Here is a 144,179-nt window from a genome sequence, read left to right on the forward strand (position 1 = left end):
TTGTTGCTGTAGCTGCGACGCTTCCAACACTTTTCCTTTCACTTTTTTCCCCATTATGTAGATAGGGGCAAAATTGTTTGGTGACTTGGAACGCGCGGGGTTAAAATTTTGCCTCACAATATAGCCTATGATGCTCTTGGGGTCCAGACGTGTGACTGTGCAAAATTTTGTGGCTGTAGCTGCGACGGTGCAGATGCCAATCCCGGACATACACACACACATACACACACACACACACATTCAGCTTTATATAGTAGACTAGCTGAAGAGCCCGGCGTTGCCTGGGCATAGTAAATATCTGTGGTTAGTTATAGCACCTCACTTCTCTTATTTTCCCAGCACGCCTCTCATTTTCCCAATCACATCTTTCATTTTCCCCCTCACATCTCTCATTTTCTCCCTCACTCCTCTCATTCCCCCCTAACACTTGTCATTTCAACCTCACATCTGTCACTTTCTGATCACTCCACTATTTTTCCTCACTCCTCTCATTTTGCACTCACACCTTTTCATTTTCACCTCACACCTCTCATTTTCACCTCAGTATATACATGTTTGTCATCTCCCTTATATATAGTATACACCTGTATGTCATCTCCTGTATATAGTATATACCTGTATGTCATCTCCCCTGTATATAGTATATACCTGCTGTGTCATCTCCCCTGTATATAGTATATACCTGTATGTCATCTCCTCCTGTATATAGTAAATACCTGTATGTCATCTCCTCCTATATATAGTATATACCTGTATGTCCTCTCCTCCTATATATAGTATATACCTGTATGTCATCTCCTTCTATATATAGTATATACCTGTATGTCATCTCCTCCTGTATATAGTATATACCTGTGTGTCATTTCCCCTGTATATAGTATATATCTGTGTATCATCTCCTCCTGTATATAGTATATACCTGTATGTCATCTTCTATATATAGCATATACCTGTATGTCATCTTCTCCTGTATATAGTATATACCTGTAGGTAATCTGCTCCTGTATATAGTATATACCTGTGTGTCATCTCCTCCTGTATATAGTATATACCTGTATGTCATCTCCTCCTGTATATAGTATGTACCTGTATGTCATCTCCTCCTCTATATAGTATATACCTGTGTGTCATCTCCCCTGCATATAGTATATACCTGTGTGATCTCCTGTATTAGACCTCGTTAACACGTTATTTGCTCAGTATTTTTACCTCAGTATTTGTAAGATAAATTGGCAGCCTGATAAATCCCCAGCCAACAGGAAGCCCTTCCCCTGGCAGTATATATTAGCTCAGACATACACATAATAGACAGGTCATGTGACTGACAGCTGCTGTATTTCCTATATGGTACATTTGTTGCTCTTGTAGTTTGTCTGCTTATTAATCAGATTTTTATTTTTGAAGGCTAATACCAGACTTGTGTGTGTTTTAGGGTGAGTTTCGTCTGTCAAGTTGTGTGTGTTGAGTTGTGTGTGGCGACATGCATGTAGCGACTTTTGTGAGATGAGTTTTGTGTGGCAACATGCGTGTAGCAACTTTTTGTGTGTCGAGTTGCATGTGACAGGTTAGTGTAGCAAGTTGTGTGCAGCAAGTTTTGCGCATGGCGAGTTTTGCACGTGGTGAGTTTTATGTCTGGTGCCTTTTGAGTATGTGCAAGTTTTGTGTGAGGCAACTTTTGCATGTGTTGCACATATTGTGCATGTGGCAATTTTTCCGCGTGTGCAAGTTTTGCGTGTGGCGAGTTTTCCATGAGGTGAGTTTTGCACTTGTGGCGAGTTTTGCGTGAGCCTAGTTTTTGCATGTGGCGAGTTTTGCGCGTGGTGAGTTTTGAGCAGAGACTTTTGTGTTTCGACTTTTATGTGGCGAGGTTGGTGTATGTGTGGTGAAATGTCTGCTGAGGGTGGTATATGTGTTCAAGCACGTGGTAGTGTGTGGCGCATTTTGTGTGTGTGTTCATATCCCCATGTGTGGTGAGTATCTCATGTCGGGGCCCCACCTTAGCAACTGATCGGTATATACTCTTTGGCGCCATCACTCTCATTCTTTAAGTCCCTCTTGTTCACATCTGGCAGCTGTCAATTTGCCTCCAACACTTTTCCTTTCACTTTTCCCCTTTATGTAGATAGGGGAAAAATAGTTTGGTGAATTGGAAAGCGCGGGGTTAAAATTTCACCTCACAACGTAGCCTATGACGCTCTCAGGGTCCAGACGTGTGACTGTGCAAAATTTTGTTTCTGTAGCTGCGACGCCTCCAACACTTTTCCTTTCACTTTTTTCCCCATTATGTAGATAGGGGCAAAATTGTTTGGTGAATTGGAAAGTGCGGGGTTAAAATTTCACCTCACAACGTAGCCTATGACGCTCTCGGGGTCCAGACGTGTGGCTGTGCAAAATTTTGTGGCTGTAGCTTCGACGCCTCCAACACTTTTCCTTTCACCTTTTTCCCCATTATGTAGATAGGGGCAAAATTGTTTGGTGAATTGGAAAGCGCGGGGTTAAAATTTCACCTCACAACGTAGCCTATGACGCTCTCAGGGTCCAGACGTGTGACTGTGCAAAATTTTGTTGCTGTAGCTGCGACGCCTCCAACACTTTTCCTTTCACTTTTTTCCCCATTATGTAGATAGGGGCAAAATTGTTTGGTGAATTGGAACGCGCGGGGTTAAAATTTCGCCTCACAACGTAGCCTATGACGCTCTCAGGGTCCAGACGTGTGACTGTGCAAAATTTTGTGGCTGTAGCTGCGACGGTGCAGATGCCAATCCCGGACATACACACACACACACACATACACACATTCAGCTTTATATAGTAGATAATGGGATTTTTTTTATAGGATTCGAAATAGTCATCCAGATTATGATGGTGCAGTTCATCAAGACTGGTATTGAAGGTTACTATAGATTTAATGCCCCCAATGTTTAATAATATACTTTTTCAAAGCAGTCCTAAAAGACTGTGGTAGATCGGATCACTCGGATGTACACGGAGGTAGACACGGGAACACTGCCTCTTTAAGAACTTTAAGAACTTCCTTTGGTTTATTATAGGCAGCATAAACCAAGGTGTAGTAAAACAAATACAGCCCTCTGGGCAAAACAGGAAAACAAAACAAAATGGTTCCTCTCCAGACACTGAAGTCCTACTGCATCTGGTGGCCAGCCACGTAAGCCCAAGACCACACTCTGGGGTGGAGATAAGGTGGACATCCTCCCACCCACTTTATGGAAGTCCACATAAAACTCATCCCCGTATACAAATTAGGTGCTAACCCCTCACCGCACTTAGTGTGTTGGAGGAAAGTCTCTGGGTTTTATTTCACTGACGCCATTAAGCGCAGTGATACATATCTCCCCTTCAGCACTTTACCAGTGACTTTGACACAGGACCATTATACCTAGCACATGAATGACAGTCCGTACAGGCACAATGGATAGGGAATCGGTATATATACATACAATGCCTTTGAGAAACTAAATGGGCCTAGGATGGTGTAAATAAAGTAAAAATACTCACCTACTGGTCCTCCATAGCACACATTATGGCTGCTGGTGTTCCCCACTTGCTTCATTTTCTGCCAGATGAACACTGCAGCCAATCAGTGGCAGTCAATTGGCTGCAGCGGTAACTTGATGCCCCACACTGAAAAAGGAAGTCAGGAGACCAATGGGGATCACAGGTACCTGTATGAAAAAGAGGCGAGGGTTCAGTAGGTGAGTGTTTTTTTTCTTTTATGTCACCCAGGGCCCCTTAATAACCAGTCTCAAAGAAGTGGACATCCCCTCTAAGGCACATTTATATGGGCTGTCGGTCAGCCAAGTGAACGCTCATAGGAAGCTGTCTAAGCCAGTGAGACAGCACTTTCCACCAGCCAAAGTAATGGTATCCATGAGGGGAACAGTAAGGAAAAGCCTGGCAAAAAATGACTCTGTAGGAAGATGTCGAGGCTTTGCCGACTTTGAGAGGGAGGCAGACAGGGAGAATCTGCCCCACGAGCAATGGGCATCTAGATATCTTAGCGCCATACCTTACTAGTTATGTCAAGCTGCAGAAAACAGGCTGTTTTTGGTGTTAAATTGCTTGGAGTTTTAGAAAAGTAATAAAACTTCACATTTGGGCCAAACCACATTGCTTGTGTGAACGCTGCCGAATGCCTACCTACACTATACATGAGAAATCGGACCCAATGTTGGCTCACTAGTGACTGATCAACTAAAGTCTGTGATAAACCCAGTTGTCACTGTGAGCATCCATCCGAACATTTCATACATAATCTTGGCACTTAATAGTGGAGCAGATGGAATAGTGACCCATCTGGTACTCTGTAGATAGCATTGTATAGCTAAGCACTGATTTTGGGTGAGCCATAGGAAAGCTTAGATCTACAGACAAGTTGGTTTCATGGTATGTTATGATTTTTAATAATTATATATTTAATACTTTAATTTGAAGCGTCTTCAACCAAGAGGGTGATACAAATATGACCTGCTACTAGGGTTTATAAAAGTTAAACTGGTCTCCTGTCATGGACATTTATGGCATATCTACACCATAAATAATGAATATGTTACTTACCTATCCCAGCTCCAGCCTCGGCTTTTCATCCTTTCTTTGCCTCTGCTCCCGTGCGAGTCATGTTACTATGGTTAAACTGGACAAACTGTAAGGCCAGATTCTGGTGGTGGTATTGTGTGTCCACGCCACTACTAAAGATTGTAAACCACTCAATTCTGCTTCTCCAAGGTGCCTTTTGGCATACTTAGCTCTGCTACGTATCCGAACATATAATATAGGTGAATCCCTTTAGGTTTCGTAATCACTAATTGGCTTAAAAAAATTAAGCTTCTCCAATTTGGAGTCAATTTCAGCAAGGGAAATTTTGAACGTTTTTATGCTTTGGGTATATGAAGATTTAAAGGTGTTATCTGGGACTTTGCTAATTTTTCCTTATGGGGGTAAGAATTTACAGTGAGGTACCTGCCTGTTCTGCCCGGTGCCGATCTCTGGTGGCTCTGTCGGACCTCTCCTGTGGCTTCCAGTGACTTCACGTTGACAGAAAAGATTCTTTTTTACCCACGCTGTTGAAGGAGCATCTCTGCCGATATTATGATGATTGATAGCCGGCTCCCCGCTGTCAAACTGCGGGGAGCTGGCTGTCAATCAGCATGACGATGGCAGGGACTCCCTGTTGACCACACAGCCTGGAAGAAGAACAGCTACTCTGTTGACATGAGGTCAAATGAAGCAGCACAATCGCCAGCAGGAGTGGTCCGTAACCATTCTGAGCTGGCAGAGATTGGCGCTGGGCAGATTGTTTGCAGCTACCTGCCTGTAAGATCTTAGCACCATAGCAAAAAAATAAGCAATCTCCCTGAAATCCCCTTGAAGGGGGTTCTAAAATAATTTTTTTACTACGTACCTACTGAATCCCTCACCACTTCAGCACAGTTATAATGAGTGTCCTCCTGATCCTGCAGAGACCACAGGCCAAGGCCACTAGAGATTGTGCAAAACGATTTGCAGGACCCAGTCCAGTGGCAGAGTCGTTGACAAGCTCAGTGAACCGCCTCCTACCTGCCAACATCCGCGGCTCTTCTTTTGATTATCAGGTATGGCACAATGAACGTCACATGTTCTTCCCACCAGTTGCACCAGGCCGGTGGAGCTGAGGAAGCCATCAGGTGAGAGGTGCTTCTCGTGGCCCCCATCTAACGTGGCTGCTGAACCTGGTCCTGTAAATCAATTGGCACCAACTGTACAGATCACACATGATTTAGTGACTGATGAACTGGAAGTCCTCACTGCAGGACTGGTGGTGGGGTATTGTAATTTTCTTGCTACGATACCTATGATCAATGTGCGTCCAAGCTCTCGGACCCCTTCCAATTATAATAATAAGGGGAGGGGGGTCCTAGTTCAGCTCATACAGATGCACCGGGAGCTTTCCTGGTGCATAAATTAAGCATTTATTACCAATGGAATGTAAAATAAACCTTACTTTGGTAGAAAAAAACACTTTAAACGATGATTAATTAGGAAAATGAACTTTAATATTATTAGCTTCACATCATCACAGTGAGCACAGTAACCACATCGAACATGGAAATCTCTATCAGTGCAAATCAGATGCAGTTTCATAGTTTTCGACGAAACAATCAGAATTCCGAATAACCCTGGTCTCCAAGCAACAATTTCATGATGAAGCGTGAGTGTGAAAGCTGTGGGGTTTACAATAAGAGAATGTGCGGACCCCGAGAAGAACCTGCAGGGCATGCTAATGTAGCGGCACAACTCAATGCACTTTACTATCCATGGACTCCGGATAAAGCACACAAAGAAGGATCATGGCTGCTATAATGTAGAGGAACCTTGTAATGAACCTTACATGACATATTCACTGTATAAATACATACAGTGTATATGTAGACTGTATGTATGGGTATTAAACGTCAAGGTCAGGTAATGGGCACAGCGAAATCTTTGTTGCCCCTGAAGAATCCAACATCTTGTGTTGCTCCTTCCCTGCATCCAACTGCCCCAGAGATAGATCTAAGAAATGCCATGAATAATTCCGAACAACTTGACAGAAGAGGACAACTGAAGGACCTGCCCTTACCAGTGGCTTTTGTTTTTTTTGGAGGACGTGCTGAAAGTCCTGAATGCTCTGAATCATCTTCTTATCCATGTTTTATACCAATTTTCATTTCTTGATTACATTTTCCCGATTCCGGTAAAATACTTGTATGTCATCTTATATTAAGCAAGGAGAAAGGCTTTGTTCGCTCACCACTATAATGTCTCTCCCACCATAAGTCCAGCCAGCTCGTCAGCCAGGGTAGACACACAAAGTCCAATTTGCAGAGAGAAAACTGGCGTTTTTGGCAAAAGTCTTTTACCGGAGAGGCCAGTTTTTTTGTCTGTAAATTGGACTTGTATGTCATTGTTTATCGTTGCACACTTTTATGGCATTTTAATCACAGCGGTCCAACAGAACACATTTAGGTAACACGCTTCCAACTGCAGAAGTGCATAATTAAAGGAGTTTTCCACTACAGGACAACCCCTTATTAATAGTCTACGGGTGCTGCATAAATGGAAAGCAACCGATACTTACCTCCAGGACTGGCACCTCTCCCCCACACGTCTGGGTCCTTCGTCGTTCTACCGAAATAAACAGCATCACATAACATCTAATGCATTGAAGCAGAAGAGAGCTTTAAGTAGTTGTCATAAGTACTAATGAGGACATTGATTCACAGTAGCTTGGTGCAGCAGCCAAGTCAGTAGTCCAAAGCCACTGGGCAAAAGCCCTGCCACCAACTGTCTACCTGCAGAAGATATTAGAACAGGCTGCCACGAGAGGTGGTGAGTTCTCCTTCAATGGAAGTCTTCAAACAGAGGCTGCACAGACATCTGTCTGAGATGGTTTAGTGACTCCTGTATTGAGCTGGGGGTTGGATACGATGACCCTGGAGGTCTCTTCCAACTCTACCATTCTATGATTCCCGTCCTGGGCCTCCAAATAAGAAAAGGTGCAAAGTATTCCGGCAAGTAGAAGGAAGGCTCCTATCTGACAATTACAGACTACTGACCTGGCTGCTGGACCAGAGTCTTGAGAACTATTTCATTCATCTCTAGTCATAACCGAAAACAAGAAGCCCCACCAAATGACACTGCATTCTGAATGAGTGCGGATATATGCTGAGACAGTACCCATGATGATTAACAGTTTGAGAGCAGAATAAAAGGCTTTCTACATTACACTTACATAGCCTAGTATAAATGCTATCTGCAACATTATGCATACAAGTAGAAAAAGGATCCCCACTACACTAGGTGTGAATAACAGGAGAATAAATAATACCACTATACAACTGCTACTACATAATGGCACAATACCACTTACTACCACTACCACTGTTACTGAAAAAAATACTGTATAAAGACTGACATTACCAACGTGCACTGATCAAATAGTACATACTAGTATTTCAGACCATATAGATGATTATAGTACAGCTAAGTACAGTCACTTACAGATGGAATTCACATTTTCCATCTTTTTCTTCTGGCCCAGACCACCATGAAGACTTCTCCCAGGCCTGGCTTGTGTATGCAGAGTTTACAACACAGACATATTCAACCTTTAATAAACTTGCACAAACTCCTTGTTCTAATCAAAATTTTGTTCCTTATGCTTTGGAAATTATGATATCATACCTATAATTATCCCCCAAAATAGTGCCACACAGAAAGTGCCTCTGAACATAATAGTTCCGAATAGATAGTGCCCCCCAAAATAAGAGTGCCTGATATTGTGACCCAGATGGTAATGGTCCTCCAGAGTAATAGTGATTTTTACAGTGCCCCCAAACAGTGAAGTGCTCCTCTTAGTGCGCGAACAGTAATTTTTTTTCCTCCTTTATGTCCTTTTTGTCTTTCTAGACCAGGGGTCGGGAACCTCAGACCCATGGCCTCAATGACCTTTTATCCCAGATTCCCAGGGACTGCAGTACTTGGGCTGCCCGCTGTATTTTCATGACCGCCGGCCCATTAATTACTTTTTGCTCTGTGAGCGTGCATGCAATATTCACTAATGTACCCTCAAACATTACGTCCTGAGACCAGTGTCAGCGTCATGAAGTACTTTGTGGGAGGAGTTAGCGCACAATATGTACGGCCCCCGAAGGGTGGTGTAATAATCCAAATAGCCCCTGGCAGAAAAAAAGATTCCCCACGCCTGCTGTAGACAATAATTCCCCCTTTCTCATACAGAGAGTAATGCGAGAACAATAATGACTCCGTGAATTATCCCCCAAAAAGTAATAATGCCTACTGCTTGCCCCCATAAAAAGTAATAAAGCCACCTGAGTGTCCAAGACACAATACAAATTGGCACCTTTGTGCCCCGGAGAAAAAAACAACATACACTCATCGAACCTCAATACTCCAGAAAATTTTCTAACACACACAATTGGAGGAAAATCACAAACGTTGATGCAGTGACGTGTTTGATTGAAGTCTGGTCTTGTGATGCCATCTCAAGGTTGAGGAACACATTCCTTCATTGATGTACAACAACATAAATCTATTTATTTATTTTACTCACCACCATTAACCCTGCTGTTGTCTTCGGTCAAAAACGAGCGACCTTGAACTTCAATATTCTTTAAAATATTCAAGATGCGGCTCTGAAACCCGTGGCCGACCGACCCATCCTCACTTAAGTCAATCAACCACAAGTTTCAGAACCGCATCTTGAACACCCCCAAAAATACCAAAGTTCAAAATCGGTCTCCCCAGACCAAAGACAACAGCGGGGTTAATTCCACAGCGCTTTATATACATTATCATCACTGTCCCCATTGGGGCTCACAGCCCAGATTCCTTATCTGTCTTTGTAGTGTGGGAGGAAACCGGAGAACTCGGAGGAAACCAACCCAAACATGGGGAGAGCATACAAACTCCTTGCAGATGTTGTCTTCGGTGGGATTTGAACCCAAGACCCCAGTACTGCAAGACTGCAGTGCTATCCACTGAGCAACGTGACACATTCATTCCTGCTCTTTGTGGTCATGTTTGTACCATAAGTCTGAAGAAGAGACCTGAGTGGTCTCGAAAGTTCTATGTGTTATCATGTTTTCACTTAGGCATTAAAGGGATGACTCATTTATAATTATTTTTTTTCTACTAGCTAACAATGTACAAAGATATATTTTTTGTGTAATTAATTGATATTCACAACTGATTCTTGCGATGTGCCCAGGGGAGCCAAACAAAATGCTTGATGTGCAGTCTAAAAAGTATGGAGAGACCTTAATATTGAAAAGTGGAAAAATGTATGTAACCCGCAAAATGAAGGAATGAAGCCTGTAGCATCAAAGTATGATCTTGTAAAAAAGTCATCTGGCAGAGATTGTTCGATAAAATCCTATTTTACCATATTTTCATACAGAATCTTCTAACAACAGCTCAATAATAGACCTCCTCCAGAAAAAGAGAAGATCCATGTCCACTGCTTCCATATTTATTAGCATTTGTCTGCTAAAAAAATTCCTGGAAACATCTATTGGGAGTATTGTAGGCGCTAAAAATACGGTTCCAAATTTCTGAATGTCTTAATTTTTTTTAACTTTGTGGCAGATCATGAGATTAATTGGCCAATAGTTTATTGTTGTACGATCTGTGATGAGCGTCGGGAAAAAAAATATTTTGGCATGTTGGATTTCAATTTGCCAAGAATGTTGTTATTTTGGAAGGTAGGTGCTGAAAAAATAGTCTGGTGGTCCTTGCACTGGGTATCACATAGTGAGACATCATCCCCTTTTCAAACTGGTGGGTGACAACTAGTGATGAGTGAGCGTGCTCCAGTGCTAATAGAGTATCTCCGTACCCGCATGTCTTGCGGCTGTTCAACGGACGCAACACATGCGGGAATTGTCTGTTTGTTAGGAAATCCCTACATGTGTTGTAGCTGTTGAACAGTTGCGAGCTATGCAGCCGCCGGGACTCGAACATAGTTTTTAGAGCACACCGGAGACACTCTATCAGCACTCGAGCATGGATAACGCTCGCTCATCACTAGTGGCAACCTGAAAAACGACTTCCTTTTCCTCAATCGATGTAATGTTAGCAAGCAGGGATTTTGCTAGTGCTACTGATAAAAATAGTTCAAAAGTTAACCCAAAGGGTCTAAAGGACTATAGATGGTGAAAAAGTTTTGCAGGACCCAGATCCAGCAGCTAAGTCGGTGTGACGCTAGTCACTTCTCACAGCCAAGCCGTGAGTCAGAGTGGTCAAGGAGTCCAAGGTCAGAAGCCAGGAGGGTGCGTCATAAACAGAAGGAAGAGACAAAAGCGCAGTGAGGTAACGTTCCCAGGTCAGAGTACTGGGAGAATAACGGATCAGAGCTGAAGGGGTTAAACAGGGGGATGGTCAGAAGAAAGTCCAAGGTCAGGCAACAGATCAAACATACATAACCCAAGGCACAGAGAGCACAGTACAAACCTCACTAGATGCACGTACGTCTGGCAGTGTTCTGGGAAACTCAGCTTGGTTAAGAAGCATGGCAATTAACTGGAATAATGAACACCTGAGATGGCTAACACCACAGTCTCAGATTGGATAATCGAGCTGTCAATCAACACACTGACAGCTCAGCACGCCCCTGTATCAGATTGGATAGCCAAGCTGTCAATCACAGTACTGACAGCTTCAGTACACCCCTATACCAGATTGGACGGCTGAGCTGTCAGTAACTGCATCCCAGACATCCTGAGGGGTGGAACCGTGATAGTCGGAAGTCCATGTCCACCTGACAAGAGTCGGTAGAACCTTCTCTTACTGTACTTGCCGGAATCCAGGCGCCTCTTCTGATTATGGAAACAGGAACACATGGGCTACTTGCACAGTGAACAAGTCTGTATGATCATGTTCACACACCACCAAGAAACCTGAAGACACAAAAGAGAATAGTAAAACCAAAAACACTCAGTTTGAAAAAAATGTTGCAGTAATCCACAAGTGCTAGTAAAAGATGTAAAAAACAGGGTATTTGGTTGATACGTTTTTTGCAAAAAATGTATACTAAGCTGCTCTACCAATCTTCACGGTATACCCTTATCAGAGCAGTCCTAACTAATGTATGCAATCCCTATCTGATGTATTTAAAAACCTGATCATCTGTATATAACCTGTGTGAACAGGGTTCAGAGAGGAAAAATCCATGTGTGCATACAGGGTAGAACAGCTTTTGTGCAGATAGCCCAAGAGGAGTGGTGGAACTCCCCAGTCTTGTAGACACAAGAGAACAATTATGGAAACAGGAACACATGGGCTACTTGCACAGTGAACAAGTCTGTATGATCATGTTCACACACCACCAAGAAACCTGAAGACACAAAAGAGAATAGTAAAACCAAAAACACTCAGTTTGAAAAAATGTTGCAGTAATCCGCAAGTGCTAGTAAAAGATGTAAAAAACAGGGTATTTGGTTGATACGTTTTTTGCAAAAAATGTATACTAAGCTGCTCTACCAATCTTCACGGTATACCCTTATCAGAGCAGTCCTAACTAATGTATGCAATCCCTATCTGATGTATTTAAAAACCTGATCATCTGTATATAACCTGTGTGAACAGGGTTCAGAGAGGAAAAATCCATGTGTGCATACAGGGTAGAACAGCTTTTGTGCAGATAGCCCAAGAGGAGTGGTGGAACTCCCCAGTCTTGTAGACACAAGAGAACAATTATGGAAACAGGAACACATGGGCTACTTGCACAGTGAACAAGTCTGTATGATCATGTTCACACACCACCAAGAAACCTGAAGACACAAAAGAGAATAGTAAAACCAAAAACACTCAGTTTGAAAAAATGTTGCAGTAATCCGCAAGTGCTAGTAAAAGATGTAAAAAACAGGGTATTTGGTTGATACGTTTTTTGCAAAAAATGTATACTAAGCTGCTCTACCAATCTTCACGGTATACCCTTATCAGAGCAGTCCTAACTAATGTATGCAATCCCTATCTGATGTATTTAAAAACCTGATCATCTGTATATAACCTGTGTGAACAGGGTTCAGAGAGGAAAAATCCATGTGTGCATACAGGGTAGAACAGCTTAAGTGCAGATAGCCCAAGAGGAGTGGTGGAACTCCCCAGTCTTGTAGACACAAGAGAACAATTATGGAAACAGGAACACATGGGCTACTTGCACAGTGAACAAGTCTGTATGATCATGTTCACACACCACCAAGAAACCTGAAGACACAAAAGAGAATAGTAAAACCAAAAACACTCAGTTTGAAAAAATGTTGCAGTAATCCGCAAGTGCTAGTAAAAGATGTAAAAAACAGGGTATTTGGTTGATACGTTTTTTGCAAAAAATGTATACTAAGCTGCTCTACCAATCTTCACGGTATACCCTTATCAGAGCAGTCCTAACTAATGTATGCAATCCCTATCTGATGTATTTAAAAACCTGATCATCTGTATATAACCTGTGTGAACAGGGTTCAGAGAGGAAAAATCCATGTGTGCATACTGGGGAGTTCCACCACTCCTCTTGGGCTATCTGCACAAAAGCTGTTCTACCCTGTATGCACACATGGATTTTTCCTCTCTGAACCCTGTTCACACAGGTTATATACAGATGATCAGGTTTTTAAATACATCAGATAGGGATTGCATACATTAGTTAGGACTGCTCTGATATGGGTATACCGTGAAGATTGGTAGAGCAGCTTAGTATACATTTTTTGCAAAAAACGTATCAACCAAATACCCTGTTTTTTACATCTTTTACTAGCACTTGCGGATTACTGCAACATTTTTTCAAACTGAGTGTTTTTGGTTTTACTATTCTCTTTTGTGTCTTCAGGCCTCTTCTGATTAGTAGACTCCAGCGATGAGCCTACAAAATCAAGAGGTGGTGGGGATCACGTCAGGTAGGAGGCAGGACTATTGTCTAGTGGTCACGGACTACAACCAGGGTACTGCAAATATTTTTCATCATATGAAATGGGGACACATGAAAACAAATTTGCTAAGACCAGATGGAATGACAAAAAAACCAAACATCTGACTTCTACTCAAAAGTAGATTTACAAATTTTACACTGCATGCCGCTGACCTTTTTGCTTTCTTAAGTTAATGGGATTTTTTATTTTTCCCCCTTACAAAATCACATTTTCTTGGATCTCGGATTAAGTGTGAATTAATTCCCTTTCTAACAAGGAGTGAACTGTTCTGAGGTCAGTAGAGGTAATTACTCGAAAGAAAACCCTCCTTCATCGTAGGAAACATACCGACATGAAACTTGCCCAAACCAAGAAAAAACAGACAATACAGGCCAGGCTGCCGTTCCCTGTGGATTTACAGCTCTGTGCATCACATTGCCACATTACAAAAAGTGTGAAAACTTGGCTCATTACTGGATAATTCACAGGTTTTTATTAAGTAAAGAAAGTTCTGGTTTGGAGCAGGCACTGTATTATTAGCAATTCTATAACCCAATATCAATATCATTATTATATTTTAATGCTGAACTGTGTCTCAAATAAAAAATATTGTTTTAAAAGCCCGACTATTTTGTGCCGACAGCTCCTCATCAGACCTATGATCCTCCATGATAACAGATTACAGTCCCATGTAACCTAATCCTGTATGATGAAGTGAAAGGATTTTCCAGAAGAGCATTGCACGGCTTATAAGTCTCCTCACTCTGACGTGCCAGGCTTAGTTTGTCACTCTCCACAAGGTGAAACGTTACCCCTTAGACCCCTGTCACAGCCTCTCACCCAGCCAAATCAGATTTCATACTTTGCACTGATGAGGGGCAACACCCCAAAACACCGAGCCTGCACACTGAGATTCAGGTTTGGCTTTTATGCTAAGTAATACTGCCAGGATCGATTATTGACTGTTAGGATTGCTGCTTTTAATAGGTGGCGCTAGAGTTCTAGTCCTCTTCGCCTCTGAAGAGACAATTTGCATATTTCATTTCCCAGAGGAGCATGCATGGCCTATAAGTCTCCTCACACTGAAATGTCAAGCTTGGCTTGTCACTCTCCACAAGGAGAAACGTTATCCTTAGACTTAAAGTTGAGCAGCCCCTGTTTTGCCCTGTCTGAGAATCCATCAGTCAGCCCGCTATGAGGGTCCGATGGAGAGTTTGTAACTCTTTTATCTGTCTTTTTCTGAGCTCTGTTCATGATCTATGATCACAGACCGCATCAAAGTTGAATGTATAGAGAAACCGAGAGCCTGCAAAATTCAAACGGTGCAAAATTTTTAATGAAAGCCAAATGCAAAAATGATTTTCAGCCCCAAATACACGCATTTAGGTAAAATATCAAAAATTGTCCCCCCCAAAGGTGGACAACCCCTCTTGCCTCTTTTCTAATACACAAGGCCTAACTTGTATGTCATTTTTACATTTTTGTCAATATTGGTTGTGGAAATTTTCAGAAATAAATGATCGCTACAGATGGACGACCCCTCATTCCTCTTATCTTTTGTAATACTTTCATGGAGTTTTCCTAATTTTTAGGCCAATATTGGGGGAAACATATATAGAAAAAAATGGAAATACTAGTCTGTTTTTTACATTTTTTTTTACACCAACAAAGAACCAGTAAAATAAATTGTAAATTGTAGTCCCCTTACCAAATATTTAGACTGGCTTTGATGCATTTCTTGAAGATTTATACTATATCTTAATCTCTGATCTATACAGACATATTCCTTATCTTTATTTTTCACACCCCTGAGTGCTTCCTTACCTACCCCTTCCTCTCCCTCCATTTTATTCTTCTTCTATGTATCAGACACTTATTTCTTTTTTTTCTTTTTTTTTTCTTTTAAAAAGTCACTATCATGTTCTCATTAAAATCAATGTCCATAATATATGAAAATGCTAGCTCCTCCAGAAACAGAGGGTCTTTGTAGCTGATCTCTGCCCTGGTTATCAGATGATGGCACAGGGAGTTTTATCTATTTACTCAGAATGTTCTATTATTACAATATGTAAAATTATTTTTTTTTTTAAAAAAGACAGCTTCTTAAAACGATGAGATGACTCTGCTGACTTTGTCCCATTCTACACAGCAAAGGTGATAAGTGAAAATCAGAAATCGGGAACTTTCAGCCTTTAGAAAAAGACTCTGGTACATGTAAATGCACTGAAGATACAAAGCCAAGTTAGATATGGGCTACAAGTTTCTTACGACTCGCAAAAACTTGTCAAGTATGTATAGAAAGGGAGATAGGCTTAAATTCCTGCCAATTCCCTAAATATCCTCTTATTCTCCTGGTTCTTTAAGAAACCATGGCCAAGATTCATTGTTTGTATGTATTTTTAAAGTCCGTTTTATACCTTGTTTTGTGGTAATTGTTGCTTTTTTTTGTGCCAAATTCTTCAAAATGGAGGATGCAATTCAGAAATTTTCACATAGATTTAAGGAAGGCCCAAATAATAAGATGAATATGGTGCAAACGTAAAACCAAAGAAAAAAATTTATAAAAGCAACAAAAAAAGAGGTGTAAATATAATAATAAATCAGGCCCTCTGGTCCAATTCATCGTTGCCTTTTTTTAGTCTAGTTTTGTACGTTTTGCGCCTTTTTTTTATTTGCACCCAATTCAGTATTCTATTTGCACCTTTTTCAAAGTCTATTTTATACGTGCTCGCCTGTTTCATTTGTAAGTTTTTCCACTATAGGAGCGGAGTTTAGCAATTCCAAATGTTTTCAGCTGACTCTTTATGTGCGCCATTTTAAAAAAAACCCTCTAAATTTGGCGCAACTTCACTTTAGTTCCCCTGGTGTGTTTTTGGGTAAGCCACTTTTTTTTTAAAAATATTTTGCAAGACAAGTAATTTTTTTTGCGCATAAATAATTCAAGACAGTAAAAAAAAAGAGACCGTTTTTGACTTTGAAAAATTTGATGCAAAAATGGCAACGAATATCACAAGAGTAAAAAGTTAAGCGACTGAAAAAAAAATGGAAATAATGAATTGGGACCTAGATTTCTATGTTACCGCCATAAATTTACACGGGTAATTCTTAATTTTCTATTTTCCCCAGGAGAGCGCTCAGTGGTAACTGAGGAAGATAACATTATGGTATAATCCACATTCTCTTCCTGTTCTTCATCACGGAACATCTGCTTTATTTTACTGTTGGACGGGTTCCAGAACAGGTTTTTCCAAATGACCTGATTAATGTTCTTGATCTGAAACATTAATTACCAAATTTAAAATAAGTTTCGGGTGTTATGGTCCTTGCGCTGGCATCATTAAGTAAAGATTGAGCAGCAATTAGGGAACTCCCTGTTACTTTAATGTGGTTAAGTAGCTAATTGTTTAGGCATTTAAACAGTGTTCACTGCTGGAGGCATCAGTACGGTATTGATCTTTATGTCAAGGGTTAATAAGAGACACTCAATATTTTCTAATTATGGGAAAAAAGGAGCAGTCAATGCCCACAAGGCCTGTATCCAGAACTGAGATGTATGCGATTAGTAGGCTGTTTTCACATAATATTGGAACATCTAAAGGACGCCACATATATTTATATATAGACCTCTTCTTTCCACCATATAAATTGTGGGCATACAGAAGTACAATAGGGACCCGTACCAGGGTATTAGTATTCTTCTAGTACTTGCAAAAGATGTCTTAAAAGGAATCTGATTCATGCTGCTGGAACCACGGGGAGCATGAATCAGACACCGGCTGCATAATTGCACCTTGCAGTCATGTAGAGAGAACATACCTTGAAAAGCCGGCTTGAGACTATTAGTCTAAGGTGACTAGTCCCAGACAGATTCCCAGCTGATTCTTCCCATCCCGATCACCTAGGCAGGTCTCTCCCTATACACTCACATAAGAGACCTGTCAGTCATGGAGAGCAAATAGGGAAGAAAACGCTGGCGAACCTAATCATCCAAGTGACATAGTCTCAAGACGGCTTAAGAAATCAAGTCTCAATAACCATGGAACTTCCCAGACCGATAATATCAGCTGACAGCTGTCTGCTTTAACTTTGCTGGTTATCAAAAATAGAGCGGACCCCATGTAGTTTTTTGTAGTTCTGAAAAAACGGGGTGACAGGTTCCCTTTAAGCTGCTCCACCAATCGTCAAGGTATACCCATAATAGAGCAGTCCTATCTAATGTATATAATCCCTATCTGATGTATTTAAAAACCTGATCATCTGTATAGTACCTGTATAAGCAGGGTTCAGAGAGAAAATATCCATGAGGACATACTAGATGAAGCAGCTTCAGAGCAAATGGCCCACAGAGGAGTGGTGGACTCCCAGTCTTGTAAAAACAAGAAAACAATCATAGAACCAAAAACACATGGGCTTTTTGCACAGTGAACAAGTCTGTAGGAACCCGTTCACACCACCAAGAAACCTGAAGACACAAAAAGAGCACAGCGAGGTCAAGAAATACTGTGTTGTAAAAAAATCACAGTAAATAAGCAAGTGCTTATTATACATTATTTTAAATACATCAGATAGGGATTATATACATTAGATAGGACTGCTCTATTATGGGTATACCTTGACAATTGGTGGAGCAGCTTAATATAACATTTTTTTGCAAAAAAAAGTATTAACTAAACACCCTGTTTTTTTTTCATTTTTTGACTAGCACTTGCTTATTACTGTGATTTTTTTTTACAACCAATGGAAGTCAATGGGTGCAGAAACGCTGCAGATCCGCAAAAAGAATTGACATGCTGCAGAAAATAAAACGCTGCGATTCTGTGAGTTTTTTTCCGCAGCATGTGCACAGCGTTTTTGTATTTCCTTTTGATTAACATTGTGTGCCCAACGCACTGCGGATGTGAGGCAATTCCGTGCGGCCAGAAACGCTGCGGAAACACATCTAAATCCGCAACGTGTGCACATAGCCTTAAAGTAGATTTACAATTTAGCATTATTTGTAAATAACAGAATCCCAGACAATGAACGTGTATCATACATTTCCGCCATAAAGTATTGAATATGCTAATAACGTCGCCCGAAGCGTCTGTTAAACAAAAGCAGCACATGACCTACTTCAAGCAGCGCATCTCCCTCGCCAGCTGCTAATTTCCATCTAATATTTTCCTCTTTACATTCAGCAGATACGAACCACTGAGCATTACCAGCAACGGTCCGCAACTAGGGCATCGCCTAACACGCCAGCGCAGCCGCAGAAAAACTTGTGATGTCAAATTAACTGACTGCAAGGCGCTGACTCCTGTCCGTAAAAATTGTAAAAAATAAGTCAGAAAAACTTTTAGTTGAGTTCAAACAGAAAACTTTTTCTGTTATAAAATTGGCAATAAATTCTTGAAAATTAAAAGGGAATCTGTCAGCAGTATTTCTTGCTACGTAATCTGAGAGCAGCATGATGTAGGGGCAGAGCCCCTGATTCCAGTTATGTGTCATTTGATAAAATCACTGCTTTCTCTGCTGTAGATGTAGCAATGATCAAACTGCTGAGACATGCAAAGTCCCACCCACAACCCTGATTGGCAGCTTGCAGTGTACACTTTCAGCAATCATTGGTGGGGGTGGAGTTACAATTTAGCTGGACTGGCCTGCACGTGACACCTAGTCGTGCAGTGATAATCTCCTGCTGATAAAACCAATTTTATTGAAACTATAGCACGCAGCTTAGTAAGTGACATATTGCTGGAATCAGGCTCTCTGCCCCTACATTTTGCTGTTCTCGGATACACTGCGGGAAGTTACAGATTCTGGCCTAGAGGGTATGTATGAGTTATACATATTGCTGGCCAGTGGGCGTGGCCTTGCACTCCATACACTTGTAAGGAGCGAGGCTGCGTGCACTGCACGGCCGCATCACTAGATGGGGTGCAGCCTCACTCAAAACTCAAGTGTATGGAGAGCAAGGCTGTACAACTCATACATAACCTCCGGTCCAAAGTCAGAAACCAGCGAATCCCCGCAGCACACAGTGTGCGTACTGGTGGGATTCATGGTAGGGCAGGCTCTCCTTGAGTGACAGCTCTGGTGGGTGGCGATCAGGAAAATTTGTGCATACCTCCCACGCTGCTGTGTATGGAAGAACTGCTCTGGAAGAACCCGATGCTGCAGGATGGCGATATTGCAAATGTTATGGCTGCAGCTTGTCAGGCGCTCAGACGGAGAAAGGTGAGCAGCTAATTGTATAGAAATCAATGGGCTGGAGAGAGGTGGCTGGAATGTTAGGAGTTAACTTCTGTCCTAAAATGTAACTACTGCGCACTTTCGGCCAGGGTCTTGGCAGGCACTAGGGAACGACTTCTGTGGAAACCAGATGTACACTATGAAAGATAAAAGCTCTCATTGCAGGAGTATGACAGAAAAATGGAAAAAGCAAGTCAATTGCAAACTTGCTTATTTTCATGCCCACCAATTAAAACAATTTAATAACTTGAGAATACCACTAAATATATCCCTGAAATAATAATTTAAAGGGAACCACCAAGTCATGCACAATATAGCCAGCGAGAATAGAGCTGTTCCATGATCCGTTGTCTGTGAATAGATCTCTGCCAGAATATGAAAGAAAATCTCATACCCAACTAAGAGTGATTTTATAGCTTTATGTAATCTGAGACTTTCTTTGGTACAAGATATCTTTGTTGGCCATATGTAGCTTCAGGTTTTTTTGGGGGTGGCTGCTCTACTTAAAGGGAATCTGTCACTATTTTGCCACTTTTGCAAACCCATGAGTGCAGCATAATATAGGGGCACAGACCTTGATTCCAGCAATGTATCACTTACTGCGCTGCTTGCTGTCAGTTTTATCTGCTGCAGATCCAGCAGTTCTCCGAATGCTGAGCTCTGTATAACCCCACCCACACCACTGATTGGCAGCTTTCTGTGTACACTGTGCATAGGCAGAAAGCTGCTAATCAGTGGTGGGGTTATACAGAGCTCAGCCATGAATATGGCAGACTACATGGCAGCAGGTTTAATAGTACTCTAGTGATAATCTCTTGCTTATAAAACTGTGATTTTATCAAAATTACAACAATCAGCCCAAGAAGTGACATATCACTGGAATCAGGGTCTCAGTCTCTACACTATGCTGCTCTCAGATTAGTTGGCAAAAAAACAGGCGACAGATTCCCTTTAATAAGTGGATCTTCTTGCACATTGTTTTTAGTCGAGGTGGTGTCCATCTTCACAGTGATGCACAATTTCATGGCAATCATACAGAAGCAGATATTTCAGGTTGCATCATGAAAATGAGATTGGATTGAAGGAAAAATAATCTAAATCTTATTAAAAGGAGGTTTCCACAGCAACTAATGATTGCAGTCCTGGACCTGGAAGTCGCCCATCAATCAATGCTGAAGCTTCAGAGACAGAGTTGCCCCATGTCAGTGTGAATTAGCTCCACGGTGGCATTACGAGGCACGGAAATGTGCTGTACCGTGTCTGTCGGAGGACACGTCATCTATATACAGTACAGACCAAAAGTTTGGACACACCTTCTCATTTAAAGATTTTTCTGTATTTTCATGACTATGAAAATTGCAAATTCACACTGAAGGCATCAAAACTATGAATGAACACATGTGGAATTATATACTTAACAAAAAAGTGTAAAACAACTGAAATTATGTCTTATATTCTAGGTTCTTCAAAGTAGCCACCTTTTGCTTTGATGACGGCTTTGCACACTCTTGGCATTCTCTTGATGAGCTTCAAGAGGTAGTCACCGGGAATGGTCTTCCAACAATCTTGAAGGAGTTCCCAGAGATGCTTAGCACTTGTTGGCCCTTTTGCCTTCTCTCTGCGGTCCAGCTCACCCCAAACCATCTCGATTGGGTTCACGTCTGGTGACTGTGGAGGCCAGGTCATCTGGTGTAGCACCCCATCACTCTCCTTCTTGGTCAAATAGCCCTTGCACAGCCTGGAGGTGTGTTTGGGGTCATTGTCCTGTTGAAAAATAAATGATGGTCCAACTAAACACAAACCGGATGGAATAGCATGCCACTGCAAGATGCTGTGGTGGCCATGCTGGTTCAGTATGCCTTCAATTTTGCCTTCAATTTTGCTGGTGTCACCAGCAAAGCACCCCCACACCATCACACCTCCTCCTCCATGCTTCACGGTGGGAACTGGTCATGTAGAGTCCATCCGTTCACCTTTTCTGCGTCACACAAAGACACGGTGGTTGGAACCAAAGATCTCAAATTTGGACTCCTCAGACCAAAGCACAGATTTCCACTGGTCCAATGTCCATTCCTTGTGTTCTTTAGCCCAAACAAGTCTCTTCTGCTTGTTGCCTGTCCTTAGCAGTGGTTTCCTAGCAGCTATTTTACTATGAAGGCCTGCTGCACAAAGTCTCCTCTTAGCAGTTGTTGTAGAGATGTGTCTGCTGCTAGAACTCCGTGTGGCATTGACCTGGTCTCTAATCTGAGCTGCTGCTAACCTGCGATTTCTGAGGCTGGTGACTCTGATAAACTTATCCTCAGAAGCAGAGGTGACTCTTGGTCTTCCTTTCCTGGGGCGGTCCTCATGTGACCCAGTTTCTTTGTAGCGCTTGATGGTTTTTGCAACTGAACTTGGGGACACTATCAAAGTTTTCCCAATTTTTCGGACTGACTGACCTTCATTTCTTAAAGTAATGATGGCCACTCGTTTTTCTTTACTTAGCTGCTATTTTCTAACAGTCTATTCAGTAGGACTATCAGCTGTGTATCCACCAGACTTCTGCACAACACAACTGATGGTCCCAACCCCATTTATAAGGCAAGAAATCCCACTTATTAAACCTGAGAGGACACAGCTGTGAAGTGAAAACCATTCCCGGTGTCTACCTCTTGAAGCTCATCAAGAGAATGCCAAGAGTGTGCAAAGCAGTCATCAAAGCAAAAGGTGGCTACTTTGAAGAACCTAGAATGTAAGACATAATTTCAGTTGTTTCACACTTTCTTGTTAAGTATATAATTCCACATGTGTTAATTCATAGTTTTGATGCCTTCAGTGTGAATGTACAATTTTCATAGTCATGAAAATACAGAAAAATCTTTAAATGAGGTGTGTCCAAACTTTTGGCCTGTACTGTACATAAAGTTCTATTCGCATGTATGTCTTATGTATGTTCTATCCTTATGTTTGGTCTTATGTATGTTCTATCCTTATGTTTGTCTTATGGATGTTCTATTCTTATGTTTACATAGTTAGTAAGGCCGAAAAAAGACATTTGTCCATCCAGTTCAGCCTATATTCCATCATAATAAATACCCAGATCTACGTCCTTCTACAGAACCTAATAATTGTATGATACAATATTGTTCTGCTCCAGGAAGACATCCAGGCCTCTCTTGAACCCCTCGACTGAGTTCGCCATCACCACCTCCTCAGGCAAGCAATTCCAGATTCTCACTGCCCTAACAGTAAAGAATCCTCTTCTGTGTTGGTGGAAAAACCTTCTCTCCTCCAGACGCAAAGAATGCCCCCTTGTGCCCGTCACCTTCCTTGGTATAAACAGATCCTCAGCGAGATATTTGTATTGTCCCCTTATATACTTATACATGGTTATTAGATCGCCCCTCAGTCGTCTTTTTTCTAGACTAAATAATCCTAATTTCGCTAATCTATCTGGGTATTGTAGTTCTCCCATCCCCTTTATTAATTTTGTTGCCCTCCTTTGTACTCTCTCTAGTTCCATTATATCCTTCCTGAGCACCGGTGCCCAAAACTGGACACAGTACTCCATGTGCGGTCTAACTAGGGATTTGTACAGAGGCAGTATAATGCTCTCATCATGTGTATCCAGACCTCTTTTAATGCACCCCATGATCCTGTTTGCCTTGGCAGCTGCTGCCTGGCACTGGCTGCTCCAGGTAAGTTTATCATTAACTAGGATCCCCAAGTCCTTCTCCCTGTCAGATTTACCCAGTGGTTTCCTGTTCAGTGTGTAATGGTGATATTGATTCCCTCTTCCCATGTGTATAACCTTACATTTATCATTGTTAAACCTCATCTGCCACCTTTCAGCCCAAGTTTCCAACTTATCCAGATCCATCTGTAGCAGAATACTATCTTCTCTTGTATTAACTGCTTTACATAGTTTTGTATCATCTGCAAATATCGATATTTTACTGTGTAAACCTTCTACCAGATCATTAATGAATATGTTGAAGAGAACAGGTCCCAATACTGACCCCTGCGGTACCCCACTGGTCACAGCGACCCAGTTAGAGACTATACCATTTATCACCACCCTCTGCTTTCTATCACTAAGCCAGTTACTAACCCATTTACACACATTTTCCCCCAGACCAAGCATTCTCATTTTGTGTACCAACCTCTTGTGCGGCACGGTATCAAACGCTTTGGAAAAATCGAGATATACCACGTCCAATGACTCACCGTGGTCCAGTCTATAGCTTACCTCTTCATAAAAACTGATTAGATTGGTTTGACAGGAGCGATTTCTCATAAACCCATGCTGATATGGAGTTAAACAGTTATTCTCATTGAGATAATCCAGAATAACATCCCTCAGAAACCCTTCAAATATTTTACCAACAATAGAGGTTAGACTTACTGGCCTATAATTTCCAGGTTCACTTTTAGAGCCCTTTTTGAATATTGGCACCACATTTGCTATGCGATGTTTGATCTTATGGATGTTGTATCCTTATATTTGGTCTTATGCATGTTCTATCCTTATATTTGGTCTTATGGATGTTCTATCCTTGTTTGGTCTTATGATGTTCTATCCTTATGTATGGTCTTATGTATGTTCTATCCTTATGTTTGGTCTTATGGATGTTGTATCCTTATGTTTGGTCTTATGGATGTTCTATCCTTATGTTTGGTCTTCTAGATGTTCTATCCTTATGTTTGGTCTTCTGGATGTTCTATTCTTATGTTTGGTCTTATGTATGCGCCATAATATTGTCTGGTGGCAAAGACTTCACATGCATTATAAAGAAGGTTCTATGAGTACGGAGTCACTAATTAATCAGAAGCTGCACGTTAGGGTACCGTCACACTATACGATTTACCTACGATCACGACCAGCGATATGACCTGGCCGTGATCGTAGGTAAATCGTAGTGTGGTCGCTGGGGAGCTGTCACACAGACAGCTCTCCAGCGACCAACGATGCCGAGGTCCCTGGGTAACCAGGGTAAACATCGGGTAACTAAGCGCAGGACCGCGCTTAGTTACCCGATGTTTACCCTGGTTACAAGCGTAAAACTAAAAAAAAACAAACAGCACATACTTACATTCTGGTGTTCGTCAGGTCCCTTGCCGTCTGCTTCCCGCACTGTGACTGCCGGCCGTAAATTGAAAGTGAAAGCACAGCCGCTGTGCTCTGCTTTCACTTTACGGCCGGCAGTCACAGTGCTGGAAGCAGACGGCAAGGGACCTGACGGACACCAGAATGTAAGTATGTGCTGTTTGTTTTTTTTTAGTTTTACGCTTGTAACCAGGGTAAACATCGGGTAACTAAGTGCGGTCCTGCGCTTAGTTACCCGATGTTTACCCTGGTTACAAGCGAACGCATCGCTGGATCGCATCGCTAGATCGGTGTCACACACACCGATCTAGCGATGACAGCGGAAGATCCAGCGATGAAAGAAAGTTCTAAACGATCTGCTACGACGTACGATTCTCAGCAGGATCCCTGATCGCTGCTGCGTGTCAGACACAGCGATATCGTAACGATATCGCTGGAACGTCACGAATCGTACCGTCGTAGCGATCGAAATGTTATAGTGTGATGGTACCCTTAGTCACATAGACATAATACATTCTTGCAGCATCTACTAGGAATTGAAGGTTAAGATCTGTACCGGGAATATATTAAGGAATTTTCGTCAGTTTTCTAATCTAACAATGTTTTTAAATAAAACATTTCAGAAATCTCGCTTCAATAGAGGGAACAATAGCTCTAGACAAGTGTTATTTTCAAAGATGCGCCAAAATGATCATACATTGGCTACTGTCATAATTCCGCCACTCACTGTGTCCTAAGGATGCCGCAATAGTTCAGCCGCCCTATGGATAGCAGGGGGTATCGGGCTGTCAGTGACAGCTAAGCCGCCCTATGGATCGCCGGGGAGTGTCAGTGTTGGGTTTGTATTTTTTTTCAGGTGTTTTCCTTTCCAGATAATTGCCAAGATATTTAACTGACTGTCCGATCATTGCCAATTACTTAGTGGTGTCCTTACTCTATGCTCTGTATTTTTATATTGTGATCTTTTGTTACCAGACCTTGGATTTGCCTTTTGAATACTTGTTTGTATAACCCCTTTTGCCTTTGATACATTCTGACTTTAGTTACCAGACCCCGGACTTTGCTCCCGACTATCCGTTTATCTTATCCCTCTGTCTTTAATGTACTTAACTGGCTTTTGATCTTGGACCTCTTGACCACTCTGCCTCATGGCTAGACCGTTGTAGTGACTAGCGTCACAACCACACTTTGAAAATTTGGCACAAATAACAGCAGCGGAGTCTCATGTAAAAATTACTGAAAAATACCTGTCATGATATACAGTATACCCCTCAATCACTATACTAGGACTAAAGATAAGTGATTTCTCCTGATCACTACATCAAAATTTCTGTCAGAATCCCCGAAAAACTGTATTTTGTCGGGTTCCCTGATCTAGCTAATCACTGGACATGGCCCCCACAAATCTCTGAGCATCTCAACATCATCAAGTCTGAGATTACATGGAGAGACGGGAGGATTTACCCAAGCAACATCCACAGAAGATATGTGGTTAGTTCTCCAAGATGTTTGGAACAACCTCAATGCCAAGTTCCTTTTCAAAGTGTACCTAGAAGTGATTGTTTTGAAGGCAAAAGGCGGTCACAGGAAATATTGACGCAATTTAGATTTCCCTTTTGTGCATTCATGCTGCACTTTGTTAATTGATAAAAAATAAACTAGTAACACTTCTATTTTTTAAGTATTTTTATTTTGCAATGTTTTTCCACACACTCGCCTAATACTTTTGCACAGTACTGTATACTGTATCAGACCATTGAATTAGAAAGAGCCATGATCAAAAGTTTTAATTGATAAAGGTTTAAATAAGGTCCATGAGGATGAAGCGGAACTAGGTTGTCATCTTGGTCCATCTTACCCCTGGATAGGTTGACAAAAGACACAACAAGCCCAATTTCAAAATGGACCTCCTGGTCTTCTCCAAGTTAAAGGCTGGATCTTCTCTATCATTTTCCACCTTTATGGGCAGACCTTGATGTGTGCCCATTAGCTGGCTTCAAACATATTTCAGAATCAAAACTTTAAGCTGAGTTTGTCTGGTGAGTAGGTTTTCTGAGGTTTGGTGATTCCTCAATAGATTAGACCTTAAAACCCACAACTTCTCAACCTTCTGCAAGTGACCAGACTCTGAAAGCTTTTGAAATCGGCAAATCTCGAACTTGATTAGCTTAAAAGCTTATAATGGGGACATTATAAGGTTATGCGGCCAGGACAAGAACTTCACTGGAATCTCCAGACTTGAGGTCAGCGGTAAAGAAATAATATCCTTCTTATACATCGATCTATCTTCACATCCAGGCAAAGAGAAAAAAAAGCTCAGATTGGACACAAATGGACCTAACCACAAGCCAAATGTCTATTAAGATGCCTCTGGTTGAAGAAAGTAGGAAAGTCCTTTGAAGATGGCACCTGGTTCCCACTAGACTACCTCACCTTTCGAACAGTCTCCAATTGTTGCCAAAAAATGTAGCTGTAAGGAAATGATCAAAACCTAAGATAGAAACAAAATTAATGTATACCCTGATATAAGTAAGTAAAAAGCAAATAATGTAAAGTGTAAAAGAAAGCGTAAAAGCCATCCCACCAGCGCCAAGGTCTACCCAGTCCTAACCTATATTATTAAAACTTTACCATGTGTCGAAAAGGACATAGGGTACTTGGTAAACACTGTTTTTAAAAAAAAAATATAAGTATAAAGGATATATGTTCATTATACTTTTTTGGTTGCCAAAATAGAGATATCCAGTAGCCAGTGTTATGATACGGTGGTCTAGGAGCAACATGGAACGAGCTCTGAAGGAAGTGGTAACTATACTGACCGCAGTCCCTAAGCTCAACACAACACTAGAAGTAGCCGTGGAATGCTCCTAACTCTCCCTAGGCATCTCGTCACAGCCTAAGAGCTAACTACCCCTAAAGACAGAAGCAGGAAAACTATCTTGCCTCAGAGAAAATCCCCAAAGGATAGATTAGCCCCCCACAAATAATGACTGTGAGTGGAGAGGGAAAAGACATACACAGAATGAAACCAGGATGAGCACAGGAGGCCAGTCTAGCTAAATAGATAGGACAGGATGGAATACTGTGCGGTCAGTATAAAACACTACAAAAATCCACGCAGAGTTTACCAAAAAAACTCCACACCTGACTAAAGGTGTGGAGGGCAAATCTGCCTCCCAGAGCTTCCAGCAAGACAGAATAAATTCACACTGATAACGCTGGACAAACATAGAAAGCACAGAATGGATAAGTCCACAATCTATGGACAGAAAAGAGCAAGCAAAAACTTAGCTTAGCTGAACTGGTCAGGATAACAGGGAACTCCAAAGAGATGTGAATCCAACCAGGAACCATTTACAAGTGGCACTGGCTGAAGACAGAGCCAGACCTAAATAGCCGAGCAGAAGAGAAGTGGAGGCAGCTGATGACAGCTAACTCCAAGGAGCAGCCATACCACTAGAAACCACAAGAGGGAGCCCAAGAGCAGAACTCACAAAAGTGCCACTTACAACCACCGGAGGGAGCCCAAGAGCGGAATTCACAACAAGCCAGTGTGTCCCATTTCAAATTCTCACATATGGACATTTAGCCCTGCATAACCAGGAAGGGAAAACGCTTTGTTTGGGTTCATCAGTTCCGGATGTCTTTAGGTTTTCAAAAAGGGGTTGTCCAGGATCATTTAAGTTTTCTTTACTATAGGCCTAAAAACTAACGGAGTTTTTGCTAACCTGCCTGTTCAACAAGATGCCAGGTTAGAGCGGTCAACGACCGCTCTTGTGGCGATTCAGCTGTCACATCAGCAGAGCATCAACATGACGTTACTGCCGACATCATGCTGATTGAGAGCTAGCTAGCTTCCCGCACTTAGGCACTGGGAAGTCAGTTGTCAAGTCAGTATGGCATTCGCAGTCCCGTCCCGTCAACAGAGCAAAAGAGAAGCCGAGCTCTGTTGATATGTCATCAGTGGTAGTCAATAAATCGCCGGCAGGAGTGGTGAGTGATCACTCTCTAGCGGCAGGGATCGGGGCTGGGCACAACAGGCAGGAGGAAAGAAGTTCTAATAAGAAACTAAACACAAGAACAAGAAGGCATGATCCAAAGTGGGAAGAAGATCAGACACTAAGGGTATCGTCACACAGTGCCATTTCGATCGCTACGACGATACGATTCATGACGTTCCAGCGATATCGTTACGATATCGCTGTGTCTGACACGCAGCAGCGATCAGGGATCCTGCTGAGAATCGTACGTCGTAGCAGATCGTATGGAACTTTCTTTCGTCGCTGGATCTCCCGCTGTCATCGCTAGATCGGTGTGTGTGACACCGATCTAGCGATGCGTTCGCTTGTAACCAGGGTAAACATCGGGTTCCTAAGCGCAGGGCCACGCTTAGTAACCCGATGTTTACCCTGGTTACCAGCGTAAATGTAAAAAAAAACAAACAGCACATACTTACATTCCGGTGTCTGTCAGGTCCCTTGCCGTCTGCTTCCCGCACTCACTGACTGCCGGCCGTAAAGTGAAAGCAGAGCACAGCGGTGACGTCACCGCTGTGCTGTGCTTTCACTTTACGGCCGCCAGTCACTGAGTACGGGAAGCAGACGGCAAGGGACAGATACCGGAATGTAAGTATGTAGTGTTTGTTTTTTTTTACGCTGGTAACCAGGGTAAACATCGGGTTACTAAGCGCGGCCCTGCGCTTAGTAACCCGATGTTTACCCTGGTTACCCGGGGACCTCGGCATCGTTGGTCGCTGGAGAGCTGTCTGTGTGACAGCTCTCCAGCGACCACACTACGATTTACCTACGATCACGGCCAGGTCGTATCGCTGATCGTGATCGTAGGTAAATCGTATAGTGTGACGGTACCCTTAGACTTATGAAACACTGAGAATCTGATTCATTGGGTTTTGCCCAAAATAAGGTGTAGAATAAAACAGTTTGAAATATCGTAAAATGTTTGGAATAATAAAAAAAGACTAAATGGGAAGGAATGTGGTCACTCGCGCCCCACAAATTCATCATACCTAATGCCACAAAAAGTGGAGTAAAATAAGACTCCAAATACTGTATACTCCAGTCAATGAGTATCAGATGCTGGTGTGCTGCAGCGGACCACCGGGCCGAATTCATTAAGAGAAGTGTTGAATTCATGGATTTGATGCATCACCTTGGAACTCTGCCAGGCAGGCCATTTTTGCCCACCTTCTTTCTTATGGTGGAGTCATGAACACCTTAACTAAGGCAAGTGTCGGGATCACACTCAGTCGGAGCAGCCTTTGGAAGTGGGGAGTCACCAGAAATAATACACAAGACACGTCTTGTATAGTGTATCACTGGGAAGTCTCTGAAGCTCGCCTGCCTTCAAAGTGCTATCCCTTCTTTATATAGTGGTTTCAGTAGGTTTAGTGGTTATACAAGTTTTGCATGTTTAAACAAAGAGACAAAACAGGAAAGAAAGAAAAGAAAAGAAAACAGTTTCGTGGGCGGCAGTTTCACAACAAACAGTACAAAGGCAATTCCACAGACAAGAAAAACAGGATTTCATACTATAGCTAAAATGTCCTTGAATGGACAGGTCAATATTTATCACAAATTCTTTTTTTTAATTTTTGTTCATTGAGGTAATCATTTTTGTTCTGCTCTTCACAATCCCCCCTTTGACATATTCCATTCAAAACCTTGTCGATCATTTTAGTCATTCTTTTTGTGATATTACAAAAAAAACTTTATATTCTCGCATCCATTACACAAAATTTATTTGTGCATACCGAGATACCCTTGAGTACAACCTTGAATAATACATATATAATTACAATAACCATAACTGTATGTATTAGGCTTTGCATAATCCCGGTAACCCACCCACCGATCCCTCTGAACCAATTGGCCGGGTTAAGAAAAGAAAAGGTATCTGACCACCAGCTATCCTTATTTTGGTCATTGTCTTTGTCATACTGATCCCTGAGTCGTTGTACGTCTTTTAATTTAAATCTCATACTCATAGTACTATTCGGGTCTATATAATGACAGCAGGTGGGTCCGATGATTTGACACATACCCCCTTGTGAGGCAGTTAGGTAATCCAATACCAGGGTATGTTGGTTAGTGACTATTATAAGCTGATTCTGTACAGCTATACTAGTATTTAATATGTCCAATATATCCCAAATCTGATCATCTAGATAATCCGTGGCTCTAACTAATTTATCCCACATCTGTGTTAACATAGGATAAATAAAAATGGTACTAGCAATTTTGTTGGGAATTCCCATTTGTACTATATGCGGCCTCCCCGAGGGACGTGGTGAGTTATCTGCAGCTCTTTTATACAGTGTGTGCTTGGGCACGGCTTGCATATTCACTTGTTTATTTGAAATTATGAAAGTAGCCGGGGTTAGGCGTCCTAATGTACAAGTACCCTTTATACCTACGGGAAGCCATTTATATGCTCCTTCTCCGCATATCCAAAATGTACCCTCAGGCAGATCCCACAAAGCTGAGTGCTGCAATACCAATCTGTGAGCCAAATCCACAAAACTAGATACATTCTGAAGCATACACCAAGAGGGTTTTTGTCCCAAGGGGCTACAGTACCCGGCTGCGGGATTCCCACATACATGCATTCCGTTGACATACTCATTGGATTCATTACAAACCAGGTTCCCCGGCTTACTTGTACAACTGTCTGCATCACCTTGGGGGAACAACTCAGAATGTTCCCATTTTCTATTATGTATGTATCTTTCCAATACTGTAGGTTTGAAAGCATCAGAGGAAGGGGTGGTTGTACTGAAACTGAGCTGTAGATTTTCAGTGGGGACCTGTCCTAAATCAGTTAATCCAGTCTTATTCCTAGGTACCCATTTTCCTCCTTTGAATGCTAAATATTGTAAGTTGTCTATTTTTCCTGTAAGATTGCCCTGCCACCAAGGAAATTCTACCCATCCCACAATTGGTATGGCGATTGTAGTATTCCATAGTCTAGTATTGCCAGGTTGGTTGTTGGCCAGGTTGTCTGAACAATTAGGCCAAGCGAATATTTCTTCAGCTGACACGGGAACTGCTAGAAAAGGTATACTTGTGGCTGATACTGGTGAATGGGTACAGATCCAACAATCTGCCAGGGGTTGCGTATTATTTAACAAGCCATGCACTAATTTTCTATGATGTTGTACGAATCTATTGTTCAAAGGGGCTAGAGAATTCAGTCTTTCCCATGCCTCCGTTGAGGTTAACATTATTAACATCAATATCATGAGTCTTATACTGCTTTTTTGCAATGGCTTGCATGTATCCATGATGCCTTTCCTTCAAGCTTGACTGCTGTTGGAGTTGTTAACAGGACTTGGAAAGGTCCGTCAAATCTCGGTTCCAGAGTCTTTCTGGTGTGTCTTTTCACGTAGACTTGATCACCAGGTTCCAACTTGTGGCCTCCTTCGAGATTTTCTGGATCTGGAAGGGAAGCAAAAACTTGCGAATGCACTTTAGTTAAACGTTTTTGTAATTCTTGTACATAAGCAGTTAAAGTCTCAGTATTCAACATCAGTTGTTGTGGAAAATAACAACCCAAATTTGCTGCTCTACCAAAAAGAATCTCATGTGGTGACAGCTTAGCCTTCCCCCTTGGGGTGTTTCGGATGGAATACAGGGCAAGTGGTAGACACTCGGTCCAAGGCTTTCCTGTTTCTGCCATGGCCTTCTGGATTTTTAATTTTATTGTCCCATTTAATCTTTCCACTTTACCTGAACTCTGTGGATGATATGGAGTGTGAAACTGGTTTTCTACTCCCAACATTTTCATAACATTCTGGAATATTTCCCCAGTAAAATGGGTACCCCTATCTGACTCGATCACCTCAGGCATGCCGTAACGGGGTATCAGTTCATGTGCTATTTTAATGGCAGTAGTTTTTGCTGAGGCTTTACGAACTGGATAAGCCTCTGGCCACCCTGAGAACATGTCCACACACACAAGCACATATTCGTATCCATTGTACCTAGGAAGTTGGATGTAGTCGATCTGGAGTCTTTGAAAGGGATACAGTGGTCTTACATGATGCTTGGTTGGGGTTTTAATGGCCTGACCTGGATTGTGTGCCAGGCATATAGCGCATGCAGCACACATGTTCCGAGCAAAATTACCAAAACCTTGAGCCAACCACCTTTCTTTTACCTTGAGCGTCATACCATTTGCCGACACATGCGTGGGTAGGTGGAGGTCACTTGCCACTGCGGGGTACCAGGCTCTGGGTAAACACAACAAAGTTCCTTTTTTCCATAATCCTTGCTGATCTTCTGCCCCTTTTTTCTGCCACTGCCCTCGTTCTTCGTCGTCTACCTGTTTCTGAGCTTCCTTCAATCTTTCCTCATCATCTTCAGAGCTATCTAGTGTGTGGGCATGATGTAAGGGTTTACGTGCTGCCTGTTTTGCTGCCTTATCGGCTTTATCGTTACCCCTGGCTTCCTCGGTGTCGAGTCTCACATGTGCAGCTACCTTTATCACCGCTATTTCTTTAGTTTCTTGTGCTGCCTCCAGAATCTGTCTAATGAGGGAGGCATGTTTAACAGGTTGGCCTGAAGCAGTCATATAACCTCTGGCTCTCCATATTACGCCAAAATCGAAAATAATGCCATGTGCATATCTAGAATCAGTGTATATGTTTGCTGTCTGATCTTTGGCTATTTTTAGAGCTTCAACTAATGCCGTAAGTTCTGCTTCTTGTGCAGACTGATTAGCAGGGAGAGGTTCTGCTTTCAGCACTTCATGCTGAGTTACTACCGCATAACCTGTATGAAATTGTCCATTCATATCTGCATATCTACTGCCATCTATGAAAAGTTCAAATGTATCATTACAGAGTGGCTTGTCACGTACATTACATAAGCCCTGAGTCTCTTGTTCCATTAATTGTACACAATCATGCATTGACTTTGATGGGTCAAAGGAGTTGGAGAGTGCAGTTTCCTCAGGTATGGTACCCCCCTCAGACTCTAAAGGGAGCAAAGACGCGAGATTAAGAGTCTGAATCCTGGCAAAGGAAATGTTGGGCGGCAGTAGTAGGGAACATTGGAGACGGAGGTGTCTGGCCATTGAAATATGTTTAGGTTGGACCTGGTTAAGAATGCCATGTACATCATGAGTGGTCTGAACTAGAAGTGGGTGATCAAGAACAATCTCAGAAGCTTTATCTAATAACAGTGAAATTGCGGCTACTACTCTTACACAAGAAGGTGCGGCTCTAGCTACAGGGTCCAGATGAGCTGATATGTATGCCACAGGTCTCTGTTTGTTTCCATGTTTTTGTGTGAGCACCCCTGTAGCATGTGAGGATATCTCAGCTGCCATCAATTGAAAAGGTTTAGTGTAGTCTGGGAGTCCCAAAGCCGGAGCTGATACCAGTGCTGTTTTCAAAGAGGAAAATGACTGTTTAGCCTCTTCACTGAGTGAATATGGTGTGTTGGCAATACAGTCATATAAAGGCTGCATGAGTTGACTTGCATGTATGATCCACTGTCTACAGTGTGAAACAATACCTAGGAAAGCACGCAGCTGTTTGTGATTCCTGGGTTCAAGCATGTTACGTATGGCTTCCGTACGTTGAGGTGTGAGGTGTCTGATGCCCTGTGATATGCAGTGACCTAAAAACACGACTGTTTGTTGACAAGCCTGGAGTTTTTGTCTATTTACTTTACAGCCTTCTTGCGCTAGGAAAATTAAGAAATTAACAGTTGAGGTAACTGCCGTCTGCTCATCAGGGCAACAAATAAGTAAGTCATCTACATACTGTAGAATGACTACTCCTGGTTCTGGGATGAAATTTTTTAGCACGGTCTGCATTGCTTCAGAGTACAAAGTTGGTGAGTGTACCATACCTTGTGGCAATCTTGTCCATGCTAATTGTTTACCCTTGAATGTAAAGGCAAACAAATGCCAACAGTTCTTATGTAGTGGCACAGAAAAAAATGCGTTTGATAAGTCAATTACCGTAAAATATGCAGCAGTGCTGGGAATTTGAGACAGTAAGGTATGAGGATTCGGTAGCACAGGGGTGACCGATGCCAAAACCTTATTGATTTCCCGTAAGTCGTGCACCATGCGATATTTCACCATAGTTTCTTTGGAGGACACTTTCTTTTTAACAGGATATAAGGGTGTATTGGCGGGTGACCTGATTTCTACCAAAACACCTTGTAACACATAATCCTGAATTTGTTGAGAAATCGCCTGTTCTTGCTGGGCGCTGATGGGGTATTGCCTAAGCTGAGGTAATATGGTTCCCGGGGCAGTTTCTAACAGTATAGGAGCTACTGATAAAAATCCTACATCAGTGTCTCCTTTTGCCCATAGGCTGTCAGGAACCCGAGACAAGTCAATTTTTGCTTGTTGAGTGTAAATTTCGGGAAAATCCTCCATTGCCTGTATGCTAACATATGGTTCCAGAGTTTCTGCATCTTCAGGGATGGTCAGCATAACTGTGCCATCTTCTCTAAAATGGATGTTTGCATGCATTTTACTTAAGACATCAGTACCCAACAAGCAGGTAGGTGCACCTTTAGCAAATAAAAATTTGGATACAAAAGTTTTAGGGCCAAAGCTCACATTTAAAGGTTTTGTAAAGGGCAACGCCTGAATTTTACCATCATACCCTTCTGCATATGTAACCTTTGAGGATATATTGTCAGGATATGGTAAAAAGTCCTGATTTAAAATGGAGGATGTTGCTCCCGTATCTATCAGAAAAGGTACATTTTTACCCTCAACTTCAACTTGTATTATTGGTCTTCTAGAAGGAAGAGACACCTGCATAACTTTCAGTCATTCTGAGCTGTCTGTTTGATCAGGCACTGGGTTATTTATCCTATTTTTGGGTACAAAGGTTCCTGAATCTATATCTGCTTTTCTCTTCCTACATTCCCTTTGGAAATGTCCTGGCTTCTTACAGAAATGACAAGTAAACTTTTGATTAGCAGAGCCAGTATTAGCCTGTGCAATTCTTACTGGCTTAGAATTTTCTCTTAAGTCCATTTCTATCCCTACAGCTTTCTGTCTAGCCAGGTGTGGGTCTTCCAAGGTTCTCCAATCAGGGGTTGCGGCCTTAAGCTTTTCCTTCACTTTTGGAGACAATCCATCTATAAAGGTTTTTGTAACTAACCTCATCATTCCTGGAGCGGTTAGATCCATGCCTTCATCTCTGAAATTATTTTCTACACTTAGATAATATTCGTCTACTGATTGTCCAGATTTCTGAGCCACCACTCCCGTTGTTCCTCTCTGCCTCTGTCTCTCCCTCATGAAAACCATTAAGTGATCTACAAATTGTGTACCTGATTCTATCGTTTGTAAGGCACCATCTCCTGCTTGGGGCCTATGTACCTGTAGATTTGCTAATAGCTCCTGGAAGAGTCCAGGAGTCATTTTCATTCTACATAATTCTTCTCCATCTGCCCAAACTCCAGCGTGAGTCTGCATAATTTGCTGTATATATTGTGCAAATCTAACTGGACACTGGGTGGGATCTGGTGCGTTATGCAAGAGAGACATGCCTTCAGCGGGGGACCAAGGGAAATATTGTCGAGTTTGGTGATATCTAGTTCCCATTACTCCGTCAGCACCAGGTTCCCTAAAGGGTCTTGGTACTACCCTAACAGGGGCAAGTACAGCGCCATGTCTAGGTGTACCACAGGCTAGGCAATCATTTCTCCAGTCTGGATTTTGTTGTCCACAGTGCGGACATACCCATCCTCCTGGTCCGGCTAAACTTTGAGGTGGTGTTTGGAGAAAAGATGGGGCATGTGGGTTAAGGTATGGGGGTGGGGTATTTTTAGATTCCACATTTTGTTTTTCTCCACAGCCTGTGGGTCTAATACCCCACTTTTTACTCTGTTGATTATATGTCCATCCCTCATTTTCTGCTACCCTAGAGACATCAATCAATGCTTGGATCTGATCTATCCATTTCTTGTCTCTGATTATGCCTTTTTTCCTTTCCTGAATTCCTTCCCATAGTTTTCTACTAAAAGCTTCTGCCCTAGTAACTCCAAACTTACTAAAAATCTTTTTCAGCCCCTTAGTGGCATCTTCACCACTTCTCTCCTTTATGATAGTATAGATATCTAATTCTTCTGGTTCCGACTTTGTTTGCTTATTCCCCATTTTCTTATCCTGAGCTTTCTTGCCCTAGGTGGCGTTTGGGTATGAGAATACCTCGTTACCTTCTTCCTAAGGAGCTAGGATGTCTTTTTCTTGCCCTAGGTGGCGTTTGGGTATGAGAATACCTCGTTACCTTCTTCCTAAGGAGCTAGGATGTTTAAACTGTGTTGATGTAAGAAAATCCTGATTCCTACACCTATAGCAAACAACACAAATGCAACCAGACAGAAAAAGAAAAAGAAAAAGAACAAGAAAAAGAAAAAGTCCCAAGCTAATTTATCTGTCCTGGGCTTATACTATCACATACAACGTATTCTTGTCCCAGGCTAATTTATCTGTCCTGGGCTCATACTATCATACACTTATCCGTCACCAGGTTTTTGTCAAAGACAGGATCAGAGATTGAACATAGGCGCGGAGGTCTCCCCGAAAGGACGCAACCACGTTGCCCAGTGGGACAGTCACTTCTTCTGTTTCAACCCCCTGGGCGGCTTATAGGGCTATTCCCAACTTCCACACACCTTCTATTCACATTCACTCTCATTCAATGCCGTACTCCGTGAGGTGATCAATTCCTAAATAGTTCAAGAACCCGAGCTATAGGTATCCTCCTCTACTAGAACTACCCGCTAAAGAACACGACACAGAAAATCTTACGGACAGTGCAGGGCAGATATAAGAGATCTAACAGTGTCTCTTACCTGGCCAGGTTTTTGTTCATCTGCCGTCCATTATCCCAGATTCTCTTTTCGTTCGTATTCTGCCGGTGTTCTTGAAGGAATACACAGACCTCGGGTCCCTGTTCAGGCGCCAGGAAATGTCGGGATCACACTCAGTCGGAGCAGCCTTTGGAAGTGGGGAGTCACCAGAAATAATACACAAGACACGTCTTGTATAGTGTATCACTGGGAAGTCTCTGAAGCTCGCCTGCCTTCAAAGTGCTATCCCTTCTTTATATAGTGGTTTCAGTAGGTTTAGTGGTTATACAAGTTTTGCATGTTTAAACAAAGAGACAAAACAGGAAAGAAAGAAAAGAAAAGAAAACAGTTTCGTGGGCGGCAGTTTCACAACAAACAGTACAAAGGCAATTCCACAGACAAGAAAAACAGGATTTCATACTATAGCTAAAATGTCCTTGAATGGACAGGTCAATATTTATCACAAATTCTTTTTTTTTTCATTGAGGTAATCATTTTTGTTCTGCTCTTCACACAAGTGAGGCATACAGTTCTTTGGATGTTGTTGTGGGGTCTTTTGTGACCTCTTGGAAGAGTCGTTGCTACACTCTTGGGGTAATTCTGGGTGGACTCCCACTCCTGGGAAGGTTCACCACTGTTCCGTGTTTTGCCATTTGTGGTTAATAGCTCTCACTAGTGTTTGCTAGAGTCCGAAAGCTTTAGAATTAGCATTATAACCTTTTACAGACTGATAGATTACTTTGTTTCTCATTTGTTCCAGAATTTAACCGGCTCACGGCATGATGTCCAGCTTTTGAGGATCTTTTGGTCTACCTCATTTTGTCAGGCAAGTTCTATTTAAGTGATTTCTTGATTGAGAACAGGTGTGGCAATAATCTTGCCTGGGTGTGACTAGGGAAATTGAACTCAGCTTCCCAAAGATGTGATAAACCAAAGTTAGTTTATGTTTTAAGGGGGTGCTATCACTTTTTCAATCGGGGCCCTGTAGGTTTGGATTTATTTTTCCCTTAATAATAAAGACCTTTGTGTAAAAACTGCATTTTTTGTTTACTTGCGTTATCTTTGTCTAATATTTAAATTTGTCTGGTGATCTGAAACATTTAAGTGTGACGGGCATGCAAAAGAATAGGAAATCAGGAAGGGGGCAAAAACTTTTTCACACAAGTCGTGCATACATTACTCCAGGTTGGCAGTTGTGCATATATTACTCCAGGCCAGCAGTCGTGCATACACTACTCCAGGCCAGCAGTCACGATTACATTACTCTAGGCCAGTGTTCCCCAAGTCCGGTCCTCAAGAGCCACCAACAGGTCATGTTTTCAGTATTTCCTTAGTATTGCACAGGTGATAATTGCATCACCTTCAACAGACAATAATTCCGTCACCTGTGCAATACTAAGCAAATCCTGAAAACATGACCTGTTGGTGGCTCTTGAGGACCGGAGTTGGGGAACACTGCTCTAGGTCAACAGTCGTGGATATATTTTTAGTGGCTGCATCAAAGCGGGGGTTCTGCCATCGGACGTACTATTCTGTCCAATGGCAGAAAGGAGTTAAATCTCCTCTTTGGAAGACGCAAAACAAGTTCTTCCACTCCTTTATAAAAATGCCAGGAGTTAAATCCTCAGCTTGTAACGTTTTAAGTCACTGTAAATGGGTGATGAAGCAATTCCTTCAATTCAGCCACCTGTGACCATTGACCTTCATGTAGCGTTACATGAGGTCGGCCATATGTACAAAGAAGGGTTTCAGCTCAAGCAATCGCTCAATCATTAAATAGGTGCTGCCCCACCGAGTGGCTTGATCCATAATTGCCCCTTTTCCAGCACGTCTCTTCAAGATGGAATTAATTTTAAGGGTTCTGGCAGCAATAGCCAATTTCTTCACTTTGCTAATCAGAGTTACAGCATGTGCCTCTTGCAGACTATCTCTTATTGCCAGCTGCAGCGTGTGCACAACACAGCGCATGTGATGAATAGGAAAGAGGTGTGAAGCAGCTTCAACAAGATCATCTAATTGTAAAGAATCTTTTTTGCTGCTCTTCTGTAGTAATGTTTGTTCCTCCGTTATGGGAACAGGACTGTCACCTTCCATCCCTAACATACTGAATCTGAAATGTTCTTCTAGCTGCTGTTCACCTTCATTATTCTCATTCATCAGTTTAATTGTACTTACCATGTTTGAAGCATTATCCATTACAATAGCAAGAACCTGTTCTTTTTTGAGTTCATAATCTTGCAGAACTTTTTCCACTAAGGTCTGGGGAAACTGGCTGCTGTGAAGAGCTTTAGTAGCTTTTACTGCCAGCGTCTTAGTAACAATTTTTTTGCTGTCACAAACATATTGAACATTGACAGCAAAATAGTTCACTCTGTGACGTGTATAGGCATCCATTTTAAAGGGAACCTGTCACCCCGAAAATCGCGGGTGAGGTAAGCCCACCGGCATCAGGGGCTTATCTACAGCATTCTGTAATGCTGTAGATAAGCCCCCGATGTATCCTGAAAGAGGAGAAAAAGACATTAGATTATACTCACCCAGGGGCGGTCCCGCTGCTGGTCAGGTCAGATGGGCGTCTCTGGTCCGCTGCGGCGTCTCCCATCTTCTTTCCATGACGTCCTCTTCTGATCTTCAGCCACGGCTCCGGCGCAGGAGTACTTTGTCTGCCCTGTTGAGGGCACAACAAAGTACTGCAGTGCACAGGCACCGGAAAGGTCAGAGAGGCCAGGCGCCTGCGCACTGCAGTACTTTGCTCTGCCCTCAACAGGGCAGACAAAGTACGCCTGCGCCGGAGCCGTGGCTGAAGATCAGAAGAGGACATCATGGAAAGAAGATGGGAGGCGCCGCAGCGGACCAGAGATGCCCATCCGACCTGACCAGCAGCGGGACCGCCCCTGGGTGAGTATAATCTAATGTCTTTTTCTCCTCTTTTAGGTAACATCGGGGGCTTATCTACAGCATTACAGAATGCAGTAGATAAGCCCCTGATGCCGGTAGGCTTACCTCACCCGCGATTTTCGGGGTGACAGGTTCCCTTTAAGAAACACAAAGCGTCTCTTGAGAGTCTTTTTAAGCTCTTCCTTTTGGTTAAGTGCTTCTTCAATCACTAATTTTCTAATACTTTCTCTTTCCAGAGAAACACCAAGTTTGTGGGCCATTTCTCCATTAAGAGCTGTAAAAGCTGGTTGTGCAAATAATGATAATGGTACACTGTCCTTCACAACAAGCTCGATGAGCTGTCTTTTAAACACATCTGCTGTCATTGCTACAGTCGCTTTATCACTTACAAAATATCTTGTAACTGATGTTTGAGACGCTCTTTCCTCCTTTGCCTGGCGAGAAGTGCTGGTCTCTGGTTTCTTGGTGCTGCTGTGATCTTTTTCAATCACAGCTTTCTAAACTTCTGGGTGGCAGTGTTGTAAATGTCTTGTTAGATTGGAAGCTCTTGAAGTAGCATTTTTATCACTGCCCGAGTATGAACTGATTTTGGCATCACAGCATTTGTTTTCATCTGGGTCACTTATACACTGACACACAAAATGTTTTTTTTTATCTTGAGTCACTGTGAAATGCTCAAATACAGCTGACTTCATAAGATGCCTCTTAGACATTTTGTATTTATGTAAAATAGCTCTCAAAATAATTTTGTCCTGTAAAAAAAAAAAAGGTATATTGTAATTTTTGCAAGAATGGGGAATCATGCACTGTATAATTTAGGATAGAAATAAAACAATCTTTGCATAAATCAATAGGACAAATGATAAGTATAAAGTTTGTAAAATATGTTAGATAGCCTTATGCTGAACTTTCAATGTCAAGCTTTTCTCAGGGTACAGCTCACTAAATGCTTCACATCATATTTCTTCACAGTCTATGAAGAGGGGAGAAGGGAGGTAGCATGTTTGTGCTGAATCATATACCAGAACACACACACACAAAAATATATATGTCCTCATCGATCCTGTTACTGTATTTCCAAATGTGAGATGTTAGAAAACAGTTTTTCCCCTTATCTTCTATGTATAGTGTACATAAGTCATCAGAGCAGCTAATTTATCCAAACATGAGCTAAGAGGAAAAACAAACTAAAACATCAAGCATACAGAGAAAACACATACTGGACTATTGATTTATGCAGTTTATTGAAAGTTTAGCTATGCTTTAAGAAGTACTTACCTTAATCCTGCTTTCCTGTCCACTCCAGAAGTTCTGAGATGAATACAGGCATTCCTTCCCTGTGTGTTTGTTATTTTTTACCCTTATCTGTAGAAGAGGGCCTTCACTACTAATCATAAACATAAACTGCAGCACAGATTCATCTCAGCTAAAAGTCTAGACCTTAGATCAGGAATAGGACAGACATTTATAGGACACTTCATAACTTTCCCAAATTCTTATGAAAAAAATATTCCCCACAAACTGCACTGAACTAATGTACCCAATTTATTATATATTTTAGGAGTCGGAGTCGATCCATTTTATACTGTTTTCTACTCCACCAAAATGGGCTCCGACTCCACAGCCCTGTCTGAAAGCCAGCTATGTAAGCCCCAGACCACACCCTGGGGTGGAGATAAGGTGAACAACCTCCCACCCACTCTATTGTTGTCCTTAAAAACAGCCCATTACATAAATTAGCCGTTAACCCCTCGCAGCACATAATGTTATGAAGATCTCTGGGTTTTACATCACTGACGCCATAAAGCGCAGTGAAATATATCTCCCCTCCAGCACTTTACCACTGACTTTGTCACATATCCCCCAATCCTCTGCCCAAAGCCGGGGGGTTTTGGCATCTTCACTCGCTAAACAGGAGTCAGGTGTAATTACTTGGGGTCGGTTGTATATTCTCCAGCACAGAAGTACATTACGTGAGGCCACCAAAGTATTCTCAAGGCCAGGTGTACTTTACTCAAGGCCACAGAGTGTAACTTGGTGCCGGCACTGTATTACTCAGGCAGGGTATTGTCAAGGTCGGGTGTACATTACTCCAGGCCAGCAGTGTATTCTTGGGGTCAGGTGTACATTCTTGGCGCAGGCAGAGTATTCTTGAGGTGGCAATGTATTTTTGGGACAGGGTGAAACTCGGGGGCCGGCAGCACAATACTCAAGGCCGGGAGGGTATTCTTGGGGTCGGGTGTATATTCTTGGATCAGGCAGTGTAGTCTTTGGGCCTCTAGTGTATTTTCAGGGACTAGTCTGACAGGGTATTCTCAGAGTCAGGTATATTTTCAGAGCCTTCATCTGGCAGGGTATTCTCAGGGTCGGGTGTATTTTCAGGTACTCCATCTGGCAAGGAATTCTCAGGGCCGGGTTTATATTAATTGAGACAGCTTTATATCATATGGCCCGTCAGTATGCCACTCAGACCTGGCAGTGTATCCTCAGGGCAAAGGGTACAGAGCTTTGGGTTAGTATTACCCTGGATCAGATATTTATTCTCAGGACCAAGTATACAATACTGCAGCCTGCACAGTGTTCTCATCACCGGGTGTGTATTACCCAGGTAAGGTGTTTAGTGCTCCTGGGTATTCTTAGCGCTGGGAGTACAGCACTCTGGGTGCAGGTATGCAGCACTCTAGCTAGCCAGTGTATTCTCGAGACCTGGGGTACAGTACTCGGAGTTGGGTGTTTGATATTCAGGCTGTGAACAGTACTTCTGTTGGAAGAGTATTTTCAGGGCCGAGTGTATATTAAACAGGGTCGGGTGTTTATTCTCTGCCTTGGGTGTACATAACTCCAGTCTGGCAGAGCATTTTCCGAGCCAGTGTGCAGTACTCAGGTGTTTATTTGCCACACTGGGTGTGTATTACACCGGTCGACTGTGTATTCTCCAGTCTGGGTGTACAGTACTCTAGTCACGAAATACATTACTCCAGCCAAGGTGTACAGTAATTTGGGCCAGGTGGACTACAGTGCTCGGGTGTACATTATTCTGGGCCGGGTGTACAGTACTCGGGTGTACATTATTCCGGGCCGGGTGTACAGTACTCGGGTGTACATTATTGTGGGCCAGGTGTACAGTACTCGGGTGTACATTATTCCGGGCCGGGTGTACAGTACTCGGGTGTACATTATTCTGGGCCAGGTGTACAGTACTCGGGTGTACATTATTCCGGGCCGGGTGTACAGTACTCGGGTGTACATTATTCCGGGCCGGGTGTACAGTACTCGGATGGACATTATTCCGAGCCGGGTGTACAGTACTCGGGTGTACATTATTCCGGGCCGGGTGTACAGTGCTCGGGTGTACATTATTCTGGGCCGGGTGTACAGTACTCGGGTGTACATTATTCCGGGCCGGGTGTACAGTACTTGGGTGTACATTTCCCGAGGCCGGGTGTACAGTACTCGGGTGTACATTATTCTGGGCCGGGTGTACAGTACTCGGGTGTACATTTCCCGGGGCTGGGTGTACAGTACTCGGGTGTACATTATTCTGTTCCAGGTGTACAGTACTCGGGTGTACATTATTCCGGGCCGGGTGTACAGTACTCGGGTGTACATTATTCCAGGCCGGGTGTACAGTACTCGGGTGTACATTATTCCGGGCCGGGTGTACAGTACTCGGGTGGACATTATTCCGAGCCGGATGTACAGTACTGGGGTGTACATTATTCCGAGCCGGGTGTACAGTACTCGGGTGGACATTATTCCGAGCCGGGTGTACAGTACTCGGGTGTACATTATTCCGGGCCGGGTGTACATTATTCCAGGCCAGGTGTACAGTACTCGGGTGTACATTATTCCGGGCCGTGTGTACAGTACTCGGGTGTACATTATTCTGGGCGGGGTGTACAGTACTCGGGTGTACATTATTCCGGGCCGTGTGTACAGTACTCGGGTGTACATTATTCTGGGCGGGGTGTACAGTACTCGGGTGTACATTATTCCAGGCCAGGTGTACAGTACTCGGGTGTACATTATTCTGGGCCGGGTGTACAGTGCTCGGGTGTACATTATTCTGGGCCAGGTGTACAGTACTCGGGTGTACATTATTCCGAGCCGGGTGTACAGTACTCGGGTGTACATTATTCTGGGCCGGGTGTACAGTACTCGGGTGTACATTATTCCGGGCCGGGTGTACAGTACTCGGGTGTACATTATTTTGGGCCAGGTGTACAGTACTCGGGTGTTCATTATTCCGGGCCGGGTGTACATTATTCTGGGCCAGGTGTACAGTACTCGGGTGTACATTATTCCGGACCGGGTGTACAGTACTCGGGTGTACATTTCCCGGGGCCGGGTGTACAGTACTCGGGTGTACATTATTCTGTTCCAGGTGTACAGTACTCGGGTGTACATTATTCCGGGCCGGGTGTACAGTACTCGGGTGTACATTATTCCGGGCCGGGTGTACAGTACTCGGGTGGACATTATTCCGAGCCGGATGTACAGTACTGGGGTGTACATTATTCCGAGCCGGGTGTACAGTACTCGGGTGGACATTATTCCGAGCCGGGTGTACAGTACTCGGGTGTACATTATTCCGGGCCGGGTGTACATTATTCCAGGCCAGGTGTACAGTACTCGGGTGTACATTATTCCGGGCCGTGTGTACAGTACTCGGGTGTACATTATTCTGGGCCGGGTGTACAGTACTCGGGTGTACATTATTCCAGGCCAGGTGTACAGTACTCGGGTGTACATTATTCTGGGCCGGGTGTACAGTGCTCGGGTGTACATTATTCTGGGCCAGGTGTACAGTACTCGGGTGTACATTATTCCGGGCCGGGTGTACAGTACTCGGGTGTACATTATTCTGGGCCGGGTGTACAGTACTCGGGTGTACATTATTCCGGGCCGGGTGTACAGTACTCGGGTGTACATTATTTTGGGCCAGGTGTACAGTACTCGGGTGTTCATTATTCCGGGCCGGGTGTACATTATTCTGGGCCAGGTGTACAGTACTCGGGTGTACATTATTCCGGGCCGGGTGTACAGTACTCGGGTGTACATTTCCCGGGGCCGGGTGTACATTATTCTGTTCCAGGTGTACAGTACTCGGGTGTACATTATTCCGGGCCGGGTGTACAGTACTCGGGAGTACATTATTCCAGGCCGGGTGTACAGTACTCGGGTGTACATTATTCTGGGCCGGGTGTACAGTACTCGGGTGGACATTATTCCAAGCCGGGTGTACAGTACTCGGGTGTACATTATTCCGGGCCGGGTGTACAGTACTCGGGTGTACATTATTCCGGGCCGGGTGTACAGTGCTCGGGTGTACATTATTCTGGGCCGGGTGTACAGTACTCGGGTGTACATTATTCCGGGCCGGATGTACAGTACTTGGGTGTACATTTCCCGAGGCCGGGTGTACAGTACTCGGGTGTACATTATTCTGGGCCGGGTGTACAGTACTCGGGTGCACATTTCCCGGGGCCGGGTGTACAGTACTCGGGTGTACATTATTCTGTTCCAGGTGTACAGTACTCGGGTGTACATTATTCCGGGCCGGGTGTACAGTACTCGGGTGTAGATTATTCCAGGCCGGGTGTACAGTACTCGGGTGTACTTTATTCCGGGCCGGGTGTACAGTACTCGGGTGGACATTATTCCGAGCCGGATGTACAGTACTGGGGTGTACATTATTCCGGGCCGGGTGTACATTATTCCGGGCCGGGTGTACAGTACTCGGGTGTACATTATTCCGGGCCGGGTGTACATTATTCCAGGCCAGGTGTACAGTACTCGGGTGTACATTATTCCGGGCCGTGTGTACAGTACTCGGGTGTACATTATTCTGGGCCGGGTGTACAGTACTCGGGTGTACATTATTCCAGGCCAGGTGTACAGTACTCGGGTGTACATTATTCTGGGCCGGGTGTACAGTGCTCGGGTGTACATTATTCTGGGCCAGGTGTACAGTACTCGGGTGTACATTATTCCGGGCCGGGTGTACAGTACTCGGGTGTACATTATTCTGGGCCGGGTGTACAGTACTCGGGTGTACATTATTCCGGGCCGGGTGTACAGTACTCGGGTGTACATTATTTTGGGCCAGGTGTACAGTACTCGGGTGTTCATTATTCCGGGCCGGGTGTACATTATTCTGGGCCAGGTGTACAGTACTCGGGTGTACATTATTCCGGGCCGGGTGTACAGTACTCGGGTGTACATTTCCCGGGGCCGGGTGTACATTATTCTGTTCCAGGTGTACAGTACTCGGGTGTACATTATTCCGGGCCGGGTGTACAGTACTCGGGAGTACATTATTCCAGGCCGGGTGTACAGTACTCGGGTGTACATTATTCTGGGCCGGGTGTACAGTACTCGGGTGGACATTATTCCAAGCCGGGTGTACAGTACTCGGGTGTACATTATTCCGGGCCGGGTGTACAGTACTCGGGTGTACATTATTCCGGGCCGGGTGTACAGTGCTCGGGTGTACATTATTCTGGGCCGGGTGTACAGTACTCGGGTGTACATTATTCCGGGCCGGATGTACAGTACTTGGGTGTACATTTCCCGAGGCCGGGTGTACAGTACTCGGGTGTACATTATTCTGGGCCGGGTGTACAGTACTCGGGTGCACATTTCCCGGGGCCGGGTGTACAGTACTCGGGTGTACATTATTCTGTTCCAGGTGTACAGTACTCGGGTGTACATTATTCCGGGCCGGGTGTACAGTACTCGGGTGTAGATTATTCCAGGCCGGGTGTACAGTACTCGGGTGTACTTTATTCCGGGCCGGGTGTACAGTACTCGGGTGGACATTATTCCGAGCCGGATGTACAGTACTGGGGTGTACATTATTCCGGGCCGGGTGTACATTATTCCGGGCCGGGTGTACAGTACTCGGGTGTACATTATTCCGGGCCGGGTGTACAGTACTCGGGTGTACATTATTCCGGGCCGTGTGTACAGTACTCGGGTGTACATTATTCTGGGCCGGGTGTACAGTACTCGGGTGTACATTATTCTGGGCCGGGTGTACAGTACTCGGGTGTACATTATTCTGGGCCGGGTGTACAGTACTCGGGTGTACATTATTCCGGGCCAGGTGTACAGTACTCGGGTGTACATTATTCCGGGCCGGGTGTACAGTGCTCGGGTGTACATTATTCTGGGCCGGGTGTACAGTACTCGGGTGGACATTATTCCGAGCCGGATGTACAGTACTGGGGTGTACATTATTCCGAGCCGGGTGTACAGTACTCGGGTGGACATTATTCCGAGCCGGGTGTACAGTACTCGGGTGTACATTATTCCGGGCCGGGTGTACATTATTCCAGGCCAGGTGTACAGTACTCGGGTGTACATTATTCCGGGCCGTGTGTACAGTACTCGGGTGTACATTATTCTGGGCCGGGTGTACAGTACTCGGGTGTACATTATTCCAGGCCAGGTGTACAGTACTCGGGTGTACATTATTCTGGGCCGGGTGTACAGTGCTCGGGTGTACATTATTCTGGGCCAGGTGTACAGTACTCGGGTGTACATTATTCCGGGCCGGGTGTACAGTACTCGGGTGTACATTATTCTGGGCCGGGTGTACAGTACTCGGGTGTACATTATTCCGGGCCGGGTGTACAGTACTCGGGTGTACATTATTTTGGGCCAGGTGTACAGTACTCGGGTGTTCATTATTCCGGGCCGGGTGTACATTATTCTGGGCCAGGTGTACAGTACTCGGGTGTACATTATTCCGGGCCGGGTGTACAGTACTCGGGTGTACATTTCCCGGGGCCGGGTGTACATTATTCTGTTCCAGGTGTACAGTACTCGGGTGTACATTATTCCGGGCCGGGTGTACAGTACTCGGGAGTACATTATTCCAGGCCGGGTGTACAGTACTCGGGTGTACATTATTCTGGGCCGGGTGTACAGTACTCGGGTGGACATTATTCCAAGCCGGGTGTACAGTACTCGGGTGTACATTATTCCGGGCCGGGTGTACAGTACTCGGGTGTACATTATTCCGGGCCGGGTGTACAGTGCTCGGGTGTACATTATTCTGGGCCGGGTGTACAGTACTCGGGTGTACATTATTCCGGGCCGGATGTACAGTACTTGGGTGTACATTTCCCGAGGCCGGGTGTACAGTACTCGGGTGTACATTATTCTGGGCCGGGTGTACAGTACTCGGGTGCACATTTCCCGGGGCCGGGTGTACAGTACTCGGGTGTACATTATTCTGTTCCAGGTGTACAGTACTCGGGTGTACATTATTCCGGGCCGGGTGTACAGTACTCGGGTGTAGATTATTCCAGGCCGGGTGTACAGTACTCGGGTGTACTTTATTCCGGGCCGGGTGTACAGTACTCGGGTGGACATTATTCCGAGCCGGATGTACAGTACTGGGGTGTACATTATTCCGGGCCGGGTGTACATTATTCCGGGCCGGGTGTACAGTACTCGGGTGTACATTATTCCGGGCCGGGTGTACAGTACTCGGGTGTACATTATTCCGGGCCGTGTGTACAGTACTCGGGTGTACATTATTCTGGGCCGGGTGTACAGTACTCGGGTGTACATTATTCCGGGCCAGGTGTACAGTACTCGGGTGTACATTATTCTGGGCCGGGTGTACAGTACTCGGGTGTACATTATTCCGGGCCAGGTGTACAGTACTCGGGTGTACATTATTCCGGGCCGGGTGTACATTATTCTGGGCCAGGTGTACAGTACTCGGGTGTACATTATTCCGGGCCGGGTGTACAGTACTCGGGTGTACATTTCCCGGGGCCGGGTGTACAGTACTCGGGTGTACATTATTCTGTTCCAGGTGTACAGTACTCGGGTGTACATTATTCCGGGCCGGGTGTACAGTACTCAGGTGTACATTATTCCAGGCCGGGTGTACAGTACTCGGGTGTACATTATTCCGGGCCGGGTGTACAGTACTCGGGTGGACATTATTCTGAGCCGGGTGTACAGTACTCGGGTGTACATTATTCCGGGCCGGGTGTACAGTACTCGGGTGTACATTATTCCGGGCCGGGTGTACAGTGCTCGGGTGTACATTATTCTGGGCCGGGTGTACAGTACTCGGGTGTACATTATTCCGGGCCGGATGTACAGTACTTGGGTGTACATTTCCCGAGGCCGGGTGTACAGTACTCGGGTGTACATTATTCTGGGCCGGGTGTACAGTACTCGGGTGTACATTTCCCGGGGCCGGGTGTACAGTACTCGGGTGTACATTATTCTGTTCCAGGTGTACAGTACTCGGGTGTACATTATTCCGGGCCGGGTGTACAGTACTCGGGTGTAGATTATTCCAGGCCGGGTGTACAGTACTCGGGTGTACTTTATTCCGGGCCGGGTGTACAGTACTCGGGTGGACATTATTCCGAGCCGGATGTACAGTACTGGGGTGTACATTATTCCGGGCCGGGTGTACATTATTCCGGGCCGGGTGTACAGTACTCGGGTGTACATTATTCCAGGCCAGGTGTACAGTACTCGGGTGTACATTATTCTGGGCCGGGTGTACAGTACTCGGGTGTACATTATTCCGGGCCGTGTGTACAGTACTCGGGTGTACATTATTCTGGGCCGGGTGTACAGTACTCGGGTGTACATTATTCTGGGCCGGGTGTACAGTACTCGGGTGTACATTATTCTGGGCCGGGTGTACAGTACTCGGGTGTACATTATTCTGGGCCGGGTGTACAGTACTCGGGTGTACATTATTCCGGGCCGGGTGTACAGTACTCGGGTGTACATTATTCCGGGCCGGGTGTACAGTACTCGGGTGTACATTATTCTGGGCCAGGTGTACAGTACTCGGGTGTACATTATTCCGGGCCGGGTGTACAGTACTCGGGTGTACATTATTCTGGGCCAGGTGTACATAGTAACATAGTTAGTAAGGCCGAAAAAAGACATTTGTCCATCCAGTTCAGCCTATATTCCATCATAATAAATCCCCAGATCTACGTCCTTCTACAGAACCTAATAATTGTATGATACAATATTGTTCTGCTCCAGGAAGACATCCAGGCCTCTCTTGAACCCCTCGACTGAGTTCGCCATCACCACCTCCTCAGGCAAGCAATTCCAGATTCTCACTGCCCTAACAGTAAAGAATCCTCTTCTATGTTGGTGGAAAAACCTTCTCTCCTCCAGACGCAAAGAATGCCCCCTTGTGCCCGTCACCTTCCTTGGTATAAACAGATCCTCAGCGAGATATTTGTATTGTCCCCTTATATACTTATACATGGTTATTAGATCGCCCCTCAGTCGTCTTTTTTCTAGACTAAATAATCCTAATTTCGCTAATCTATCTGGGTATTGTAGTTCTCCCATCCCCTTTATTAATTTTGTTGCCCTCCTTTGTACTCTCTCTAGTTCCATTATATCCTTCCTGAGCACCGGTGCCCAAAACTGGACACAGTACTCCATGTGCGGTCTAACTAGGGATTTGTACAGAGGCAGTATAATGCTCTCATCATGTGTATCCAGACCTCTTTTAATGCACCCCATGATCCTGTTTGCCTTGGCAGCTGCTGCCTGGCACTGGCTGCTCCAGGTAAGTTTATCATTAACTAGGATCCCCAAGTCCTTCTCCCTGTCAGATTTACCCAGTGGTTTCCCATTCAGTGTGTAATGGTGACATTGATTCCTTCTTCCCATGTGTATAACCTTACATTTATCATTGTTAAACCTCATCTGCGACCTTTCAGCCCAAGTTTCCAACTTATCCAGATCCATCTGTAGCAGAATACTATCTTCTCTTGTATTAACTGCTTTACATAGTTTTGTATCATCTGCAAATATCGATATTTTACTGTGTAAACCTTCTACCAGATCATTAATGAATATGTTGAAGAGAACAGGTCCCAATACTGACCCCTGCGGTACCCCACTGGTCACAGCGACCCAGTTAGAGACTATACCATTTATAACCACCCTCTGCTTTCTATCACTAAGCCAGTTACTAACCCATTTACACACATTTTCCCCCAGACCAAGCATTCTCATTTTGTGTACCAACCTCTTGTGCGGCACGGTATCAAACGCTTTGGAAAAATCGAGATATACCACGTCCAATGACTCACCGTGGTCCAGCCTATAGCTTACCTCTTCATAAAAACTGATTAGATTGGTTTGACAGGAGCGATTTCTCATAAACCCATGCTGATATGGAGTTAAACAGTTATTCTCATTGAGATAATCCAGAATAACATCCCTCAGAAACCCTTCAAATATTTTACCAACAATAGAGGTTAGACTTACTGGCCTATAATTTCCAGGTTCACTTTTAGAGCCCTTTTTGAATATTGGCACCACATTTGCTATGCGCCAGTCCTGCGGAACAGACCCTGTCGCTATAGAGTCCCTAAAAATAAGAAATAATGGTTTATCTATTACATTACTTAGTTCTCTTAGTACTCGTGGGTGTATGCCATCCGGACCCGGAGATTTATCTATTTTAATCTTATTTAGCCGGTTTCGCACCTCTTCTTATACATTACTTGGGTGTACATTATTCTGGGCCGGGTGTACAGTACTCGGTTGTACATTATTCTGGGCCGGGTGAACAGTACTCGGGTTTACATTATTCTGGGCCGGGTGTACAGTGCTCGGGTGTACATTATTCCGGGCCGGGTGTACAGTACTCGGGTTTACATTATTCTGGGCCGGGTGTAAAGTACTCGGGTTTACATTATTCTGGGCCGGGTGTACAGTACTCGGGTGTACATTATTCTGGGCCGGGTGTAAAGTACTCGGGTTTACATTATTCTGGGCCGGGTGTACAGTACTCGGGTGTACATTATTCTGGGCCGGGTGAACAGTACTCGGGTGTACATTATTCTGGGCCGGGTGTAAAGTACTCGGGTTTACATTATTCTGGGCCGGGTGTACAGTACTCGGGTGTACATTATTCTGGGCCGGGTGAACAGTACTTGGGTGTACATTATTCTGGGCTGGGTGTAAAGTACTCGGGTTTACATTATTCTGGGCCAGGTGTACATTATTCTGGGCCGGGTGTACAGTGCTCGGGTGTACATTATTCTGGGCCGGGTGTACAGTACTCGGTTGTACATTATTCTGGGCCAGGTGTAGGGTACTCGGGTGTACATTATTTCGGGCCGGGTGTACAGTACTCGGGTGTACATTATTCTGGGCCGGGTGTACAGTGCTCGGGTGTACATTATTCTGGGCCGGGTGTACAGTGCTCGGGTGTACATTATTCTGGGCCGGGTGTACAGTACTCGGTTGTACATTATTTCGGGCCGGGTGTACAGTACTCGGGTGTACATTATTTCGGGCCGGGTGTACAGTACTCGGGTGTACATTATTCTGGGCCGGGTGTACAGTACTCGGGTGTACATTATTCCGGGCCGGGTGTACAGTACTCGGGTGTACATTATTCCGGGCCGGGTGTACAGTACTCGGGTGTACATTATTCCGGGCCGGGTGTACAGTACTCGGGTGTACATTATTCCGGGCCGGGTGTACAGTACTCGGTTGTACATTATTCTGGGCCGGGTGTACAGTACTCGGGTGTACATTATTTCGGGCCGGGTGAACAGTACTCGGGTGTACATTATTCTGGGCCGGGTGTACAGTACTCGGTTGTACATTATTCTGGGCCGGGTGTACAGTACTCGGGTGTACATTTCCAGGGGCAAGCAGTGCACTCTCGGGTGTACATTTTCCTCTCGGGTGTACATTCCCCGGCTCCGGGTGTACAGTGCTCGGGTGTACATTTTCCTCTCGGGTGTACATTTTCCTCTCGGGTGTACATTTTCCTCTCGGGTGTACATTCCCCGGCTCCGGGTGTACAGCCCCGGGCCGGCAGGGCGCACTCGGGGCCGGCTCCTCCCGTTCCGGTTTCCTGTCCCCCTCCTCTCTCTCCAGCACACACACATCCCCGGACATGGCTCTGTAGACAGCACATGGCGGCCGCGGCCATGCAGAGCCCCCCCAAACCATCCAGCACCCCCCCGCTCTTCCTCCGCCACTAGACACCGACACTACTCCCGACACACCCGCCCATCCCACCACCACCACAATAAGCAGCGGCGGCGACATCATGGGGGTGCACGGCTTCCAGGACTACATCGAGAAGCGCTGCCCGGGCGCGGTAGTCCCGGTGGAGCTGCAGAAGCTGGCCCGCGGCAGCTTAGTTGGGGGCGGCCGGCAGAGACCCCCGCAGACCCCGCTCCGCCTACTCATCGACGCCGAGAACTGCCTGCACCGGCTGTACGGCGGCTTCTACACGGACTGGGTGAGCGGGGGCCAATGGAACCACATGCTGGGCTACCTGGCGGCCCTGGCCAAGGCCTGCTACGCCGGCAACATCGAGCTCTTCGTCTTCTTCAACGGCGCCCTGGACAAGGCCCGGCTCCACGAGTGGGTGAAGCGGCAGAGCAACGAGCGGCAGACCGGCCAGCAGATCATCCACCACGTCCAGAACAAGGGCACCCCGCCCCCCAAAGTCTGGTTCCTGCCCCCCGTGTGCATGGCCCACTGCATCCGCCTGGCGCTAGTCCGCTTCCACATCAAGGTGAGACAGGTGCAAGAGGCCGTGCCCCCCCTGTAAGAGGCCGTGCCCCCCCTGTAAGAGGCCGTGCCCCCCCTGTAAGAGGCCGTGCCCCCCCTGTAAGAGGCCGTGCCCCCCCTGTAAGAGGCCGTGCCCCCCCTGTAAGAGGCCGTGCCCCCCCTGTAAGAGGCCGTGCCCCCCCTGTAAGAGGCCGTGCCCCCCCTGTAAGAGGCCGTGCCCCCCCTGTAAGAGGCCGTGCCCCCCCTGTAAGAGGCCGTGCCCCCCCTGTAAGAGGCCGTGCCCCCCCTGTAAGAGGCCGTGCCCCCCCTGTAAGAGGCCGTGCCCCCCCCTGTAAGAGGCCGTGCCCCCCCTGTAAGAGGCCGTGCCCCCCCTGTAAGAGGCCGTGCCCCCCCTGTAAGAGGCCGTGCCCCCCCTGTAAGAGGCCGTGCCCCCCCTGTAAGAGGCCGTGCCCCCCCTGTAAGAGGCCGTGCCCCCCCTGTAAGAGGCCGTGCCCCCCCTGTAAGAGGCCGTGCCCCCCCTGTAAGAGGCCGTGCCCCCCCTGTAAGAGGCCGTGCCCCCCCTGTAAGAGGCCGTGCCCCCCCTGTAAGAGGCCGTGCCCCCCCTGTAAGAGGCCGTGCCCCCCCCTGTAAGAGGCCGTGCCCCCCCCTGTAAGAGGCCGTGCCCCCCCTGTAAGAGGCCGTGCCCCCCCTGTAAGAGGCCGTGCCCCCCCTGTAAGAGGCCGTGCCCCCCCTGTAAGAGGCCGTGCCCCCCCTGTAAGAGGCCGTGCCCCCCCTGTAAGAGGCCGTGCCCCCCCTGTAAGAGGCCGTGCCCCCCCCTGTAAGAGGCCGTGCCCCCCCCTGTAAGAGGCCGTGCCCCCCCCTGTAAGAGGCCGTGCCCCCCCTGTAAGAGGCCGTGCCCCCCCCTGTAAGAGGCCGTGCCCCCCCCTGTAAGAGGCCGTGCCCCCCCCTGTAAGAGGCCGTGCCCCCCCCTGTAAGAGGCCGTGCCCCCCCCTGTAAGAGGCCGTGCCCCCCCCTGTAAGAGGCCGTGCCCCCCCCTGTAAGAGGCCGTGCCCCCCCCTGTAAGAGGCCGTGCCCCCCCCTGTAAGAGGCCGTGCCCCCCCCTGTAAGAGGCCGTGCCCCCCCCTGTAAGAGGCCGTGCCCCCCCCTGTAAGAGGCCGTGCCCCCCCCTGTAAGAGGCCGTGCCCCCCCCTGTAAGAGGCCGTGCCCCCCCCTGTAAGAGGCCGTGCCCCCCCCTGTAAGAGGCCGTGCCCCCCCCTGTAAGAGGCCGTGCCCCCCCCTGTAAGAGGCCGTGCCCCCCCCTGTAAGAGGCCGTGCCCCCCCCTGTAAGAGGCCGTGCCCCCCCCTGTAAGAGGCCGTGCCCCCCCCTGTAAGAGGCCGTGCCCCCCCCCTGTAAGAGGCCGTGCCCCCCCCTGTAAGAGGCCGTGCCCCCCCCCTGTAAGAGGCCGTGCCTCCCCCCCTGTAAGAGGCCGTGCCTCCCCCCCCTGTAAGAGGCCGTGCCTCCCCCCCCTGTAAGAGGCCGTGCCTCCCCCCCTGTAAGAGGCCGTGCCTCCCCCCCTGTAAGAGGCCGTGCCTCCCCCCCTGTAAGAGGCCGTGCCTCCCCCCCTGTAAGAGGCCGTGCCTCCCCCCCTGTAAGAGGCCGTGCCTCCCCCCCTGTAAGAGGCCGTGCCTCCCCCCCTGTAAGAGGCCGTGCCTCCCCCCCTGTAAGAGGCCGTGCCTCCCCCCCTGTAAGAGGCCGTGCCTCCCCCCCTGTAAGAGGCCGTGCCTCCCCCCCTGTAAGAGGCCGTGCCTCCCCCCCTGTAAGAGGCCGTGCCTCCCCCCCTGTAAGAGGCCGTGCCTCCCCCCCTGTAAGAGGCCGTGCCTCCCCCCCTGTAAGAGGCCGTGCCTCCCCCCCTGTAAGAGGCCGTGCCTCCCCCCCTGTAAGAGGCCGTGCCTCCCCCCCTGTAAGAGGCCGTGCCTCCCCCCCTGTAAGAGGCCGTGCCTCCCCCCCTGTAAGAGGCCGTGCCTCCCCCCCTGTAAGAGGCCGTGCCTCCCCCCCTGTAAGAGGCCGTGCCTCCCCCCCTGTAAGAGGCCGTGCCTCCCCCCCTGTAAGAGGCCGTGCCTCCCCCCCTGTAAGAGGCCGTGCCTCCCCCCCTGTAAGAGGCCGTGCCTCCCCCCCTGTAAGAGGCCGTGCCTCCCCCCCTGTAAGAGGCCGTGCCTCCCCCCCTGTAAGAGGCCGTGCCTCCCCCCCTGTAAGAGGCCGTGCCTCCCCCCCTGTAAGAGGCCGTGCCTCCCCCCCTGTAAGAGGCCGTGCCTCCCCCCCTGTAAGAGGCCGTGCCTCCCCCCCTGTAAGAGGCCGTGCCTCCCCCCCTGTAAGAGGCCGTGCCTCCCCCCCTGTAAGAGGCCGTGCCTCCCCCCCTGTAAGAGGCCGTGCCTCCCCCCCTGTAAGAGGCCGTGCCTCCCCCCCTGTAAGAGGCCGTGCCTCCCCCCCTGTAAGAGGCCGTGCCTCCCCCCCTGTAAGAGGCCGTGCCTCCCCCCCTGTAAGAGGCCGTGCCTCCCCCCCTGTAAGAGGCCGTGCCTCCCCCCCTGTAAGAGGCCGTGCCTCCCCCCCTGTAAGAGGCCGTGCCTCCCCCCCTGTAAGAGGCCGTGCCTCCCCCCCTGTAAGAGGCCGTGCCTCCCCCCCTGTAAGAGGCCGTGCCTCCCCCCCTGTAAGAGGCCGTGCCTCCCCCCCTGTAAGAGGCCGTGCCTCCCCCCCTGTAAGAGGCCGTGCCTCCCCCCCTGTAAGAGGCCGTGCCTCCCCCCCTGTAAGAGGCCGTGCCTCCCCCCCTGTAAGAGGCCGTGCCTCCCCCCCTGTAAGAGGCCGTGCCTCCCCCCCTGTAAGAGGCCGTGCCTCCCCCCCTGTAAGAGGCCGTGCCTCCCCCCCTGTAAGAGGCCGTGCCTCCCCCCTGTAAGAGGCCGTGCCTCCCCCCCTGTAAGAGGCCGTGCCTCCCCCCCTGTAAGAGGCCGTGCCTCCCCCCCTGTAAGAGGCCGTGCCTCCCCCCCTGTAAGAGGCCGTGCCTCCCCCCCTGTAAGAGGCCGTGCCTCCCCCCCTGTAAGAGGCCGTGCCTCCCCCCCTGTAAGAGGCCGTGCCTCCCCCCCCGTTAGAGGCCGTGCCTCCCCCCCCGTTAGAGGCCGTGCCTCCCCCCCCGTAAGAGGCCGTGCCTCCCCCCCCGTAAGAGGCCGTGCCCCCCCCCCGTAAGAGGCCGTGCCTCCCCCCCCGTAAGAGGCCGTGCCTCCCCCCCCGTAAGAGGCCGTGCCTCCCCCCCCGTAAGAGGCCGTGCCTCCCCCCCCGTAAGAGGCCGTGCCTCCCCCCCCGTAAGAGGCCGTGCCTCCCCCCCCCGTAAGAGGCCGTGCCTCCCCCCCGTAAGAGGCCGTGCCCCCCCCCCCCGTAAGAGGCCGGGCCCCCCCCTCCCCGTAAGAGGCCGTGGCCCCCCACCCCGTAAGAGGCCGTGCCCCCTCCGTAAGAGGCCATGCCCCCCCCGTAAGAGGCCTTGCCATCCTGTCACTGTCAGGCGGGGGGCTGCACCCGTATAGATGCCCATACTCAGGCAGGGGGCTGCACCCGTTTAGATGCCCGTAGATGTCTGTCAGGCGGGGGGCTGCACCCGTATACATGCCCGTAGATGTCATTGTCAGGCGGGGGGCTGCACCCGTATACATGCCCGTAGATGTCACTGTCAGGCGGGGGGCTGCACCCGTATAGATGCCCGTGGATGTCACTGTCGGGGGGGGGGCTGCACCCGTATAGATGCCCATAGGCAGGGGATTGCACCCGTATAGATGCCCATAGATGTCACTGTCAGGGGGGGCTGCACCCGTATAGATGCCCGTAGATGTCACTGTCAGGGGGGGCTGCACCCGTATAGATGCCCGTAGATGTCACTGTCAGGGGGGGACTGCACCCGTATAGATGCCCGTAGATGTCACTGTCAGGGGGGGACTGCACCCGTATAGATGCCCGTAGATGTTACTGTCAGGCGGGGGGCTGCACCCATATAGATGTCCGTAGGTGTCACTGTCAGGCTGGGGCTGCACCCGTATAGATGCCCATAGACGTTATTGCATGGTTGGCACTGCCAAAAATAACTGGATGCCCCTCATTGCTTTCTGGCCTTCTCATGCCCACTGCAGCGTATGTTCTCTGGTGTATGTGCCCACCGCCATGTCTGCCCTCAGCTGTGAATCGGTCTAATGCCAGCAATATACAGTGGGGCAAAAAAGTATTTAGTCAGTCAGCAATAGTGCAAGTTCCACCACTTAAAAAGATGAGAGGCGTCTGTAATTTACATCATAGGTAGACCTCAACTATGGGAGACAAACTGAGAAAAAAAAATCCAGAAAATCACATTGTCTGTTTTTTTAACATTTTATTTGCATATTATGGTGGAAAATAAGTATTTGGTCAGAAACAAACAATCAAGATTTCTGGCTCTCACAGACCTGTAACTTCTTCTTTAAGAGTCTCCTCTTTCCTCCACTCATTACCTGTAGTAATGGCACCTGTTTAAACTTGTTATCAGTATAAAAAGACACCTGTGCACACCCTCAAACAGTCTGACTCCAAACTCCACTATGATGAAGACCAAAGAGCTGTCAAAGGACACCAGAAACAAAATTGTAGCCCTGCTCCAGGCTGGGAAGACTGAATCTGCAATAGCCAACCAGCTTGGAGTGAAGAAATCAACAGTGGGAGCAATAATTAGAAAATGGAAGACATACAAGACCACTGATAATCTCCCTCGATCTGGGGCTCCACGCAAAATCCCACCCCGTGGGGTCAGAATGATCACAAGAACGGTGAGCAAAAATCCCAGAACCATGCGGGGGGACCTAGTGAATGAACTGCAGAGAGCTGGGACCAATGTAACAAGGCCTACCATAAGTAACACACTACGCCACCATGGACTCAGATCCTGCAGTGCCAGACGTGTCCCACTGCTTAAGCCAGTACATGTCCGGGCCCGTCTGAAGTTTGCTAGAGAGCATTTGGATGATCCAGAGGAGTTTTGGGAGAATGTCCTATGGTCTGATGAAACCAAACTGGAACTGTTTGGTAGAAACACAACTTGTCGTGTTTGGAGGAAAAAGAATACCGAGTTGCATCCATCAAACACCATACCTACTGTAAAGCATGGTGGTGGAAACATCATGCTTTGGGGCTGTTTCTCTGCAAAGGGGCTAGGACGACTGATCCGGGTACATGAAAGAATGAATGGGGCCATGTATCGTGAGATTTTGAGTGCAAACCTCCTTCCATCAGCAAGGGCATTGAAGATGAAACGTGGCTGGGTCTTTCAACATGACAATGATCCAAAGCACACCGCCAGGGCAACGAAGGAGTGGCTTCGTAAGAAGCATTTCAAGGTCCTGGAGTGGCCTAGCCAGTCTCCAGATCTCAACCCTATAGAAAACCTTTGGAGGGAGTTGAAAGTCCGTGTTGCCAAGCGAAAAGCCAAAAACATCACTGCTCTAGAGGAGATCTGCATGGAGGAATGGGCCAACATACCAACAACAGTGTGTGGCAACCTTGTGAAGACTTACAGAAAACGTTTGACCTCTGTCATTGCCAACAAAGGATATATTACAAAGTATTGAGATGAAATTTTGTTTCTGACCAAATACTTATTTTCCACCATAATATGCAAATAAAATGATAAAATAACAGACAATGTGATTTTCTGGATTTTTTTTTCTCAGTTTGTCTCCCATAGTTGAGGTCTACCTATGATGTAAATTACAGACGCCTCTCATCTTTTTAAGTGGTGGAACTTGCACTATTGCTGACTGACTAAATACTTTTTTGCCCCACTGTATGTCGGTGCTCTAGGCAGAGTAATCGTGGTGACGTTGTACCTCCCTTCTTCTGCCATGGCTGCTGACAGTGTGCCAGTCAAAAATACATGTGAATGATGGCGGCTTTTGCCCCACACAGGGAGCAGATGATATGCCAGCCAATATGTGGGTATGGCAGGGCATTCTGTCATTTCCATGATGTCTGTAGAGCGAGGGCGGCAGGGAGCCTGCGCCAGGGAGATGCCAACGAGGCCGACTGTAGATGGAAAGATAAAAATCCCTGGAATGCCGAGCTGTGGCCGAGGATGGATCGGACATGTTGGATTTCGATCTGCCCCATTCTAGCACACATGATAAGGTGTCAGGGGGTGTGTGCGCCCCTTATTCCTCTCTGCCCATGACATCGCTGTGCTTGAGCTGAGTCTATGGGGCGAGGGTAAAGCATAGGATCTTGGATACGTTCTAAAGGGACATATAATCTGCATCGGATTATCCAGCCCCCGACGCGTGGCTGCGATAGGAGTAAATGGCGTCCGCGTGCCGGGAAAGTCTCCTGTGTGGATGTTCGTGGATTTGTCCCCTTTTATTGTAAAGAAGCGAATTCCATCCCTGAACATTCTAGATTGTATTCGTCAGTTTTTTTTTAATCACAAGTATCACAGTATTCTGCACACCTCAAAATAATCATATTAGACCAAAAATCCCCAATATATATTTAGGGAAAAAGAGGCATAGGCAATACATTTAAATTAATTAAAAAACATCTTTTTAATCGATCAATTTAAAATAAAACAAATGTATGAAACAGGGAAATGCTCCTAATACATAGGGCTGGGAACACGATCCGAACCAGGCGGTATCACAGTAATAATAGCAATCTTATTTAACAGACAGTAAAATAGTGTTCTAAGAAATGCCACTACAGATAATATAAAATATATTGCACATATTCAATTACAATGGAACATAAGTTCCTAAGGGGCTAAATATCCTTGAAGTCAAGAACTTTGCTATAAAACCCTAAATAGCTGAACCTTATAAAGTGCAGAGTGCATGTCCGTGAGCTGCTATCTGTAATGTAGATGGAAGTTATAAACGTACATGGATATCTCTCCTGGTACGGAGCGGTCGACAGCGCCGTTTCGCCTGACTGGCTTCCTCAAATATGCTGTGCCACCCCAGGAGAAATCAATGTGTCCCGTAATCTGTGGGCTAGCTGTCACAATAGAGGGGGGATTGTTGTAGCCGTCGATGACCCTGGGGGGGGGGGCAGTGCGACAGTATCTGTTGATTTTAGGCTAGTCATGATCACGCCAAAGGGTTAATCACACTTTTTTTTTTTTTAAAGGAACACCGCCCCTATTACGGTAGCTAGCCGACTTCCTGCTTTGGGGGGCTTCTTTTTAATAGTTTGGACTAGTGGCACTAATGCTTTGCATCGTCGCATTGCTAGCCCAAACCGTGCCCTCCCAATGCTTGAGTAATGCTCATATTCGGCTACCACTTTCTTAGCAATGCGTTAGTTTAAAAATGGATGAAACTAGGATGCAGCACTAAAGTACAATGTCTGTCCGCATTTTATTCAGATCCCTATAGACTTTAATGACTGAGTGTGATCCCCAAAATCGGATGTGAATGGGACATGTTGTGAGACTGTTGTCTTGTGTCTGACCATGGCAACCTACAGATTCTGGTATTGTCTCCTTACAGATTCTGGTATTGTCTCCTAAGTGGAAGAAAGAAGTGGAAGCGCTTCTCCAGGCTGCCATGGCAACCGCTCTGCTTTTATGGCGGCACGTTTCCAAAAAAAAAAATAAGGTCACCGATGTCACCTCCAGATGTCAGACTCTCTTAGCATCTCTATAAAGTGGAGGTCCTTTCATAATAAAGGGAGAGACTGAAAAAGCCCAGTACGATCCGAAAATCTCCTGTTTTCTGCAACATCGATCTAATGCCATTGTGCATGCTGGGAGATGTGCCATTGTTATACCGCCCGCTGGAGCCCGATCTCCCGTCAACCTGCAAATCGCTTACATGGGAGGAAAATTACTAGAAAGCAGCAGAACTTTGGCTTTTAAAATGGCTCTCCACCTAAAATTATTTTTAGAAAAACCTGATTACTAAGGCAGGCTGTGCCTATGGCCAAGCTCCACTTTCGATTTTACTGCTGTCAGCACTTTGACAGGAGAACGGAGTCACTGGTTGCCATGGAGACATGGCTAAAGCCTTTTTTTTTACGTATGGCGTTGTTAGGCAGTGCTTCCATAGCAACTAGTCAATCCCAATTATTCGGGGATGAGCCATATCTTTGCGTATCTCTTGCAGCTGCATTATTCAGATTTTTATACACTCGGATGGATAATTTTTTTGTGTACGTTACACCGTTATGGCCTGTAGTTTTGCCTAGACGTCTTCGCCATGAGGCAGTATTTTGAGTTGAGCAAAAAGATTCTAACATCCTGTCCTGTCCTCCATGGCTACCAGTCCGGGCATTCTTCAGTTTTGTGCCCAGTATCGTGGGCGCCTCTTGTGTTTACTAGGCCTCAAACCACATCATAACGTGAGACGTGGAATTGCAGGTCCTAGAAAGCGCCCGGGATGGTGGACGGAGAAGTCGAGACTGCCCTGGCATCCAGTGCGGTGTTCCGCGGCACAGTCCAGATCTCAACTTCTCTGCCCGGCATCCTGGGCGCTTACTAGGTCCTGCAGTGCCATAATGTCGCACGTAATGATGTGGTTTGAGGCCTTGTAAACTCGAGAGGTGCCCAGGATGCCGGGGCTGTGGAGTCGGTAAGCCAAACCTCCGACTCCTCATTTTCCATGACACCGACTCAGACTCCACCAAAATGGACTCCGACTCCACATCCCTTCAGCATGCCGGGCACATAAGTGAAGAATGTCATGGAGGACCGGACCAACATTAATACCAAGGAGTCAGCTGCAGGGCTTCCTATCGGAGCCATTTTCCTTTCCTGTCCGCTCTTGTATTGTGCCATTATAATCTCTGTGACCTTTGAGTCTGTGAGTAACCGGAAACTGCAGCTCTGACATTAAGGTTTTCCTTTGGTAGGTTAATTACAGGCAGCACAATGTACAGGTGTAGAGTAGAGCGGCCATGCCTCCATGCCCCGGGGCTGGATCCATTGCACTGAGCACCCCTGAGTAATGAGGCCTCCTCTTCCCTACTGTGGTATTGCCGCCATCTTCTAGAGACTGGTTACAGGAAGCCTGGCAGAATACAATATCCTAAGTGCACGGCCATCGGTGGCTCTTAGCCGAGTCTGGTTTTAGCAGCAGATATTTCTGAGCCTTGCCAAAGTACTTTGTGTCTAAAGTCATTTCATGATGAATATTGGTGATGGACTGAGATCACTGATCACTCAGATTCTGTTTCTCCTTTATAGAAGTATTAACAAGTCATCGTGAGGGGGTTTGACTACTGAGATCCCACCCGATTTCCAGAGCCAAAGGACTCATGTCCCTAATTTGAAATTGTTCCCATCACAGACCCTTCTTAGTTTTGCGCTTTGGTTCTTTTCTCCCTCTTTTATTTTTTGTTTGGTGCAAATAAAGGCTTGTTTCTGCAGAACAAGTTGTAGTTTTGAATGACGCCATTATTTTTTTTTTTTCCTATATAATGTATTGAAAAATGGGGGAGAAAAATAATTCCAAGTGAGGAGAAATGGTAAAAAAACAAAACACATTTCTGCCATTATTTGGGTCTCATTTTTACAACGTTCCGTGATCTGGCAGCATAAGTCTTCAGATCAGTATGATTACAGAAATACCAAACTTGTGTAATTTATTTGATTTTATTTTTTTATAATTTAGTGGTTTAAAATACCAAATTTTGTGTGTGTTTCCATTTTCTTAGTCTTTATCTTTATTGACGGCTTTTTTTGTGTGTGTGGGGGAACGTTTTTTATTAATAATATATTGGGGTACTTGCAATGTTCTTTTGTTGCATTTTTGACGGGGAGGAGTGGCGACCAACAAAGCCGTTACATTTTTTTCCCCCGGTTTTGTATGGGTCAAATAAATTTATATTTTGGACTTTTATGGACATAAAACCAAATATGCTCAAGGGGCACCTGAATAAATGCCTCACTTGGATTGCGCCAGGGGACCTCGTCCCCTTTTAAATGCCGCTGCCTGGTGTTCATAGTGGGCATTTGAGTGGTTAAACGGCAGCGAACGGAGCTAGATCTGGTCACTGCTGTTATGACATAGCTAGCACCCGCTACGTATCGTCAGGATATTGCTCTGTTCACCCGCGGCCGGTGGATGTTGGGAAGATAAATGAGCAAACAATCACTTGCCGGCTGTTTCCATCTTTTATGGGCCGGCATCTGATCACTGTGGGACTTTCCATTGCCCTCATCGCTCGGCTCTAGTGATTTCTCTTATTTGTTGGCTAAGCTGTGATTTCTTCCGCCCCCTCCGCCATGTCCGCCACAACAGGTGTCTCGGGCTTGCATGACTTGGTACAGGTCTGCGTTTTCATTACACACATTTCTAACTCTATAGGATATGACCTTCCAAGCGGAGAGATTAGTAACCAGAGCTTACTGCATTATCTCCCGCCCTATCTACAAGATTATACCATGGTGGTGGCTGGGAGAGATGCAGGGCCCAGAATAATCCATTAACCCTTCTCTGTCAGTGTCTCCAGGACCGGTTTATATAAAACTTGTCATTAATTTGAGGTAATAAAGATGGCTGTATAAAAAGTACAGGTCCGAGGCCTGACAGACAGCTTTTCTGCTTTCATGAATGATGCCGTGTTATTTCGGTGTATGGGGCATAAGGACCCTAGTAAACAGCGCATCCATCATTATACTGAGGTAAATGGCTGAACGGGGCAACGAAGAGAAGAAGCGCGTCTGGCAGTGCGGCGTGGCTCCCTGTGTATGTATAATATATATTTTATATTTTGCTCAGGGTCTCGTCCAGTCCTGGCTTTGGTTGACAACTACTGCCTCCACATTTTGCTTCTTTTATGCCTTCTGTGTAAGATGGCATCGGTTGGGTCAGTAGGTCCCGTGGTCACAGCCTTGTCCGCCCATGGTTGGGCGCTGGCGCTGTGTAATTATTTGCATCCTGATAAGTAACGCGTTGGTGATCTGTCAGTAGAGATTACCGCACTTCCCTCTCGAGCTGGCCGCTTGCCCCGGTGACGCAGGAAGTGTGGGTGTTGTACTGTGCGCCTCTTTACTACAGATAGTAGAATTTTTTAACCCTTTTTTTTTTACTAACGCCATATAATGTGTTCACCTACATCTACCCGAGCCCACAAGCATTGCTCTTCTCGGGAGAAGATGACGTGAGGCCAACAGGTCTTCACAGATGAGGAAGAATGTTGAAGAGATAAACGTGCGCACTAGTATAAGGGTGCACAGGTAGGTTCCCACACCGTGTGTAATAGATATAAAAAGAACCTGCCAGGTTCTTCTCACAGATGACTTTTTTTTGAACGTTCCTTATGTAGGCATTATCTCTTAAGACATCTGAGCCCCCATACACTTGATAGCTGTTGGACTAATGAAGGTTCCACCGACTCTGCCATACACGGGAGTGCTAGTGGTGGCTTACCTTGCCGAGAACAAAAGGATCGACAGTCGAAAATCTTACAGGCCAGATCCTTATCTAACCTGACATGTTCCAGGGGAAAGGTCTGGTGTCCCTAATGGACTATTCGCCAAACTCATTGATATCGGCAGGTACGACCAACATTGGTCTATTGCGTACAGTCTCCAATGTGCTGCAAAATAATGAAATCTGCGATTTATTGTGATTCTTAAAAAAAAAAAAAAAAATCCGGAAAAAAAAGTTTTTGAGGACCATATGTCCTTGCAAAAATCATGGAGACTTGTCAGTTTTTTTTTTATTTTTTTTATTTTTTCCCTGTCATCACGGATAAAAAAAAATAACAATACACGTCTATGGTTCCATGAAAATGAGGGAGGCCATCAGTTTAGTCCAGGTGGTTAACATTGCAATGGATTGAATAAGCTTTGTCATTTACTTATGCTCCTGTGACAGTGGTAAAAAGTGACACACGGATCAAATACTGATGAAATTGGGGTGCGAAACACTTGACACACGGACCTGTTATTTTTTTTGTTTTTTTTTTAATCGTATGTGTGAATGAGGCCTAAAGGGGTTCTCCTTTGGACAATCTCTCCTTGTTTGAAGCCCCCCCCCCCCCCAGACTATAAACCGATCACATTGTCCCTCTGCTTAGACCCCCTGCGATTAGCAGTAATCTATGGAACCTGTCATTAGCAGTTTTATTACCAATTTCTCGTAAAACTAATTTTGTCCAAATTTCTTCAGATTCTGCCCCTCTAGGGATGAGACAAAATAGCTTCTTATGACTTAAAGGGGTATTCCCGTCTCCAGTATTCTATCTAAACATGTAGTGGGTGTAATAATAATATTAACAAACACCTCCAAGTAGAAATATATAGTTTTTCTGATTCGCTATGTCTTTCCTCAAGTGCAGGCATTGCAAGAGCTTAGGTATCCATGGTTACGACCACTGATATGCTGGCAGGTATCTTGTTCCTAGTCGTAACCATGGATACCTAAGGTCCTGCAATGCCTGCACATGAGGAAAGAGACATAGCGAATCAGAAAAACTATACTACATTTCAATTTATTAATATTATTGTTATACCTACTACATATTGAGATGGGAATACCACTTTAATTTTAAAGGCTCTTTCGTATCAGCTCATAATTGGCCAAACAAGGGTTTACTGATCAAAGGTGTCATTGATAACTTGACTGGATTGATGAATTATTTGGACCTGTGTAATACCGCTGACAGAAGCACCTCACCCTGTGTAAACTACTTGTGTGCTGCCGACAACATGTGTTCTGTGTGGGGACCTAATAATCGTTCTATCCATTGTTCTGTCTTCGTAGTGTTTGTTTTTCGGCCTAGATGTTCAACCCCTTAGTGAAATATCACGTATGTGTACATGGTTCAGGGGATAATTGTGTGTGGAGGGGGCTCAGGAGCTATGTTATATAGCCGGCATCAGTGTGTAACGGCCTCAGCCAGAGCCAAACTCCATTCGCGGCTGTTAACCATTTAATTGCTGCTACCAATCTCTTGACAGTGGCTTTTAAATGGATCGCGCTCATAGACTCCCATCCGCCCTGTGATGTGATCAATGGGTTGCCATGAAAGCCAGGGGTTGGCGTTAGGCTTCAAAGGAGACCTCAATTTTTCACTATATACCGCAATACTATGGGATTGCAGTATATAATATGAGCAATCAGGTGATCTGTGGTTCAAGTCACCTAAAGAAACTAAAAAAAAAAAACTCTAAAAAAACAAAGTATTAAAGAAATAAGAATAAATATTTGCGATCACTGCTTTTGTGCAACTCTTAATTTATCAAAATATAGAAATTAAATATATATATATATATATATATATATATATATATATATATATATATATATATATATATATGTATGTATATTTAGTAAGTGCAAAACCACAGCAAAAAAAAATGTAGGTATCGGGTTGTGCTGCTTTTTTGGTGCAAAGACTTAAAGAAAGTTGCATCATGATTTTTTGGGGGCGCACTAAGACACAATAATAAGAGAGCAGGTTTTGCCTGCAGAAAAAAACCCCCACAATGTGTGAACATAGACTTATCACAGTGATCTGGAGAGTCATGATCCCGAGTAATTTTTTGCACAAAATGTACATCGTAAAAACAAAATCCCAAAAACCCTGACAGAAATGTTTTTTCCACAATCCACCGTACTGGAATTTAAAATTTGTTTTTTTTTTTTACCCTTTTATGAGTACATTACAGGGTCGCTTTGAGTGATGCAAATCATTTTACACCTCGTCCCACAAACCGGAGACGGGAGAATAAAAAAAGTTATGGCTCTTGAAAGAAAAAGAGGAAAAGAACGAAAACACAAAAAATGAAAATTTGCTTCACAGGGAGGGAAGAGGTTAGATGAGCGCCGATCATAGAACCTGTGAAGTGGGGCTCATGATACCCGTCTGTAAATGTACCTTTGGGCCTCGTTTGTCATGTCCGTGGTCCATCCATGTTTTCCACAGATAGGTTGCCCGCCCATTGTAGTTTTTGGGGCTGCTCACACATCGATCTGATCCAGTCACTAATGAAAATTGCTCTGTTTTTCCTCATGTGAGTGAAAATAAAATGGTCGTCTGAACGAGGCCTTGGGTCGTCTGAACGAGGCCTTGGGTCGTCTGAACGAGGCCTTGGGTCGTCTGAACGAGGCCTTGGGTCGTCTGAACGAGGCCTTGGGTCGTCTGAACGAGGCCTTGGGTCGTCTGAACGAGGCCTTGGGTCGTCTGAACGAGGCCTTGGGTCGTCTGAACGAGGCCTTGGGTCGTCTGAACGAGGCCTTGGGTCGTCTGAACGAGGCCTTGGGTCGTCTGAACGAGGCCTTGGGTCGTCTGAACGAGGCCTTGGGTCGTCTGAACGAGGCCTTGGGTCGTCTGAACGAGGCCTTGGGTCGTCTGAACGAGGCCTTGGGTCGTCTGAACGAGGCCTTGGGTCGTCTGAACGAGGCCTTGGGTCGTCTGAACGAGGCCTTGGGTCGTCTGAACGAGGCCTTGGGTCGTCTGAACGAGGCCTTGGGTCGTCTGAACGAGGCCTTGGGTCGTCTGAACGAGGCCTTGGGTCGTCTGAACGAGGCCTTGGGTCGTCTGAACGAGGCCTTGGGTCGTCTGAACGAGGCCTTGGGTCGTCTGAACGAGGCCTTGGGTCGTCTGAACGAGGCCTTGGGTCGTCTGAACGAGGCCTTGGGTCGTCTGAACGAGGCCTTGGGTCGTCTGAACGAGGCCTATGGCTGTATTTTCAGTCCGATTTTGAACAATTCATCTATTGGGACTCGGTATCAGGGGCGAATGATTGTGACTAAAAAAGACTGTTGGCAGAGATGGTGGGAAATGCTTGTTTTGGCCAAAGCAAATTTTGTCAAGACATCTTGAAAAAGAGCATTGACCTCGGCAATCCTTTCTGGTGAGATTTTACATGAGCAATTCCTTTTTTTTTTTTTTTTTTTTTCTGGGGTTTCCCATTTATTCGTCCAGTAGGTTTGTGATCCTAGAATTAAATTCTAGGCATCTTAAAGGGAAGGTTTTTGCTATTTAATCGGAGAGCAGCACAATGCAGGGGCAGAGACCCTAATTTCAGTGATTCCACTTACTGCGCTCCTTGTAGTTTCAACAAAATCAATGTTTTATCAGCAGGAGATTATCACTGGAGGTGTTTTCTGCCATGTAGTCCTCCTGCTATGTATAACGGCACCCCAACCACTGATTTTTCAGCTTTCTGCCTATGCACAGTGTACATAGAAGCTGCCAATCAGTGGTGTGGGTGGGGTTATAAAGGGCTCTGCATTCAGAGCACTGCTAGATCTGCAGCAGAGAAAACTGATTTTATCAAAACTAAAGCAAGCAGCCCAGTAAGTGACATCACTGGAATCAGGGTATCTGCCCCTACTGCACCAAACAGCCAAGTAAGGGTGCAGACAGACGGCCATATTTCTTGTGCACAGACTGGCCCGGCACCTCTCCTTATCTGAGCATGATATATTACTATGCAGCTGTCACTCTCAGGTCAGGAGAACCACGGCCGTCTGTCGGCTCCCTAAGTGAGACATTGCTGGAATCAGGCTCTCTGTCCTTACATCAAGCTGCTGTCAGATTACATAAAACTGCTGACAGATTGCATTCTTCTGCGTAAGCCAGTACCGAAGAGATGCAATGGTGTCCAACACTGCTTGAGACACAATTCCATAGCAAATCTGGACCAAACTGGGTGAATATTCAAAAATGAAGGGATTTTTATAGTATTACTTGTAGTTATTTTATTTTATTTATTTTTTTTACACACCATGAAGACACATAGGTCTGCATGATAGCTGCAGAACTAGATCGATAGGAATTGCTAGATTTTCCATTTCAGTGTGTTTTTTCCTGCAGACAGAGCCCTTTTATCCACATTTTCACAACATTGTTTTACATGTTTTAGGGTGTGGATTAAATGTGTGCTTTTGTCTACATTACATTGGTAATAAAGTTGGTTTTATTCATCAAAAATGCTGCATGTGTGCGTGAGATTTCCCTAATCTCATAGCTTTTGCATAAAAAAAAAAACACGACATGTGAACATAGCCTTAAAAGTATTGGAACAATTAAAAAAAAAAACTTGCGGTGGAGAGTAAAAATGTGGTGTGCCCCTCACTGACCCCGGATTCGCAGTAGACGTAATTGACATTTGATCCACACATGGTTTTTGCCGCTATGATCTTGGTGGTATTGAGCGCAGAACAGAAAACTGCTGATGTGACACCTGTTGCCCTAAATCTCTGTGCTCAGATTCTCCAGGATCCCTGTCTGGCTGGGAATGACTCCACCAGTGACCCCATCAGTGGAGTAGGCTCCTGCTTCATTTCTTTGGCGGTAGCTTATCTCCTGAGGATCAAGCACGGATCAGTGCTTTCCTCGACCCAAAATATTTTTTGGGGGAGATATGAGAGCCCCCGACTGGTGCGCGTGGGCTGGTGTTGGTGCGCGTGGGCTGGTGTTGGTGCGCGTGGGCTGGTGTTGGTGCGCGTGGGCTGGTGTTGGTGCGCGTGGGCTGGTGTTGGTGCGCGTGGGCTGGTGTTGGTGCGCGTGGGCTGGTGTTGGTGCGCGTGGGCTGGTGTTGGTGCGCGTGGGCTGGTGTTGGTGCGCGTGGGCTGGTGTTGGTGCGCGTGGGCTGGTGTTGGTGCGCGTGGGCTGGTCTTGGTGCGCGTGGGCTGGTCTTGGTGCGCGTGGGCTAGTTCATAGATTATGCTGCCTGTCTCCCATCATTTGGGGCTTCATTAACGTGTACCTGACATTTTAGGTAATGTTTCTAAATAATTTATTGTGTGAACATGAGGAGTAACACTATCTTTGGCCTTTATGTGACTGATATCTTGCATTTTTCCCCACTTTCCCCTTCATGGGATTTCTCTGTAATTTTAGGTTCTCTTTGAGCTATTGAGTGGAGACTAGTTGCTATGTCTCCTAATCACAGTATACAACCCCTGGCAAAAATTATGTAATTACCGGCCTTGGAGGATGTTCATTCAGTTGTTTAATTTTGTAGTAAAAAATCAGATCACAGACATGGCACAAAATTAAAGTCATTTCAAACGACAACTTTCTGGCTTTAAGAAACACTAAAAGAAATCAAGAACAAAAAATGTGGTGTAGCCAGTAATGGTTACTTTTTTTTTAACCAGGCATAGGGGAAAAATTATGGAATCACTCAATTCTGAGGAAACAATTAAGGAATCGCCCTGTAAATTTCCATACCCAAAAATAACACCTGCATCAAATTAGATCTGCTCGTTAGTCTGCATCTAAAAAGTGAGTGATCACAGCTTGGAGAGCTGTTGCACCAAGTGGACTGACATGAATCATGGCTCCAACACGAGAGATGTCAATTGAAACAATGGAGAGGATTATCAAACTCTTAAGAGGTTAAATCGTCACGCAATGTTGCAAAAGATGTTGGTTGTTCACAGTCAGCTGTGTCTAAAATCTGGACCAAATACAAACATGGGAAGGTTGTTAAAGGCAAACATACTGGTAGACCAAGGAAGACATCAAAGCGTCAAGACCGGAAACTTAAAGCAATATGTCTCCAAAGCAGGAAATGCACAACAAAACAAATGAGGAACGAATGGGAGCAAACTGGAGTCAACGTCTGTGACTGAACTGTAAGGCTACTTTCACACTAGCGTCAGACTCGGCCTGTCGCAGTGCGTTGGGCCGAGGTTCCGACGCTAGCAGTGAAACTGAGGCAGTGGATGCATTTTTCCTGCCCATCCGCTGCCCCATTGTAAGGTGCGGGGAGGTGGGGGCGGAGTTCCGGCCGCGCATGCGCGGTCGGAAAAAGCGGTCCGTCGGCAGCAAAAAACGTTACATGTAACGTTTTTTGCTCCCGGCGGTCTGCCACAACACGGCGCAACCGTCGCACAACGGTTGCAACGTGTGTCAATGCGTCGCTATGCGTCGCTAATGTTAATCTATGGGGCAAAAACGCATCCTGCAAACAACTTTGCAGGATGCGTTTTTTCCCCTAAACAACGCATTGCGACGTATTGCAAAAAACGCCAGTGTGAAAGTAGCCTAAGAAAACGCCTAAAGGAAATGGGATTTACATACAGAAAAGCTAAACGAATGCCATCATTAACACCTAAACAGAAAAAAACAAGGTTACCGTGGGCTAAGGAAAAGCAATCGTGGACTGTGGATGATTGGATGAAAGTCATATTCAGTGATGAATCGCGAATCTGCATTGGGCAAGGTGATGATGGGATTCTGGAACTTTCGTTTCGTGCCGTTCCAATGAGATAAAGATGACTGCCTGAAGAGAACATGCAAATTTGCACAGTCATTGATGATATGGGGCTGCATGTCAGGTAAAGGTACTGGGAGGATGGCTGTCATTACATCTTCAATAAATGCACAAGTTTATGTTGATATTTTGGACACTTTTCTTATCCCATCAATTGAAATGTGGGGATGATGAAATCATTTTTCAAGATGATAATGCATCCTGCCATACAGCAAAAACTGTGCAAACATTCCTTGAAAAACGACACATAAGGTCAATGTCATGGCCTGCAAATAGTCCGGATCTCAATCCAATTGAAAATCTTTGGTGGAAGTTGAAGAAAATGGTCGATGACAAGAATCCAACCTGCAAAGCTGATCTGGCAACAGCAATCCGAGAAAGTTGGAGCCAGATTGATGAAGAGTCCTGTGTGACACTCATTAGTCCAGGCCCCAGAGACTGCAAGCTGCTATAAAAGCCAGAGGCGGTGCAACAAAATACTAGTGATGTGTTAGTGTTTTTCTTTGTTTTTCATGATTCCATAATTTTTTCCTCAGAATTGAGTGATTCCATAATTTTTCCCCTCTGCTTGATTAAAAAAAAAAGTAACCGTTAATGACTACCACATTTTTTGTTCTTGATTTCTTTTAGTGTTTCTTAAAGCCAGAAAGTTGCCGTTTGAAATGACTTTAGTTTTGTGCCATGTCTGTGATCTGATTTTTTTTTTTTTCCTACAAAATTAAACTACTGAATGAACATCCTCCAAGGCCGGTGATTCCATAATTTTTGCCTGGGGTTGTATAGCGAGAATGAGCGCGGACGACATAATACAGTGGTATTGAGCAGTGTGACTGTGGATCCAGCCCTAGGAGCTGCAGCATGATCTGCCGGTGTCTTGTCTGATCTCACAGGGCGGTTTGCTCCTCACTCCTCTCCCCTATCCATAGAGTATAATAGGTGTAACCTAGTGCCTCGCTGTTGCGACTAGCTGTCTTGTTTTGGGCATGGTAGAGTTGAGCTGTTTCGGAAGAAAGAAGCCGATTTCTCTGATATTTTACAAAGTTTTCTTAGAATGTTCTCTTTATTTTAAGTCTTCCGGTAACCATCTTCCTTTTTCTTACAGGTCGCACAGAGCATTGAAGACCATCACCAAGAAGTTATAAGTTTCTGCCGAGAAAATGGTTTCCATGGCCTTGTTGCCTACGACTCAGACTACGCTCTGTGCAACATCCCATACTACTTCAGTGCCCATGCGCTAAAGCTGAGCCGCAATGGGAAAAGTATCACAACCAGCCAGTATCTGATGCACGAGGTGGCCAAACAACTGGACCTCAACCCCAACCGCTTTCCCATATTTGCTGCTCTTCTAGGTAACATTTTTTGTTTCATGTAATAGACATTTTTATGCCTATTTTATTGCACAGGTGAGAAGCGATTGAAATAAATTTTTGTGGAATTTCTGCTAATAGCAACTTATGTTGTAACATCCTTTTATATTTAGTGCTCATTTTTTATGGTCTTGACAAAGGAGGCGTTACCTACAAGATCCTCTGGGGCGTGTCTTTAGGCTCTTTGTAGTCTGGGAGCCTCGCCCCCTCGGAAAGAAACCATAAAAATCATCACTAAATAAAAAGTGCCGATCGCTCTGGAGCCGTATGGTAGAGTTTGAAAAAAACAAACAAAAAAAACGGAGGATACAGGAGAGCAGTGGGAATAAAATAAAAGCAAAAAGAGGTCAACTTTTAAGGGGGAGGATGGTAAAAAAATAAAGTGTACAATTCCACCATTGTTTCTTGGTTTTATCATATTTATTCTGTGATAAAAAAAAATAACTTGGCACCATGATTTGTAAATATGAAACTTTCATACTTTTTTTTATTTATTATCATTATTAGTGTTTCTAGTTTGCAAGTCATAATTTTTTTTTTAATTATTTTTTAGATTGTTGGAACTGTGTGAGGACTTGTTTTTTTTTTTCTGTTTTTTTGCATTGTAAGCTGAAGTTTTCAATGATGCTATGACTTTTAGATATGGGACGGACCCCCACACCACCTTTTATAACAATCATAGCTGCAGAAAACCTAGGCACTGGAATAAATAGACAAAACACAAAATTTTGGTTGTCAAAATGGCCACAGCTTTATTTAAATCACAAGATTAAATCAATCACAGTAGGAGTCAGGTGAAGTGCTGGTACATTGGGATTCACAAGTCCTGTGGTCTCCCCCGCTGTCTTGACATGTAGCACCAGGACAGAAGGACAAAAAGTGGCGGCACACACTGGGGGCAATTCCAGGAGAGCCAGTAAACTTTATAGGCCCAGATGACCCTATTATCCTCACTCCTGAGCTTACCCACCGTGCCGGCCCTGAGTGATGTTACATTCGTCAAGCTGCCACCAGAGCCGAGCCTGTTCACCACCATGAGGTTTACATCCTTTCAGTTATTGAGTCCACCTTCTTCTCTTGTCAGCGACTTCCACCGGACTCCTAAACCGCAAAGCTGTGATGGGTTATAAACTCCAAGTCACATAGGACACTTTATAGCCATTTTTTTTAAATTAAATATTGATTTCACTTTAGTAAACTTATAAAGTTGATGATTCTGCAACAGTATTAAGGGGACTAAACATGGCAAATCTGCGACTCAGTCCGCTCAGGAGAGGGAAACCCCCTGTGGAGGAAGCCTCTAGGGAACCATGGCTGGAGGATTGCCTTTCCCTAGGGCTTAGGAGGTGATGCTAATGTTAACTCTTTATATCCATGATAAAATTGGACCTGGTATAAGATATACATTGCTTTGTGAAAGTGTTCTGCCCCCTGGAGCTTTTCAACCTTTTCCCACATATCATGCTTCAAACATAAAGATACCCAATGTAATTTTTTTGTGAAGAATCAACAACAAGTAGAACACAATTGTGAAGATGAACGAAATTTATTGGTTATTTTAAGTTTTTGTGGAAATTCAAAAACTGAAAAGTGGGGCGTGCAATATTATTCGGCCCCTTTACTTTCAGTGCAGCAAACTCACTCCAGAAGTTCATTGTGGATCTCTGAATGAGCCAATGTTGTCCTAAATGCCTAATGATGATAAATATAATCCACCTGTGTGTAATCAAGTCTCCGTATAAATGCACCTGCTCTGTGATAGTCTCAGGGTTCTGTATGAAGCACAGAGAGCATCATGAAGACCAAGGAACACAACAGGCAGGTCCGTGATACTGTTGTGGAGAAGTTTAAGGGTATGTGCACACGTATTTTTGAGGGCTGCGGATTTTTCCGCAGCTGATTTACCGCGGATTTACCACGTTTTTTATGCAGAATTTGTGTGGATTCCACCTGCGGATTCCTGTTATGGAGCAGGTGTAAACCGCTGCGGAATCCGCACAAAGAATTGACATGCTGCGGAATGTAAACCGCAGCGTTTCCGCTCGTTTTTGGGCACTGCGGATTGCATTTTCCATAGGTTTACATTGTACTGGAAACGCATGGTAAGCTGCTGCGGACCCGCAGCTGCAGATCTGCAGCAATATCCGCAGCGTGTGCACATAGCCTTAAGCCGGATTTGGATACAAAATGATTTCCAAAACTTTAAACATCCCAAGGAGCACTGTGCAAGCGATCACATTGAAATGGTAGGAGTATCATACCACTGCAAATCTACCAAGACCCGGCCGTCCCTCTAAACTTTCATCTCAAACAAGGAGAAGACTGATCAGAGATGCAGCCAAGAGGCCCATGATCACTCTGGATGAACTGCAGAGATCTACAGCTGAGGTGGGACAGTCTGTCCATAGGACAACAATCAGTCGGACACTGCACAAATCTGGCTTTATGGAAGAGTGGCAAGAAGAAAGCCATTTCTCAAAGATATCCATAAAAAGTGTCATTTAAAGTTTGCAACAAGCCACCTGGGAGACACCAAACATGTGGAAGAAGGTGCTCTGGTCAGATGAAACCAAAATCGAACTTTTTGGCAACAATGCCAAACGATATGTTTGGCTTAAAGGCAACACAGCTCATCACCCTGAACACACCATCCCCACTGTCAAACATGGTGGTGGCAGCATCATGGTTTGGGCCTGCTTTTCTTCAGCAGGGACAGGGAAGATGGTTAAAATTGATGGGAAGATGGATGGAGCCAAATACAGGACCATTCTTGAAGAAAACCTGTTGGAGTCTGCATAAGACCTGAGATTGGGACGGAGATTTGTCTTCCAACAAGACAATGATCCCAAACATAAAGCAAAATCTACAATGGAATGGTTCACAAATAAACGTATCCAGGTGTTAGAATGGCCAAGTCAAAGTCCAGACCTCAATCCAATCGAGAATCTGTGGAAAGAGCAGAAAACTGCTGTTCACAAATGATCTCCATCAAACCTCACTGAGCTTGAGCTGTTTACCAAGGAAGAATGGGCGAGAATTTCGGTCTCTCAATGTACAAAACTAATAGAGACAGACCCCAAGCGACTTGCAGCTGTAATCGCAGCAAAAGGTGGTGCAGCAAAGTATTAAGTTAAAGGGGCCGAATAATATTGCACGCCCCACTTTTCAGTTTTTGATTTTCCACAAAAATGTAAAATAACCAATAAATTTCGTTCATCTTCACAATTGTGTTCCACTTGTTGTTGATTCTTCACCAAATATTTACATTTGGTATCTTTGTTTGAAGCATGATATGTGGGAAAAGGTTGAAAAGTTCCAGGGGGCCGAATACTTTCGCAAGACACTGTATAAAGACTAATTCACAATAAAGCATTCATCATTATATAAGTAAGGATTAAATAAAGAGTAATAGGATATTATAACAGGGCAGGAGGATGGGTGTTTCCTCCAGTTCTTCTGGTCAGAGACAGTCATGTCCTCTATAGAAGCCCCACCATCCTCACAGTAAGACCCCAGGCATAGTCCTACAGTGCTCCTTCCTCTTAAAGTAGTCATTCTTGCTTAAAGTCTATAGAGCTATACAGAGCTGCAGGAGTTATAGGTCCACCCCTCCCAAAGTCATGTTCCCCTTTTGCTTAGTGCTTCATTTTTTTTTTTTTTTTGTGATACATACAATATTTTGATTGATTTTTATTGTGCTCTTTTAGGTTGGTGTGATGACAGAAAAAAAGCAATTCTGTTGGTTCGAATTTTTTTTTTTTACAGTGTTGATCGTACGGGGTACTTCATTTTATATTTTGACAAACCAGACTTTTCCAGATATGCAATGCTATGTTAAAAAAAATTGTTTTCATTGGAGGACAAATGGGATGTTCTAAATGTTAAATTTGTATGTGTGTGTGTATATCTGGGCACCCTACCATCTCCTAAGTGAGCAATACCTTATTTTTATTTTTATTTTCTCCTTAAATGGGGTCAACGCTGTTATGTACGCTTTCCCTCACATATATAAAATCATCTATGCATCCATCCATCTGTGCATCCATCCGTGTATGCATCCATCCGTTTGTCTGTGTATGCGTGCGTCTGTTCGTCCGTGTATGCATCCATCCGCCCTTCTGTGTATGCGTGCGTCCGTTCGTCCATGTATGCATCCATCTGTATATATATATATATATATATATATATATATATATATATATATATATATATATTTATTTTAACCAACGTAATTGCTGTGTATATTGTCAATTATTGTCTCCTATGAAGCTCAGCCTCTGGCTAGGCTTCTCAGAAGTGCCAAGATGGCAGTCATGGGGGTTTTCAGCGGAAACCTGGCTGCAGTGGTAACCCATCTGTACCTTCTGATTACGTCTTTTATTGCCCCTCTCGAATTGCAGCTTTGAGACAGATGACGGCTACTTAAGAGCTGCTCATCTGATGCTTGTTGGAAGAACTCTGCTCCTGTGCTCCTTCCAAATCTGTAGAACCCATCGCGGATGTACTGGTACAAGGGTTAAGCGGAAATAAAATGTTTTTTTCACTTCCCCATTGTCTTGAATGGGTGAGCTTGACCTGTGAATCAAAATTTAAACATGTCTCGGTTTTTTTTTTTTCTCAGTCCATGAAAAAACAGACATGTGACCAGCCGCATACACTGGATATTCTATTTATTTGCATTTATATAGTAATAAGAACTTTGAATACTTCTAAATACAATGTCTAGTCATGACGACCCCCCGGATCACTAAGCTACGGCAAGCTTCTGAGACCAAATTGGAGATATATATATATATATAATATATCTCTGCACTTTTATGTAAAAAAATAACAAAAGAAATGCACATTTGCTATCGCTGCGTCCGGAACGACCCAATCTGTAACGGTGTCATTTAGTTAACCCCCTGCAGTAAAGATTTAGATGGAAACCTCGAAGCTCAAAGTACCGTAAGTGCTCAGCGTAGAGGGCATGTAAAATGTTCCCAACAAAAGCTTCAACTCAATCCACAAAAAAGCAAGTCCCCACTCCGGTCCGTCATCTGTTATCAGAGATATAAGGGGCTTCCCTGTTACTGGTAGTACAAATGCTCTGGAGAAGCACTATGGCTCTTCGTGCCCCAAAAGAAATTCAGCAAATTCCGTGCTATTAAAATACCCCCCCCCCACCTTCTGAGCCCCAGTGTTCCTAAACGACATTTAGAGTCCACATGTTTGGCAAAAGGTTCAATTTTCATAGTGGGGTCACTTGAGGGTTAATTCTGCTTCTTTAACAATTGGGGGCTCTGTATGTGGAGTCTGCAAACTATTTTGGGGAGATCTTTGCTCCAGGAGGCACAGAGCGTTCCATCACTCCAGAGTTTCGCCGTATGGCTAAGCAGTAGTGTAGAGCATCATATGGGGTATTTCTACATTCAGCAGAGATTGCGGGTCAAATTTTGTTGCCATTTTATACCCATTTCCTTCTGTGAAAATGTAAAATCTGGGTCTTAAAGATTTTTTTTTTTTTCTGGTAAAATTGTACGGTAATTACTTTTTCTTCACTGCTCAATAGTATAAAATTCTGTGACACGCCTGTGGTGTCCATATGATCACTGCAACCCTAGATGAATTCGTTGAGGTGTCGTTAGTAAAATGAGGCCACAAATGGGGGGCTCTGATGTTCTGGGGGCTCTGATGTTCTGGCACCTCAGGGGCTCTTCCAGTAGGTCATGGCACCTGCAAACCATAATAGTAAAATCTGCACTATAATATGGTGCTCCGTCCCATTTGAGCTTTGTACTGTCCCTGAAAAGTAACTCCCGATTGCGCCAGTCCCATACAGGTAATCAGTAGAAATTGCACAACGAACTGAAAGATCAAATTTTTCCTACTAATCCTTATAAATATTAAAAAAATTGAGGCAAAATCAATATTTTAGCTGTAAAAATGTAATTATTCATTCTTCACCACGCAATGGTATAAATTTCTGTGGAGTCAATATGATCACAGTAAGAGGTGTAGCTTGTACAATGAGGTCACTTATGGGGGGAGCTCCGCTGTTTTGGCACCTCAGGGGCTCTGCCAATGTGACATGGCCCCCTCAAGCCAAAACGGCAAACTCTGAACTCCAATATGGCGCCACTTCCCTTCTGAGCTTTGCACTGTGCCTCAAGTAGTTTTCAACCACACAAAAGGCATCTGTGTACTCCGGGGATATTGCACAACAAATTTTGTAATTTTGTGGTCCATCTTCTCCTGTTATCCTTGCGAAAATAAAAAATTTGGGGCTAAAAGAAAATTTTTACGGGAAAAATGTTTTTTTTTTTTTTTTTTAATTTTCATGCCTCTGTTATAAATTTCTGTGAATCACCTGGGGGTTCAAGGTGCTCAACACACATCTGGATACATTCCTTGAGGGATATAGTTTCCAAAATGGGGTCACTTGTGGGGGGGTTTCCACCGTTTAGGCACATCAGTCGCTCTCCAAATAAGACATGGCGTCCGCTCTTGATTCCAGCAATTTTTGCATTCAAATTTTTTTTGGCGAACATAAAATTTTTGTGAAAAAAAAGAAGAAATGAAGAACATTTAACACTTTACCTCCACATTCCATTAATTCCTGTGAAGCACCTGAAGGGTTAATAAACTTCTTGAGCGTGGTGTTAAGCACCATGAAGGGGTGCAGTTTTTAGGATAGTGTCACTTTGAAGTGACTTTGAGGGGTGTAGATGACAGAAAATGTCTCAAATGGGATGTAGTCCCTAAAAAATTAAAAAATTTTGTAAATTGTGTTGGAAAAATGAGAAATGTAACCCTTCTAACTTCCTAACAAAAATAAATTGTTAATTGTTCAGAAGATGTCAGTCAATCACTGATAGGACCGCCTACTGGACTCCTATACATAGACACCAGTGATTTCAATAACAAAGCATAAATAATACTGTAATAAATACTGAATCTTTTCCCACAAACCTATAGGTTTGTGTAGCTTCTCCTTCTCTATACCATGCTGTACAATATGACGGTTTGCCTTTAAGGGAGCAAATATTTCTCCTGGCCATCCCCAATACATACGTTCTTAAATGGTAGAGATGAAGAGGTCACCACCAGTCGCCTCGGGTCTACTGTAACTTCAAAAGATCGGGCATGTTAAAATCCAGCAGGCCTGATCCTTCTTTAGTGGAACATCTGCTGACAGGAGATAGTTGGGATCTGCCACACACTGATGTAATCAAAATAGGCCGCCTAAACATACTAAAATCCTTCCACGTGGCTGGATTTTTACTTGGCCTGTTGGGGGCTTCATGGTTTACAGGATCTACTTTTGCTTTTTGCAGAGTGAGCACACCCTTATACTAGAAAATCCCTTAAACTCGTCTACAACATGGGAACTTTTTTGTTTTGGCACTTTCGTTTTTATCTCCTCTTGTTTCAAGAACCATAACTTCTTATTTCCATCATTATTTTTGCAGGATGAGTTGTGCTTTTCAATTGTCATTCATCTTACTAAATAATGTACTTAAAAACAGAAAAAAAATCCACATGCAATAAAACTGTGATGGAGGGGGGACCAAAAAAATGTTACAAAAAAAACACCTTATTCTCACCCTCCGACATGGCGCTGTCCTCGGCAGTGCAAGCGGCAGGTTCCGGTGCTAAGGATGCTGTGCGAGAAGGACCTGCCATGACGTCATGGTCATGTGACCGCGACGTCCTCACAGGTCCTGCGCTCATACCAACCCTGGGACCGGAAGCTGCCGCATGCACCGCACACAGGTGCCAGGACTATAAGGGGCCTTCGGAAGGTGAGTATATGTTTATTTTTTATTTTAAGTCTTTTTTAACCTGTTGCATACATGGCTGGGCAATATACTACGTGACTGGCCAATATACTACGTGACAGGGCAATATACTACGTGACTGGGCAATATAGTACGTGACTGGGCAATATAGTACGTGACTGGGCAATATAGTACGTGACTGGCCAATATACTACGTGACTGGCCAATATACTACGTGACTGGCCAATATACTACGTGACTGGCCAATATACTACGTGACTGGCCAATATACTACGTGACTGGCCAATATACTACGTGACTGGGCAATATAGTACGTGACTGGGCAATATACTACGTGGCTGGGCAATATACTACGTGGCTGGGCAATATAGTACGTGACTGGGCAATATACTACGTGGCTGGGCAATATACTACGTGGCTGGGCAATATACTACGTGGCTGGGCAATATACTATGTGGCTGGGCAATATACTACGTGGCTGGGCAATATACTACGTGACTGGCCAATATACTACGTGACTGGGCAATATAGTACGTGACTGGGCAATATAGTACGTGACTGGGCAATATACTACGTGGCTGGGCAATATACTACGTGGCTGGGCAATATACTACGTGACTGGGCAATATACTACGTGGCTGGGCAATATAGTACGTGGCTGGGCAATATACTACGTGACTGGGCAATATACTACGTGGCTGAGCAATATACTACGTGACTGGCCAATATACTACGTGGCTGGGCAATATACTATGACTGGGCAATATAGTACGTGGCTGGGCAATATAGTACGTGGCTGGGCAATATAGTACGTGGCTGGGCAATATACTACGTGGCTGGGCAATATACTACGTGGCTGGGCAATATACTACGTGGCTGGGCAATATAGTACGTGGCTGGGCAATATACTACGTGGCTGGGCAATATACTACGTGACTGGCCAATATACTACGTGACAGGGCAGTATACTACGTGTCTGTGCTGTATACTACGTGGCTCTGTGCTGTATACTACGTGGCTGGGCAATATAGTACGTGGCTGGGCAATATAGTACGTGGCTGGGCAATATACTACGTGAGTGGGCAATATACTACGTGACTGGACAATATAGCACGTGGCTGGGCAATATAGTACGTGGCTGGGCAATATAGTACGTGGCTGGGCAATATAGTACGTGGCTGGGCAATATACTATGTAGACATGCATATTCTAGAATACCCGATGCGTTAGAATCGGGCCACCATCTAGTCACAGTATATAGGGAAATTGCGTTTCTTTTACAAAAACCTATGCCATAGGTAGTTACAGGGTTGATCTGTCTGAAATACTATTATTACATGTAACTATTTTGGGGGGCTACAGCCACGGTAGCTTTAATTTTCCTATAGATTTTTTTTCATTTATTTTTGTTATGTGAACAGGACCGTGAAGACCTTGCTCTCCGCTAATCTTTGCGTTCTCGTAGATGTGGCCACTATACAAATAATCCAGTCTCACGCTTCTTATACCGCTCATATTGTCACCATGGAGAAGCTTTTGAAATGGCGCCACCACCCTCAACCTCCGTTAATTTGACAGTAAAAAATGGTGTGAACAATGTGCTAATCCCGGCGATGGGGATTGACGGTGTCAGCGGTGAAAGTAATGGCTGAATAAATTGCCAGTTAGCATCTTCTTGGTTTTTTTTTTCCTCCAGTCAGGAGTCTGAGGTAGAAGAGCAACGTCTGTGTGTGAAATGATCATTACCGCTTTACATGGAGAGGCCTGTTCCGTCGTCAAGGTTACCGAGCCCTTCAGTGGGGTGTCAGGTGCTAATCTCCGATGGAGGCGGCCGGGCGCGTTCTCGGGGCTTAGCCAGAAGTGTCTCATTGTTTCCCAGTGCTCACTAATTTGCCGGTGATGGCGCAGTCGTGTATGAGGCATGGCTATGAGGAAAATGCACGGCGTTTCTATATGGGAAAACCGACTGTGTATTAAATGCAAATTGTAAAATAATCTGTCCTGGAGGGGCCATCTCCATGGTCTGCTCGCAGCATACCTAATACATTGTGCCTTTGTCCGATTTCCACTGCTTTTTAGACGTGCAGTCACTGGTACAAGGTTTAATCAAAACTGAGCTTTATTTTGGCTCCTAAAGAGAAAAATTTAGGCATTTTTGGACTCCAAATTGACATATATAATTAAAGTGGGTAATATAGGTGACTGGTCCTTCAGGATAGGTCATCGTTATTGTATCGGTGGGGGTCTGACTTCTAGGTCACTCGCGATCAGGCCATGGCACCCACAAAATGGCACCGATCTCAGAATGGTAATGCGGTAGTGATGAGTGAACGTGCTGGGATAAGGTGTTATCTGAGCATGCTCGGGTGCGAAGTGTCGTCAGCGTGCATGTTCGAGTCCCCGCGGCTGCATGTCTTGGTAGATGTTCTTCAGCCGCACCACATGCAGGAGTTGCCTGTGTGATAGCACACGAGTATGGTCGGATAACTCCTTATCAGAGCTCGCTCATAACTATGATGCAGCTCTCTCACGTTCATTTTAAAGGCCCTCATACTCAGTAGACTAAAGTCAGCCAAAGCCGCTGGTAGTCTGGAAGCCTCCTGACTCACATCAACCATTGAGGGAAAGAAGGATCTGGCATGTAGGATTTCCGAATGCCAAGTCCCCCTTGTTCTCCGGGAGGTAAGCCGAGCGCTCCTTTGTTTGAAGGACTGCTTAGCTGAGCACTTCTACCATCAGCCTTAAGGGCTCGTGAACATGACCAAAATTCTCACAGATATCACTTGTACCTGTGATATTCTATTGGCGGGGCACATGTACAATTGTTTTTGTTTTGTTTGTTTTTTCGTCTTTGGATTGAGATGTCCGATTTTGATACGGTTGTCAGATCAAAATCGGCAATGAAAGTCTATGGGTCCATGAAACAAATCAGACTGAACTCCGATGACATCCGAGTGAAGTCCGATTTTCACGGACTGACAGAATGGAGAAGGTGGAGAAACTTTCTTATCGGTCATTGGACCATTTTTCTCAGATGCGGAGAAAATAGTCTTATGAAATCTACCCTTAAGCTGCTTTTAATTGGTGCTGGATCCTACCTGCCCTTTACATTTGTAGTATATACTTTTAGCCAGAGAGGCATGTTTGATAGATATTTAGGGTCTCGTCAAAGAGAGTTGTGGCTGGTGGGCTCTCTCATGCAGTGGCCAATTTGTGCACAAAGTACCTTAATTTTACAAGCATGTTCTGTATAGCAGTAAAGCAGCCCAAATGTCATATATTCCATGTCTGCATACATCTCGGTACATGGAGTGCTGCTGTATGCTTCTGTCTGTATATTAGCATTAAGGCTGGTAATAGGAGAGCTGCAGCTCCGCTCTAGACCTAAATATGCTCATCAGGATTGTTCTTTTTCTTTTTTGTTCCGCAGGTAACCACATCTTACCAGATGAAGATCTAGCCGCTTTCCATTGGAGCTTACTTGGGCCAGATCATCCATTGGCTTCATTGAAAGTAGGTGAATAACCCACTTGTACTGTATACACCGATCAGCCATAATGAAAACCACTGACGGGTGGATAACTACTTGATATCACATACCTTAGACACGTTCATGGACTAAGGCTGCTTTCAGACTTGCGTTCGGCAGGGCAGCGGATGGCAGCCTTCTTCCTCCGTTAAGCCCCGCCCACTGATGCGCCTCTTCCTTCAGCTCCGCATGCGTCCTGCGTACCCCATCTTTATCATTGGGTACACAGGCCATGTGGATGTATGCGGATGCCTCCGCATGCGTCATTTTGACGCTGCGCTGACCTGCGTCGAACGCAACGTGTCATTTTGTTGCGGCCGGCGCAGCGTCAAAACGACGCATGCGGAGGCGTCCGCATACATCCGCATGGCCTGCGTACCAAATGTTAAAGATAGGGTACGCAGGACGCATGCGGGGCTGAAGGTAGAGGCGCGACAGTGGGCGGGGCTTAACGGAGGAAGAAGGCTGCCCTCCGCAGCTCTGCCGAACGCTAGTGTGAAGCCAGCCTAAGGGTCTGTGCACAGTGTTTTTTGGTGAATTTTTTTGAGCAGAAACTCTCCAAAAAATCTTTTCTGTTATGGCCGATTGGTATGTATGTGCGTCCTTCAAGTTTTTTATAATTCACATGTCCGTTTTTGTAACTAGTTACAAAAAAACCTCACCAAAACTTGTCTTTTTTTTTTTTTTTAATTTAATTTGTGGATCAAAAATGCCCACTCGAGTAAAAAAACAAACTAAATATATAACACATGGATGAAGCCAGCCTTGTCATCAGTGTTTTTCAGCATCCTACTGCATAAAAAAAAATTTCATGTTTTGCCGTTTGGTTTTTTTAGTTCGTTTTTCCCCATTGACCAGAATAGGTGAAAAATGCTGAAAAAAAATTGACATGCTGCAGATTTGAAAAAAATTAAACAAGTGTGTAGAATTTCAGAAATCTAATACACTTTGCTGGGACCGTAATCTGCTGCGTGTTTTTTTTTTGTTTGTTTTGTTTTTGGAAGGTGGGCGTGGGTAGAACTGGACTTATGAATATACCCTAATAAGTGGAAGCTTAGAAATGTATTTGTTTTGCATGCGGATGCCATAGTGATGGTAAAAGCTGACACATGGACCAGGGATAGATAAAAATCGGATCCAGCAAAATTAAAAAAAAAAAAAAGTTAATTTTTTTTTTCTTTTATGCATAAATCCTCCCAATCGTCCATGATCTACTTCAGAGCACACATCCGCATTAAAACCCCTAGCAACCTGCGCTATATATTTGTGCTCACAGAAATGGCCTACATCATAAAATTAAAAAAAAATTATAAAAAACCCCAATACATTTTGGAGCCATATGGCGTCCCGTTTTCACGTTGTTGTTTTTTTTTGCCCTTTATTGGCACAATAGTCTGCTCTTCTGCTCTCTACTAATAATAAAATAATAAACCTGATCAATCCTTTTAGAATGGAAAACATTATAATTCACCACATATCCGCCATTGATTCTTCATCATTATCACAATTTATTGCTGTCCTGGGATCTCATTAACAATGGACCATCTGAGAGTTAAGCGGTTTGGACAGTCTGCAGTGAAAGCGCTCACCTGCCGGCAGGACGTCTCGTTGAAGGTTTCCTGCAGCCTCCATTGGAGGTTGTTCTCCTGACGGCACGCATACATCCATGGCCTGGGCAGATCGTTTTTTTTTGTTTGTTTGTTTCTGTGATTGTCATTCTGTCCTAAATGATGGTGACAGATGCAATACTTGTTTCCAGGCGCGAATATCATGTACCGGATGCAATTGACTTGGAATACAAAAGGCCACGGGTCAATAAACAGTAATGGCTGCTCTTCTTCAGGACGTCTTTGTGAGAATGCGGCTCCAAAACTCGGGGAGGGGTTGGTGGGTAAAGGCCGTTTTGTGGCGCTTGTGGATTACCAAGGTGTACAGAAGAGTTTACCAGCATCACTTCTTGTACCCATTGGCTTATTCTTTTCATTTTAATACATATATAGTGCTAATTCTATTCCATAATCTCTGTAAAGTCATAGAACAAAATCTGAAAATGTCCTATCAGTAAGGTCCAAAATTCCACGTTGATGAGACTGTATTAATATTCTGATGTACAAACCTCATTCTAAATGTGATTTCCCACGTTTAGGTCCGTGCCCACCAGCTGGTGTTACCCCCATGTGATGTCGTTATCAAAGCGGTTGCCGACTATGTCCGTAATATTAAGGATACAAATGATTTGGACTCGATCTCCTCTGATGTTTTCCAGCATTCACAGGTGAACATATTGGGTTCAGACGGCCATTGTAAAACTCGTGCCAATCTTTGCCGCAGATTACAGATGTGATTGACGTGGTGTTCGGCTCTGTGTTCTTTCACCCCAAATCTATCAATGAAGAATGGTGAATTTTTTATCCGTTCTTGCGTTATCGAGGTCTCTCTGCTTGGCGGCAGGACATGGCGGTGGGGTGTAATGGTCGGCAGTGGACTTATGTTGGCGTATCGTCAGATGTTTGGTGACTTTATCTCAGATATTAATGGTTAATTCTGTTTTTCAGTCAAGAACAGATGACAAAGTTTCCCGTTTCAAGAGAGCAGTCGCATATTACAGAGCCACCAACAAGCCCCTGCCGTACCCAGCTCCTTACCTTGGTCAGTCTGAGAAAACCAATGCTTTCCTGCTTTGTAGCTAGGTCCTCACGGCCATCAATCCTGTAGGGCAGGGGTGGGACAGACTCATGGTGTGGCCCATGGGACTCTGTTTTTATCTCTATGCCTATCTTGGTCCGCAGGACGGACAGGAACAGCTAGATGACCAGATGTGGTCTCCAGGCCGCACTTTGCCCAGGTCTACTGTAGGGTCACCACTTGGGTTATAGTAATAACTTCTGAAGGACAGGAAAAAGTTAATACGACAAGCAAAAGAAAGACGCAATGCATTTTAACACTCCAACTTGAGAGCCGCTATTTGCTATGTCTTTGTAAGCTGACCAATGGAGGCTAATCCCAAGCGAGTGACCTCCACTATAGCATCCTTATGCCCCTCTGACATTGGGTCAGCGGTTATCCTTCCGAGACATCCTCTTATGGACTAATCCGGTCAACCTTGATCTTTTGCTTGTCAGACAATTTTATTGGAAAAGTGTAGTAATAGTGACCTTCATGTATCTGCTCCTCAACTGCCAATTAAAATAATTATTCTCTGAATAAAGATGGGACAATCAATTTGCAAGTCCTGGTCCATTGATCACGTCAGTAGTCTGCGACTGAGAAGCTCCTCTTGCCTCCCGTCATCAGCGGCTTTTCTTTTGATTAGCCGGCCTGGCGGCGTGATGTCACATATGCGTTAACTATGACGTCACACCCGGCTGGCTAATCAAAAGAAGAGCCAAGGAGGACCCTCGGGTAAGAGATGGTTCTCTCTGGACTTGTCCAGTCACAGATTATGGACGCGTCCCCTGGACCTGGTCCTGCAAATCGATTTACACCAGCAAATAATAATGAATGTGGCAAGGTTATTGTAGACATTAAAAAAGTGAAATCTCAGCTGTAGTAGTATGTATCTGAATAGTCGCTACCATACGGGCTACTTATGGGGTGTTTTTACTCTTTACAGGCAGACCGAATAGAGGTCCCGGTATGATGCAGGTATGTCTGTACGATGAAATGTGTTAATCTGTCCCGAGAACACTTGGTCATTTTTAGTTCTGGTTAGGGTTTAAAAAAAAAAAAAAAAAATTATTATTTATACATGTATTTATGGTTTAATTCAGGTTTCAGAGTCTGTATTTAGACCACAATACCACGAATGACCTGAACAAATAGCCTTGTAGGCGTCAGGAGACCCCACGGTTGGTCAAGGCATTGCATTTTATACCCAGAAGTCTTAATTCAGTCTTACTTGTGTACACTTGGGTCAAATGCACCAGAATCACCAGTATTTCCTGATTACACCTAGAGTCTAAGGGATAACATTTCTCCTTGTGGAGAGTGACATGGCAGTGTAAGGAGACTTATAGGCCGTGCAGTGCTCCGCTGTGGGAAAATAAATATGCACTCTAGTGCCATCTGTTGGAAGTAGCAATCCTAAAGGTCAATATTGATCCTGTAATGTGCCTTGTCACATGACAGGATAAAAGCCAAGGCAGAATCTCAATTTGCAGACACATGTTTTAGGGTGTTACCCTTCCTCAGTGCAAAGCGTGAGATCTGAATTGGCTGTATGAGGGGCTTCTGACTGGTTCAAGGGGTAACGTCTCTCCTTGTGGATAGGGGCATGCCAGTGTAAGAAGACTTGTAGGCCTTGTAGTGAAATTGGTGATTAAAGTGGTGGTTCTATAGAAAACATATACCACCTATCCACAGGATAAGTGTACGGTCACTGCATGGGGACCCACATAACGTAGGGGACAGTCATTGAGTGGAGCAGCAGTGAGCATGTGTGAATGGATCAGTGGTTGCACATGCTCACTATAGCCCTGTGTATAGCCCCGTTCATACAGGGGACTTTAGAGGCCCCCTTTTATGATTTATAAGGTTCCAATAGTTATCATGTATGTCAGGGCAGGGGATATGTCGATTATTTTCATACATCCCCTTAACCCCCGCCCAAATGGGCGATTTTGCTTTTTTTAATGTTTTTGCACTTCCAAGACCCATTCCCTTTTATTCATTTTTTTTTTATATTAACAGTGGTGTGAGGGCTTTATTTTTTTTTTTTGCAGGGTGAGTTGTATATTTGGATGACACCATTTATTTTATCATGTGATGTACATGAAAGCGAGAAAATAAATTCCAAGTGCGGTGAAATTGCGACAATACCAAATATGCAGTTTTTTTTTTTTTTTTTATCAAGTGGTAACAAAAATCTGAAATTAATTAAAAATGGTTTTGCTTATGTCGCTTTTTTCCTGAGATCTGTAACATTTTCAGTTTTTGACCATTGCAACTGTGAGAGAGCATATTTTTTGCACCCTGAGACAATGCTTTTATTGATACCATGTTTGGGTGCATAAAAATATCTTATCGCCTCTTATTGCAGTGTTGCCGTGTGTGAATAACCACAATTCTGGCTTTTTTTTTCTAATTATGTTTACTGATCGTGTTTTTTTTTTTTTCTTTTATTTCTAGTAGGGAAAAGTAGGGGGGATTCAAAATTTTTTTTTTTCAACATATTTTTAACCCCTCTCTGACCTTAGACGTACTATCCCATCGAGGTGACCTTGGCCTATCCCTATGTGCCAGGAGCGGTCACGAACCATTAACCCCCAGCACACTGCGATCAAACATGATCGCAGTGTTCCGGCAGTATAGGGATGCATCGCGCAGGGAGGGGGCTCCCTGCGTGCTTCCCTGAGACCCTTGGTAAAAGAGGCAAAAAACAACGCTTTATTATCATACCGCCAAACAAAAAGTGGAATAACACGCGATCAAAAAGACGAATATAAATGACCATGGTACCGCTGAAAACGTCATCTTGTCCCGCAAAAAACGAGCCGCCATACAGCGTCATCAGCAAAAAAATAAAAAAAGTTATAGTCCTCAGAATAAAGCGATGGAAAAATAATTATTTTTTCTATAAAATATTTTTTATCGTATAAAAGCGCCAAAACATAAAAAATTGATAGAAATGAGGTGTCGCTGTAATCGTACTGACCCGAAGAATAAAACTGCTTTATCCATTTTATAAACGCTTAGGGTTTAGGGTTACATTTACGGTTGGGATTAAGGTTAGGGGTGTGTCAGGGTTAAGGCTGTGGTTAGGGTTCTGGTTAGGGTTAGGGGTGTGTTGGGGTTAGGGTTTCAGTTATAATTGGGGGGTTTCCACTGTTTCGGCACATCAGGGGCTCTCCAAACACGACATGGCGTCCGATCTCAATTCCAGCCAATTCTGCATTGAAAAAGTAAAACAGTGCTCCTTCCCTTCCGAGCTCTCCCGTGTGCCCAAACAGGGGTTTAGCCCAACATATGGGGTATGAGCGTACTCAGGAGAAATTGGACAACAACTTTTGGGGTCAAATTTCTCTTGTTACCTTTGGGAAAATAAAAATTTGGGGGGCTAAAAAAAACATTTTTGTAGGAAAAAAAAGATTTTTTTATTTTAACGGCTCTGCGTTATAAACTGTAGTTCAAAGTTCTCATAACACATCTAGATAAGTTCCTTGGGGGGTCTAGGTTCCAATATTGGGTCACTTGTGGGGGGTTTCTACTGTTTAGGTACATCAGGGGCTCTGCAAATGCAACGTGACGCCTGCAGACCATTCCATCTAAGTCTGCATTCCAAATGGCGCTCCTTCCCTTCCAAGCTCTGCCATGCGCCCAAACAGTGGTTCCCCCCCCACATATGGGGTATCAGCGTACTCAGGACAAATTGCACAACAACTTTTGGGGTCCAATTTCTCCTGTTACCCTTGGGAAAATGCAAAACTGGTGCTAAAAAATTTTTGTGGAGAAAATTTTTTTTTTATTTTCACGGCTCTGCGTCATAAACTGTAGTGAAACACTTGGGGGTTCAAAGCTCTCACAACACATCTAGATAAGATCCTTAGGGGTCTACTTTCCAAAATGGTGTCACTTGTGGGGGTTTCAATGTTTAGGCACATCAGGGGCTCTCCAAATGCAACATGGTGTCCCATCTCAATTCCAGCTAATTTTGCATTGAAAAGTCAAATGGTGCTCCTTCCCTTCCGAGCTCTGCCATGCGCCCAAACAGCGGTTTACCCCCACATATGGGGTATCAGCGTACTCAGGACAAATTGTACAACAACTTTTGGGGTCCAATTTCTCCTGTTACCCTTGGTAAAATAAAACAAATTGGAGCTGAAGTAAATTTTTTGTGAAAAAAAGTTAAATGTTCATTTTTTTTTAAACATTCCAAAAATTCCTGTGAAGCACCAGAAGGGTTAATGAACTTCTTGAAAGTGGTTTTGAGAACCTTGAGGGGTGCAGTTTTTAGAATGGTGTCACACTTGGTTATTTTCTATCATATAGACCCCTCAAAATGACTTCAAATGTGATGTGGTCCCTAAAACAAAAAAATGGTGTTGTAAAAATGAGAAATTGCTGCTCAACTTTTAACCCTTATAACTCCCTAACAAAAAGAATTTTGTTTCCAAAATTATGCTGATGTAAAGTAGACATGTGGGTAAGTTTACTTATTAAGTATTTTGTGTGACATATCTCTGTGATTTAAGGGCATGAAAATTCAAAGTTGGAAAATCGTGAAATTTTCAAAATTTTCGCCAAATTTCCGTTTTTTTCACAAATAAACGCAGGTAATATCAAAGAAATTTTTCCACTATCATGAAGTACAATATGTCTCGAGAAAACCGTGTCAGAATCACCGGGATCCGTTGGAGCGTTCCAGAGTTATAATCTCATAAAGGGACAGTGGTCAGAAATGTAAAAATTGGCCCGGTCATTAACGTGCAAACCACCCTTGGGGGTAAAGGGGTTAAAAACTTTTTTTTTTTTGTGAAACTTTTTACTGTACTTTGTAGTCCCCTTTAGGAACCAGAACCTGTGTTTGTCTGATACTATACACCTCAGTACTGCAGTATTCCTGTGTATAATAAAAATCATAGTCTTTTATAAACACCGGCCACAGGCTGGCTTTTCATAGGGGGTTTTCAGCAGATCCCACCCGTCATAGCAATTCATTGGTACCCCGCCACTGTGTTGTGGGGGAGCTGATGGGTGATTAGAGCCTAACACCTCCGAGGCCGAACTCTGTAAAGGCCGCTATCACAGACTGACAGCAGCATCTAACAGGTTAGCAGCCGCAGGTGGAGCCTTGATGTTACGGGCAGATGATGGCTGAATTGTGCAGCCATCATGTGCCTGCAGAGATGCATTATTTAGAGTATTTTTCTATTGCACTTTTCCCATTATATGTAACTTTTGCCATGTTTTCAGGCACCACACATGTCCGTCCCTTGTGGAACTCCCCATAAAGGTCCATATCTGTACAACCTCTCCGAATCTACTGCCGCCATCAGTCCAACAAACAAAAGCGTATGTGAGCAGAACAATTACAGTAACATTCCCCATGAAGGCAAACATACCCCCCTGTATGAGCGGTCATCTCCCATCAACCCGGCCCAGAGCGGGAGCCCGAACCACGTGGACTCTGCCTACTTCCCACCATCATCTGCTTCATCCTCATCCGACAACGACGATGGCAACGGAGGAGCCACCAAGTGAGTGTTTTCACGATACTGCCCAGCTCGCCACCATTTACCTCTAGACAGTTTCTTCTGGATTATAGCAAAAACTAATGCTTTAATATCACACGAGCATAGTAAAATAATCAATCGCCCGCTGCGCCATTGCTCTGGTGGTCCCCGCTAGCCCTCCAGGTAGATGCCGCATCTATCGTTCACGTGACTACTGCAGCCAATCACTGACCTCCATGGTGACTCTTGCACATGACCGCCGAGGCCAGTGATTGGCTGCACAGGCAGGACCAGCAGGCGATTAAATGATTGGTTTTTTTTTGTGTTAACATAAGTCCATGCTCTTTAGTTTTGTCTTTTTTTATTTTTATTTTATTTTATATATATTATTTTATTGATTTTTTTTTTTTTCTGCAATACCAGATCCAACCTGTGGACAGGTTCTGGAGAAAGCATGTTTTTATTTTTAAAGTCATGACAACCCCTTTAAGAGAGATACTTATCCACCAGTTCGCTCTGCAGCAGAATAAGCAAATTATGGTGAAGGGGGCGAGGAAATGTGCAATTTGTAAAGTCAGAGCAAAGGCAAACCAATGAGATTCCGGATCTTATTTTTCAGCAGACTTTTTTTTAAAAAAATGGAATTATTCCCAATAGATTTTTTTTATTTACGGTAATTTTTTTTAATTTTAAGCCATATTCAGTTTTGTTTTTATTAATTGGGTGAAGCAATGTGGTGTAAATATTGGTAAATAGATGAAATAATGAATTTCATCAATGCATTTTTTTTCTTTTTTCCCCCCCATTTTTGTTTTTTAGCCACATCAGCGGGACCAAATGTGACTGGGATAAAAAGGGCAAGTCACTGGGCAAAACAAAGAAGGATGCCACAGACCAAGCCAAGGTATTTTTTATTTTTTTTTTCCAATAATTTTTATTAGAATTTTAACAATTTTTAACTGGGTATGGTAAACCAGGAGGGGGAGGAAGGGAAGGGATATGAAGTTAGGAAAGGAAGCCAGGGTATTTTTTACCATAGTCCCAGGCCCACGTTCTATGGCCGAGATATCAGAAAGCTTTATGATTCTAGGCCAATTCTAGTGGAACTGGTTCATATTAAATTCATATATGTACAGAAGAACGCTGCTTTTTAGTTAGTTTTTCTATTTATCCAGATGTAGCAAAGGTTTTCATGATTGAATGTGTTATACGAAAATGAAATGTTTCTTTACTCACCCTCCCCGGGTCCAGGGCTGAATCTCCGCCGCTGCTACCAGCGTCTGTTATTGTTTACAGTGCTGAGGTCACATCGAGAGAACTGCAGCCGGTCAGTAAGTTTAGTTATTGGCCGCAGCGCTGTCAACATAATATTCAAAACCAGGAGCAGTGGTGGAGATTCAGCGCTGGACCTGGGGAGGGTGATTAAAACATTTTTTATTTTTTAACCCCTTAGTGACCGAGCCAAATTTTTGAAATCTGACCAGTGTCACTTTATGTGGTAATAACTCTGCAACGCTTCAACAAATCCCAGTGATTTTGAGACTGTTTTTTCGTGACACATTATACTTTATGATAATGGTAAATTTAGTTCAACATTTTTTGTGTTTATTTATAAAAAATATAAAAAAATTTGAGAAAAATGTTAAAAAATTAGCAATTTTCTAAATTTGAATGATTATCCCTTTAATCCAGATGGTCATACAACAGCAAACCATTAATAAATAACATTTCCCTCATGTCGGCTTTACATCAGCACCATTTGTAAAATGTTTTATTTTGTTAGCATTTTAGGAGGTTTAAAAATGTAGCAGCAATTTTTCATTTTTTCAAAGAAATTTACCACATTTATTTTTTTAGGGACTTATCCATGTTTGAAGTGACTTTAGGGGTCTCATATATTGGGAAACCCCCAAACGTGATACCATTTTAAAAACAGCACACCCTGACATATCAAAAACTGCTGTCAGGTAGTTTATTAACCCTTCAGGTGCTTTACAGGAATTAATGCAAAGTGACATGACAGAAATGAAAATGTGTATTTTTACCACCTAAATGTTGCTAACTTCTAAACAGATTACTACAGCCGTCAGACTCTAAGGCTATATTCACACTTTGCGGATTTTGCTGCGGATCCGCAGCGGATTTGACCGCTGCGGATCCGCAGCAGTTTCCCATGAGTTTACATTTCAATGTAAACCTATGGGAAACAAAAAACGCTGTGCACATGCTGCAGAAAAATCCGCGCGGAAACGCTGCGGATTACATTCCGCAGCATGTCACTTCTTTTCTGCGGATTTTCAGCTGCTCCAATAGAAAACTGCAGTTGAAAATCCGCAGAAGAAAACGCAGTAAAAACCGCGATAAATCCGCAGTGAAAACGCGCTGCGGTTTTCACTGCGGATTTTGGAATTCTGCTGCGGAAAAATCCGCAGTGGAATCTGCAAAGTGTGAACATAGCCTTAGGCCGCTATTTGGTCATGAATTGCCATCGCAACATCAGGACAACAAAATCATGATCTGAGGGCACCAATTGGGATAAAGAGGAAGCCCCCACACTCTGTTAACCATTTATAATGATGTAGTCACTATTGACAGCAGTATCTAAGGGGTTAAACAGATTTAGAAGGTGCAAACACTGATCGTGGCTGATACAGCAAGTTGTCAGCTATAGTGTACAACCAACAGATGCTGGATTGTCATCTGTATGGGGAGGCCATTCTCTTATATGTCAGGTCAGTTAAAAGGCGTATTGGCGGTCATTAAGGGGTTAAACTGAACCTGAGGAACCGTTTTCTGAAAGCAGAAAACCATTTACATTAGACGAACCATTGTTCGATGTCATATTACACCTTCTTTTGTGCCTCGGTATCCAAATGCTGTGTTTAGGAGTCAAGGTAACCTTTGCTAGATCTGTAGCTTTCATTATGTATGTTATAATGCTAAACACTATCCTATAAAATCAAACCATTCAATGAAACCTTCTGGGACTAAATTGCAGTGAAGGTGGTCTTTTAGGCATGGTCTTCTGCCAGTAAGATGGCCAGTACACATAGTATATGAATATCTGGTCTGGATATGGGGGTGTACTGATTTATTACAGCAGTTACACCTACTGTGCCGAACGTCAGTAAAGGTTGAGCCGGGCGAGTACTCTTCTACCTTTCTTGTCATTTACACAGACCGAAAATCCCTCTCCCGCCCAATCCGCATCCAAGGCTACAGACAAGAAAGTAAACCAAGGGACTCTACAGATACCTTGTCTCCTTTCCATGCCCACCAGGAACCACATGGACATCACAACTCCTCCGCTGCCTCTGGTGGCACCTGAAGTATTGAGAGTAGCGGAACATCGTCACAAGAAAGGGTTAATGTACCCCTACATCTTTCACATCCTGACAAAGGTACGCAATGGCTTCACTGCATGCCTCATGAATTTGGTGCTGGTAATAAGGTATCTACAATTATGGGAGAATCGATTTTTAGGACTGCGGTCCATCAGCCGGGTCAACGAGAGCCCTGCGAATCTCCTTACCTCCTGGCATTGCCATCTCTTCTCTTGATTAGCCGGATTGGCGTCATCATCGCAGTGTGACACATGACACGCTAGACTGACCATTCAAATGAGGAGCCTTGAATGCTGGGCGGTTAGAGGACATTTGTAGGCCTCCGACTCAGGACTGCCACCGGGAATTTTAGGGCCCCATAGTGTCAACGTTTTTGGGCTATTTTGAGACTCCGCCCAGGCTCAATCTCAGCTCCGCCTCCACCCCGCGAACCTTCCACTGTCCCACCGCCCACTCTTGGGAAAAATGCCACTTCTGCACCACGTCCTCATCAATCACACATTAACAGTTCCCATCAAACATCAAAAAGTTACATTATTTCAGTTCTTCAATACAAAAAGTGAAACTCGTATTCTAAATAGTCATTACAAACAGAGTGATCTATTCCAAGTGTTTATTTCTGCTAATGTTGATGATTATGGCTTACAGCCAATGAAAAAAGTCATTATCTCAGTAAGTTAGAATTAAAAAAAACACCTGCAAAGGCTTCCTTAGGGTAAGTTCACACAGGAATTTTTTGCTGCGTATTTTTGCTGCATTATTTTATGCTAATTTAGGTGCGTTTTTTTGGTGCGTTTTTTTTGCTTCGTATTTTTGCTGCGTTTTTTTTCCTCTTTTTTCAGGCTAATGTCCTTGGATTTTCAGCAGCAAAAACGAAGCAAATAATGATACCTGCGTTTTTTTCAACACCCATTCAAGTCAATGGGTGAAAAAACGCAGCAAAAATGCTGAAAGAAGTGACATGCTCTATGTCCAAAAAACACAGCAAAGCACAAAATACTGACCAAACAAAAAACCAATGTGTGTGCATGAGATTTCTGAAATCACATAGGCTTTGCTGGTACTGTAAAAAGCAGCTGAAAATTAGCATAAAAAAACACAGCAAAAATATGCAGCAAAAAAGTCCTGTGTGAACGTACCCTAAGTGTTTATAAAGGTCACTTAGTCTGTTTCAGTAGCGCCACAATCATGGGGAAGACTGCTGACCTGACAGATGTCCAGAAGGCAGTCACTGACACACTCCACAAGGAGGGAAAGCCACAAAAGGTCATTGCTAAAGAAGCCGGCTGATCACAGAGTGCTGTATCCAAGCATATTAATGGGAAATTGAGAGGAAGGAAAAAGTGTGGTAGAAAAAGGTGCACAAGCAACCGGGATAACCGCAGCCTTCCAAGGACTGTTAAGAAAAGGCCATTCAAAAATTTGGTGGAGTTTCACAAGGAGTGGACTGCTGCTGGAGTCATTCCTTCAAGAGCCACCACACACAGACGTATCCAGGACATGGGCTACAAGTGTCACATTCCTTGTGTCAGCCACTCATGGCCAATAGACAACGCCAGAAGCATCTTACCTGGGCCAAGGAGGAAAAGAACTGGAGTGTTGTCAGTGGTCCAAGGTGTTGTTTTCAGATGAAAGTAAATTTTGCATTTCATTTGGAAACCAAGGTCCCAGAGTCTGGAGGAAGAGTGGAGAGGCCACAATCCAAGCTGCTGGAGGTCTAGTGTGAAGTTTCCACAATCAGTGATGGTTTGGGGAGCCATGTCATCTGCTGGTGTAGGTCCACTGTGTTTTATCAAGACCAAAGTCAGCACAGCCGTTTACCAGGAAATTTGACAGCACTTCATGCTTCCCTCTGCCGACAAGCTTTCTGGAGATGAAATTTCATTCTCCAGCAGGACTTGGCCCCTGTCCACACTATAAACCAGGTATTGGTACTTTTGGAAAAACAGTATCACTGTGCTTGATTGGCAGCAAACTCGCCTGACCTTAACCCCATAGAGAATGTTTGGGATATTGTCAAGAGGAAGATGAGACACCAGACCCAACAATGCAGACGAGCTGAAGGCTCCTATCAAAGCCACCTGGGCTTCCATAACCCCTCAGCAGTGCCGCAGGCTGATCACCTCCATGCTACGCCGCATAGATGCACTAATTGATGAAAACGGAGCCCGACCAAGTATTGAGTGCACTTACTGAACATACATTTCAGTAGGACAACATTGCGGATTTTAAGCTGGTGTTATAAAGTATTCTAATTTACTGAGATAATGACTGTTGGGTTTTCATTTTCTGTAAGACATAATAGTCAACATTTACAGAAATAAACACTTAAAATAGATCACTCTGTTTGTAATTACTCTATATAATATGAGTTTCACTTTTTGAATTGAAGAATTGAAATAAATTAACTTTTTGATCGTCTAATTTTGTGAGCAGCTCCTGTCCATAGCCTTCAGCTTTTGTTTTGGCCAAAAGATTTTTTTTTTTTTTTTTTTTTAAGTCCGTACCACGACAAGGTGGACTCTTTTGGCCAGGCCCTACTCTAACCTACTTTATTAAACATTTCAATACTTTTTGGGTATATATTTATCTTTCCTTAAGGGAATGTGTCACCTGGGTTATTTTAAGAAATGTATACTACCACATATAAGGGACAAATCCATAACACCATGATCAGATCAGATTTTACCACCACATAGTGACTGACCACTACAATACTGATCATTAATTTAAAAAAACCCACAATACTAATATTGCCATAAGGCTATGTTCACACGTTGCGTTTTTGGCAGTAAGAAACTTACTGCAAAAAAAGCGGGTTTTGCTTTGTTTTTTTCTGCGTTTTTGTCATGCTACAATTATCTTTTGTCCATGCTGATAAAGTTTAGTGCAAAAAAAAAATCTTATTCTACTTCATCAGGTTTTGTCAGTAAAACCACAGCAAAAACTGATACCTGTGTTTTTTTTACTACCCATTTGCTTTCAATGGGTGAAAAAAAGCTGAAAAATGCTGAAGGTGGCTTGCTCCATTCTGCAAAACCCAAGGTTTTGCACAAAATATAGGACAGAAAAAGCTGTGTGCATGAGATTTCTGATATCTCATAAGCTTTGCAGGTACTGTAAAATGCAGGTGAAAGTTTGCATGAAAAAAAGCTGAAAAAAACAATGTGTGAACATAGCCTTAGTGCAATAATACACAGTAGTGCTGTACATAGTATACAGTGTATAGTGTCAGTGTACAGGTAATAGTGACTCACCAGTGACATTATACACAGGAGCTCTGTATATAGTGTACAGATAATACAGGGATCGTGGTGACGTTATACACAGGAGCTCTGTATATACTATATAGTGTATAGTGTACAGGTAATACAGGCATCGCCAGTGACATTATACACAGGAACTCTGTATATAGTGTACAGGTAATACAGGCATCGCCAGTGACATTATACACAGGAACTCTGTATATAGTGTACAGGTAATACAGTGATCACTGGTGACATTATACAAAGGAGCTCTGTATATAGTGTCAGTGTACAGGTAATACAAGGATCACCAGTAACATTATACACAAGAGCTCTGTATATACTGTCATTATGCAGGTAATACAGTAATCACGGTGACATTATACACAGGAGCTCTGTACATTGTGGATAGTGTACAGGTAATACAGTGGTCAGTGTGACATTATACACAGGAGCTCTGTTCCACCTCTCGTGTCTCCCCTTTTCCTCATAGTTTGTAAGCTTGCGAGCAGGGCCCTCATTCCTCTTGGTATCAATTTTGAACTGTGATTTCTGTTATGCTGTAATGTCTATTGTCTGTACAAGTCCCCTCTATAATTTGTAAAGCGCTGCGGAATATGTTGGCGCTATATAAATAAAATTATTATTATATAGTGGACAGGTAATATGGGGATCACCTGTGACATTATACACAGGAGCTCTGTATATTGTCAATGTGAATACAGGGATTACCGGTGACATTATACACAGGAACTCTGTACACCGTATATAGTGTCAGTGTACAGGTAATACACTAACTCACCGGTGGTGTCTCTAGTTGAAGTCCTTCATCTTCATCCAGCACAGACCACCATCACTTCCAGCCAGGATTCGTCTCTGTAGAAAATAAGTTATCTAGAGCACATTCCCCAATTTTTCCTCAACTTCTACGCTACGCCAGATGGAGAAAGGTGAGTGTTGCCCTGCACAGTAACAGGATCTCTCCCCCATTGAAAACCGTGTCCTCAAAAATAAAATGCATCAGAGCAGTAATAATGTCCTACATCCTACATTCTTGCACCTTCCTGTAATAACATCCCCCCCCATCATGTCCCCCATTTGTTCTTCCATCCTGCCTCCACCTATATGTCTCCATCCTCCTTCCATAGGAGGCAGAGTAATGCAGTTTTTTGTAAACAAACAGTAGCCGGGGAACAGGTTTTTTTTTTTTTTTCAAAACCAGTAAACTCCTTTACCCTTTCCATAAACAAATTTGTTGCTTTTGGGGAAACAGAAAGAAAATTATGGGCAATGATCTGAGATAAGCCTCACTATAAGGTTTGTTAATTTATATATATTATATATCTAAAAGGGCGAAATAAAAATTCCAGTTACAATAGAAGATGAAGCCAACAAGGACCTCCCTCCTGCAGCAATCCTTTACCGAGCGGTGCGCCAGTATGTCTACGGAGTCCTGTTCAGCCTGGCAGAAAGCAGGAAGAAAACGGAGCGCCTGGCATTCAGAAAGAACAGAATGCCCCCCGACTGTAAGTGACCCCGCGTCATATAAAGGGAGTAATGATGACGGACCTTTCACATGTTCCATTGGCCAAAGCTGACGCCCAGCTGCATGCCAGTGATCTACTCTACGCTGTACAGCTACGAGCAGAAAAGATCAGCTCTCTATATATGTATAAAGGAATTATGAGACTAGACACAAAAATGTCTGCTTAATCTAGTTTTATAAAGCAGAAAAGGAAATTTGGTTGGTTTGTGTATTGGGAATCTTAGTTCACATATGACTTAAAGGGCTATTCCTGTCTCCAAGACGCTATCCCAATATGTAGTAGGTATAATAACAGTATTAACAAATACCTTTAATTAGAAATGTAGTGTAGTTCTTCTGATTCACTGTGTCATTTACCCCATGTGCAGGGCATGGAAGTTTCTTGGGTATCCATGATCACAGCCGCTCCTATAGTGACAGCTGGTTACGACCACTAAGCTACTGCTTTGCCCTGTACATAGGGTAAGTGACATGCCTAATCGGAAGAATTATACTACATTTCTAATTGGAGTTTTTTTCTAATAATATTATTACAGCTAGTACATATTGGGATAGGATCTTGGAGATGGGAATACCACTTTAAACCTACCAAACCCGGATCGCCTGACAATATTAAGTGTTTGGGGCCTCCTGACTCTAACAGCATCATCTTTCTGGGAAATATAAGGATCAGGAAGTTTCAGTTTTTAACACTCGGCCCTTTTGTGACTAAAGGGTTATTCTCATAATCGCATTTATTTTCAGAAAGCACAGTAAATACATACTTATTGTTAATATACAGACTAAGCCCAGCAATAGTTTTCTTTCATGTACTTTTATGTCTTTTTCATGTCTATCTGCCCCTCTGTGCTTCATGTAGCTGAACGGGCTGTCCTATTCTGCTAAAACTTCCAGCAGCTCTTGCTTCTCCTCGGTGCTGCAGACCCCTACCCATGTCCTGTGTGCTCCATCCTAGCCCCACCACTGAGTTATCATCGTGCTAATGTAAGTGTAGAATTCACCTTATTACCCTGTGCACCCTGCTCCTGTATAGTACCCTGCCTGATCGATGCTCTCTTCTGCCATCTTCATCAGTATAGATGCTGTGCTAGTTTTAGATCATTGACGGTTTCTAGCAGAGCTCAACTCTCCTGCAATCCTCCACAGCAGAGCTTGCAGACTTGAGCTGTTTGTTGCCTTCTGTGAATGGCAGAGGGTGGTTATTCTACCATCTGCATCAACAGACTCCACTCTGCACTGCCAAGTTATTACAAGCTATGTTGTGGGGGGAGTGCAGGAGAGTTGAGCTCTGCTAGAAACCAGCTAGCAATATTGTAAAACCATCCAGTCAGCTGATTATAGATGGCCGAAGATAAAACCGGTCAGGCAAAGTATTGCACAGGAGCAGAGAGCGCACAGGGGGGGGAAAAGTGAATGCTAAAGGTAAAACACACTGGCAGAGCGACGCCGGCAGGACGACAGCGGAGAGCGACTGCACTGCGCATAAATCGGGAGTACTGGAACTACGTCAGGACAGGGTGGTCTGGCTGCAGCGTTCTCCGCCCGCCTGACTCACTGTGTACCTTACAGATTACCCAGTCATTATTAAGGAGTGGGCCACCTACAAGGGCAAGTCCCCACAGACCCCAGAGCTTGTGGAAGCCCTTGCTTTCAGGGAATGGACTTGCCCTAATCTGAAGAAACTTTGGTTGGGAAAAGCAGTGGAAGACAAGAACCGGAGGATGAGAGCTTTCCTGGCATGCATGAGATCTGACACCCCGGCCATGCTCAATCCCGCCAACGTGCCCACTCACCTCATGGTGCTGTGCTGTGTTTTACGGTAAGTGGCTTACATCTATTTTTTTTTTTTTTTTACAATTCCCAGCATGTTACAGAACAATTCCTTGTTTCCTGTGATCCTCCTGCCGGCATGAAACTACAACTCCCAGCATGCTTTGTGAGTTGTAGTTTTGCAGCAGCTGGTTAAAGACTACTTTTTATGATCCTGTCTGACTGTTCAATGGTCTTTTGGAGCAGCAGCGAATGGAGCTGGGCTCTGATCACTGCTGTTATCTATTTATATGGCACAGCCAGTATCTGACAGCAGCATTTAAATGGATCAGATACCAGTGCTCGCATGCACAGATTACCATCAACCGCCCACAAACCGATGAGTTGGCACCAATGGGTTACCCTGTCAGACGCGGCCTGCTGAAGGCCACCATCGCTGCCTCCTCGCTACTCCTGTGACGCCATAGGCTGCAGGGAGATTGCACTTGCCCCATATACTAATGTATTACGGTATACCGTCAGAGGATCTCAGGGTCAAGTTCATGTTACCAAGGAGGCTTTAAAAAAAAAAAATTTAATCGCACCCTTTTCCTGCCATTAAAAAGAGATGTAAAAAAAAAATCAACATATTTATTATTGTGTCCTAAAAAGTGCATCTATGAAAAGTTTAATCAACCTACATGATTAACGCTGTAAATAAAAAAAAAAATAAAAAACTAACAAAAATAGGTATTGTGGTTTTACAGTCACCAGACCTTTCTAGAAGAAAAAAATGCAATAAAAAAGATCAAAACATTGTATGTCCTCCGAACTGGTATCAATAAAAACGTTGTGCAAAAGACGAGACCTCACACAGTATTAATGATGGAAAAAATGCAAACATTGTGGATCTCTGACAATGGTGACCCAAAACTACATTAAAAAAAAAATTCTCTAACTTCTGATTTTTTTTTCACCACTACTATAAAAAAAAAAAAAAAAATTCTATGCCAGTGTGCTATCGCAATAATTGTACTGACCTGGAGAATGTTTGTTAATTTTTACCATACAATGAATGCTGTACAAACAAAACCCATAAAATAATGGCGTCATTGCATTTTTTTTTTTCTCCCACCCCACAATTTCCGTATAGTAAAATAAATAAGTCTCGATCAAAACCAAAACTAGTCCTGCAAAAAAGAAAAAAATAAGTCCTGATAAGGTGCTTTCCACAGAATGTAAAAGTATGCCTCTTGGAAAAAGGGGAAAAAATGCAACATAAAAAATAATATTGGCTGCAAAGTAAAGGGGTAAATACCAACGACATGAACTTAATTTTACAAATGACCCTTTTTAAATATCCTTTAAAAATGTATTTATTAGATATCTGATACAAGTGGTTACTAAGTGTATTTATAAAACGGGACGACTAATGAGGTCAGTTGTAAAGAACATAACTTAGAAGATTAAAGCGATTTTTGTCGGCGGAAAATAATGTTCAAAGTAAGCACAGGCGCTCGGCGCACCTTTCAACCTGCTTGTTTTTTTTTATCTACCTTTCTCTTTATTTGGCTTCTGTAAAGCCAGAGTTGTCATTTAAGGGAAGAGTGGACAAAGATAAATGCAAAACAAGTAGATGGATGGTGATCTGAACTGTTCAATCATATCAGGTGTGCACTGAGCTTGGTTTGCATAGTCATTTTGTCCTGACAGGCTCAGTTTAAGTCACACAGTAAAAATTACCAATTTATACAAACCCAGTATCGCAATACTTTTTTTTTTTTTTTTCTTCTATAGGTATATGGTACAGTGGCCCGGCATCCGAATACTTCGTCGCCAGGAACTCGATGCCTTCCTCACCCAAGCACTGTCACCAAAACTCTATGAGCCTGATCAGCTTCAAGAGCTCAAGGTAAGTGCCACAAATTACTTGGTCATGCTCTTCTGTCTTGATTTTAGACTTAAAGGGAATCTGTCACTAGGTTTTTGCTACTCCATGTGATAGAAGAATAAAGTAGATGCAGAGACCCTGATTCTAGCGACGTATGACTCACCGAGCTGCTTGCTTGCATTTCGAAAAAAAATCACTATTTTATCTGGTGCAGATCTACCAGTTCTATGAATGTTGAGCTCAGTATAACCCCGCCCACACCTCTGATTGGCTGCCCATGTACAGTGTACACAGAAAGCTGCCAATCAGTGCTGGGGGTGGGGTTATACAGAACTCATGAATATGCTTGACTTCTTGGCAGCAGGTTTACTAGTCCTCTAATGATGATCTCCTACTGATAAAAAAGTAATTACAGTAAGCAGACCGATAAGTGATACATCGCTGAAATTAGGATCTCTGTCTCTACATTATGCTGCCCTCAGATTAGGTGGAAAAAAACTGTTGACAGATTCTCTTTAAATGTGCTCCCTAGTAGTTTTTCCTTTTCAGCAGCAGTTTGGGCCGTTGTTGTGATGTTGGAGCAAATATTTCATATTGTGAATTTATTTTTATTTTGTGAGAGCCGAGTGAAATGTTATGCAGCCATGTCAGTAGTCGGTGCGGTTGCAGAGCACTGCGATCCTCCAAGTACCGGTGACCTCCTCGGTGTCCCTTCTGTTTAGTAGACCCTCGTGACGTCATGCGCGAGTCGCTCTGCAATATTAAACATCTCAGGGCCGACATAAGAAGAAATGCCGTGGATGCCAGGGGTAGTTGAAGGCTCTCGGTGCTCTGTTCCGGTGGCCATGGACTTAACCTCGTGGCTTCTGCGAATAATTTTTCTCACCTCTACTATTTTTATGTCATTTCTAGTTATTTTAAAGCTGGGTTAGATCCCATCACGAGAGCTGTAAAAACTTCTACCCAAAGTAAAAACATGACGGTACTAAAAATGACCTACTTTTTTATGTAAAACTTGACCCATTTCTGCTATGATGCCTTCACATTAGGTCACAGTCCCAAAACTTCTAGTTTGTGTGTTGCCTTCAGAAGTTTATACAGCTGTTTTTTTTTTCCAAGTGTAACTTATCTGCATTTAGTTGTTTGTCTGTTCACCTTGGTTATTCTTGTTGTAGATTGATAATCTAGACCCCAGAGGGATCCAGCTGTCTGCCCTATTCATGAGTGGCGTGGACATGGCTCTTCTGGCCAACGACGCCTGCGGACAACCCATTCCCTGGGAGCACTGCTGTCCCTGGATGTATTTTGACGGAAAATTGTTTCAAAGCAAGCTCATAAAAGCCACCAGGGAAAAGGCCTCACTAATTGACCTCTGTGACGGTCAGGTATGTCCCCAGAGCTCTAGGTAAGTGCTTGAGCAGTCGGACATCTTGGGCATGTAGAGAAATCGCGTTGGGAGCAGGTACAGTGGACATCTTCCTGGACACGAAGATGGCGTTGAGTGCGGGCAGTTCATTCAAATGGGGGACGTGGGACCCCACTGTGACGATCAATCCAGTAGTCAGATCCCTACTATTGTCGTAGTTATCGTCTAACCCAGGGCTGTGGAGTCAGTCAATGTCATGGAAATTGAGTCGTCGGAGGTTTGGCTTACCGACTTCACAGCCCTGGACCTGTAGATGGCTGATGGAGATATCCCAGTAACGCCAAGGCTTAAAAATGTCTTTGGCCGTGTCCGGGAATCATCCCGAGGGATCAGGTTAAAGAGCAGCAACTTTAGTCAAGACGAGACCCCAAATTATTCCAGATAATTCCCAATAAAAGGACATGCAAAATGCAGTAAGCCGCGTTGTGTTCTTTTCCAGGCTGAACAAGCTGCCAAGGTGGATAAGATGAGGCAAAGTATCCTGGAAGGGCTACACTTTTCCAGGCAGAACCACCCACTGCCATTCCCACCGCCACCTGCCATGCCTTTCTACCCTGCTGCTATGTATCCACGACCTTTTGGACCAATGCCTCCACCTCCAGGCAGAGGAAGAGGAGGATTCTCTGGTACGTGTGTGTGGCGAATTCAAATGCTAATTTGGACCTACTGATTGGTTGCGTTTTCATGAGAAGGAAATATTAGAACGGGTGCGTCCTACACTTTAAGGAAGATGGAGGTTTCCAGAACAGATTAGGTGGAGGTCACCGGGTTTGCACGAGGCTCATGTAACCCTGTTACCAAAGGAAGATTTAATTCTGATCATAGCGGCACATTTTTAATTGGGGTAAGAATGCCTGTGTCAGGTTGACCCCTTCCTAATCTAAGACGCACGAATACATCCTATATTGGGAGCTGGCTCAGAATCTGAGCCTGCACCATACAAAGCTGGTGCTGGCTGTATTATACAGCTTGCAATGGCCTCCGATAGCAGCTATCAGAGCTGGCTTTGATCGCTGCTGTTTTGCCACTAAAATGTCAATGTCTGACAGCGGCGTATAAGCGGCACAATCACAATGGGCATCCGGCTGGGAGCACATTGATCCCTGCAGTGCAATTGTGGGTTTCGATAGGTTGCCAGGGCCTGCTTGAGCCCTCCACCCCCACCTCTCTGCCATCATGGTTTTATTTTGATCCCAGGCACAGGCTTATCTTCATTGAAGACTGTGATTTTCGCTATATACTGTAATACTTTATTGTATTCTAGAATACTCATGATCAAGTTCCCTATGAGTACTAAAAAATACAGGAAAAGTAAAAAAAAAAACCTAGAAAAAATAGCATAATAAAAAGTTGAATCATCTGTCTTCCCTTTTTAAAAAATGAAGAAGTTAAATATAATCTGTAAAGCTCTAAAAACATAAAGATCTGTAAACATACTCACAAAACACAAAGGGAAATAAGTTGAAACGCCAAAATTGCCATTTTGGTTTCTTTCTTGCAAAGTTCTAAACTCTTTTTAACCACTTAGGAAAGATGTTTTTTTTTTTTTTTTCTATCTCTGTAATTGTCTTGTCCTGAGGAATTTTTACTGCACAATGAACGCCATAAAAGCATAACACAAAGAACAGTGTCGGAAAAGCATTTCTCCACAATTGAAAATTTCTGACCCTAAAACTACTTCTGTAAAAAAAAAAATCTCTCATACTGCTATATCGAATAAAAAAGTTATCACTCTTGGAAGATTCCCAGCAATCAATTAGTTATCACAAGACAAGTCCCTTTAAAAAAAAAAAAATAAAAAAATATCATCCTTCTCGGCAGCACATTGTCCTATGGAGAACAATAGCAACCTATGTGCACAGAAGGATCCATTACTGATCGTTCTGCATGAGTAGGAAAATACTGCCAACTTGTCTAAGCTGCCTATTAAATGTCTGCTGATCTGCACACAAGTAGCTCATGGGCGGTCGTGTACATCCCGCCCCCAAGGAGCCCTTTTCACAGAGGAAACTGTCATTCCTGATCATTGTCCATGTAAACGCGTCAGTCGATCGAATGGCGTAAGTAGACGAACGCCAGTCGGCTCGTTAGATCAGCGATCATTACGAGCGAGCACGCCATCCGGGTGCAGCAATTTCGCATCTGGCATGTCGGAGATATCTTACAGCCAGTCTTAAGCTACATCAAACACTTGTGATTTGTTCATGTCTTCAGGGGTCCAGCCCATTCCTTCTCAGGGAGGAAAGCTTGAAATAGCCGGGACGGTGGTCGGCCAGTGGGCAGGAACAAGACGTGGACGTGGCAGAGGACCATTTCCCCTGCAGGTGGTTTCTGTTGGTGGACCAAATAGAGGGTATGTATGCCATGTTCCAATACTCTCATGTTGGTAATTTTTGATAATAACACCAACATTGACTCTCAGGTATTTGTCCAAACAGTATGTCCATATCCTAGCTCAATGATTTCCTACAGATTGATTCCTAACAAAAATATTTTTACGGAGCATCAGAAATGTAATTTTATTTATTTATTTTTATATTGTTTTCAGACGTCCCAGAGGAGTTATATCAACCCCTGTTATAAGAACTTTTGGAAGAGGGGGTAAATACTATGGAAGAGGAGGATACAAAAATCAAGGTCCCTTTCAGGTACATTACTGACCTGAGCTGGAAACTATCGAGGGCTTGATATTGGAGTGTAGGTGCAATCAGCTGACTGGTTCCCTTTAAAATCTAAAAACAATTAAACGCATCAAAACACCTAACATTTTGGTAGGACTCAAGACTTAAAAATGTAAAGCCTGACTATGTATCTGTAAACCCTACAAAGTGCCAAGTACCCACCTTGAAAATATGCGGGTGCATGACCGCAAGTATGCAATATGCATAAGTGCAGTCACATTCTAACTAGACTTGAGCGGCTCCTCTGAATACGAGTTAATTGACAAGTCTAGTCGGAATGTGATCGAAAGTCTGCAAATTGCATACTTGCTGTCACATGAATGCATTCTCTTTGCACTGGAGAATTCTGATGTGAGGATGCACCTGTCTGCAGTCAGTGACTGCAGATTTGAACCCCACTTGCCGTGTTTTTTCGGCCCGTTATTGCTTTCTATGGGGCCGCAAAAATTCGTAGGAGCGCCGTATGCCGTAAGGCCGTATTTATGGCCGTGAAAAAATATCGAGCTTGCTCGATCTTCTTCACGGCTTATGGACACAGCCCCCATTGTAAATCAATGGGGCTGCAAAAACAACGGAAGCTTGTTTTTGCGGTGCACTGTCACTTCCGGTTTTTCCCCCCAATACTTTTGCCATAGTATTGGGAGCCTGGAAAACGGCGATCCGCCAGTTTTTTGCGGTCCATTATTGCGGCAGACCTTGAAAATTGCGGCGATGCGGCCCTCAAAAAAAGACCCGCAATAACGGGCTGCAAAAAACCCGGTAAGTGTAAAAGAAGCCTAATAGTTAGCGTATGCTACACAAAATAGAAAAAAGTAAACTACATACTCTCCACCCCCTGACTTCCCCACTGCAGGCAGGTGACCGGTGCCGCCAATCGGCGACTGTTGATATGATACAGCCTTCTCTGCGTTCTCACAATGTCGATTGGCACTCATTTACTATCCCTCCCAACAAAGACTGACGAATACAGATGAGCGCATTCTGTCCCTATGCCGCATTGTGTGCTGCCGATAACAATTACATTTCTGCCCACAAACTATTCTGCCACCCGGAAAACTAGCGCTTTGCTCCTTTTTCCGCTGATCGCTAGGATATTTGCAGCGGCCCATTATCAGAGGGTGAACGTTCTTAAGACAGCCCATTCCGACGATTGTCATCCCCTTAGAAATATACGTCTTTGCTGTAATTTCCGCTAATAACTATGACTTGTGTGCATTTTTACCGGTAGACCAAGCCGCCATACGCCACTTCTGCCGCCGAAGTGGCCAAAGAGCTTAAGACACAATCCGAAGACTCCAAATCATCCGCCGTGTCTTCAGATGGATCTCTGGCCGAGAACGGAGTGGGGAACGTGGAAAAACAAGCTTCCCAGATCAACGGGGGCTCGGGAGACGTCCGACCTTCCAATCACTCTGAAAGTGCCTTAAGCAGTGACTCTAAACCGTGCAATACAAATCCTCACTTAAATGCACTAGCTCCAGACAGCGCGCGCCATGACGAGGAGACTCTGGCGGCGGCGGCTGTCTTAAAAAAAGAAGAGTAAACTTATTTTTCTAGAGGGTGAAGGATGTTAGACAGTTCTGGGTGAGGAATATCTGGAAAGATTGAGAGCCTACAGTTAAGTACATTTTTTCCTTTCCGTAAGTGAAAAATGAGGATTTTTGGAAAAAAATTCGGATCCCTCTTCTGATGTCAGGCTAAAAAAAAAAAAATAAATAAATAAAAAAAAAATAAAAAAGGAAAAGATTTTATTTTACTTTTTAACCAGTTGTAGTCAAAATGCCGCGAGGATAAATCACAGGTTGAGAATAAGAGCATTTGACTCCCATCTTTAAAGAAACATACGCAGAGTTAAAAACTGGTTCTAACATCAAGAAAGACAAAAATAAAACCGCTTGTTCTGTTTCTTGCGATACTAGAACACAAATTTTTGGCAGGTTTTTTTTTTTTCCAGTATATATTTATATAAATAGCTTAAATATAATTTGTAGCATCTGGCACCATATGTATGCCATTATATTTGATTTTACAATACTGTGTCACGAGATTTAAAAAAATAAAAATAAAAAAAATCAAGAAACTTTGGTTTCCAGATTATGATAATATGGCACAAGCATTTTTTTTTTTCATTTCATCGCTGTTGACGTGGTTTTTTTTTTTTCCTGTTTTTTTTTTTCCAACTAAGATGTGCAACTTATTGGAACACAAAAAATATAGCGTAACCTTTGCAGATTTTTGCTGATATTTTAAATGCTCATTACTCATATTATTCAAGCAAGTTAGAAATCATAGGAAGAAAAAAAAAAATCCTTTTTTTTTTCCACCCCGAAATTGAGAAAAACGGGCGTTCTCAAAAAGTTTCCGTAATACTGTTCTACCATGCATCCGTGATCGATGACGTCGTGTGGTTTCTTGAATCAGACGTAGACCATTAGTGCTACTATTGACCTGCATGGTTCATCATTTTTAAGGTGTGTAGTTAATATTATGCATGTTCTCGTCCTATTTCTACCATTCTTACAAGTTCTGTGCCCATCTGCAAAACAAGAAAAAAAAAATAAAAACTAATAATCGGTAATAGTTCTTTGAAAGATGTTACTTATGTTTAGTCATTGACTGATCTCTCTCTAACCTTTTAACAAAAACAAAAAAAAAACTTTTGTGATTATTGACCTCTGTTGCATTTATCCTAAAAAAACAAAACAAAAAAATATGAATTATCTAGCCGTTTAAATATCAACGTTTCCCTGGTGTATCCATTGCTGTATTGCATTATTGTTCTTTGTTGCTGTTTTCACATTAGAAAATGAATTATGTGATAAAAAAAAAAATCATAAAGTGCTTTGATCTTTAATCCTTTCCAAACTCTTTCTCCCACCCCAACTTCTTTCGCAGGACAGCTTTGCTACTTCCTGGCATCTTCTCTTTCAGGAATGTAGACGTTTTTTTTTCCTTCCGCAAAGTACACCTGTATCATTTTTGATGTTTCTGTTAGTGTTTCCAAAAAAAAAAAAAAACTTTTAAATGTACTTTTTTGACGGAAGAAAAAAAATATCCCAAATCACTTTTCTCTTCGTTTTCATATAATTCTCCTGATGCTCTTCATCACTCATTAGTGATCAGAAATGAGGTGTAACTCCCCCATTCCTTGCCCGCAAGAGCTGAGTAGGTATTTTTTAATGTAAGTTGAAAGGAGTTTTGCCCCAACTCATGGATTGTGCAAGAATGAACTACTGTTGGCTTTGACTGGAAGTCGGTGGATTGTGGTGTGTTATGTTTGAAGGCTATTGAATGCAACTTACAATGCTTAATAAAAATCTTTATTCTTTTAGTATACATCTGGATGTCGTGTCTTTTTTTTTTTATTTATTGCTTTTTGGTGTATTTGTCTTTTTCTTTTTGTTTCATTTAAAATGTTCCGGTCGTTTCATAGAAAACCATACAATGTTCCTCATTCCTCAAAGTTTTGGTGCACAGTCTATTTCCAGAAACTATCCTGAGTTTCATCTTCTGTAACTTTCCATCCACTTTTCTCCTTCGCCTCATTGGGGGACACAGACCATGGTACTTAACAAATGAGCTCAGGAGCCCTCTGCTGCTGCTGCAGCCGATCCCGGGGAACTAGGTACTCTGGGAAGAGCCAGGATCGGCGGCAGCGGAGGGCTCCTGACCTCATTTGTTAAGTACCATGGGCTGTCCCCCCCAATGAATGGCTCGGAGAAAAGGATTTTGCGGTGAGTACACAAAAATCCCTATTTTTTTTTTTTTTTTTTTTTTAGTGGGTGGTTCCTCTTCATAAGTGTAGGAACCTTCTTTTCCCGCTCCTGCCATCATCCAATACTTATCTGCTAAAAGCTTGCCTCTCTCTCTCTATCCTCCCCCACACATTTTAGGAATCCTTCATTTGTTTGACCGACAGCCATCTGCTGACACTTTCTCATATGGTTTTGCTTCTGTGTTCTTTATCACCTCTCATTGGGGGACACAGGAACCATGGGTGTATGCTGCTGACACTATGCAAATAAAAGCTAGCTCCTCCTCTGCAGTGTACACCCCACCGACTGGCATTATACTCTTCAGTTTAGCTTAGTGTCAGTAGGTGGTGGACACGGGTCTTTCATTAGACCCTTATCTACCTCAATGTGCGTTGTTTCTTTTCAGGTTTTCCGGAAGGGATACAGGGTGAGCAGTCACATCTGTAGTCCCACAAAGCGGACTATGAGTACGGCGTGTACTGCCACCCCGTATCCTCATAATCCCCCTCCAGGACCAAGAACCTGGCACACAAGCGTGCTCAGAAGTCCGGTCCTGGCCCCGTCCCTCACCCACTCGCCCACCAGAGCCTGTCGGTCGGAGGAGACGAGGACGTCCGTCACCAGCTCCACGGACGTCTAATACCTTCCACCTTTTTTAAGGTTAGTACCGACGGCGTGGGACATTAGGTGAGTATTTTGTGCTCCCTATCAGTTCTCCTTAGGGGGCCTCTGTGGATCCCCTGCCTTTCCTGCGCAGCTTTCCTCTGAGCGGCGCCTTACAGGCAGCCGCACTGTTTTTTCCTATCTTTTGCGTGGCAGCCCTGATGACCGGCCGCGCTGCTTCCCACGGCGGCCGTGTTTTTACAGGCAGTCGCACTGCCTTACCTGCGGCCGCATCCTTTTCATCTCTTTTCCCCGGCGGCCGTACCTTGGGAGGTGACTCGCGGCCGCGGTCCTCTCCAGCGGCCGCTGGCTTCTAATATAGGCCCCGGCTCTTCCCGGGGCCTACTGCCGTCACCGGCGCTCCCCTTTCCTGCGGCGGCTGCCGCTCCTATCAGCCGGGCGGCGCCCGCCCTGTTTTTTGCGCCGCACCGCTGCTTATCACCACTTCGGCGGTCACCGGCTTCTAATTTAGGCCCTGGCTTTCCCCGGGGCCTACTTCCGGTGCCGCACTCCGCCCACTTCCTTTTTCATCGGGCGGGCTTTCTCCCGCCCGACAAACTCTGCCCTGCATTCCCCACCCACCGGCGCCATCTCGGCTGGCTCCGCCCCTTCCTCCACGCCGCTGCTGGACACTCGGCACGAGTTTTCTGCATCGTGCCACGCACGTTCCCACAGCGGCCATGTTTTTACAGGCAGTCGCACTGCCTTACCTGCGGCCGCATCCTTTTCATCTCTGCGGCGCGGCCCCCTACAGGTAGCCGCGACGTTTTCCCCGGCGGCCGTACCTTGGGAGGTGACTCGCGCCCGCCGGCTTCTAATATAGGTCCCGGATCTTCCTGGAGCCTACTGCCGGCACCGGCGCTCCCCTTTCCTGCGGCGGCTGCCGCTCCTATCAGCCGGGCGGCGCCCGCCCTGTTTTTTTGGGCTGCACCGCTGTTTACCACCACTTCGGCGGTCACCGGCTTCTAATTTAGGCCCCGGCTTTCCCCGGGGCCTACCTCCGGTGCCGCATTCCGCCCACTTCCTTTTTCATCGGGCGGGCTTTTTCCCGCCCGACAAACTCTGCCCTGCATTCCCTACCCACCGGTGCCATCTCGGCTGGCTCCGCCCCTTCCTCCACGCCGCCGCTGGACACTCAGGGCACGAGTTTTCTGCATCGTGCCACGCACGTTCGCTGGAGAGCATCGCAGAGCGCTCTTTTCTGGGGACACAGCACGCCATCTGCGCCGGAGATCCACAGCATCTTCCTCCAGGCCTGCAGCATCCTGGTATCCGTGTTTTTAGTCTGCCGTGAGTAGCTCTGCACTGCAGACTGACACCCCAGAATCTCATTGGAGCGATAAATCTAACCTGTGGCATCAAGGAGTCCTCTACGGAACCCGCAGATCAGGCGGTTTCGTTTAGACGGGCTAAACCACCTTCCAAGTTTTTCACTCCTCACCCGGAATTCGAGGAGATTATGACAAGAGAAAGAGAGAACCTGACAAGAGAAAGAGAGAACCCGACCAGATGCTTTCAGAGAGGAAAGCGTCTTGGCATTCTATATCCCTTTGCTCCGGAGCTCACCGCTAATTGGACTGCTTCTCCTTCGGTGGATCCTCCAGTTTCCAGACTGTCCACCAACACGGTCCTCCCACTGTCCAGCGGAGCATCTCTGAAGGATTCTAACGATAGTCATAGCATCTTTCGCGAAGTCAGCCTTTGTGGCAGCCTCAGCTAGTCTTTGCCCGGCCTTTGCTTCCACTTAGGTTTCAAAATCCATATCCAAATGGGCCAAACAGCTCCGTCAGGGCATTCTGGACGGGGTTCCTTCCGGACAGCTGGCGGAATTTGCCAACCAGATTTCTCACGCGGGTGAATATCTGGTCTCCGCCTCCCTCGATGCCGCATCCTGTGCGGCTCAGGCATCCAGCAACGCGGTTGCCATCCGCCGGACCGTTTGGCTTACGGCCTGGCAGGCGGATTTGTCCTCTAAAAAGCCCCTTACCAGCCTGCCTTTTCAGGGGTCTCGTCTTTTTGGTTCTAAGTTGGACCAAATCATTAAGGACGCTACAGGGGGCACAAGCTCCCTTTTTCTCCAGGCCAAGCCTCGTCGCCCTCCTCCTAGACGTCAATTTCGGTCTTTTCGTCGCTTTGCGGCATCGAACTTTTCCCAGCAGCAACAGGGGCCACAGGCACGTCAAGAGAAGAAAGCGGTATCCTTTTGGCCCACTCCTCCCTGGCGTCCTCGCTACTCCCAGGGTAGATCCTCCAGGTCCAGGACTGGAAGAACCACCTCGACCTGACTATCGGCCAGTCGACGGCCCACCTCCCAGGTTGGGCGGCCGTCTCCTCTTCTTCAGGGACGTCTGGATCTCCTCAGTAGAGGACGCATGGGTCAGGGAAGTTGTATCCTCGGAATACAAGATAGAGTTCGTTTCATGACCCCTGGGATCGTTTCTTCGAATCCCGTCCTCTAAGAGATCCCGCTCTAGTCCCGGGTTTCTTCGCGGCCATCGCTTCTCTTCTCAAAGCCGGGGTAATCGTTCCCGTCCCAGAAAAAGAACGGTTCACAGGTTTCTACTCAAACCTTTTTGTGGTACCGAAAAAAGACGGCAAGGTTTGCCCCATTCTGGACCTCAAACTGCTGAACAGGAGAGTTTGTCTGAGACACTTCAGGATGGAATCCCTTTGTTCAGTAATTGCTTCCATGGAGGCTCAAGAATTTCTGTGTTCCGTAGATATTCAGGACGCCTACCTCCATGTCCTGATATTCCCCGGACATGACCGATTCCTGCGCTTTGCGGTGCTCCAGGATCATTTTCAGTTAGTCTCCCTGCCGTTTGGTCTTGCAACCGCCCCAAGAGTTTTCACGAAGATTATGGCGGCGCTGATGGCCATCTTGAGGGTCAGAGGCCTGGTTCTGTTTCCATACCTCGACGACATCCTCATCAAGGCTCCGTCCTTTTCTCAGGCCCACGAAAGCCTGTCCATCGTTCTCGACACCCTAGCCCGTTTCGGGTGGCTGGTCAACCAGAAGTCTTGCCTTATTCCTTCTCAGCGCATCATCTTTCTGGGCATGCTCTTCGACACTCGTCAGACCAAGGTCTTTCTTCCCGAAGACTAGATCCATCCTTCGTCGGGACATACGCGTGCTCCAGGGCCCTCGGTCTCCCTCCTTCCGATCAGCCATGAAGGTTTTGGAGAGGATGGTAGCAACATTGGAAGCAATTCCCTTCGCCCAATTTCACTCGTGACCTCTTCAGCAAGCCATCTTGTCTCAGTTGAACAGGTCTGTCTTCTCCCTGGACCGCCCGATCCGACTTTCTCCCTGGGTCAAGCGGTCTCTCAACTGGTGGCTCACGTCACCTCTCGTCTCCCAGGGCAGGTCCTTCCTTCCAGTTCACTGGCAGGTGGTGACGACGGACGCCAGTCTGCTTGGCTGGGGTGCGATGTTTCGCCACCTGACTGTACAGGGCCGCTGGTCGGCGCAGGAGGCAATCTTGCCGATCAATGTCGAGATCAGGGCCATTTTTCTGTCCCTTCGTCACTGGAAAAGGATTCTCAGGGGCCTTCCAATCAGAATCCAGACGGACAATGCCAGGCGGACAATGCCACCATCAAGGGGGGACTCGGAGCTCCTTTGCCTTGGCCGAGGTATCCAAGATCCTCCTCTGGGCAGAGGCAACGGTTCCGGTGATATCCGCGGTGCATATCCCCGGTGTGGACAATTGGGCTGCCGACTTCCTCAGCCGCGAGGGCATCGCGACAGGGGAATGGTCCTTGCACCCGGAGGTCTTCCATCAGATTTGTCTTTGATGGGGGACTCCGGACGTGGATCTCACAGCTTCTCGAACGAACAGGAAGGTTCCGCAGTTCGTCTCCAGGTCTCGCGATCCTCTCGCACTGGGCGTCGACGCTCCGGCCATTCCTTGGTCACATTTCATGCTGCCCTACCTGTTCCCACCCCTTCCATTACTTTCCAAACTGTTGAAGAAGATTAAAGCGGAAGGGGTGCCGGTCATTCTGATTGCCCCGGATTGGCCCAGAAGAGCTTGGTTCGCGGAGCTCATCAATCTTCTTGCGGACGCTCCCTGGCGCCTTCCAGACAGGCCCGACCTGCTGTTTCAGGGTCCGATCTGCCACCCAAATTCTCGGTCGCTCAGTTTAACAGCGTGGCTGTTGAGACCGCAGTTCTGAGCACCCGGCTTTTCGGACCGGGTGATTCACACCATGATTCGGGCTCGAAAGCCTTCGTCTTCTAGGATCTACTATCGTACCTGGAAGGCTTACTTCCGTTGGTGCGAGTCCAACCGCGTTTCACCTATGTCCTTTTCCCTGTCTTCCATTTTGGCCTTCCTTCAGGCAGGACTGGATTCGGGCCTGGCTCTTAGTTCCCTGATGGGCCAGGTCTCTGCGCTTTCCATCCTTTTTCAGAAGACTTTAGCTTCCCGACCACAGGTTAAGACCTTCAAGAAGTAGTCCACGCTGTCCCCTCCGTACAGGGCCCCCGTGGATTCATGGGATTTAAACCTGGTACTGGACGTTCTGAGGGTTTCCCCCTTTGAGCCTCTCAGGGAGATTCCCCTGTCAGTTCTATCTTGGAAGGTGGCCTTTCTGGTGGCCATCACTTCTATCCGCCGCGTTTCCGAGTTGGCGGCCCTGTCTTGCCATCCTCCGCTCTTGGTCATCCACCAGGACAATGTGGTCGTCCTCAGGTCTCCGCCTTCTTTTCTTCCTAAGGTGGTTTCCACCTTCCACCTCAATGAGGACATCGTTCTGCCTTCCTTTTGTCCAACTCAGACTTATCCCCTAGAGCGATCGTTGAACAAGCTGGACCTCGTCAGGGCAGTGAGAATCTACCTGGATAGAACGTCCACTTTCCGGAAGAAGGATTCTCTGTTCGTCATTCCTGATGGCACGCGCAGAGGCCAACCGGTTTCTAAGGCATTTATTGCTCGCTGGATCAGAACGGCAATTCTGGAGGCTTACTGGGTCAAAAACAGAGTGCCCCCTCCTGGGATCAAGGCTCACTCTACCCGGGCAGTCGCCCTACAGCTTTGCAAAGTGGTGACCTGGTCTTCCATCCACACGTGTGCCAAATTTTACAAGGTCCATACCTACGCTTCGGCGGATGCCAGCCTAGGCAGAAGGATCTTGCAGGCGGCAGTGGTGAGTCCTCTGACCTGATGGAAGTGTTTTTCCCGCCCTTGGGACTGCTTTGGGACGTCCCATGGTTCCTGTGTCCCCCAATGAGAGGCGATAAAGAACACAGGATTTTTGGTTGCTTACCGTAAAATCTGTTTCTTGGAGCCTCCATTGGGGGACACTGCTCCCTCCCAATGTTTCTCAGTTTCTGGTGTTCTATGGCTGTTCTCACGTTTACAGTTCTCAAGTTTGTGGTTATGGTTTTTCAACCTTGTTATTTATCTCCTACTGCTTTCTCACTAACTGAAGAGTATAATGCCAGTCGGTGGGGTATACACTGCAGAGGAGGAGCTAACTTTTTTTGCATAGTGGCAGCAGCATACACCCATGGTTTCTGTGTCCCCCAATGGAGGCTCCAAGAAACAGATTTTACGGTAAGCAACCAAAAATCCTGTTTTTGAGAAGGCCACTGCCAGATTCCTCTGGCAGTGGCTTATTTTAACGTCCAACTTAAAGAATGGCTGTTGAAATTCAACAGGCCAGATCCTTCTCTTCCTGACATTGTCAGGAAAAGTCTGGGGCCCCCCCAAACCCATTATATGGTCAGCCGATCCTAGCGGGTTTGAGTTCTCTCTACTGGCAGATGCAGCAAGTTTGGAATGTTCCAGGTCAGCACGGTGGTTCAATGGTTAGCAGCGCTGGGGTCCTGGGTTCAAATCCCACCAAGGCCGACATCTCCAAGTAGTTTGTATGTTCTCCGGTGGTTTCCTCCCACACTCCAAAGACATATTGATAGGGAATCTAGATTGAGCCCCAATGGGGACAGCAATAATAATGTATGTAAAGTGCTGTGGAATTAATGGCGCTATGAGTGAGTAAAATAAATAAAATGTTCTCATTTTAAGGCAACAGGTCACCCAAGTTTTCCCTATATAAACTATATCCACCACCTTTGTCTTTACAAGCAATCCTGAAACTTTTTTCACAAGAGCCCATCTCCCCTGCATAACTAAGAAAATGTCTTTTATAATTATCCCACGCTAATTGGTGCCAAGTGATTTAATGGGCGTATTTCGACTTTACTCCGCTCGTCTTATGTTCCCATAATGCAATGGCCGTCTCTCCTGCCTTGATTGACATAGCCAATGTCCTCCACACAGTCCACATAGAAACAAAGGATTTTTACGGCACAGAAGTGCTTAAAAAATTTTTTTTTCTTTATTCAGACATCTTCATCAGTAAAAAAAAAAAGTACATACGGGGGGAGCCCCAATGCCTAACTCCACACAGTCCGTTGCACCGCTCAGCTCCCGTTACCCACTGTGCAGGCGCGAGAGTTGAACAGACTTCCTGAATGGTGTCGGAGACATCGATTTCGGGAGCAGAGGAGGCACTGAGCCCTGTACAGACACACACATCAGGACTGACATTAAAGGCATTTTCTTAGGTGAGACATCTGGGTTATAGGAGTGCCTTTGAAGAGGGCTAAAAAGCATTGAGAGGTTCCCTTTAAAGGGATTGCTCAGTTCTGAAATGTTTCTTGTAAAACACCCAGAATGCTGTAAAATAATACTCATCTTACCAAATTTGTATCATTCTGGGAACTTTCCAAAAGAAGAAAAAAAAGGCTGGGCAGCCTCTACCATTTAGTTGGATATAGAGCTCTTTAGCTGAACAAAATGGATTAGAAATAGGTAAAAAAAAAATGGTTATTTACGGCGTTGGCTCCTCTTTACACCCATCTCAAAAATATGACTAAGTTGACGATCAGTAGCTAAAACGTGAAAGTTCAGCTGCTATAGGAATGAGTGACTCCTTGCATTCTGGTGACCTAAATAAAACTTGGTATCAGTGATATTACACATAAGAAAAATCTTATCACGAGGATGGACGTTTAGAGGGGAGAATATCTTTTCATCATTGTTCTTCAACAGACTAAATAATCATGTCTAATATATTTACTGGACAGTCTCAAGTGTCCCAAAATTATTTGGTGCACATTTTGCGAACACTTTAGTTCACCTTCCCACCTATTTGTTTTGCATCCATCTCTGCCCCTATTTCCGTTGGAAAACAAGAAGGTGCACTGAACTATGCCAATTCTAATACCATAGAGTAACCGTTTACAAGTAGATGCCAGTAGTACATAGGTGATATGTCTGTTGTGACAAAGTCACCGTCAAAGTGCTGTAGGGGAGATACGTTTCACTGAGGCAATTGGCTTCAGTGATGTGAAACCTAGAAGTTTGCTCCGGCAAACTGTGTGTTGAGAGGGGTTAAACTGCCATTTTAAGGGCTGGGTTTTTGTGGACAGCCATAGAGCGGGTGGGAGGCTGTCCACCTTATCTCCACCCCAGGGTGTGGTTTGGAGGTTAAAATATTCGGCCTCATGAGACATTGGGTGTTCAGTAGGTCTGGAGCCGGCATCGCCAGAGAAGTGGTTTTGTGTTAAACTGTGCTGAACCTGGTTGTTATGTTATGAGGATGGTGGATCCTCCATTTTCAGAGACCGTATATATATTTTTTTCTTGTTTTGTCCTAAGGGCGGTGTTAATTTTTCCTTCACATTGGTTTATCCCACATGTAAAATAAACCGGCGGAAGATTTAAGGTGACAGTGTACAGTGTCTACCTTCGTGAGCAGCCAAGTGAACCGATCTACCACAATGTGTAAATCTGGGAACTCGTAAAAGCACCTTTCCAGATGGTTTTTTCCATTTCACCACTGGAATGGTTCAACTAATCTAAGTTCTCTGACCCAATTATTATACTTACCAACCATGGTCTTCAGCTCTTCCCCCACACCGCCATTTTGTGATCACAGCTTCTGATTGACCAGAAGTCAGAGGTAATGGTCACAAACTCTCAATGTAAGTCTGAGGGTCTCATAGACTTGCATTGAAAATTGACTTTCCGGTCCGCCCAGAAAAAACTGAAGCGATCTAGTAAGTCACAACCTGCAAAAGACCAACCGGAGTGGTACCGATAAACGATGAAGACCGCACCTCACCCGCACGGGTCCATTCACAACCACAATCTTTATGTCCCGAGATTGAATTTCAGCGGAAACTTCAACTGGATGTGCGTTCTTGGACACACATTCAGCTGAATTGGATTTTGGCGCAGAGACCCGCCTGGTTAAAAGCTGTGGACATCTTTAATAAGGAAAAAAAAATGTATGTATTATAGCGGTAACTAAAGATGAGTGGAGGTTTGGGCTAGCCAGGTTCAATGAACATACAGTAAAAAGTTTGGTTCAAACTTGACCCTGAACCCAATAGATGTCAGTGAGGACTTGAACTTCAGTGCTTTAAAATGGTCATAGTGAGGGCTAGTGGGCTGCAAATGGAAGCTAAAGAGGGGCAAGAGCAGGACAATTGCCCTGCAAAAAAATGTGAGCAGAGAAAATACTTAAAAGGGTTCTGCAATCGGAAGTAAATGAATAACATAAAAATTTTAACAGAGCCAGAGGCGTAGCTAGAGCTTTTGCCGCCCGGGGCTGTTCCCGAGTTTGGCGCCCCCCCGGCTCAATACACACACAGGTTACCAAAAATGGTTTTCCTGTTTTGTAGAACTTAAACTGGGATTAATGGTGTCACCCCCACATGCCAAACCTGTGACTTAATACCACCACACCATGACCAGACCACATAGTGACCGAATAATACTACATACAAGGGACAAATACTACATACAAGGGACAAATACCACAACACCATTTCCAGACCACATATTACCACCACATAGTGACTGAATACTACAATACTGATCAGTAATAAAAAAAACCAAAACACAATACTATCACCATAAGTGCCAGTATTCACAGGAGATCTGTACTTAGTATGCAGTGTCTGTGTAGAGGTAATACAGAGATCACTGGTGGTATTATACACAGGAACTCTGTATATAATGTATAGATAATACAGTGATCACTGGTGACATTGTACACAGGACCGCTGTATATAGTATACAGTGTATAGTGTCAGTGTATAGGTAACACTGACTCACCAGTGACGTCTCTAGGTGAAGTCCTTCATCTTTCATCCAGCACAGACCGCCATCATTCCTTCCAGCCAGCACTCATTTCTGCAGGAAATAACAGTTATCTCGAGCTCCGCTTGCAAAACACATTACTTAATTTTTCACAACTTCTACATTACACCACATGAAGAAAAAAAGGTGATATAGTGTCACTCTGCACAGTAACAGGACCGCCCCCCATTTAAAACAGTATACTCAAAAAATTAAATACATCACTGCAGTAATAATATCCCTTAATTATCCCCTATGGTAATAATATTCCCCACCCTGGCCCCGTTTATCTCATTCCTGGCTCCAGCCATATGTTCTCACATCCTGCCCTCATGAGTATCCATTCTACCCCATATGATCTCCCCATCCTGCCCCACCAGCCTCCATCGTATCCGTCCTGCCCCATGATCCAATCCTGCCCCGTGTCTCCAATCATGCCCCGTATCTACATTCTGCCCATGCCTCAAGTCCTGCCCCCAGTGTGTCCAGCAATCTGCCCCAGTGTGTCCAGCATATTACCCCCATGTTGTCCAGCAATCTGCCCCAGTGTGTCCAGCATATTACCCCCAGTGTGTCCAGAAATCTGCCCCAGTATGTCCAGCACTGCCCCCAGTGTGTCCAGCAATCTGCCCCAATGTCCAGCATTGCCCCAGTGTGTCCAGCAGTCTGCCCCAGTGTGTCCAGCATATTACCCCCAGTGTGTCCAGCATATTACCCCCAGTGTCCAGCATTGCCCCAGTGTGTCCAGCATATTACCCCAAGTGTGTCCAGCATATTACCCCCAGTGTGTCCAGCAATCTGCCCCAGTGTCCAGCATTGCCCCAGGGTGTCCAGCATATTACCCCAGTGTCCAGCATTGCCCCAGTGCGTCCAGCAATCTGCCCCATGGTCTTCAGTATTGCCCCAGTGTGTCCAGCATTCTGCCCCATGGTCTCCAGTATTGCCCCAGTGTGTCCAGCAATCTGCCCCATGGTCTCCAGTATTGCCCCAGTGCGTCCAGCAATCTGCCCCATGGTCTCCAGTATTGCCCCGGTGCGTCCAGCATTCTGCCCCATGGTCTCCAGTATTGCCCCGGTGTGTCCAGCATTCTGCCCCATGGTCTCCAGTATTGCCCCGGTGTGTCCAGCATTCTGCCCCATTGTCTCCAGTATTGCCCCGGTGTGTCCAGCAATCTGCCCCATGGTCTCCAGTATTGCCCCGGTGTGTCCAGCAATCTGCCCCATGGTCTCCAGTATTGCCCCAGTGTGTCCAGCATTGCCCCCAGAGTCAGACATAAAGAAAAAAAAAAAAAGTAAAATCCTCACCTCTCCCGTTCCTAGCGCAGGTCTGGTGCAGTCAGCGTCTCTCCGGCTCTGCGACGCTCAGGACAGAGAGGCAGAGCGGCGCGCACAGTAGTGACGTCATCGCGCCCTCTGCTCTGAGACGTCGCAGAGTCAGAGGATGCTGTAGCTGCCGCAGGAACCAGGAGAGGTGAGTATTGGAGCGGGGGGCGGGGGCCCGGGGAGCCTGGTCGTGGCGGCGGACGGCGCCGCCCGAAGATTTAAAGGGGCGTCTTTTTTTATTTTTTTTCTTCTTTCTCCTCCTGCAGCGCCGGCCGCCCCCCGCATTGTGCCGCCCGGGGCGGACCGCCCCCCCCCCCCGCACCCCCCTTCCTACGCCACTGAACAGAGCCCTCACAGAGACTGAGGGCAGCTACTCCCAATAAGGTTAAAAATGTCACCCACAGACCATGGGGCAGAGTACCCTCTAAGAAGTAGCATACAGATTTCATCCACAGACCATGGGGCAGAGTACTCCCCAAAAAGGAGATTACAAATTCCACCCAAAGACCATTGGGCAGACTACCCCCTAAGAAGCAGCTTACAAATTCACCCACAGACCATGCGGCAGAGTACCCCCTCAGAAGCAACTTACAGATTTCACCCACAGACCATGCGGCAGAGTACCCCCTCAGAAGCAGCTTACAGATTTCACCCACAGACCATGGGGCAGAGTACCCCCTCAGAAGCAGCTTACATATTTCACCCACAGACCATGCGGCAGAGTACCCCCTCAGAAGCAACTTACAGATTTCACCCACAGACCATGCGGCAGAGTACCCCCTCAGAAGCAGCTTACATATTTCACCCACAGACCATGCGGCAGAGTACCCCCTCAGAAGCAACTTACAGATTTCACCCACAGACCATGGGGCAGAGTACCCCCTCAGAAGCAGCTTACATATTTCACCCACAGACCATGCGGCAGAGTACCCCCTCAGAAGCAACTTACAGATTTCACCCACAGACCATGCGGCAGAGTACCCCCTCAGAAGCAGCTTACATATTTCACCCACAGACCATGGGGCAGAGTACCCCCTCAGAAGCAGCTTACATATTTCACCCATAGACCATGGGGCAGAGTACCCCCTAAGAAGCAGCTTACAAATTCGACCACGGAGCAGAGTATCCACTAAGCAGCTTACAGATTTCACCCACAGACCATGGGACAGACTCCCCCACAGCTCCAAAATGACTGCTTCAGTAGCGCATGTTCCAAATGTCACCAATGAAAAGCTTGTATAATCTGGGGGTCCGCAGCAAAGCTGGCTACCGGCAGTCCAGTTAAAAAAATGCACCCACAGAGCATGTTTTCAAATTTTCACCACAGAAGCTGATACATTTCACACCCAGACACTGACCCACAGTACCCCCGCAGGCGGAGTTGCAGAGTATAGTGGGTACGGATAGTAATCGGACCCCTTTCAATTTTTCAGTCTGTTTCATTGCAGCCATTTGATAAATTCTAAAAAGTTCATTTTTTTCTCATTAATGTACACTTTGCACCCCATCTTGAAAAAAAAAAACAAATGTAGAAATTTTTGCAAATTCATTAAAGAAAAACAGGAAATATCACATGGTCATAAGTATTCAGACCCTTTGCTCAGTATTGCGTAGAAGCCCCTTTTGAGCTAGTACAGCCATGAGTTTTCTTGAGAATGATGCAACAAGTTTTTCACACCTGGATTTTGGGATCCTCTGCCATTCTTCCGTGCAGATCCTCTCCAGTTCTGTCAGGTTGGATGGTGAACGTTGGTGGACAGCCATTTTCAGGTCTCTCCAGAGATGCTCATTTGGGTTTAGGTCAGGGCTCTGGCTGGGCCAGTCAAGAATGGTCAGAGTTGTCCTGAAGCCACTCCTTTGTTATTTTAGCTGTGTGCTTAGGGTCATTGTCTTGTTGGAAGGTGAACTTTTGGCCAAGTCTGAGATCCAGAGCACTCTAGAAGAGGTTTTCATCCAGGATATCTCTGTACTTGGCCGCATTCATGTTTCCTTCAATAGTAACCAGTCGTCCTGTCCCTGCAGCTGAAAAACACCCCCATAACATGATGCTGCCACCACCATGTTTCACTGTTGGGATTGTTTAGGGCAGGTGATGAGCAGTGCCTGGTTTTCTCCACACATACCGCTTAGAATAATCACCAAAAAGGTCCATCTTCGTCTTATCAGACCAGAGAATCTTATTTCTCATAGTCTGGGAGTCCTTCATGTGTTTTTTAGCAAACTATGCGGGCTTTCATATGTCTTGCACTGAGGAGAGGCTTCCGTTGGGCCACTCTGCCATAAAGGCACAACTGGTGGAGGGCTGCAGTGATAGTTGACTTTGTGGAACTTTTTCCCATCTCCCTACTGCATCTCTGGAGCTCAGCCACAGTGATCTTGGTGTTCTTCTTTACTTCTCTCACCAAGGCTCTTCTCCCATGATTGCGAAGTTTGGCTGGACGGCCAGGTCTAGGAAGACTTCTGTGGTCCCATACTTCTTACATTTAATGATTATGGAGGCGACTGTGCTGTTAGGAACCTTGAGTACTGCAGAAATTCTGTTGTACCCTTGGCCAGATATGTCTATTGCCACAATTCTGTCTCTGAGCTCCTTGGCCAGTTCCTTTGACCTCATGATTCTCATTTGGTCTGACATGCACTGTGAGCTGTGAGGTCTTATATAGACAGGTGTGCAACTTTCCAAATCAAGTCCTATCAGTTTAATTAAACACAGCTGGACTCCAGTGAAGGAGTAGAACCATCTCAAGGAAGATCACAAGCAAATGGACAGCATGTGACTTAAATATGAGTGTCTGAGCAAAGGATCTGAATACTTATGACCATGTGATATTTCAGTTTGTTTGTTTTTTTTAAATTAAATTGGCAAAAATGTCTACATTTCTGTTTTTCCAGTCAAGATGGGGTGCAGCGTGTACCTTAATGTGAAAAAAATTAACTTTTTTGAATTTACCAAATGGTTGCAATGAAACAGAGTGAAAAATGTAAATGGGTCTGAATACTTTCTGTACCCACTGTATGTGACTGACAGCTTTATATCTATCTATTCTATATGTATATATCTATTCTATTGTTGGGTCACGCTGTGATTTTACTGTATGCGGCAAATTAATTGCATCTTTTCAAAGGACATCGGTTTGTAAAAATTGAACGGCACCAGCATGGTCCGAGTGACGTGTGATTTATTTCTCACACCAATTGACTTGCATTGATGAGTTGCAGATGAGCTGTGACTCATAGCTTAACATTGGTCTGAGTGCAATCCTCCTATTTTTTTTATTTGATTGCACTCGTCTGTTTTCCTCGCAGATGAGCCCTTAGTGATGCTAACAGGAGTACGAATATTGATTGTAATTAGCCCTAATAAGGGCTGTTGTTGCAGTTGAAAGAAATATCACTCTTGCTGTGTAATCCCTGCCTATACGCAGCTAAAATTCTCTCCCTAAATTATCAGCACCTCTCCTTCCTCTGCCTCTTACAGTGTGACGAGCAGGGCGGCACAGATTGTATATAGACCCGATGACGCTATGCAGCCTGCCAATCACAGTCATGCCACCTTCAATTCTCTCATCCGTCCCCCAGCACCCCGTCCCTCCCTCCCCACTTATTTCAGCTGAAGACTTTGCCTCATTTTTCAAGCAGAAGATTGATAACATCAGTGACAGTTTGTCGACAACCCCCAGAGCCCTTCCTCCCAACTGCCCAGCCCTCCACCTCCAAAACCAACTTCTCCACCATTACAGAAGATCGACTCTCCACTCTACTCTCAAGATCTCATCTCACCACCTGTGCACTTGACCCGATACCATCCCACTTCATCCCAAACCTCGCCAAAGTCTTTATCCCAACCCTAACCCATCTCTTCAACCTATCACTAACAACTGGTGTTTTCCCCTCAAGCTTTAAACATGCCTCAATCACACCTATACTCAAAAAGCCCTCTCTTAACCCATCCTCTCTATCTAGCTATCGCCCTATATCACTTCTCCCCTATACCTCCAAACTACTGGAACAACACGTCCATCTTGAACTGTCCTCTCATCTCTCTTCCTGCTCCCTCTTCGACCGCTTACAATGTGGCTTCCGGTCACACCACTCCACTGAAACTGCCTTAACTAAAGTCACCAATGACCTATTAACAGCCAAGAGCAAGCGACACTACTGTCCTCCTCCTCCTGTACCTGTCCTCTGCCTTTGACACAGTGGACCATTCCCTATTACTATATCCCTTGGCATCACAGACTTGGCCCTATCCTGGATCTCATCATACCTAACAGGCTGGACATTCAGCGTCTCCCACTCACACACCACCTCCTCACCTCGCCCCCTATTTGTCGGTGTCCCGCAAGGTTCAGTTCTAGGACCCCTGCTCTTTTCCATTTACACCTTTGGCCTGGGACAGCTCATAGAATCTCACGGTTTTCAGTATCATCTCTATGCTGACGACACACAGATCTACATCTCTGGACCAGATATCACAACCCTACTAACCAGAATCACTCAATGTCTGTCCGCTATTTCATCCTGCTCCGCTAGATTTCAAAAACTTAACATGGACAAAACAGAATTCATTGTCTTTCCCCATCTCACGCGACCCCCCCCCAACAAACCTATCTATTACAGTAAACGGCTGCCCACTCTCCCCAGTCCCACAAGCTCGCTGTCTCGGGGTAATGCTTGACACTGATCTCTCCTTCAAACCACATATCCAAGCCCTTTACACTTCCTGCTGCCTCCAACTCAAAAATATTTCACGGTTCCGTACATTCCTAAACCAAGAATCTGCAAAAACCCTAGTCCATGCCCTCATCATCTCCCGCCTCGACTACTGTAACCTCCTGCTCTGTGGCCTCCCCTCTAACACTCTCGCACCCCTCCAATCTATTCTAAACTCGGCTGCCCGACTAATCCACCTGTCCCCCCGCTATTCTCCGGCCTCTCCCCTCTGTCAATCCCTTCACTGGCTCCCCATTACCCAGAGACTCAAGTAGAAAAGCCTAACCATGACATACAAAGCCACCCACAACCTGTCCCCTCCATACATCTGTGACCTTGTCTAACGGTACTTTCCTGCACGCAACCTCCGATCCTCACAAGATCTCCTCCCTTCTTATCTCCTCTTCCCACAATCGTGTACAAGATTTCTCTCGCGCATCACCGCTACTCTGGAACTCTACCACAACATATCAGACGCTCGCCTACCATCGAAACCTTCAAAAAGAACCTGGAGACCTACCTCTTCCGACAAGCCTACAACCTACAGTAACCGCCGATCCACCAAAACCACTGCACGACCAGCTCTACCCTCGCCTATTGTATCCTCACCCATCCCTTGTAGATTGTGAGCCCTCGCGGGCAGGGTCCTCTCTCCTCCTGTACCAGTTATAATAATAATAATGCCACAACCAAGATGGCTACGGCATTACAGTGACTGGCAGGCAATCCCTGCATGTTTATTGTATGCCTAAAAGGCGCCAAACGTGGGGCATGAGCATTAAAAAAAAAATGTTCGCCAAGTAACGAGCATCTCGAGCATACTGATGCTCGAGCGTGTAATGAGTAGTGACGAGCACGATCGCTCATCGCTAGATGCAACATTTACTTAGATAAAAACTCTAATCCTCAGGAAGTTCTGGAATAACGCCAGTAATGTAATACACAATATATGACTGAGATACATTGGCCGACGTGATCAAACTCCACTAAAGTCAACACATGTTTTATTCCAGGGGCTTAAAATGTTGGCTCAAGCGAAACCCCTCCCTTTCCTGGAATGTGTGCCTGGCGGTCCCATTATTTCCCCTTGTTTCTTCCTTGTCTTGTGGGTGCCTCCTCTTACTTATTATGCTTCATCTTCATATACTTGCATTTTTGCTGCTTTCTTTTTTTCAGTGTAGATTTGCAACAAAACCTGGAGGGTTTCCTGATGCCAGCAAAATGATTGAGGTTCCCAAAATCTCATGCACACATTGCTTATGTGTGACTTGCAGATTTAACTCTGTAGGATTTCTGAGCAATGAGTGGTGAAACCCCCCCCCCCCATAACGCAGTAAAAACGTGTGCTTATGCAGTTTCGCTTTTCCTGCCAAAAGATGTAGAAATGGTGCAGAAATGGTGCACATACCCGAAATGTCTCCAGCAATTGAGGTGGTCCACATCATACCCAAGTGACATAAAAGTGTCATAGAAGAGTCTGTCTCCTGCGAATAACCCAAATTAAACTACCTATACCTATTGACCCCTTCATGACCCAGCCTATTTTGACCTTAAAGACCTTGCCGTTTTTTGCAATTCTGACCAGTGTCCCTTTATGAGGTAATAACTCAGGAACGCTTCAATGGATCCTAGCGGTTCTGAGAATGTTTTTTCGTGACATATTGGGCTGCATGTTAGTGGTAAATTTAGGTCAATAAATTCTGTGTTTATTTGTGATAAAAACGGAAATTTGGCGAAAATTTTGAAAATTTCGCAATTTTCACATTTTGAATTTTTATTCTGTTAAACCAGAGAGTTATGTGACACAAAATAGTTAATAAATAACATTTCCCACACGTCTAATTTACATCAGCACAATTTTGGAAACAAATTTTTTTTTTGCTAGGAAGTTATAAGGGTTAAACTTTGACCAGCGATTTCTCATTTTTACAACGAAATTTACAAAACCATTTTTTTAGGGACCACCTCACATTTGAAGTCAGTTTAAGGGGTCTATATGGCTGAAAAAACCTAAAAGTGACACCATTCAAAAAACTGCACCCCTCAAGGTGCACAAAACCACATTCCAGAAGTTTATTAACCCTTCAGGTGCTTCACAGCAGCAGAAGCAACATGGAAGGAAAAAATGAACATTTAACTTTTTAGTCACAAAAATGATCTTTCAGCAACAATTTTTTTATTTTCCCAATGGTAAAAGGAGAAACTGAACCATGAAAGTTGTTGTCCAATTTGTCCTGAGTACGCTGATACCTCATATGTGGGGGTAAACCACTGTTTGGGCGCACAGCAGGGCTTGGAAGGGAAGGAGCGCCATTTGACTTTTTGAATGAAAAATTGGCTGCACTCTTTAGCGGACACCATGTCACATTTGGAGAGCCCCCGTGTGCCTAAAAATTGGCGCTCCCCCACAAGTGACCCCATTTTGGAAACTGGACCCCCCAAGGAACTTATCTAGATGCCTAGTGAGCACTTTAAACCCTCAGGTGCTTCACAAATTGATCGGTAAAAATGAAAAAGTACTTTTTTTCACAAAAAATTTCTTTTCGCCTCAATTTTTTCATTTTCACATGGGCAATAGGATAAAATGGATCCTAAAATTTGTTGGGCAATTTCTCCCGAGTACGTCGATACCTCATATGTGGGGGTAAACCACTGTTTGGGCACACGGCAGGGCTCGGAAGGGAAGGCGCGCCATTTGACTTTTTGAATGGAAAATTAGCTCCAATTGTTAGCGGACACCATGTCGCGTTTGGAGAGCCCCTGTGTGCCTATGCATTGGAGCTCCCCCACAAGTGACCCCATTTTGGAAACTAGGCCCCCCAAGGAACTTATCTAGATGCATACTGAGCACTTTAAACCCCCAGGTGCTTCACAGAAGTTTATAACGCAGAGCCATGAAAATAAAAAATAATTTTTCTTTCCTCAAAAATGATATTTTAGCCTGGAATTTCCTATTTTGTCAATGGTAATAGGAGAAATTGGACCACAAATGTTGTCCAGTTTGTCCTGAGTACGCAGATACCCCATATGTGGGGGTAAACCACTGTTTGGGCGCACGGCAGGGCTCAGAAGGGAAGGCACGCCATTTGGCTTTTTAAATTTAAAATTAGCTCCAATCACTAGCGGACACCATGTTGGGTTTGGAGAGCCCCTGTGTGCCTAAACATTGGAGATCCCCCACAAATGACCCCATTTTGGAAACTAGAACCCCAAAGGAACTAATCTAGATGTGTGGTGAGCACTTTGAACCCTCAAGTGCTTCACAGAAGTTTATAACGCAGAGCCATGAAAATAAAAAAAAAATTTTCTTTTCTCAAAAATGATTTTTAGCCCGCAATTTTTTATTTTCCCAAGGGTAACAGGAGAAATTTGACCCGAATAGTTGTTGTCCAGTTTCTCCTGAGTACATTGATACCCCATGTGTGGGGGTAAACCACTGTTTGGGCACACGTCGGGGCTCAGAAGGGAAGTAGTGACTTTTGAAATGCAGACTTTGATGGAGTGGTCTGCGGACGTCACGTTGTGTTTGCAGAGCCCCTGGTGTGCCTAAACAGTAGAAACCCCCCACAAGTGACCCCATTTTGTAAACTAGACCCCCCAAGGAACTTATCTAGATATGTGGTGAGCACTTTGAACCCCCAAGTGCTTCACAGACGTTTACAACGCAGAGCCGTGAAAATAAAAAATAATTTTTCTTTCCTCAAAAATGATGTTTTAGCAAGCAATTTTTTATTTTCTCAAGGGTAACAGGAGAAATTGGACCCCAGTAATTGTTGCGCAGTTTGTCCTGAGTATGCTGGTACCCCATATGTGGGGGTAAACCACTGTTTGGGCACACGTCGGGGCTCGGAAGTGAGGGAGCACCATTTGACTTTTTGAATACAAGATTGGCTGGAATCAATAGTCGTGCCATGTTGCGTTTGGAGACCCCCTGATGTGCCTAAACAGTGGAAACCTCTCAATTCTAACTCCAACACACCCCTAACCCTTATCCCAAGTGTAGCCGTAACCCTAATCACAACCCTAACCCCAACACACCCCTAACCCTAACCACAACCCTAATTCCAACCCAACCCTAACCCTAAGGCTATGTGCCCACGTTGCGGATTCGTATGAGATTTTTCAGCACCATTTTTGAAAAATCCGCGGGTAAAAGGCACTGCGTTTTACCTGCGGATTTACCGCGGATTGCCAGTGTTTTTTGTGCGGATTTCACCTACGGATTCCTATTGAGAAACAGGTGTAAAACGCTGCGGAATCTGCACAAAGAATTGACATGCTGCGAAAAATACAACGCAGCGTTTCCGCGTGGTATTTTCCGCACCATGGGTGTTATGAACAGGTGATTCAGAACCACAATGGACCTTGAAGTTCAGAGCACACAAAGTGACCTGACAATTACGAAAAACATAGGACGAGCTCTGAGACGTGGGAACTCTGCTGACCGCAATCCCTAATCCTATCCAACCACACTAAAGGTAGCCGTGGAGCGCTACTGACCAGTCCTATGCGCCTCGAGCACAGCCTGAGAAACTAGCTAGCCCTAAGAAAGAAAAATAAGCCTACCTTGCCTCAGAGAAATACCCCAAAGGAAAATGCAGCCCCCCACATATAATGACTGTGAGTTGAGATGAAAATACAAACGCAGAGATGAAATAGATTTAGCAAAGTGAGGCCCAACTTACTGAACAGACCGAAGATAGGAAAGATTGCTTTGCGGTCAACACAAAACCCTACAAACAACCACGCAGAGGGGGCAAAAAGACCCTCCGCACCGACTAACGGTACGGAGGTGCTCCCTCTGCGTCCCAGAGCTTCCAGCAAGCAAGAAAAACCAATATAGCAAGCTGGACAGAAAAAATAGCAAACAAAAATAACACAAGCAAAACTTAGCTTATGCAGGATAGACAGGCCACAGGAACGATCCAGGAGAAAGCAAGACCAATACTAGAACATTGACTGGAGGCCAGGATCAAAGCACTAGGTGGAGTTAAATAGAGCAGCACCTAACGACTTAACCTTGTCACCTGAGGAAGGAAACTCAGAAGCCGCAGTACCACTCTCATCCACCAAAGGAAGCTCATAGACAGAACCAGCCGAAGTACCACTCACGACCACAGGAGGGAGCTTGGCCACAGAATTCACAACACATGGGCACAGCGGATTTGGTTTTCCATATGTTTACATGGTACTGTAAACCTGATGGAACACTGCTGCGGATCCGCAGCCAAATCCGCACCATGTGCACATAGCCTAATTCTAAAGGTATGTGCACACGCTGCGGAAAACGCTGCGGATCCGCAGCAGTTTCCCATGAGTTTACAGTTCAATGTAAACCTATGGGAAACAAAAATCATTGTGCACATGCTGCAGAAAAACTGCACGGAAACGCAGCGGTTTACATTCCGCAGTATGTCACTTTCTGCGGATTCCGCAGCGGTTTTACAACTGCTCCAATAGAAAATTGCAGTTGTAAAACCGCAGTGAAATGCGCAGAAAAACGTCAGTAAATCCGCGATAAATCCACGGCGGTTTAGCACTGCGGATTTATCAAATCCGCTGCGGAAAAATCCGCAGAGGACCAGAATACGTGTGCACATCCCTAACCCTAACCCTAGTTCTAACTCCAACCTTAGTGGAAAAAAAAAATTCTTTATTTTATTATTGTCCCTACCTATGGGGGTGACAAAGGGGGGGGGGTCATTTACTGTTGTTTTATTTTGATCACTGTGATTATCACAGTGATCAAAATTCACTCTGGAACGAATCTGCCGGCCGGCAGATTCGGCGGGCGCACTGCGCATGCGCCCGCCATTTTGGAAGATGACGGCGCCCAGGAAAGAAGACGGACGGACCCCGGGAGGTTCGTTAAGTGTAAGGGGGGGAGATCGGAGCACGGGGGGTGGATCGGAGCATGGGGGGGTGGATCATAACACGGGGGTGGATCGGAGCACGGGGGGTGGATCGGTGTGCGGGGGGTGGATCGGAGTGCAGGGGGGGTGGGATTGGAGCACGGGGGGAGCGGACAGGAGGACGGGGGAGCGGAGCACAGGACGGAGGGGAGCGGACCACAGATCGGAGGGATGGGGGGGCGATGGGTGGGGTGGGGGCACATCAGTGTTTCCAGCCATGGACGATGATATTTCAGCATCGGCCATGGCTGGATTGTAATATTTCACCAGTTTTTTAGGTGAAATATTACAAATCGCTCTGATCGTTTCACTTTCAACAGCCAATCAGAGCGATCGTAGCCACGGGGGGGTGAAGCCACCCCCCCTGGGCTAAAGTACAACTCCTCCTGTCCCTGCAGGCCGGGTGAAATTGGAGTTAACCCTTTCACCCGGCCTGCAGGAGGCCAATCCGGCCATGACGCATATGCTGCATCAAAGGTCGGATTGGCACGGGATTTCATGACGCATACGGTGCGTCAAAGGTCGGGAAGGGGTTAATATAGAGGATGTAGCCCCTACAAACATCATCCTTGTAGTAAAGATTTCATGTATATACACCAGTCGCAGTGTCTCCTATGTGGTGCACAGTGCCTTGAAAATACATTCATACCCAATGAACTTTCTCACATTTTTTCACCTTACACCCACAAACGTAAATGTATTTTATTGGGATTTTATGTGATATACCACCACAAAGTAGCAAGTATTTGTAAAGTGCAAATTAAATGACACATGGTTTTCTAAATATTTCATAAATCTGAATACTTTGTAAGACCACTTACAAGTTTACCTCTACCATCTTTCGACATCTAGAGGCTGAAATGTTTTCACATTCTTCTTTGCAGTCCTCCACTAATCAGATGTTTGCAGCTCCGGTGTAGGTCAGATGTTAACAGTGTTGAGGAGCCAAACATCACCGCTCCGTTCACTGTTCAGTCGCTGCTTCCTGGTGCTGCGGATCAGCTCCTATTACATGATTATTAGCTGATCTGCACAACCCGGCAGCAGCCACTGAACCAAGCAATGATATTCAGCTCCGCCACTGTTTACACCCCCACTGATGTGATATTGATTACCCATCTCCAAGAGAGATCATCATTATACTACTGGAAAACCTAATTAAAAGGTTTTCTGAAATTAATAAAATATACTCCTTCCTAAAAAAAACAAAAAAAAACCAGCCCGTGTCTGTTCGTATTACCTTGTTAGTCTGGTTGGTGTACTACGGTATACTACTACTCCCCTCTTCCCTGGGTGGGGGAAGGGTACAGACAGAGGGCAGATTCAGGAGCTAAGGTAAGGTACGTGGCCCTGGCATCATCACCATCAGAAGTAATCCTGGGAACAGGGCGAGCTAGGGTACCCCTAGCGTTAGGGACAGGTAAGGAGACCCTAGTTCTGGGACACCCAGAAACAGTCATGTCGCAGAGCTGTAGGAGAGATCAGCGCAACATAGAGTCTTATCCGAGGAGTATGGCAGGTAATAAAATCAAAATTACAATCATCTTTTATGAGTATTTATATAGCACGTAATAAAGCACATCAGCTGCAGCAGATCCATGGGTCAGTAAATGACCAAACTATATCCAGGAAAGAAAGGAGAGGTTTGTGGATGATTTCCGTGCTTGCTGATCAATGATGAGACAATCCCACATTATCAATGTCCCAAATTGTCAAATGGATAGTGGTTTATTCTACGCTTTTCAAGTTATGAGAGCCTTCTTCACTAGGAAAGACCACAAGTATACTTGAAGAAGTCTTTTGTACTTTGAAAGGCATAGAATAAACAACTATCCATTTGACAATCTGAGCTATACATCTCATCATTGATCAGCAAGCACGGAAATCATCCACAAACCTCTCCTTTCTTTCTTAGAAACAGAGTCCTGACAGAATATTTCAATTGGCTTTATGTTCCGCTGCTGTCATCCGGTGGGATTGAGAAGTTCGGGCCAATCCAGGCCTTGTTCATTTTAATAAGAGTTAGCCTGTCAGAATTTTCAGTTGACAGGCGGTGCGCCTATGAGTTATTATGCCCCTGGCAGCATTAAAAACCCGCATTATTGACAAAACGCTAGCGGCAGTACATGCCAGCACCTCCAAGGTGTAAAGGGACAGTTTATTACACGTGTCCAGCTTGAATACCCAATAGTTGTATGGCACAGAGGAATCACGGAGGATGCTGGTATGATCAGCTAAGTACTCCATCATCTTCCAAAACTTTTCCCTCCTTCTCAGACGTCCCCGCGCATCAGGGCCTGGGTCTTGGAAGCGTCTAATGAAACTGTCCCAGACCTTTGATAGTGTTCCCCTGCCTCTGTTGGACCTGGTGTGTGCCTCCCTTGTCTCTTCTATTGGACCCTTTGAAGTGTTAGTGCAGTGCGAAATAGCCATCGTCCTGAAGAAATACCGTCCCCGGCTCCATGTTGTTTAATGTGTTGTAAGAATAAAGGTTTATACAAGATACTTACGTGAGTCAGAGTGCCACCCTTTCCTCTTTCTGAAGCTTCTCCTGAAGGCAAGACTTCCCTGTTCCTACCAGCAGGACTCCTCTCCATCTCCTCCTCTTCAGCCATCCACGCTGAACACACGGGATGAAGATGATTTGGGTAGTACCCTCTGTAGCGCAGGCAACCATCTCCTGTTCCTTCTCCTCCTCTTTATCACCCAATCCGTGCTGAGATGAGTCTGGGGCATACAACTAAAGAACAAAGGATGATAAATAAGCCAATATAAATATGAAAATAGAAAAAACTTTATTGGAATATAGTACAAAGAACAAAACGGGTAGAAGGGTGGATAAAACCACAGTGCATATAAACAATTAAACAGAACGGGACATGGGGACCCTGGCTAGTAAAGTCCAAATAGTATATAGAAGTTAATAGATGGTAAAATCATGGATAAAAATCTTACTGATAGCCCCAGAATGTAAACATAGGAACACTTGCCTAGAGCTAAATGCATAATAGTGGCATGAAATAGTCTTTAAAATAATATAGCATACTCAAATATAGGTCCAGTGAATCACCAAAATTAGTCAGAAGGGAGCACAACAGGAGGCCACGGATCACCACATCACCCCGACGCGCGTTTCAGCAGAGCCTTCATTAGGGGCTTGTTCTTTAGTTGTATGCTCTATGTGAAATAGATGATTGGCCTTTAAATTTGTCCTATTATTGGGGACATTATGACTATATGTATCTGTAATGATATGACTTGATATCTACAATGTCGCCAAATTTTTTGTTGGGTTTGTCTTATGAGATGAGTCTGGGTAGTACCATCCTGTGTACTTTCTTCTTCCTTCTCCATCTGGTCGACATGAAAAGCTCCCTCTTTAACTGGGCGCAGTGAGTGTTTGAGTAGACACAGAAGCAGGATGTTTTTGATGACTATGGCGTCATTGCCGCTCACCATCTTGGTTGAATCCTCAAAGTTTTCTAGAACATGTTGTAGCTGGTAGTCAACTATTGCCCTCTATGGCTCACAAAGCATTGACAACATGTGTAATATGGAGTTTCAGAGCATGATCACATCGCACCAAATGGTGAGCTGGTACTTGCAAGCACTGCTGCTTCCCTGACAGACTGGCGGCAGCTGTAGCTGACTTGTTGAAATAGGTGCACATAGACCAATCAATGTGGTAAAAATATAAACTGTGAATTGCAAAAGTGTGCCACACAAGGTGCACAGTGCAAAACAAGTAAAACAGTGCGATGCAAGGAAATCCACAGACCATTACGTTCACAGCAAACTAATGCAAATCCTAAATTATAAAGTGCGAAGGTGTAAAAAGGAATATCTCAGAAAATATCTCAGAAAATATATGTAATATACCTTTAAAGGACGCCACGTCCCGTCAATGCGCATCTCGATGCGCGTTTCGGAATAGCTTTGTTCGTTAGGGAGTGTAAACAAGCAGACTTTGCTCATAATATTGAGAGGGTAACAAGGCGGCCCTCATAGCAAAATCTTGAGAGGTTAAACAGGCGACCTTTGGCCCTCAAGATTTTTAGTGGGTAAACAGGTGGCCCTCTCTGCTAATTTTTCCAGGGTGTGTATGATGCCCTGCTTCATAAGATTTACAGGATGTGTATGAAGCCTACCTCTACAATTCTCTTACATACAGTTGTGTGATACAGTGTTTACCCCTTCCTGATTTCCTATTTTTTTGCACGTTTTGTCACACTTAAATATTTCAGATAACCAAATTTAAATAGTAGACAAAGATTACAAAAGTAAACACAAAATGCAGTTTTGAATTATGTTCATTATAATTAAGGGAAAAAGAAATCCATACCTATAGGGCCCTGTGTGAAAAAGTGATTGCCCCCACCCCTTAAAACTCATGGTTTAACTCATCTTTGTGAGGCCGAGTTCAAATTCCCTAGCCACACCCAGGTCTGAATACTGCCACACCTGTTCTAAATTAAGAAATCACTTAAATAGGACCTGCCTGATAAAGTAAAGTAGACCAAAAGCTACTCAAAAGATAGACATCACGCCGCGATTCAAAGAAATTCAGGAATAAATGTGAAATAAAGTAATTGAAAAAAAAAATAAGACTTTGGAGTGGCCTAGTCCAAATCCTCAATTTAGTCCGATTGAGACGCTGTGGCATAGCCTTAAAATGGTGGTTCGTGCTCGGAAACCCTCCAATATGTCTGAATTACAACAATTCTGCAAAGATGAGTGGGCCAAAATTCCTACAGATTATTGTAAAAAACTCATTGCCAGTTATCACAAATACCTGATTGCAGTTGTTGCTGCTAAGGGTGGCCCAACCAGTTATTAGATTTAGGGGCAATCACTTTTTCACACAGGGCCCTGTAGGTTTGGATTTCTTTTTCCCTTAATAATAAAGACCTTCATTTAAAAACTGCATTTTGTGTCTACTTGTGTTATCTTTGACTAATACTTCAATTTGTTTGGTGATCTGAAACATTTAAGTGTGACAAACATGCCAAAGAATTGGATTCAGGAAGGGGGCAAACACTTTCTTAGGGTTGGCGGAATGCACCGAGTAAATATATATTGAATAGTAGGTGCGTTCGCAACCCGGGGTCCACCGTGCAGGAGAGAAACCTGCTGCTAGTAGATGGCGGTACTATATGGCGATATAAGCAAATTCTGTTGCTTCACAGAGACGCTTGAGAAAAGAGAACGCTGTGCCTTGTTAACCTCACAGGGGAACAGCTAGCAAATAAGAGTCAACAGTGGTCATGCAGTCAGCAAAGCTTACACACAACTCCTCACCGGAGGTGCCGGTATTCTAGGGGCTTATTTCAGCCGGGCCCTGAATCCACTTACACAAAACTCCTCACCGGAGGTGCCGGTATTCTAAGGGCTTATTACAGACGAACCCTGAATCCACATGCATAAGACCACACTGGCATAGAGCACATAACTTTAGTTGATACTAGCGGCCATGCGAACCTTTTATAGCTGCAGCAACTTCAGGACCTTCCTAGAGGAGCAATGGGAGTTGCTACAGTACCTGAGCAACTTCAGGACTTTCCTAGAGGACCAATGGTAGCTGCTGCAGTACCTGAGAGGTCTTACCTTGGGCATCCTCAGAAGGGGAAAAGCAGGACTTAGTCCCAGAGACGTCTGCTCCACGCTGACCAGTACTGGCTACAATGGCTGAGCCTGGAAAGGCAGCAGTAGCCATCCGCACAGTATCGGGCTGAGACAGATGCTGGGACCGACGTCTCTGCTGAGCATGCTCCACTGTGGCTGGAGAAGAATGGAAAACCGCAGCGGAGAGGATTCCCCCTGTGCAGAGGCGGGAACTCGTCCCCTAACATTACCCCCCCCTCCTTGGGCCTCGCTATGCTCGAAGGCAGCAATGAGCAGCGGAGCTCGAATATTCTCAACAGGCTCCCAGGACCTGTCCTCTGGGCCATAACCCTTCCAGTCCACCAAATAAAAATTCTTGCCATGTACCATCTTGCACCCCAAAATAGCGTTCACCTCGTAATCGTCCGTAGACGAACTCAATGTCCCGGCAGATGACTCAGAAAACCTGGACATGGATACGGGCTTCAAGAGGGACACATGAAAGGTGTTGGTGATACCTAGGCGTGGAGGAAGGGCCAGACGGTAGACCACAGGGTTAACCTGTTCGAGGACCTTGAAGGGACCCAAGTAGCGAGGTGCAAACTTAGTGGACTCAACACGCAGCCTGATGTTACGAGCGGAGAGCCACACTAAATCACCAGGAGCAATGGTCGGAGCGGGGCACTGATGAGTATGGGCGGAGGACCTCATTCTCTTCTTAGAGGCCCAAATGGCATCCTGAGTGCGGTCCCAAATGTTCCGTGCCTCCACAGCCCAGTCTGTGCCACCCTGGAGTCGGCGGAAGACATGGGCATGGGCACAGGGACACGCGGATGCTGGCCGTAATTAAGGAGGAATGGAGTCTGATCGGAGTCGGCTACGACGTTGTTAAGCGCAAACTCCGCCCACGGTAGCAAGGATGCCCAGTCATCCTGCCTGGAAGAAACAAAATGATGTAGATATGTGACCAGAGTCTGGTTGGCCCTCTCTACCAACCCATTCGTCTCGGGATGATATGCCAAGGAGAGATTTAACTCAATACTGAGCAGACGACAAAGCTCTATCTAGAATCGAGACGCAAACTGGGGACCCCGGTCACTAACAAGTTTGTCCGGCATACCGTGCAGGCGAAAGATATGTTTGATGAACAACGCTGCCAGAGCCCGTGCAGAAGGTAGCCGTGTAAGAAGCACCAAGTGCACCATCTTGGAAAAATGGTCGGTGATCACACAGATAATGGTGCAGCTACGAGACTTGGGTAAGCCCATCACAAAATCCATCCTGACCATCTCCCAGGGACAGTATGCCACCGGCAGGGGGTAAAGCAACCCAGCTGGCCGTTGCCGAGGAGACTTGTTCTTGGCGCAGGAGATACATGCCTGAACATAGTCTGCGACGTCACGAGCCATATGCGGCCACCAGTATGTCCTCGCCAGTAGCTCAGATGTCCTTTTGGACCCAAAATGTCCACCCACCATGGACGAGTGAGCCCAAGAGAACCTCCGGACGCAGACTGGATTGTACAAAATTCTTGCCCGGAGGCACAGACTCTAGCGAAACCGGAGCCACAGTTCTCAGGCTCTCGTTGGGGACAATAAGCCGAGGCTCCTCTTCCTCCTCCTCAGATGATGCAATAGAGCGAGAGAGAGTGTCAGCACGAATGTTCTTCTCCCCGGAAAGAAAATGGAGGGTGAAATGGAACCAGGAGAAGAACAAGGACCATCTGGCCTGGCGAGAATTTAACCGCTGGGCTGTCTGCAAGTACAACAAATTCTTGTGGTCTGTGAAGACTTGGAAGGGAAAGTGAGCCCCCTCCAAGAGATGTCTCCACTCTGAGGCCAACTTCATGGCTAGCAACTCCCTGTTCCCAATGGAATAATTCCTCTCCGCTGGTGAAAAAGTCTTGGAAAAGGAGAAGTAAGGATGCTTCCGAACTTGAGCATCCTTTTGGAAAAGGACTGCTCCAGCACCAACGGATGAGGCATCCACCTCCATTATAAATGGCTTATCTTCATCGGGGCGATGTAGGATGGGAGCGCTAGCGAAGTGTGACTTAATGGAGTGAAAGGCCTTGGAGACCTCCTCAGACCACAATTTGGGATTTGCTCCCTTCTTGGTGAGGGCAACCAAGGGAGCTACCAAAGTTGAGAAGTGTGGAATGAACTGGCGATAGTAATTAATGAACCCCACAAAGCGCTGCACCGCTTTAAGAGAATGGGGTTCCTGCCAGTCCATCACAGCCTGTAGTTTGGCAGGATCCATAGCCAATCCCTGGGTGAAGATAATATAGCCCAGGAAAGGTAAGGACTCCTGCTCAAACACACATTTCTCCAACTTTGCGTAGAGGGAATTTGCCAATAAGAGGTGGAAGACACTTCAAACATCTCTCTGGTGGGAGTCAATATCTGGAGAGTAGATGAGAATATCATCCAGATAGACTATGACCGAGGTGGAGAGCATATCCCGGAAGATGTCATTCACAAAGTCTTGGAAAACGGCTGGAGCATTACAGAGCCCGAAGGGCATCACCAGATATTCATAGTGCCCATCCCTGGTGTTAAAATCCGTCTTCATTCGTCCCCCTCATGGATGCGAATCAGGTTGTAAGCACCCCGCAGATCTAGTTTAGTAAATACCCTTGCTCCCCGAAGCCTATCAAAGAGTTCAGATATCAGGGGCAGAGGATACTTATTCTTAAAGGTGATGGCGTTAAGACCCCTGTAATCTATGCATGGACGTAGTTCCCCATTCTTCTTCTGCACGAAGAAGAACCCAGCCCCTGCAGGTGACACTGACTTCCTAATAAATCCTCTTGCCAGATTTTCTTGGATGTACTGTGACATTGCCTCCGTCTCTGGGAGAGATAACGGATAGACTTGACCCCGGGGAGGATAGATCTGTGGGTACCTCAGTAGTAGCAACCTGAACATATTCCCTCTGACATCTACCCCCACAAGATTCACCCCATCCCAAAATTCTGCCTGTGGACCACTCAATATGAGGAGAGTGGTACCGTAGCCAAGGTATCCCTAACAGGACCTCATCAATTCCCTCAGGAATGACGAGCAGAGATATAATTTCCTGATGAGATGGCGACATCGACAGAGAAAAAGGGATGGTCTTGTGTGTTATCTGAGAGGGCATAAAAGGGACAGGCAGAGACAAAGTCTGCACTATCCTTGTGGAGGGTCGATCACCAGTAATGTCACAAAATGAGCAGAGCCGTTTTCTTCTGTCCGGCATGGTCAGCTTAGATGAATGACCCCACAGAAGAACCCGCTTACTGTCTGGTTCGGCAACACAAGTTTTTCCAGATAGGAGCCGCGACAGATCCAACAGATTGACTGTTATTATTTTGGAGGGCTCGATGATGTGTTCAGGGTCCTCCTACTGATTGGAAGACATTAAAGACCTAGATAGTGTGTCCACCTTGATGTTCTTACCAGTCGGCTGACAATGGAGAATAAAGTTCAAGCGGGTGAAGAACAGAGACCAACTGGCTTGTCGCAGATTCAGCTGCTGTGCGGATTGCAGATAGGCTAGATTCTTGTGGTCAGTGTAAATGACCATTGGGTGCATCACTCCTTCAAACAAAAACAGCCACTTCCCCAAAGCCAGTTTAATAGCCAACAGTTCTCGATCAGCTATCATATAAGATGTTAGCAAAGAAGCCACAAGTCACCATACGGCCGGATGGAGACTTCTGAGTAAAAAGGTCTCCAGTTCCTGAGGAAGAAGCATCCATTTCCAAGAAGAACTGCTTATTATTGTTTGGTCGATGCCGAACCAGAGCTCAGAAGGCTTGTTTCAACGACACAAAGGTGTTCTCTGCCTCAGGAGTCTATATCTTAGGCTAGGTTCACATTGCGTTAAACGGGCTGCGTTAACGCAAGTGCCGACATGTCATATAGCTAGCGCAGAGCTAGCAGATGCTCTATCTGTGCTAGCGGTGACGGACCCGGAAACGCTGCAGCCCACGTCCCAGGGTCCATCACTCAATGACAGCACGTCGCTAGCACACGCCTAT

The 144,179-nt window shown here is 45.1% G+C and overlaps 1 protein-coding gene across 1 annotated transcript; it reads left to right on the forward strand.

Moving 5' to 3' along the window:
* Positions 1 to 53,419: 53,419 nt before the first annotated feature.
* Positions 53,420 to 111,688, forward strand: FAM120A (family with sequence similarity 120 member A). Its single transcript, XM_069736749.1, has 17 exons — positions 53,420 to 54,093; positions 73,401 to 73,647; positions 84,877 to 84,959; positions 87,122 to 87,250; positions 87,531 to 87,624; positions 88,589 to 88,620; positions 92,887 to 93,170; positions 93,966 to 94,050; positions 96,326 to 96,547; positions 101,087 to 101,261; positions 102,851 to 103,100; positions 104,828 to 104,942; positions 106,097 to 106,306; positions 106,787 to 106,973; positions 108,562 to 108,700; positions 108,896 to 108,995; positions 110,257 to 111,688. The coding sequence occupies exons 1-17, from the start codon at positions 53,620 to 53,622 to the stop codon at positions 110,569 to 110,571; spliced, it is 3,141 nt and encodes a 1,046-aa protein (XP_069592850.1). The 5' UTR covers positions 53,420 to 53,619; the 3' UTR covers positions 110,572 to 111,688.
* The last annotated feature ends 32,491 nt before the right edge of the window (positions 111,689 to 144,179 follow it).

The sequence above is a fragment of the Ranitomeya imitator genome, chromosome 8, assembly GCF_032444005.1.
Source record: "Ranitomeya imitator isolate aRanImi1 chromosome 8, aRanImi1.pri, whole genome shotgun sequence".
Taxonomy (NCBI): Eukaryota; Metazoa; Chordata; class Amphibia; order Anura; family Dendrobatidae; genus Ranitomeya; species Ranitomeya imitator.

Bases quoted from the DNA above. Each gene is read 5' to 3' on its own strand.
- FAM120A (XM_069736749.1), top strand. From the start codon at position 53,620: ATGGGGGTGCACGGCTTCCAGGACTACATCGAGAAGCGCTGCCCGGGC. The intron at 87,625-88,588 runs GTCAGTCTGAGA...TACTCTTTACAG, and splicing joins GTACCCAGCTCCTTACCTTG to GCAGACCGAATAGAGGTCCC. The intron at 93,171-93,965 runs GTGAGTGTTTTC...TTTGTTTTTTAG, and splicing joins GGCAACGGAGGAGCCACCAA to CCACATCAGCGGGACCAAAT.